The following is a 129,818-nucleotide window of genomic DNA, read 5'->3' as shown; positions in this document are numbered from 1 at the left end:
CCTAGAGATGCTTTGCAATTGTGCAAACCTTGTTTGTTTTTATTTATACAAGTATTTCTATAGCTTATCTGCAGGTGGTCTCATTTTGGATACATAGTCAACAACACTCATACTGTACTTGAACATTGAAAATAGAGGGAGCCATCTGGGCCTGCAACAAAAGGCAACAGAATGGAGTGCTCCTTCTAGCTGGCTAGCAGACACACTGCCCTTTTCCAGGATACTCTGTTACATCCCCGCTTAATTTTATCCCTGCCCCTTTTAACAGTCATTCCATGGCCACTGAGCATACTCAGACTCCACAGCCTGGGGCAGCCACAATTCCGTCAGAGGCAGAGTTTGGGCTGTGAGCCACCTACTGGTTCAACCCTGGTACTGCCAGTGCATTTAGCTTACTTGAAATGCTTTCCTTTTGCATGCTGATAAGAATTCCTTTTTCCAGGGGGCATCATGGACCCTTGCAACTGAGTGGGCTAAGTGAGTGCCTTGAAGGGCTTCTTAATGAGGATAAGCAGAACAGCTCACTAAAAGCTGTTGAGAGTCGAATGGAGAACCTATCTATCTATATGAGAGAGAGAATGAAGATCTTTTAAAAAATGGAAACAAATTTCTTTGGTAAAGCATATATCTTGTCTTTTGGGAAACCCTCTCAAGAAACCAACCTCTGCGTAGGGAAAAAATAAGCTGTTGCCTCTTTAATTTTGAATGCGATTAAAAATAACTCGAGTTCACTAGAAAATCATTTCACTTCCTGCAAGCAAAGCCTATAATTTATAACATTGTGGGGAGCTTTTGTTTCTGTTGTGTGGTTTCTCTCACCCTGCCTTTACCTTTCTGCCCAGTTCTCTAGCTCCTCAAATTGTAGGCTGCGCCTCTACATTTTTAATTCGTTGTGCATGGAGAACATTGGCGCTGAGTTGTCTTTGAGCCCTTGAAAGCTGGAGTTGTGCAATCTAGACTCTGGGCTTCGGGTGCTTATTTACAGCAAGCGGGCAAGCTTGCCATTGCTTTAAGTACTTGAGGCCAGGAGGAGCAATTATGGAAATAGGATTGTAGAACTAATAAGATATGTCTCTCTCCCTACCCCCCCCCCCAAAAAAAACACCCAATACCCATATGGACAACTTGGAACAACTTTGGAAAAGCACCAAGATCGTATTAATTTACATTCTGATCTGTGAACAGCAATTTGAAATGTAAGAGCATAAGAAGTGCCCTGCTGGATCAGGCCAGTGATCCATATAGCCCAGCATTCTGTTCTCACTGTGGCCAGCCAGATGCCGGTGGGAAGCTGGCAAGCTGGACATGAGCAGAGCAGCACATTCTGTATCCCAGCAACTGGTATTCATAGGCAAGATGTATCTGACGGAGGTAGAGCTTAGCCATTGTGGCTAGTAGCCACCAATAGCCCTCCCATTATTTGTTTCCAGTCTTTTAAAGCCATCTAGGTTGGTGGCCATCACTGTATCCTGCATCCATACTTTTAACTGCTGCATGAAGGAGGACTTTTCTCTGTCTTGGATCTTCCAACATTCAGCTTCATTGGATGCCTACTAGTTCTGCCGTTATGAGACAGGGAGAAAAACTTTCCTATCCATTTTTTGTCATGCCATGCATAATTTTATGAACTTCTGATCATGCGACCATGGGTGGCATAGGTGTGAAGCTTGTATCTTTCCAGGTGGTTGTTGGACTCCCAACATCCATTAGCCTCAGCCAGTGTGAGGTCAACATCTGATAAACAGAAAGATGCAGAAACATTAGGAATGGAGGAAAAAATTGACTCTGCATTTAAATCCAAATCTGTCAAATTTGCTTTTTGAAAATATGCAAGCTGAAACATAGCTACCGGTATCCTATCCTTTGAAATTCGCACTTACCTGAATTTTCTAACAAGGTTCTCCAACATTCACAAAAATGCATATAAGGTGAAAGCGCACATGGAAATGAAAATATTAGTGACTATAACATGCAAATATGCTGTATATTCGGGGAAATAGCTTGCAAAACTATTTGTCAATATAAAAAGTGTTTATTGGGGGAAAATTGCCATAAAGCACTGATGAATTTTTATGAGGATTTCTTTTTGAAGATAGAATTGGTACAAAATGTAGAAAACAGAATTTAAGAATGAGAAACGGATACAAAATTAACTGATCCTCTCATCTCTAATAAACACCCTGCAAGCCTTTTAGAAGGGATGCACATTGCTGCATTAACCACACTGCCAACAAAACAAAGATCAATGCTCTGCGAATTGGGATCAATGCTCATCTGGAGGTTGTATTTGGGACTTCCTTTGTCTAGCAGTTATTCATGCTTGGCACCTATTGAAAATCCAAATTGGGAAGAGGCTTTGCTTCTCTTTCCCCGTTTTCCACTTCTTGCTCAAAATAATCAGAGATGAAAGCAAAGCTGCATAGCTCAATGATGTGCACATGATTTGCATTCTTTCAGACAACATTCCAGATGCACGCAGGAAAGAAAAATATCACGATTAACAATAAATCGGAGCAAATGCTTGTCAAAGCCCAGGCATAATTAAAAAAAAACCTGTGTAAGCTTTATGCAAACAAGATCAGGACGGCTGCTCATTTAGTAGGCTGGCCTGGAGGGGGAGCCCCATGACATTCTCTTGCTTTAAAGCCTGACTTGGGGAAAAAAAGATATCTCATGACAACTTCTATGGCTAGGTGGCAGTATATTCCCAAGAGAGAGAGAAAAACACCCTGTATACTGCTGTGCTGTGGCTATTTGGCCATTAGTAGCAAAGGGCATGCCATGCTGCTGCCTGGTAGCCCTGACTGCCTCTCCTTATTTGCAAAGCACCCTCAGGAGGGAGCGATTTACACCAGAGAAATATGAAGAAGGCTGTTCCTAACCCTTTCCTTGCCCCATTCTTTCAGCTGAAACTGCTTCCTGGCCCACACCCAATATTTTTACTGCTGGGATGCTCCAGGCCCATGCTGGTGAGCTTTCTTTGTTTTTTAAACACCTCATCCATCACTCTGGAAGGTTGCCTGGATGGAAAAGTGACCATTAGGTTGAAAACCCTCCACTTTTTGACGCCTCCTTTCATTATGCATTTCCTCTTCTTTTCGGTGAAGCTTGATGGTGGTGGTGGTGGTGGTAGAAATATGCCCTGCGTGCCCCTCTGGCAGATAGGAGACCAGTGCGTCAAGAAGGCGGTTTTTGCACATGATGTAGAGATAAGTGAGGAGGGGGCAGGTGGGGCTCGTCAACCTGGGAAGGTAGCCCATCTAGGAGAAGGAAAACTCCGATACTAAACCTCTGCTGCCTTGTGGGACATCTTTGGGAGAAGAAAAGGCACTGTGAGGCCGCATGTTATGTTTTGCCTCAGCCAGCTCCTGGGCCAACACTGCAATCCACAGTATACATTTAAAGAAGTATCATGCTACTTTAAACAGTTCCATCCTGGGAACTTGTAAAGGGTGCTGAGATCTGTTGGGAGACCCCATATTCCCCTCCGGGGCTACAATTCCCAGTTTGGTTAAATAATCCGTCTTCCCAAGGGACTCTGGGATGCCATAGCTATCAAATGCAGTATGATACTGCTTTAAATGTAAGACACAGACCTGTTTGTAACCTTGCAAGTGGCAAAAATTTTAACTTCTGTCTTATAAGAGACGTAAAGGTCTCCTATACGAAAATTGAAACTCTTTTATTATATCTCATCCCTGATTTTGTATATTTCTCAAATATTTTATTTCAATCCATATTGTTTTTTGTTATTTGTAACTCAATTATGAGTGCCTTGGTTGCTTCTGTATTTTTATGAGCTTAAAGCTGAAATAAACTGATTTGATTTGATCTGCTTTAAATGTAAGGTTCAGGTGGGGTCTTAGCTCCTGTTTCTGCTCCATCATTAGTTGTAACTTAGGACTCGGCTACACAGGTCAATTATAACGTTAAAGATGTGTTATTAAAGTGTGACACCAGATGGTGCTGTACAGCAGCAATCCAATGGTGGTATTATTATTATTATTATTATTATTATTATTATTATTATTATATTTATACCCTGCCCATCTGGCTGGGCTTCCCCAGCCACTCTGGGCGGCTTCCAACAAAACATTAAAATACAGTAATCCATCAAACATTAAAAGCTTCCCTAAACAGGGCTGCCTTGAGATGACTTCTAAAAGTCTGGTAGTTGTTGTTCTCTTTGACATCTGTGGGGGAGGGCATTGCACAGGGTGGGTGCCACTACCAAGAAGGCCCTCTGCCTGGTTCCCTGTAACTTGGCTTCTCACAGGGAATCGCCAGAAGGCCTTTGGCGCTGGACCTCAGTGTCCGGGCAGAACGATGGCGTGTGGAGACACTCCTTTTAGTGGTTTGTTTCATAGTGTTTTTTATATCTCTGTAGATCCAGCCTTAGTGTCTGTTTGCACCACATCTTTTACACTCCCGTTCCCCTTGCAGAGCTACAACTTCCAGAGTTCCCTGGGAAGAAGGATTGACTGTTAAACCAAACTGAGAACTGTAGCTTTCTGAAGAGAATCGGGATCTCTTAACAAGTCTTAATCACCCTTTGCAATCTACAGCTCCAAGCATTTTTGGGGGGGGGGGGCATGACTGCTCAAAGGAATATGGAACGTTACTACTTCTACACTTTCATCTAATCAGATCTGGACCTGCAGAACACAACAGTTTGCGAGCAACCCATCTTTCTTTCTCATCTCTACTTCTTAATCATCCTTACCCCTTTCTAATGCACCTTCTCTTTTACTTTGTGAAAACAGCACATGGGGAAGCTTGTTTGGGTATCACACTGTGGCCACAGAGCGGCCGAAATGCCCTGATACTTTGCAAAATGGCTCCCAGGGATGGAAAGTGATTTCCCAGCCCAGCGGTTGTTCAGTGCAAGTAAGTAATTGCATCTTTGTGTTTTTGCTAGAGGAGGCAGACACGTGATCCAAAATACCAGCCAGCGGGCTCTTCTGAACTCTCTCCAAAGCTGTTTTCATTACCTGGACTCCGAGGGGTGTTTATTTCTTTAAATCCTAGATTGAGCTATAAATGGACTGAAGTCAAAATATTGTTGGCTTTGGGTAGTGGATTGTGTTGTGTGTGTTTCTTTTCAAAATGAAATTCACAGGTTTGAGCAAACTTTGCCTATCTGGTGTCCCCCCCCCCGCCCGCCCCATGTTTGGGAGCCTAGCAACACCTGAAGGGCCAGAGGCTCCTCTCTCCTGGATTGAGGAGTGGCCTCACCTGCAAGATCCATTTAAAACCATATCATACAACATTAAACAGTCATGGTATCCCCCCCAAGAATCCTGGGAACTGTAGTTTGTTAAGGGTGCCAAGAACTGTTAGGGGGTGCCTATTTCTCTCACAGAGCTACAATTCCCTCTTCAAAGGGAACTCCGGGAACTAGCTCTGTGAAGGGACTAGGGTGGTTTCCTAACAATGCTCACCACCCTTAACAAACTACCTGAAACAGGGTATGAGATTCCAAAATAACATATTCTTAAATTACTTAACAGGACTACATTGAAAAGGTGGACATTGAAATGGACACAATTCGGCTTATAGCAGTCAGAATGCCAATTACAATTTCTTTTTTTGGGGGGGAGGTATTATCTCCCATCTCCCTTGTCAATATTTGGGACTTAGCTGCTATGCATAAACTTTTTTTTTATTGTGTCAGAGCAAGAGAAAACAAATATGAAAACAAATTTATCAAAAATGGTTGACTTTTATCGTATTTTAGAATGAGAAGCTAGGAAATGATAGCAGGTCATATTCAATATTTGGCTTAAGGATAATATAAAGTGCGTTCATATATCTAGTTACACATGCACACGCAAAATAATGAAAATACCATTACTTGTATTATAGGAATTCTAAGGTCATGTATGTGTGTGTGTGTGTGTGTGCGTGCGTGCGTGCGTGCGTGCGTGCGCGCGCGCACACACACACACACACACATATAATCAGGGGTGGCCAACTCCCAAGAGACTGCGATCTACTCACAGAGCTAAAAACTGGCAGTGATCTACCCCCTTTTTAGAGGTTCAGGTCAAAGTTGTTGAACTTCTTAAGGGAGGGGGAAAGCCACAGTTTTTAGGGGTGCAGGGCAAAAATGATGAGCTTCTTTTAGGGGAGCCAAACTTGTTGAGCTTCTTTGGGGGGAGCCAGTGATCTACCACAGAAGTCCAGTGATCTACTGGTAGATCACGATCTACCTGTTGGATGTGCCTGGAATAAATGTTCATAAATGTACAAGGCAAACACACATGCGTAAGTATAGTGTCTGAAACAGTACAGGAGAGCAATCCTGAAGCCATTTTGACTCTCCCAAATTGACCTCAAATATTTCTCTGCAAGGAGGAAGGAAATGGGAAAAGCTTTCCAGTTGTCTTTCAGGGGCTTATACCTCCCTTTGCAAATACAGTCTGGCAAGTATCTGTTAAGCTGAGCAAACTATCAATATATGTAAGAGATTGTGGAACTAATCACAAAAGAATGGCCAGACTGCCCAGGTTGAGCAATGATTGACCTTTATCAGGTACCCTGATGGTGGTCTTGGGTGGTGGTCTTCTTGAGCTATAGGGGATGCAATTTCAAAAGTCTGTACAGTATAAGAGCTCGCACACCATTGTTTGGGGTTCCTCTCCTCCCTCCCTACGTGGGGTGAGCGGGGGACCCTGTTGCAACAATTTAAAAAAGATCAGACTTACTAGCTGCTTTGCTTCTCAATATTCTCTGGTTGGCTTCTGTTATTTTCTCCTGCCGACAGAGAGCCTACTGTTATAAAATCATATTGGGGGGGGGTGTTTGCAGGACACCATTACTAATGAACAGAGAGGGGTGACCGAATCTGACAGCTGCAGTTACCCAGAATCCCTCGCAACACCACCTTCTTCGCCTCTGCTCCACTCCAGAGACCCGCACCCCTCCCGCTCGGATGCAACCCTGCCCTAAGGATCAGCATATGCAAACATCTCCCAAGGATGCCATAAACCCACACATTTCCCCTCTCCACCTCCCCTCCGCCCAGAAGAAAACAATGTTTCCAGAAGAAGGAGGGGGGAAAGCCGCCCAAATCCAAAGTGACACTTTTCTACTCAAGTTAATAATACAGCCTATTATATGTTCTCTTACCATGAACCCTGCCTTTATTATATGTCCTCTTATTATGAAATCCTTATGCGTATCCCTTAATGTACCCTCTATACGTTTCCCTCATTATGTGCCTTTTAACGTTTCTAGGAAATCTATCCGCTGCCTCTGTATTAGAATTGCTGTCTTATTCATGACGTATGCTAGGATCTCTCTGTATTAGAATTGCTGTTTTATGTCTCAGAACCTTTATATATCAGGACTACTGCCTTTTGCATAGAATTCCCTGTATTATATATGTCTCCTGTAAAAAGAAATGCTGCATAACCTGTGCATGACCCCAGCCCACCTGAACCTTGCCCCATCGCCATCCTGATTCAAAAGACACACATGGACAAAGATGGATTAACTGGCACAGTTTATTCAAACCTCCAGAAGTGTCACCTTTTACATAATCCCAGGGATCATCCTTGCATGACCTGGGGGAAAACACCTGCCGGATGGACCCCAACCCCTCAGCAATCGCCAGGAACGCCCGACCTCAACTCCCATCTAGACTGATCAAACAAAGGGAAACCCATCAACAACGGGAGGAGAGCGATTGACATCTCACCATATGAAGAAATAGTCGTCTCTACACCCAGTTAATCCCATCACCACCCATCCTCCTTGTCCTTCCCCTCCCTCCCAGTAAAGGGATTTTCACGTGGGGACAGGAGGGTATAAGAGGGAGGTTCACCATTTCCCGGGGTTCCTTCCTACATTCTTTGAGGCAGGGACCCTACAGCTGTAGTTCTTTCTTTCTGTAATAAAAGGATCAGTTTGTTTTTCCTGACAGCATCGTGTGGTCTCTGTCATTTCCCGGCGGAGCTGAACTTAGTGCAAATTTTGGAGCTTCCGACCCGCGTCTGTCCTTCTTAAAAGGCAACGCATTTTGGGGTTCATTTTTTCATAACACTACTTAAGGACTCTACGGGCTCTTGGATACCCCATAAGGGAAAAGGAGCAGTATTTTCTTATAACACTTGGAAACAGCATCATTTTTATTAAAGCAACCAATGAAGGTGGAAGCCAACATGTTTTGCTTTAAGAAATGTTTTCTACTCACTGTATATACACACAGACAAACAAACACACTTTCTTTCTCTTTAAAAAGAGGCCATGGCCTAAACTCGTCTCCAGAGGGCAACCCACGCTGGCAAACTGCATTTTATAAAGACAAAACAAGCCCTGATTTTCTCCTCAGCCTCAGCCTCAAAAATGAGAAACAGCCGGGGAAAGTGTCCTGTCCCTGGCAATGTTGCCAGGATGATATATGTATGTGATCAGCCTTTTGGGGGGGAGGTTTAAAAATGGAACGCCTTTGGTCCTGGGGGGATTTTCTCCCTCTGTGTTAAGAGATGCAGGAGACAAATAGATACTAATTAGCTGTGGAGAGAGCCTTGTGGCTCCCTGACCTTTCGCTCTAATCCATTTGGAGCGGAGCACCCTATTGAAATATGCTTGTGCCCAGGCAGGGCAGTCAGTGTAGCTCGGGCTGCTGCAAGATGCCTCTTCTTCTGGAGACCTTTACAGATCCATAAGTGTTTGTTTCCCTTTCCCCTCTTCCCCCGATAACAGTTTGCAACAGTCCTTTTGCATCTTTCCTTTTGTTATTTAAGGCTTCTGCCCTCCCAGCCCACTTTCCAGGCTATCGGTGTCCTGCTGCATTCCTTCGTCTCCCCTGCTGCCGCTCCTCGGAAGTGCTATATATGCTGGTATCCAATTCGGCTTTGGTGCACGGATGGAAGACAAATGAAAGGGTAGGTACCAGTGGAAAGGGCACTGCTGGCTTTTCTTTGTATTTGTGGCGCTTTCAGGCATATTTCTTGCGAATCATGAATGTGACGTTGCAGCCTGGGCCCCCCTTCCAGGCTGGTGTTTTTCTGTGGCTGCATCCTGCAACATGCAATCGTAATGGTGGAATAGTGGTGGAATTATCCCGGGCTGTCCACACATCGTGCTGCTTCTTAGCATTCCTGTCGAGATGTGGGAGAGGTGTATGCTATCTGCACCTTCTGGAAACAATTGTTCTTTCCCAGGATCAAAGCAGTTTCCCAAAAAAGGATAAAATGATATTTTTTCAATAAAAACAATGAACAACAATAATTTAAAACAACTGAACAAATCTAAAGCAGCAATAAGCTAAGAACAGACTGAAGCAAACATGAGCATCCTGACTATCTTGGTAGGCTTGTCTAAAGAAAAATGCTTTCAGCAGGAGCTCAAAAGAGTACAGCGAAGGCACCTGCCTGGTATCAATAGGCAGGGAGTTCCAAAGTGTGGGTTCTTCTGTCTTGATTTAAATATATTTGTTTCTGTGTGTTGCAACTCTTTTTAACCGTCTAATGTGTAAATCGCCTTGTGGCTGTGGTTTAGAAGGTGATTAATAAATCAGTAACAACCGCAATATAATGTTTTGGAATACCTCCTTAATGTTGTTGCATTATTGCCACCTGGAGGGACACTCTTGTTCCACAAAGCAACAAAAGTGGAAGGAAAAACAATAACTCCAGAACCCTAGCAGTATGAAAAGTTACAGGATTTCATCAGGAAATTATAGGGCACACACTGTTTGCAAATGAAGCAGTCTGTCCACCCTGGAACTTCTCTAGGCACAAAGAGTAGGCAAAGTGGGATTGTATCTCTGCGTCCTGAATGTGAGCACAAATCATGTGATTCTTATTCCCATCTAGTTCCGCTCTTTAAATTCAACCGCCACACTGTCTCGTTGTAACAGGAGCAGTATATGTTCTCTTGCGGGAACGGGGCACATTTTCTTGTTATGTTTTCTTGATCTCTCGCATAACATTGAAAATTGTCAGCTACTTGGCTGACCGTGCTATTTGACTCAGTTCAGACAAAATGGCAAAATGTAGATCAGAGCTATGAAAGCAAGCCTTGAAAGAGGCACACCCCCCCTCTCCTTGCATCCTCAGACTTATTGGCTGTTTCCTGGGTTTTAGAAAACCATGGCTGGTTGTTACATCGAAACAGGAAACTATGGGTTGGGTCCAGAGATCCCTAAACTGAAATCTTTCATCTCCTGCAAGTGGAAGGGTGGTGTGTGTGTGTGTGTGTGTGTTACAGCCATTTTTATGGGAAATGGCAAGGGGGCTGCAGGCAGAAGTGAAATATTTATGCAATTCTCTGCTGGATTGCAGCCTCTTCTGCAAATGGAAGGACACTCTTGTTTGGATATCCGAGTCTATGGGTTTCAACCCATAACCAGACACCAGTTTGCAATTCTGATTTGCAGGACAGTTGTAAACTACAGCTTGGCAATTCAGATGTAATGACAAACTATGGTTTGCCGCAAACCAGGAAGTAATACAAAAGAAGAAGGAAGCTGTGTATGAGCTTTAGAATTCCAGGTACCTTTGCGAAGCACCAAACTATGGGCTAGCCTTTGTCAATTTGATGGCTCGACTTTGCTGGTGCATATTTTTGAAATGTTATTGAAGTCTAGTGTTTGGGAACCGTTCTGTTTAGCATAGGTGGCATAAAAATGTTTTTTTAAAAAATCAGTATGTGAAATTATCTGTGCTGCAAAACCTCTCTTGGAATCAGTTCTCTCACAGCCATGTTCCCACTTCCAATATTCTCTTGGGAGCAGTGAGGGTTAACAGATTTGTAACACCAAATGAAGAACATGCTGGCCATTGGATTTTTCCTCCCAAATCCCAAACACATTTGCTTTCTCCCTGCCTGCCTCTTTTTGAATCTGAGAAATATGAAAAGGAACAACATATTCTGGCTTGCAGAAGATCAAGCAGAGTGGCTCAGAGAAACTGATCAATCAGTGGAATTATCTCCACGAATTGCATGTAAGACATGAATTGATTGAAGACAATGCAGGGCTGGCGAGGTGTCCTTTTACACTAGCATTCTCTATTTAGAGTCGCTCATGGAGGGTGGCAGGGTGGTGAGTGTTGTTTGTTCCAGCCTGGCTGCCAAATTTCCTAACGGGGACCCACTCGATCACGCAAGCCCTGTCCTTTTTCTTCTTCTTTGGCACTCGCTAGTTCTACGTGCATTTGCCGCTATCTGAACGCCTCCCCTCTGCAAAGCACAGGATAATAGTGTTATTTGCAAACAAAAATATTGACTTGCCTCAAGTGCCCCTATCTAAACATGGGTGTTTATCACATTTGCATCAACTCCTTCAATAAGCTCTTATTCTCTGCGGGTGGAGCGTAATGGCTAAGATCTATGATCCAGGAAGTTCACTGAATTTTGCCTCTGTCGCTAGGGGATGAGACTGATGCACATAGCTTCAGCTAAGAGCAGCAGGAAGCTGGTTTGTAGCAAAACAGACCATTGTTCCAATTTGATCAGTACTATCTAAACCAGGAAAAGACCCTGATGTTGGGAAAGATTGAGGGCACTAGGAGAAGGGGACGACAGAGGATGAGATGGTTGGACAGTCTTCTCGAAGCTACGAACATGAGTTTGACCAAACTGCGGGAGGCAGTGGAAGACAGGAGTGCCTGGCGTGCTCTGGTCCATGGGGTCACAAAGAGTCGGACACGACTAAACGACTAAACAACAACAATCTAAACCAGGGTTCCCCAAACTTGGGTCTCCAGCTGCTTTTGGACTTCAATTCCCACCATCCCTGCCTGCTGGTCCTGCTAGCTCCGAGTTATGGGAGTTGTAGTCCAAAAACAGCAGGAGACACAAGTGTGAGAAACACCGATACACTCACAGGGAATGGCTCTCCACGGATTCAGACAGCTGCCTTTTCCAGCACTAGCTAGACATGCTTGTTCTTGAACCTGGGACCTTTTGCATGCAGCTGTGAGGAGCCTTCTGGGAACATTCATTTCAGATTTCTATTTATTTAATCTCAACCAATCAGACAGGGGTTCATCTTAGCTACGGTTAGTGGAAACAAGGTGTCCTCAAGCCATAGTTCAGGCATCCCCAACCTTCGGCCCTCCAGATGTTTTGGACTACAATTCCCATCTTCCCCAACCACTGGTCCTGTTAGCTAGGGATCATGGGAGTTGTAGGCCAAAACATCTGGAGGGCCGCAGTTTGGGGATGCCTGCCATAGTTCATGGGGGTGGGGAGGGCTATCGATGGCTACTAGCCATGATTTCTATGCTCTGCCTCCACATCTGGAAGCATCTGCTTGGCTACTGTGTGAACAGGACTGCTGTACTACATGGGCCCTTGGCCTGATCCAGCAGACTCTTCTTATGATAAATTAAATTCAGTTTTCATTTAATGGTGCACTTGCCGAGTTCATACTTTCCGAAACAATATACCTTTCCAAAATGACACAGCCTTCCTGCAAGAGTTGCGCATGAGATACCGAGAGAAACTGAGATTTGACATAGTTGCCCTAGGACAAGCAAGCTAGCCTGGCCCAGTGGATTAAAACTGCCTCGGAGACAAGCACTCCGGGTATTTTGAGGTAAGTCTCTCCACCTCCCTACTCGGGGCATCATGTAGGGTGGGGGAGAATCAGCCCTCCCTGTGTTTTGAGGGCTCGTGAACAATTCCTATTGAGCACTTGTATTGTCAATCAGCCTATTCAGTCCTATGCACTGTGTTTCATAGGCAAAAGTAAGCCTGTCCCCCACCCTCGAGGGCAAATAAGCAACGTGAAAAGGAGAGACGAGTATTGGGGAAGGCGGGATATGGGCTAGTGGAGTCACATCCTTATTCAAAAGCTGCTAGATCCTCATTGTTAGCAATGAGGATCAAGAGAATTTCTGGCCAACTCAATGGATTCTGTACAGTGATTGCATAGCAAACCATAGTTTGGTGTTACAAGAATGGGCTCACACTTCCCTTCCTCCGGTGTCGTCAAAAAGAGATCGAAAGCTTTCCCTTCTGTTTAGTGTGTTGCCTCAACCCTAATCTGTGCTTAACCATAACTATGGCTGATGAAAATAAGGCAGATTCATAAGCTTCACAAGTTTCTAGCAACTGGTATTCAGACACATTCCCGACTCTGACTGTGGAGTAGAGCACAGCCATCCTGGTAAGTAGCCATCAACATTAATATTTTATAATTATTTATTGAATTTATATACCGCCCTATACACAGAGGTCTCAGGGCGGTTCACAGAACAAAATCAAATATAAAACCACAAAATATATAATCAAAATAAAAACCCAATAACCCCCCTTCTCCTCCATGAATTTGTCTAATCTTCTTTTAAAGCCAACAGAGTTGTTTCTTGCTCAGCCTTATACCTTTCACACTTTTTTTTGCTCATCCAATAGCCAAATTACAAGGGGTAACAATGTGGAGGGGGGGAGGGTGCCCTCTTGGGGGGGGGACTTCAAATTAACAGCATCCTCTGTTTTTGCACCCACAGACTTTATCAGTGACCCAGGAAGTGAGCTGTAGGAATACAGATAAGAGCCAGGGCTTCGGAGATAAGGAAGTGGCTGAAATGCCTGGTGTAGTGGCAGATAAAGGGGAATGCCTGTTATGGCAATGTCCACAGAGGCTTTGATTCTTAATGCAGTCAATAGCTGCAGGGCGCCTTGGTGGCTTGGCCCAGCAACAAGGCCAAAGGGGGAGGGAATGGGGACTCTGTATCAAGGATCCCCATTGCATAAGACACTTCACTTGAGCATGGGAGGGTCTTGCGTTTCCGATTACGTAAAGAAATTTGCGGTAAGCAAATATATATCTTTATATATTTGTAAAATTTTTTTTAAAAAAGTAACTTTAAAAACTGCTTGAATGTAAGGTCTAATTGACTGTGTCACATTTTGTCTTAGATATCCAGACCCTTTCCAAGTTAGCTGAGGCTGTTGCAGCTGACCTAGAGATGTGTGCTGGTTTTGGTTTTAATTGTATGTTACTTTTTTTTGTAAATCTCATTGATGTGCACTGTTTTGATGCATGCTACGCTGCAGTCCTGTCTGATGAATAGTGGCATAAGAGAGGACCAGATTATGATAATAATGAATAAAAAGTCATAAATACAACAAGGGATCTCTGTGTGTGTGTTTGTCCAGAAGGGATCCTATTTAAATTATTTTCATTTTGTTCTGCTTTTCTTCCAAATCCTAGCACCATTCTGTTGTTGTTTTCCTCTGTCCTGTCCTATATGTGTTAATAATACATCATCATTGGAGGTTGGGGGTAAGGTCTGGAATGGTTTCACTGGAAAATTGTCACAAATCATGTAAAGAGAGGGGTGAACGTCAAGGAGTTTCCTGCTGAAAACTGTTCAGTTTCAAGAAAGCAACATAGCTAGATTGTTCATTTCCAGTTTTTCTCTGAGTATGCCACTTAATCATTTATCAGAGATGGCAGGGAGAGAGAGAGAGCTTTTCAGGGGTGGGGAATGAGTAATAACCTTGATGGTTTACTTAAAGGATAGAAACCTTTGCTTTTAAATGTGCATTCCTCTAATCCTGGGATTGGGGACCTTGTGACGCTCCAGATGTTGTCGAGCTCCATCACTCATCAGAACCAGCCAGTAAATCTAGAAGTGAGAGTTGTAGTGGAGGCCTAAAGTTGTCCACGATTCTTCTAATCCCTTAAATCCACAATTTATTTTCAGCGAAGAACAGTAATCCGGCTAAGGTTGGACCTTGGTGCTGAAGTTCTAGGCTTCACAGCCCCACCCTGCTCCATCCACAAATGACCACCCAGTTAAAGGCAGATGGATGTGGCAGTTGCAAACAGGCTCCGTATCAGCACCTGACTTGGCACTGATATCGTAGAATTCCCTTCTGTGGTCTCCATCACCATCATTTTATAATTGATGGGCAACCAGCCAACTATAGAGACATTATGGTTATCACAGGTGCTCCTCTTACTGTTTTCACCTTGAAAATATACCATACTTTTCTACATCAAAATGAGGGCTTATTTCGAAGCAAATGTGTTGATCGTTAGATGGCGACAAACTTGGGTGGCTTTAAAAGAGGGTTGGACAAAGTCATGGAGGGTAACGCTATCAATGGTTACTAGCCACAATGGCTCGGTTCTGCTTCCACTGTTGGAGGTAGCCATGCTTCTGACTACCAGTTGCGGGAAACCATAGGAGGGGAGAGGGCTCTTGTGCTAGGGGCCTGCTTGTGGGTAGGTAAGAAATAAAGTAGACAGGAATATTTGTGGTATAAAAAGTTGCAGAATTCCGGCAAGAAGTTGATTGGAAGGGAAACAGTACAGGTGAAACTCGGAAAATTAGAATATCGTCGAAAAGTGCATTTATTTCAGTAATGCAATTTATTTTTTATTTTTCTTTTAATTTTTACAAATGCTTTCTTTTGGAAATTCCACAGTAATAAATCAAAAAGTTACAATAATACAATAATAAACATCGCTATTACATTTCATTAATTACATTCCATTTATAATTGACCCACCTAACGACAAATAATTACAACTACAACAAATAAAGGCTAGACATATCTTGCTTTGCATGTCATGCATCTATCTCATATATTGGTTTCCCCTTTTAAGTTGCGTTACTGAAACAAATGCACTTTTCGACGATAGTCTAATTTTCCGAGTTTCATCTGTATGTCTACCATGAAATTTTTGCAGGTGCAAACTGAAAATTTCAGAGCATGGGAAGATATATAATTTGGCATTGGATATTTGGCTTTTTTGATTATATCATGATTTGGAATGTTTTAATGTGGTTTTTATAGGATTGTTAAAATGGAAAATTTAATATTATTTTAAAAAAGAAAAAAGGAAACACATAATGTATAACTGCCCCAACAGAAATAATCATGGATGTACAACAGAAAGGGCACCTGAAGGGACCATTAATGGCCTAACTCGCTTGTCATGGTAAGCCAAACCATGGTTTACCTGGGACCATATGAATGCAGCTTCCTAGAGAGTCACTTGCAGCCACATTGCTCTTCCCATAACTTTTTTACTCCTACATCATGCTGAGCTAAGCCGAAGTTTTGCTCCACAGGTACTCTGAACCCAGGCTCATGGGCCCTATCTGCACGTTACATTTTAAGTATCTTCATATGACTTTGGGATATGGGTGAGGCTGAGAACATTCCCTTTGATGATGGTTCTGAGGATGGGCTTGCTCCTGGGTGATAGAGAGAAGCAGGTGCAAAGATGTGAATCAACGTGACTTCTACACTAGAGGTAGATGTCAAGGAGCTGTATCTCTGGTGCATCTGGTGGTTTTTGCTCTTTTATATTTGTATTAACTTATTGTATTTATTTATTGTGCGTTTGCATTTGTATTTACTGTACTTCTATTATATCCTGGTTACAGGTAGGTAGCCGTGTTGGTCTGACGTAGTCGAAACAAAATAAAAAAATTCCTTCCAGCAGCAACTTAGAGACCAACTAAGTTTGTCATAGGTACGAGTTTTCATGTACATGCACACTTCTTCTTCTGTTTCAGTGTATCTGAAGAAGTCATGCACACGAAAGCTCGTACCAATGACAAACTTAGTTGGTCTCTAAGGTGCTGCTGGAAGGAATTTTTTTATTTTGTTTCTATTATATCCTGTATTTATTTTAATTGGTTTCCTGCTTGTGTGTTGGGGGGGGGCAGTTTGGGCCAAAAGCAGTATATAAATCAATCAATGAATGAATACTATGTGATCGGAAACTCTTGCTGCTCTACTAGAAATCACCCAGAGACCTACCAGTAGATTCAGTTCTACCTTCTGTGCACCCCTGTGGTAAATAAAATACCCGATTTTCCGGCGTATAAGACGACTGGGCGTATAAGATGACCCCCAACTTTTCCAGTTAAATATAGAGTTTGGGATATACTTGCCGTATAAGAAATACCACCTGGCGTATAAGACGACCCCTGACTTTTGAGAAGATTTTCCTGGGTTAAAAAATAGTCTTATACACAGGAATATACAGTAGTCTTCACTGCCTTTCTTACAGCAGACAGTGAAGGAGCCAGGCATATCGTTCCTGAGGGCTCATTAGCCAAATCCAAATGTTGCAAGGCACCAACTGCCAAAGTATTAAGCTCCAAGAACTTCTTCTCAAAATACCAGTATCTTTTAAAAATTAATTAAGCTGTGAATTAAAGAGTTCTTGGTCTGAATTTCATCTCTGCTGTGAATGTGCTGGATATTCTTCTTCCAAGGACTCAGACCCCCGCCCCTGCAGCAAGAAGATAATGGTCTTGGCCTACCTCAGAGGGTCGCTGTGAGGTTTGCGACAAGAGAACCAATGTGCTGTGCTTTGAATGCTTGACAGCTAAGTATTACTGTTGCCAGGCACGACTGCTCCTCTGCTCAAGCTGTTGCCACTTCCTTGGCTCTCTGTTGTTGTGGAACTGCCGAGCCTAAGCTTCAACCGATAAATTTTTCTTGTACGTGCGACTGACGTCAAATGAAAATGTCACAGAGATCTAAATTGGCAGGTGAGCATGTGCCAGAGAGCGCACACTGAGAGGAAGGTTGTGAGAAACCAGGGTATCAAAAGGGGCTGCTTGGGGAGGTATTCCCATTGTTGGTGTGGTGGCTGGGAGTTGTCCGTGCTCCTCCAGGAAATACTCCAGTTACTGCTAATGGAAAGAAGATACTGACACTCACTCTCTCTCTCTCTCTCTCTCTCTCTCTCTCTCTCTCTCTCTCTCTCTCACACACACACACACACACACACACACACACACACCCCTCTACACAGATGGAACTACCAAAACAAACGCATAATCAAAAGCTTGTAAGAATTAGTCTGGCCCAACGATTTCCAGTGTTAGAGCCTCAGTAATTTTTTTGGGGGAAATCATTTTTGAGGGCTAATTATTTTACCGTGAATTATGGAAACAATGTTGACATGCCATTCTGCGGAGATTTCCTCCCCCTTTTTTCCTTTTACACTGGGGGCTCTCTTGGCACCGAATGAAGAATTCAGTTTGAGTTGTTTCAGTTGACAAAGGCATGCTGGCAGTAGATATATACTCCATATCGCTGTCATGATGGTCTATTTTTAAATTTCAACTGCCGGCCAAGCTTGGGCATGGAAGGCATGTATGTGTTTTGATCACTGTGCGCACGTTTCTGTTTTCACAATGCCGGCTTCTTTTAGGCCATACCATGTACCCGGCTCAATTCCATCCTTTCCTTTTGGGACGAAGCAAAGCATTTTATGTGGTTTCAATGCACACCGCTGGCCGCCTCCAAGGAGTAGGGCAAAAATGGCACAACGTTCTTGCCCCCTCCTTTCTCTGGGTGGGGATGTCTGCTACATGACCATTGCCAATTCTCAACATGCTTGGTTATCAACAGCCTCTCAAGGAAAGAATTTTAAACGATTCTGTGACGTCGGGAGGCCAAGAGGGAGGGGGAGGGACCCCTCAAGCCCACCGCCAAGTTAAGATCATCATTATAAGCCTGCAGGAGGAATATCTTACATAGCAGCTAATTAGTGACGCCCTCACAGAGTGTTCTAGAGTTTTCCTTCCTTTCCAACTCGAGATGGAATTTCATAGAGCTGTCCTCTAACTTCAACAAGTAATGGGGCTAGCTGGCTAATCCTTTTGTGTGTTTTTTTGCCACGATGTCTGAAAGCAACCAGGAGACTGACGAAGAAGAGTTTGTAAATAAATCACGGATTACAAAAGGGAACAGTTTAAGCACAATGGACCAAAAACTGAACCTTCTCAACGAGAAGGTAGACAAACTGCTGAATTTTCAAGAAGACATGACGGGAAAGCTTCAGAAGGTTAACCAAGGGATCGATGATTTGGGGAAAGGCCTTCACAGGCTCACCGTCTCACGGATGCCTGCCGACCAGATCGGTGGAGTAAAAAGGGGCCTGAAATTTGAAGGTGGGGTTCACCAAATGGACACCCAAAGCACATGTACCGAAATCCTGAAGCTTATGAAAGTGACCCATCAAGATGCTTCAAAGTACAAGGAGAGGCTGGAGAAGATGGAAAAAATGGTGGACTCGGTGGACAAGGTTGTGAAATGTTTGGGAGAGACTTTCAAAAACTCAAAGGTGGTGGATTTTATCCTGAAGGGTGTTGTCCCTTGGCAGAAAGGGAGCCTGGTTGAAATCGTAGAAGAGGTGAGTCCCCCTCTCCCCACGTTGCTTGTTCAAGACCTCCCACATTAGTAGAAATCATATCACATTTATTTAGAGGGATGGGGAACCCATGACCTTCCAGGTGGTGTTGGGCTCTAACTTCTATCAGTCCCAGCTAGCATGGTCAATGGCCAGCGATGTTGGGAGCTGTGGTCCAACAATATAAGGGCTACAGGAGCCCAGCCTGCTTTAGATCCCCTCCCACTGTGTATGATTTTATATTCCAGACAACTGGTCTTCAACTGATGAGTTAGGACCTTGAAGTGGTCAGGGCCGTCTTAAGCGCCCCTGTCGCCATGGTGCGCCGGATCTGTCCGGCGCCCTATGGCCCCCCTGTCGCCATGGTGCGCCGGATCTCTCCGGTGCCCTTCCGCCCCGTTTCCCAGAGCGGTGGGCGGGTGGGCGCGGCGCTGCTGTGCGGCGGGCGGGCGGGCAGGCACAGCGCAATCTCTCCGGCGCCCTCCCGCCCTGTTTCCCAGCGCAGTGGGCAGGTGGGCGCCGTGCGCAGCTGCGCAGCGGACCGGCGGACCGGCGGGCCAGTGGGTGGGCGCAGCTCGCGGCGCCCTCCTGGTGGGCCGGCGCCATGGTGCCCTGCGCCACCGGGGGTCTATGTAGAGCCGGCCCTGGAAGTGGTTAAAAATATGAAAATATTAAAATAGAAAACCAAATATACATAACTAAGGAACATATTTTCAATATTTGCTGGATTAATATTTCCCATGGGCAGCTGGCTGACCACTGCACTGAGAGAAACTGGATGTAATCTTGATAATTTCTGAATAAAATTGTTTGTGCCCAGGAACTGTAGGATTCAATGCTAAGTTTAGCATTCTTTCTGTCATGGTATTCTGCCCATCCTTTCTTCTGATTATCCTTCCTGAAAGAGAAATAAATTCTTCGTTTTCAGGCAGACTTATTCTATAAGCCTTTACACTCTATTTTTTGGTCTCTGTTAATGAATTGCTAAAAGAGCTGTCTTGAACCATAGCACCACTGTTTCATTGAATTCGTTTATGTGTTCAGTTAATTTTATCTGTTTTGCCTTTGTTATGTGTTGTCTAAATTTCAGTAAGTCATCACCAAGTGGGCTGGACCAGATGGTTCTGCGCCCCACCCCCCGCCGATCCAGCCGATCTCTCAAGTTCTTTTGTCTAGATAGACCTGTTGAGATTCATTTGTAGCAGGAGACGGTGCCAGTATTATCAAGTGTACCCGCATTAGCAAGGGGGTGCAGGCCTGGTGTGTGTGCGCGCACACACACAAAAATCACCCCTCAAATATGTCTCCAGTTATCTATGTAAGGTTGTGAGTTTAGACAAGAGCTGGGAACTGAGCAGTAGGAGAAATGGCAAGGCGATATGAAGGTAGACTGCTGGAGACTATGGAGAAGATGACGTATATTTGTGTGGCAATGCGCTGCAGCTGTCACGATGAGCTCAAACGGCAAGAGAAGTTTCTAATCCTCATGGCACTGTGGCAAAAAGATGTGGATTTTTCCCCACCCTTCCTCCTCACCTCAATCTGGATGCTTTGAGTACTTGGGTCATGTAAAATGTAGTAGTTTCTAATGTGTCTATTGTAGTAAAGTGATGTATGTGTGTGTGTGTTTTTGCTGACACAGCTCCTTGACAAGGGTTTCCCTAGGTACGCCTCTGGCCTAACGTTAAACATGCAGGGAGTTTCAAAGCACTGGTGCTGCCACACCAAAAGACGCAACTCCGAACGCAGGCAGAACAAACAGCCTTGCAGAAATGTTCATTGCACACATTGAAGTGGTGGAGCAAGGAGGTTGAGAAACTGCCTCCTCTTACCTGCTGTGCCAACCAATATGGATTGGGTCCAGAGGAGGAGAGGAGCATTGATTTGCGTGGCAAGGGCACCGAAGGCATTTTGACCAAACGCTTCCTAGCCCGAATCTGAAAACGATACCGAGGGAAGTAAATGAGGGGAAAGAACTGTCGCAAGTTAACCATGGCAAGTGGGTGGCTGTTAGCCACAATGTCTATGTTCTCCCTCCATTATTGCATGAAGTATCCCTCTGAATATCCAGCGGCTGGGAATCACAAATGGGGAGAGTGCAGATGCCCCCAGGTGTTGTTTGTGGGCTTCTTGTAGGCAGAGTTCTTCTAATGTTCCCTGACCACAAGATTTTGGGATGGCCACCGACTTGCATGGCTTGCGGGAGGGAGGGATAAGACAAGTTCACGAAGGCTAAACCTTGTCAAGAGCTACTAGTTCTGCTCTTGCACCGATTGCCTGCTTGCAGGCTTCCCATGGAGGCATCTGGTTGGCTCTTTTGAATATGGGACTAGATGGGCCATTGGCCCTGATCCAGCAGGCTCTTCTTACATTGACCAGATTTTCCCTTTCCCCCCCCTTTTAGACTAAAGATAAACCAGAAGAAAAAGGTGCAAAAGGGAAGCATGCACCTAGCAGCAAAGGAATCGAGGCAGAAGGCAAGTACTCCTTGAAAGGTATCTATCTACAAATGCATCACACTGAGCAGATTTGCAGAGCGGGCAAAGAGTCCATCGCTGAGAAATTTCATGGCACTGTGGCCAATATCAGGACTTCACTCAAAGTCTTATTAAGATAAGAAATGCAACAAATGAGCTAAATGTTTATTTTATTTCTTGATTTCAAATATTCGTTATACACCTTTAGGTGCCAGGCAAAAACATTTCTCTTTAACCAGGCCTTTGGTTGATTGACATCCAATGCCCTTTTTAAAATGTGTGTGTGTGTGGGGGGGAGTTATTGGGCTGTTTTTGTTTTTATAGTGATTTTATCTCGTGATTTTATCTCGTGAACTGCCCTGAGATCTGTGGGTATAAGGTGGAATAATAATAAATAAATAAATAAATAAATAAATAAATAAATGTAGTGCACACACAGAATGGAAGGCAAGATGTGGTGGTGGCCCCCAAATTTGGCCTCACACAGGGCAACGCTGAAATTTGAAAGGCCAGAGTCTACCTCTGATACCACTTTACAATAGCTGCTCCCAAAGAATCCTGGGAACTGCATTTGTTTCTGTTTCTCTTTTTTATAGAAACAGTGTTCAGCGACTCTTACTTTCCTCCCAGAGATACAATTTTCAGGGTGTTTTAACAGTTGACCCCTCTTTCCAGGGAACTCTGGGAATTGTAGCTCTGAGGGGGAAATAGGGGGCCACCAAACAACTCTCAGCACCCTTAACAAACCACAGCTCCCATGCTGCAGGGTCGATTCTTGCATTGCAGGGTCCCTTCTAACTCTAAAATTCTATGATTCTAATACTTTTCCCCAAAGAATATACATCCTTATTAAAGGGATCCCCTAAGTTTTTACAATGAAGACACACCTATCAAGCCTTACCGGTAGTCTTATTTGGGACCAACATACACATTCCATGCAACTGACCCAGGGAACATCATTCTTAAGATTCTATGGGAGAAGTAATAGCTGTTTGAAACGGTGTGGGGTTGCTTTAAATGTACAGTGCAGATACAGTCTTAGGCAGTGCTCTCCCATCTTTTTTTCTTTTTCTTTTGGCAATGTGGGTCCCCCACCCCATATATACTGCCTTCCACACTAATGGTTCATCCATTGTTTTCTCTGTTGGTACCATCACTTCTCTCCTTAGGAAACAGAAGGGAGAAAAAGTTGGATGGCGGTGATGGAGCATGTGAAAAGGTGAACGTGGCTGGTCCAGTCCGTTCCAAAGTTGACGGCAGTCCACGTACCGAACAGCAAGCGGCCCAGTTGGAAACCAAAGAAGCTCAGGGACAGGCAGGTGACCCCAAAGGTTGCCCAAAGCAAAAGGACACTGCTGGAGTCAGTGCCGTGCTCCAGAACAATGGCCTCTCCTGCGTAAGCAGTGGCGATCCAGCTGGATACCAGAACACAAACAAAGCCTCTGGCCTGGAAGATCCTCTTAAGAAGCATGTCAATCCAAAAGCAAAGGAAAATGAAAACGAGGTTTCCCAGCTCGGTGATCCTTCTGTGAAAACTGTGTCATCTGCCTCTAAGCCTGGTGGTGAAGTTATACGGACAAGGTAATGGCAAAGCCTAGAGGTGGGCAAAGCTTTTTTGCCCAAAGGGCAGCATTCCCTTGCGAACAAGGCTTCCGGGAACTGCATGCTCGTGGTGGTGGTGGTCAGGGATAAAAGTGGGTGGAGCAACAGAGGTGACTCATAATTTTGTAGGGTAGGCTATGTTCCAACCATGCAAAAGCCAGAGTCTTTGAGAGACAGGATTGTCTCTCCTCCCAGGCAAGCAAGGGGCGTGATTGCAGTTCAAGGACACATTCTAAGCAAGTGAAAGTTCTCAAGGGAGGGATCAGAGTGGGGTAGCTGAGGGGTATTACCTGGGGAAGGGGCCTGGGGAAAGTCCTGAGGGCTGGATAGAAAAGCCCAAAGAGCCACATTCAGACATCGGGTTCCCCACCTTTCGCATAGCCTCTTATTTTCTTGTAAAATGCTTCTGAATACCAGTTGCTGGAAAACACAGGAGGAGAGAGTGCTCTCATGCTTAGGTCTTGCTTGTGGGTTTCCCATTCCGGGCATCTGGTTGGAGGTTGTGAGAATAGGATGCTGGGCTGGGTGGGTCATTGGCCTAATCCAGCAGGCTCTTCTTATGTTCTTATTTGGACTGGAGGGCACCATGTTGGCCACTCTTGAACTAGAGTAACAAAGCTGTATACAAAACGTGGCCAGTGAGGGTCATTGCTCATGCTACAAGATGCTCTTTAGATCCAGGGTTATATACTTAAAACAAACAAACAAACAAACAAACAAACAAACACAAAAAATTTCCCTCCACTGCAGGCTTTTGGAACAATGTTATTGACAAATAAATCTATTCAGCTACCAGGGACAGACAGCCTGCACATGAGGCAAGGGGAAGCAATTGCCTCAGAGTGGCAGGCTCTGGACTGTTGCAGGGGGGCAGGGAGAGACAAGGGACCACAAGTTTACATAGGATGTGTCCAGCAGATGGCAGTATTAGAAATACAGGCATTGAACCAAACTGGTTACCATGTTGAAACCTTGATCGGGCAATACCTTGAATTACGATCAGCTTGGTCATGCTGCAAAAGCCGAAGTTTTCACCTTGCAATTGTCTTAAGTGAAAGAAGTATTCTGCAGACTTAATTAGGGTAGGTCAGCCTTCCGCAACCTCTGGTGTTTGGAACTACAACTCCCATCAGCCTCAGCTGGCACAGTTGCTCTGAATCCTATTTCCAGTAGGAAGAGAAAAATCCACAAAGGTAATAGGGTACCTTCATTAGGGCCAGCTAAAACGGTGGCTCCCAAAGGGGGCAGTGGGATTACCTAGTGGGGCGCTAAGAGGCAAGGGGGCGGCAGGGAGGTGCTGGAGATGCAAATGACTGCCAGACTTTGAAAAGCTGGTATCAGTGGATCAAGTTCATCCATTTGGTTGATTTAATTAAACTAAATAGTTTTAATTGGATTTTGACTAAATGTGCAATCAATTGTTACTGCTTTGAATTTTATTGTCGTATTATCTTCTTTAGTGGGTTGTGCAGAATGCAATTGTGAACAATGCTTTTAATGGGGTAGGATAAAGAGCACTGAGGATGAGTTTGTGGAACCAAGGGGGAAGTGGCCCACAGAGCTAAAAGTTCACAAGGAAACATTTGAAACTGAAAAATGTTTGCTCTGCAGGCTTTCGATCAACATGGAAATGAGCGATGCTCAAGACCAAGCATTGAAGGGGAAAGAAGCTGGTGTTGGAAGCCAAGGAGGCAACAGCAATGGAGCACCAGCAATTTGCCCACCGCTATCAAAAGGTGAAGGAACAAAATGCTTGCCAGACTCTTGTAAAGCTAAGCAGCCCTCGAAGAACAGCAGGGCTGAGCCAGCCCAAGAACCAAGAGGGGCAAAGTCTTCGGATAAGCAGTCTGAGCAGGCGCCCAAACTGATGGGTCCTCCTCCTCCACCACCACTTAAGAAGACTGAAGGGAGAGCAGAGGTCAAATGCAAAATGGTTACATGCCCAAATTCAGTGGCAAGGGACTCTGGAAAAGATCCAGGAGGCAAAGTGAAAACTCCCAAGGAAACGGCAAGGATAACAAAAGACTCTGTGAAAGACGACAGATTGGAGACTGTGGAATCAGGTAGCTCACCTGCAGAAAGGGAAGAGAGAAGAAGACCCAGTCAGGTTGCCATGAAACCAACTGAAGATGCTGCGTCTGTAGGAGCCGGTAAAGTGGAGGAGGTCATCATTGGTAAGAAGTGGGACATGTGCCAGCCAGAGACGCCTGGGTCACATGGATACTACAAAACTAGAATATTTTGAAACTGATTCAATGGCATTGAGGAGGGGGTTGGACACCATGTCCATTGAGTGCAGTATTGTCCACACTGACTGGCAGCAGCTCTCCAGGATTTCAGAAAGGGGGTTCTTGTGGTCCTACCTGGAGATGCCAGGAGTTGAATCTGGGACCTTCTGCATGCCAAGCAGATGTTCCTCTAGTGAGCTTTGGCCCTTTCCCTTGAAGAGTTTCATTAGCCATTTCCTATCCACCCACTGACCAGACCAAGACCTGTTTAGGTGCAGCAAAGGAGGGCTTTCAGACTGGAGGTGGGGGGACAGTAGGGGCTTAATGTGCAAATAGGTCATTGAGATGAATTGGTCAATTCTGGCTCCCCTCAGTTTCTCATTTTTCCAGTCTTAAATTCCATTCCTTTCATTTCCACTTCACTTTGCATTTTTTAAAAAAAGTCCTGATGAAAATTCACCGGTATCTTAGTGTTAATTTTGTATGCCACTTTGCCTAACATGCACAATTTTTGCAAAGAGGTTCCTAATGTAATGCATTTTTGCATACTAATATATGCATTTTGTATGCACACTTTAATCCCAGTACTGTACATACATTTTTGTACACATTCCTTCGGCTGGTGAAAGGCATGGCAAAACTGTGAGGAAGACAATGATTTTCAAGCGGGTGGGACATCACACAATATAGGCGTAATTGCCTATAGCAGGGGTCCCCAAACTACGGCCCCCGGGCCGGATGCGGCCCAATCGGCCTTCCAATCCGGCCCGCGACGACCCCCGCCGCCCGCTGCCGCCGCCCGCTCTCACAGCGCGGGGCAGCGACGATCTAAAAAATCGGCAAAAAATCGCCGAAAATCCTTTGTGCGCATGCGTATGGGCCTCTCCCGACCCGGAAGAGGTCATTTCTGGTGCACTTCCGGGTCGGGGGAGGCCCATACGCATGCGCACAAGCGATTTTCAACGATTTTTTCCCCGCCCGTGTGCGTGTGCGCATGCGCACGGGCGCGCACTCCCCCGCCCTCCGGCCCGCTGCGCGCGCACTCCCCTGCCCTCCGGCCCGCCGCACGGTAAGTCTGGGGACCCCTGGCCTATAGCGAGCAGACACTCTTTTGAGATTTTCACCTTGTGTCTTAACACAACAGCCTCTCATGTCAAACTGGTTGGGCAGATTTCGGAAGCACTCGAAGACCTATAGGCTGCATGAATAATTAGTTGAGCGTACTCACCATAACCAGTTATGATCGGATCAAGTTAATAAATTCTGTTGATTTAATAGATTTTGTTGATTTATTTAAACCAAATAGTTTTAGTTGGATTTTGACTACATGTGCACGCAAGAATAACTAGTGCAATAAGCACGGTTTGTTTCTGCTTCAGACGACAGCCCTCCGCCTCCTGCTCCTTTTGAACATCGGATCGTGAGCATCAAGCAAACTGAGCTGACGGCATGTTACTCTGTGTGCCATCACGAAGTCTTGGGAGGGTGAGTCCCACTAGAATGCCCTCATTATTTTTATATATTTCAAAATCATACTAGGTAGGTTAACATCTAAACCCAGGGGTGAGAGACTGGATACGGTTGCCAAGCCAGAAGGGGAGGGGAAGATCAGTGTTGCCCAAGGTGGGCAGTAGTGGTTGCTGGGGGTTGGTGGGGTCACCTAAGCAAGCAGGGGTGCAAACTTTAATAAAATATTGGAAGGAGGCCCAGGTAAGCCATATCCCGCATTGGCGATCACATGATGTGGTGCATGCACACCATTTGAATGGCAATTGGCCCATCAACTTACGGGGAGCCTGACCCCCTCAAATATTTTATTGTGGGGCTGAAGATGCCTCGGAGTTGGCTCCTAAGCAATGGGATGGCAGTGGGGCACTGGAGATGTAAATGACTATCAGACTTTGAAAAGTAATAATAATAATAATAATAATAATAATAATAATAATAATTTATTATTTATACACCGCCCATCTGGCTGGGTTTCCCCAGCCACTCTGGGCGGCTAGTATCACCAGATCAAGTCCATCGGTTTTGTTGAATTAATTCAACTACATCATTTTAATTGGATTTCGAATACATGGGAAATAATTGTTACTGTTTCTATTTTTTTATCATGCTGTTATCTTTATAATTATCATTATCATTCATTTCATTTCTATACCAATTTATATATATTTTTTAAAAATAATCTAAAAGCAGTTTGCAATAAAGCATCAAATGAAACAATCCAGAATAAAACCTTACAGAAGAAAGTCAAGTATAAAATAGTGAACATTCAAAGGAACTTGATTAACGGGAACCTGAAAAGATTTCAAAACAAAACATTGCCAAGGAGGTGAAGTACAGAATGCATTTAACGCAGCAGTTAACAACAAACACAAACTCTAAACCAATTATCTTAACATTTCAAAAGAAAACATTACTAAAGGAAGTCAAATGTAAAATGCACATTTAAAACAACATAATTGGTGAAAGAATAACATATTATCTTAAGCATGGACCATTGATGTTGCTGTTGCTATCAGTCTTGCCAATGTTGGTTCATGTTAGGCAATGGCTGTGATAGTTTGCGCTTGATGACCTCGGTCCGCACTAAGAGGCAGCTAAGATGGTCTTCCTTAGTGTGTTGTGCAAACCGCAGTTCTGAATAATGCCCTTTTAATTCCCACAGTGGTTTAAGGACTAGTCTCTTTTCCTAGGAGACTTTGGAAACTGTAGCCATATGGGTCTCCTAACAACTCTCATAACCCTTAATAGACCAGAGTCCCCAGGATTCTTTGGTGTGTTTAAAGTGATACGATACTGCTTTAAACACATAGTGCAGATGGGGGCCTTACTCAGGTCCTTTCATGTTAATGGGTCTATCCTGGGTAGGACTTAGTTGGAGAAAACCCTACAATGTTAGTTTGACATTTCCCAACATCTGGACTGAGGTTCTAACGTAGAAATTTTGAACGCCCGCCCATAGCTATTGACTCTGGCATCATTTAGAAACAAACAGATTTAGCACAGAAATATCCGCTCGAAGGAAGCTTTGGTAATGTGTTGCTAAAGGACAGAGACCAGGCGTGTCCAGTTACGGAACCCAACACAGACCCCCGTCAGGTTGTCATTCCATGGTGAAAACGAGGAATACAAATGGGGTGTAATATTTTAACGTAAGCACTGGACAACTGGCTGGAAAGATCAAGCCTAATCCCTCCCTAAGCTGGGAGAAAGAGGAGCCCTTAGACCTCCCGACCTCCACGATTCCGTTCCCTTTGTACCAAGTTATTTTTAATTGACGATAAGAATAGTTGGTCTCCGGAGGCGTCTGCGGTGAGTGGGCCTCTAAGCCGCTTCCCCTCCGGGCTTCACTTCTTTGTCTTCTCCATCCATCAACAGGGGGCGTTTTGGTCAAGTTCACAAGTGCACCGAAAAGTCAACGGGACTCTGCCTGGCAGCCAAGATCATCAAAGTGAAAGTAGCAAAAGAAAGGGTAATTATATCCTCGTTAAAAAAAAAGAAGGCAAAGAGCGGGGACCTTTTCTTTCAAGCCACATCTAGCCATTGCCTCCAAGCAAGACATCCTACTCTCCCCCTTTCCAGCTGTCCCTCTAAGCCCCATGGCTGTGGAGCATCCTCAGTCCTGATTAGGCTGTTCTAGGGCTCTTCTGCTCTTCAGGATTTTTTTTAAAAAAAGTTTTTTAAAAGCTTTTTTTGTGCATTTTTGCAAACCTTGAAGTCTCCCCAAGCATGGTGATACCAACCTCCTTTCTCAGCTGAATCTATTTTGGTTACAAACTTGGCAGCACTCGCCAGTCGAGTTTGCTGTTAGAAGGACTGGATAGAAGTAGTGGATAGCTCTTCCCACAATCTAAAGCCCAGTGGGGTTAGATCCATAGCTGCCAAGTTATCCCTTTTTTTCAGGGATTTTCCATTATGCTGAATAGGCTTCCTCGCGAGAAAAGGGAAAACTTGGCAGCTATGGTTAGATCCTGGGACTAATTGGGTTTTGTGAGAAGAGATCAGGAACGGTACACAGGTACACAGTACACAGGTTCTCAGATTTGACCACAAATAGCAGATCCAGCCCTTCAAATGCACAACAGTGAATATTGATTCCTTTTAGGGTATGCATTTGGTTTGTGGTGGGCAGTGACAAGGGTTTGTGACCCAAGGACCTTTTAACTGGAAGCTAGACTCCATTGAAATCAGCAAATCCCACTTCCAGGCTACTTACATTTTGGGATGCAGCTTACTCCCAAACAGGCTATTGTTTATGGGAAAGTGTCAGGCCGGGGGATTGGCTTCTTCCCCTCCTTGGCCATAGATAAGCAGTACAAAGAGAAAACAGTCTCTTACCAGTAACAGAAATGTTTAATTATAGGTAGGTAGCCGTGTTGGTCTGACGTAGTCGAAACAAAATTTAAAAATTCCTTCCAGCAACACCTTAGAGACCAGCTAAGTTTGTCATCGGTATGAGCTTTCGTGTGCATGCACACGAAAACTCATACCAATGACAAACTTATTTGGTCTCTAAGGTGCTGCTGGAAGGAATTTAGAAATATTTAATGAATGCAGCAAAAGAACAAGTGACCATTCTCAGAGTGCAGGTGCTCCGAATTAAGGTTCCGCCCACTTCCCTTTAGTCACTTCCGTCCTCGTCTCCTAGCCATAGCTGCCAAGTTTTCCCTTTTCTTGCGAGGAAGCCTATTCAGCATAAGGGAAAATCCCTTTAAAAAAGGGATAACTTGGCAGCTATGCTCCTAGCTGCCTGATCTCTCAGCCATTGAGCCTTTGGCGCAGCCACCTTATCTAATCTCCTAGCCTTCGGACTGAGAGGCTGTACATCTTCCAGTGAGAGAGAGTCGGCTAGCTCACTCTCTTCCCATTCTTCCTCTTGCTGTTCACCTCCCAGTTCTGTCCGACTGTTGTCCTCCGAACTGTGCCCCTCAGCAAACCATTGTTCCAAATCAGATCAACACTACTCCACTGCTCCTGTGGAGTTTCAGGATCCTGACCATGAGCGGTGGGTGGGGTAGGGGCTCCCACCATTCCTCATCAGAGTTGTACTCTTCAGCCTGGTTTCTGACAGAACGCCACCTTAGCAGTGCAGGAGAGCCCAGAGCGCTAGCAATAGACAAACAAGTCAATTTTGGTTCATAGAAATCTCACTGGAACCCACCATTGTCACTGTGCCTTTGTGGGCGCCATCATGTTACCCGGCTAAGGGAGGCTTCCGCAGGGTGTGTGTGTGGCCTGCAACATGTGGGGTGGCAGCAACTTTCTGTTTTGCCTCAGGCTGCTCCTGCTGTGTGTCTTCTAAACCCCCACCCCCACTGAAATGCAAGGTCTGCTGACTGCTGCTAATGCTCACAATACTCAATCTCTAATATTTCAGGAGGAGGTGAAAAACGAGATCAACATCATGAACCAGCTAAACCACGTGAATTTGATCCAGCTCTATGATGCTTTTGAGTGCAAGAACAACCTCACCTTAATCATGGAATAGTGAGTCATAAAATATCTTTTGAGTGTCTTGTGTGAGCAACTGAAGGAGATACGCTACAGAACTTGTCCGTTATAACATTGCATAAACCTGCCCTCCCCGCCTTCCAGATGTTTTGGACTACAACTCCCATCATCCTCGATCACTGGCCAGACTGGCTGGGGCTGATGGCAGTTGTAGTTAAGGCAGGCACCCCCAAACTTTGGCCCTCCAGATGTTTTGGACTACATCATCCCTGACCACTGGTCCTGTCAGCTAGGGATCATGGGAGTTGTAGGCCAAAACATCTGGAGGGCCGCAGTTTGGGGGTGCCTGAATTAAGGGCACAAGGCTGGCGAAGGCTTGAGCAAACAAAATAATATATAATATATAAAACAGCTTGGGTTGCCCTTTATTCCCAACTTTACCAATTGAAATTGAACCTTGCTGATCTATTGATAAATCAGCTAAAGCTGTGATCCTGTGCACACTTACTACAGGATGAGTTCTACTGAGTTCCATTCCCGTTCCCTCTCATAGAGCTACAATTCCCAGGGTGGATTTATCACCAATCCCTCTTCCCAAGGGGCTCTGGGGACTGTAGCTTTATGAGGTCTGCTAGCACCTCTCAGTACCCTTAACAAACTATAGTTCCTGCTATTCTTTGGGGAGGGGAAGCCATCACTGTTTAAGTGGTATGGTATTGCTTTAAAAGCATATTGTAGAGGGGGCTATCAGTGGCTCTGCCTGTCATTGACTCAGGCTCCACTTCCTAGCTGCCCTGCCTTCTGCTCCAGTCGTTCCAGCAGGTACCGCCACTGTCTGATCCATCAGGTTCAAATTGCAAGACAAGGGATTTTGACTAAAAATCAGGAAGAACTTATTGGTGGCGCAGGCTTTCTGACAGTGGAATAGGGTGCATTGGAAAATGGTGGACTTAGGCTGGATGGCTCAGTTGGGATAGTTGGCTAGATAACTTTTGATGTCCTTCCAACACTTAACGTTCCTACGACTGATGTCTGCTGAAGTTGGGACCTAATGTATGTAAATCAATTGAGCTGAAAAGAGGGTACCCATCTCCCTTCCATGTTCTCTTCTGTCTCCCTATTAGCGTTGATGGTGGTGAACTGTTTGACCGGATCACAGACGAAAACTACAACCTCACTGAACTAGACGCTATCCTTTTCACCAAACAAATATGTGAGGGCATCTATTACCTGCACCAACAGTACATCCTTCATCTGGATCTGAAGGTGATGGAAATTTCTGCTGCCTGCCAATTTATAGCCAAAATAATTGCAGCTTATGCAATCGCAGCAAAGAAAATCTGAGCGAGAATTTTGAACCAAACCCCCGTAGTTTGCGGAAGCGACTTGTAAATTTGAGCAAGCAAAAGTTAAGAGCAACCCCAAGAAGTTTCAAGGTTGATTTTAAATTTGATTCAGTTTTAACCAGATTATAGGAGACTTCTGCTTTGTTTGTGCATTTTTATCTATTGCATTGACTTATGGCTATGAACAATCAATATTTATTGTATCGTTAAAATTCAGTAACACCTGCCATTCACAATCCAGTGAGAATGGTGGCACACACCCCCCCGGATTTTTTATACTTTACTTACTTAAAAACAACAGGTTTTTTGTTTGTTTTAAAAAAACACAGCTTTATCATAATTTATGGCTATATGTTGTCGATATCTGTGTTGCCAAGGTCAGCTGGTAAGCTTCATGGCTAAGTGAGGATTTCAACCCGGGTCTGTCTGGCCCTAGTACAACACGCTAACCACAACACTTCATTTGAAATCAGGCATCCAAGGCCCACCCAGTGGGCAAAATTCATCATGTTTTGGCGCCTGAGCAAATAACATTTGAACTTGGGGCTTTCCCCTCGCCATGCTGAAACATAATTTTACAGGGATGAGCTTTGCAAAAGAATTCATTATAATCACATACAAAGATTGCAGATGACGACTTCTCAGACTAATCTAAGCATGCCTTCTTCTTCCCCTGCAGCCTGAGAACATACTGTGTGTGAATCGCACAGGAAACCAGATTAAAATAATAGATTTTGGATTAGCAAGGAGGTAAGCCTCCCCACCCCCCACTTCTTTTGGCTGCTAATGTTTTCTTTCATCTAATACTTTTTATCCATGTTTGGGAGTTCACACAATAAGCCCCGCTAATGCAGCAGGTTTTCCCCTTTCTTCTTCCCCTGACCCCACACCCCTTGGCTCTTGAGAGGGTGTTGGAAAAACGCCTTGAACAGTGCACAGAGGGGGGGGCAGTTGTTCCATTCAGCAAGCTGAAATGCTTGAGCTGATATCATAATAGCATGGTGCTGAATTCCTATCCTTGCAATGGAAAGGCGAAGCCTGCGTGTTTTCAATGGCATGATAAGAGTGTTTAGCTGTATGTATAGTACAGCTGGGCACCTCCAGCTCCCATCAGCCCCAGTCAACGCAGCCAATGGTCAAGGATGATGGGAGTTGTAGTCCAATGACCACTGGCAGGTTTGTCATCCCTGCATGGTCCATGCGCCTGCCTACTGGAGCATCACTTTATCGCTGACAAATCTGCACCTCTCTCTTTCTTTTTCCTCATTGTTCATCAAGGTACAAGCCCCGTGAGAAGCTGAAAGTTAATTTTGGCACGCCAGAGTTTTTGGCTCCCGAAGTGGTGAACTATGACTTTGTGTCTTTCCCAACAGACATGTGGAGCGTGGGCGTCATAGCATACATGCTGTGAGTAAACCCTCTGGAGAACATTAGCTACGTAGAAAAGGCCACTGAGTGGCCTTTTGTAAGGTCAGGGTGCAGAAGACTTCTGTCGGGAGACTCTGTGGACCCACAAGAGAGCTGATCATTGTGTTATCCTTCAGCGTGGGGATGATGCATGTGGAAAAGGGAGAGGGGTGGGTGTCACATAGCAAAAGAGGGAAAACCCCTTGTGACGCAGCTATATTTACACACTCAGACCGTAGCACCAAAGCAGCACTAGTTGGAGCGCATTGGCACATTTTATTTATCTTATTATTATTTATTAAATTTATTGGCCCTCCAGGTGTTGTTGCAGTCCAACTTCATCAGCCTCAGCCAGAATGGCCAATATTCAGGGAAGCTGATGATGGGACTTGTAGTCCAGCAAGAACCTGGAGTGCTGCAGATTGCCCATCTCTAGGCTGGATTTCCGCCCCCTTGCAGAATGTTCCAGAGAGCTGGAGCAGCCGCCGAGAAGGCCCTGCACACTGTGCTGTTCTTCCACTGCATCAGACTAGACAGGTTGCACAGCCTCTTGGGAAACCTTTCTCCCAGGTAGAGAGGCACCTGACATGCAAAGAGGCAGGAGTGTCTCCATATGACACTGTGGTTTCCTGTTTCAGAGTGAGCGGCTTGTCGCCCTTCTTGGGAGAAACTGACACGGAGACCATGAATTACATTGTCAATTGCAGCTGGGATTTTGATGCGGAAGCGTTTGAACAAGTGTCGGAAGAAGCAAAAGACTTTGTTTCCAGGCTCCTGATAAAGGAGAAAAGGTACAGTGCCTCGTTCGAAAAAAAGCGATTTATTCCTAGGATCTTGTTGCCACCCCTTGACTTGGATACAATCACCCAGCCTGCCAGACTCCCTTGAAAATTCTCAACCCAGCTGAATCCACCTTTGTCCTTGTGCCCAATGAACCTGCTTCCCATCTTTTGCACACTGGAGCGATGGAGGGGAATGGGCTTCTATGGTCTGTATGTACGCTGGGATAGGGAACCTTTCTCAAACCAAAGGATGAATCAAGGACTGATGCACTCTCCGTGGGTTATTTCTGATGCATGGACAGGGCCTCCCACTTGATGTCATGACATCAGGTGATTCAGAATCCCTGCAGAAGCTTCTCTTTTACCTACAGCATTAAGATCTGAGATGAGTCTCTGCCTGCTATGACTTAAAGAAGCAGCAGAATCTTGTCTCCAGTGGTGCTAACACAGGTAATAAGAGATCCCTTATCTTCCAGTCTTAGCAGTCGGTGCTCAGATTGGAGATAACAGATCTTGTGGATGTTATTTGCTCCGAGTTGGCAAGATGACAAAGTCCCTACCAGAGAAGAATGGCAAACCAAGTTGATGGACTATGCCGAGATGGCAAAGCTGACTGGAAAACTCAGAAACCAAGAGGATAAAAACTTGATAAAAGAATGGGAAATTTTTATGAGTTATCTAGGTCACTGTAAGCAGATGGAAACAAGAGCAGGATTCTGACACACTTGTAGTGTAAAAAACATTATGGATAATATGGTTCAATATAGAAACTGGAGTACAGACTAATATGCAGTTGTAGATGTTTAAAATAAGACTCCATGGACGGGATGGGGGGGAAGTCGTGAGATTTGGAGAATCTCCACATACAGTATGACTTTATTGATGTGTGTTTATTTCTATTTTTTATTTCTAAACCTAGTAAAATTTTCTTGAAAATCGATAACAGATCTCAGTGACTGACAGGTGGGTGTGGTTTGCCCAAAACGACCTCACAGGCCAAATTCAGGGACCTGCAGGCTAGAACTTCCCCGCCGCTGATGTAGACCATCCATGCAACCTGTTTGCTTTCATTTGGTTCCAAAATAATCAAACAAGACATTCAAGCCTAATGCTGAATGACTCTTGTTTCATTTCCGGAGAAGGTCAGATTCTACCTCGTGTGTCCACTCACAAATTCTCTTCCACCCTCCCTCGTATCTTCACAGTGGCAGAACAAGTGCCTCAAATTGCCTTAAACACGAATGGCTGACAGACCTGCCTGGCAAAGCCAAGAAATCCAAGGTGCGCTTGAGGTCTCAGCTGCTACTACGGCGTTACATGGCTCAAAGGAAATGGAAAGTAAGCTCTACATTGACTTCTGACTCTTTTTCCAAGCACCATTCAAGGTCATTGTGGTTGTCATCCATGATGCCCACTGGCTGCCTCTCTCAGCTTACCAGGCCGTGTTCAAGTTCTTCTTACTCAGAAATGAAAACCCTAAACAATTTGTGACCAGGGGTGCCTCCAGTCAATTGTTCTGTTAGCAAGCATATTCTGTAATACATCATTGAGGCTCGCCTGGCACCATGATTATAATGGCAAAAAACTTACCTTTTTAACCAGGCCTTTGGCTTTTATCTATCTATGGCCTTTTTTGAGTGGGTGGGATGTTTTCATGTAGGTTTCATGTTTTGTTTTTTGCTTAAAGTATTGTAAGTTGCTTGGAGTTGCCATGGCAATAAAGGTGACAAATTTAATTACAGTGGTACCTCGGGTTACAAACACTTTGGGTTACAAACTCCGCTAACCCAGAAGTAGTACCTCGGGTTAATAACTTTACCTCAGGATGAGAACAGAAATTGCGTGCCGGCAGTGGGAGGCGCAATTAGCTAAAGTGGTACCTCAGGTTAAGAACGGTTTCAGGTAAAGAACGGACCTCCGGAACGAATTAAGTTCTTAACCAGAGTTACCACTGTAATTAATAATAATTGATGCAACAATGGTGCATTTATGCAGTCAGTGTGCTTCTGAGTATCAGCTGCAGGAGACGGCTGTTGCCTTCCAGTCCACCATTTATGGGCTTCCAAAATGCATCTGCTTGGCCACTGTGCTTAACAGGGTGCTAGACAACAACAGAGGATTGATCCAGCAGGAGTTTTCTTACATTCTTATGAGATTTCCTGGCAGAACATCTGCTTTGCATGTAGGAGGTTCTAGGTTCAATCCCCAGCATCTCCAGGTGGGCCTGGAATCTGCTGCCGGTCAGTGTAGACAACACTGAGCCAGATGCAGCAAAAACCTGACTCTGTGTAAGGCAGGCATAGGCAAACTCAACCCTCCAGGTGTTTTGGGACTACAACTCCCATCACCCCTAGCTAACAGGACCAGTGGTCAGGGATGATGGGAACTGTAGTCTCAAAAGATCTGGAGGGCCGAGTTTGCCTATGCCTGGTATAAGGGAACTCCCTCTGTTCCCAGTCCATTTGAATCTGACATCTCCTGTATGGCCATTGCTATTCCTCAGTATCTGAGCTATCGTGGTTGCAGTGCTGGAGGAGTAACCACAAGAAAGGCATTGACTGCAAAAAGGCGTTTGCTCCACGAAGATATTAAGAATTTCATGTCCCGCCTCCCCCCAGGAGGGTTCAGGTATCACTCTGCATTGTCTGCATGACAAGGACCAGAGGCAGCTGCTTCTTTGTTCTTTGAGCCTGTCAACACCTTGACATGCCCCAAATGGTTGCAATTACACCTCCAGGCGTTGGGTATGCTGGCAACTGGGCAGAAAAAGGATACCCAGCAGGCTAGATGAGTAGGAAGCTGTCCAAAAGGTCCCAAGAGGCAATACGCCTCTGATTGAGAGTTGCCGAGAATCACAGGTGGGGAGAAGGCTCTTGTGCTTGGATCCTGCTTGGGGCTTCCCATAGGTATCCGGCTGGCCACTGTGAGAACTGGATGCTGGGCTAGATGGGCCATTGGCCTGACCCAGTAGTGTCGATACAATGAAGCAAGATTCAAACCATTTCCAGCTCAGTCTTCTTCCTGTGCGACACGACACCCAATCCTGTCACTCTTTTAACATCCCGGTGTGGTTTGTTTTCTTTTGCAGAAGCATTTCTATGTAGTGGCCGCTGCCAACAGGCTGAGGAGGTTCCCGAGCATGACTGAGAATCCTGTATAACCTGTTGTAGAAGACCGAAAACGGAAGGACTCTGGTTTTTAGCCACTGGCCCACCCTCACCCGTTTGGGCAATTAGGATGCATTTCTTCCTCTCCCATTATCCCATAGCCACAAGCGTGCTGAAGTTTCTGCCTTTGAGCCCTAATAGGATAGGACGGGACTTGCTATACAAGGAGGAAATGGGTTCTGTTGTGGGGGGGGGGGGGACGGTGACCACGAGTCTTGCCTCACAATACCTTCATTTCTCCAATTCTATCTTAGTGCTTAGCAGTGACCCTATCTGAGTGGGGCTGGTTTCCTTTGAGAGTAGTTTGAGAACTGTGAGGAGCATGCTAGAACAAAGCAACACACCGCGTCCTTGCTTACAGCTGATTTCAGCCTGTTTGCTTTCAAGTTAGTACATTGGGTGGGTGCGACGAAACAATTTGTGTACCTTCCCAAACATTTGTTTCCCATCAGGCACTTTTGCTTCCTCTGCTGCTGCTTGACCCCATTTGCCGCCTTCCGCTTTGTCGCCACTGCTGGTTGCAATAAATAATTATATTAATCCAGGATGGAGGGTAGAGATGCTTCAGGCTTGCGGGATTTCCTTTCTATTTTACAATAATACTGGGGTCCCTCCACCTGAGCCAGGTGTAAAAACAGTGGCTATGAGGGCAGCACCACTTACCTTAAGCATCTCACGAGCCTCACAGTGAGACAACTTACATAGACAAGTGTGAACGTTCATCAAAGTTCCTGCAGATCAATAAGTTGATCTCCAAATTCTTAAAATCAGCCAGCAGACACTCAAAAGGCAACCAAGGAACACTTCTCTTTTGGTGAGGACGAGTTGTGCAATTGAAAAACCCAACCAGCTATCACAGCAAATTAATTCTTTTTCTTTACGTTTACTTAGTTGGAAATTCTTGCAGGTACGACCCTATTGCAAATCAGTAATTACAAATTACACACTGATGACACACCTGTTTATGCCCTAATTGCCTGTGGTGATCCACACAAAGGTTTGCTGTGATCCATAACATCAGTTATTACCGACTTATTACCAGACACCCGGGGAGGGAGGTGCAGTCTCACCTTGTGGGAAAGGCAGGATCTATTAGGGATCAACCTTTTGGGGCCTGTTTGCAAACTGGAGAAACTGTCATTCAACATGCTAAACCACTACACTACCAACTGGCTATTCTCAGTGGGGCGGGTTTTCTGTTTTTTACACCTCCTTCAGCAGCCTCAGACATGCATATTTTAAACTTCCATGTAGGGGATTCATCAATGACGAGTTCTGCATTCATGCATATAATTTGGAACGCGGTTGACTGGCAGCAAGAAAGGGAAACAACAGTAACTCCGATTTATATATTGCTCTGTGTCATTTGAAAAACAAGACTAAAAAGGAGAGGAAGAAAAATATATAGAAATAAAAGTATTTATTGATGTTGCTGCAAGGGAGGGATGTCTTACACAAAGCCACAATAAAAATAAACTTGAGAGACAGAGTAAGAATGTGGAGTTAAAAATTGTGTTGTCGAATAAGATTTTGAAGGGCTGGAAGTGGGAATGAATTGGCAGCAGGCATATTCAGATACCAAATCTTTGCACCCCGATTTGAAGTGTCTTCTGTGGAAGCAACTTCCACTGCAAATAATGGTTTACATCTGAGCAAGCATGGTTATGGCTGAGATGCCTGGATTGCCAAATCCAGAATTTGTCGTAACATGGAAGGCTCCCTCCACCTCCAAAAATCTGAGCTGCGGCACAGAAGTTCTTTCTCACTGCAAAAACAGTTCCAAACTTTCTTGAACAATATAACGTGGAGTTCACAGGCCCTCAACAGCAAAATAAAGAGCTCACACGTTTTGAGGGCCATTTCAGTAGTGTAGCCCTCCTGACCAAGGAGAACCCATCAGTAGGGCGGGCTTTCTGCATTCATCCCAGAAGCCTCCAGGGGAGGAAGCAGGAAGCAGAGGCCAATTCCCACAATCCATGTTTTGTGCTACGACACCCAGCTGGGAAGTGTGCGCACTCAAACCAGTGCCCAAGAAAAACCACCACGAAGGTTGCTGGCCTAAAAATACCATTGATTCTAAAAATCCCAGAAGAGCTGCCTGCTGTGGTCAAACACTGTCCCTTTGTGATTTGGCTGCGTTTTCCAAAATTCTCCTCTTCCATTCTTCATACTCTTCTTTTGCCTCCGTTTCAATTTTTGGACGCTTGCGAGGGGCCTCTGCTTCCGTTTCATCTGCTGTTGTGGGGTGGAAAAGAGAGACAAGACTTTGGAGAAGATGCTCGTACAACAAGTAGTGGGGGAGAACCCAAATCAAATATCCTTCTAGCTGGTTAAGGACTTGCTGCACCCTCTCAGTCATCAAGTTCTCCCCCTCCCAAATATATATTTACGTATGAAAGTATTTGTAGTCCCGCCTTCTTGCAAAGCATCAGGGCAGTGTGCAACCATATTAAAATAGTAATAAAAGAAGTACAAAACAATCATTAAAAGGTCTGGTTGCTCAAGCGACCTTTCAGACAGCTGCATAGGCCTGCTGGCATGAATAAAGGCCTTCAATAGCTGCTGGAAAGTCATAAGAGAGGATGCTTGACGAATCTCCGCTGGAAGAGGGTTCCACAGCATGGAGGCCAGTCAATCTTATTTAACCCTGAGGACAAGTATTAGCACCTCTTCTGCTATATGTCTGCAAACCTTGGGGATCCTTTGAGCTTGCAGACACCACCCTCTTGTGGATAGCAAATGCTTTAGCTACATAAGCAATGGCACAACATTGGAAATAAAGGGGAGCAATAGATGTGGCAGAGAGTTCTCTTGAGTCATCCCCAGTTGTAAGGTTTGGGGAGAATCAAGATGACTAGTGTGTCCTTGTCTTACCTTTTTATTTTACTCTTATTTATATCCTGTCTGCTGTTTCAGAATTCAAAAATAGAGCCCCATTCAGGCACTGCCCAGATGGTGACCAGTTTAGCTTTTGCCAGGTTCCCACATCTGGCTGGACCCAATCTTCCAGGCATGGGATGTGCTTTGCACAATTGCTTGAGAAACACAAGATGTCTGACTTGAATGCAGAACACTTCCATCACTGGAGGAACCTGTTTTCTGCTGCAGATGTTAACTCAAGAGGCAGGGGCTCAGCATGATCTGTGAGGGTGGGCAAAGGTCTTGCAGGAGATGGTTGGCTCAGAACAGCCGTGGGGATGGGGAAATTCCAGCCCGGAAACCTAATTAGATTCCCTATTTGGTTCATCGGGCTTTTTTTTGTTTTGGCCAAGCTACGTCCAACTGCCTTGTACCTGGCACCAGGTATGTGTGTGTAACAAAGTGTGTGTAACAGGTAACAAAGTAGCTCCTGTGTGGTTTGCAGGCACTGCTGATCAGATGCTTGCAAAGCACCATGCCAGCATGACAGTCAGGTGAATGACAGGTGGGTGGCTAATCACACCTATCAAAGCTGGTCCACATGTGTGTCTGCATGGAGCTAAGAATCCAGCCAGTTTTGCCTACAGCAAATGGATGCACACACACCAGCTCCAGTGGCCTTTACATAGACCAGAAGATGACAGGGTCTATCTATAGATATACGGTATATATAAAATATGGTACCGTGTTTCTCATATTATAAGACAGGTCTTCTATTTATTTTTTCCTCAAAAAAACACACTATGGCTTATTTTCAAGGGATGTCTTATTTTTTTCCTCCTCCTCCTGCCGCGGCCGGCATTGCTGCTGCGCCTATCACTATGTCTTATTTTCGGGGTATGGCCTATATTCCCTGAATGCTTAAAAATCCTGCTATGGCTTATTTTATGGGTATGTCTTAAAATATGAGAAACAGGGTATGTCATGGAATGTCGCCAAAACTGTGGTATTACAATTTATGCCAATTGCTACTTTGCCAAGTTCAAGGTGTTGGTGCTAACATAATAAGGCCCTTTACAACTTAGGACTAGTTTACCTTAATCCATAGTAGATCACTATGGTCTGTGGAAGAGTTTATCCTGCAAGTTCTAAAGATCTCAGAAGCCTGCTCTGCAGGAACTCAGAGTGGGGCTTTTAGTGTGGCTGCCCCGTTCTCTGCAATACACTTTCCTGGGGAGATACTCTCTCTACTTTCCAGAAACAACCAAAGACGTTTTAGTTGTGAAAAACCTTCCCAGCTGGACGAAAAGGTGACTGCCGCAAGGACTACTCTGTATGGTTTTTAGTTTGGTTTTAAATGTATTGGCTGTTTTCATGTTTTTAACTATCTTTACCACACATTGGTTGTTTAGAAAGCGACTAATAAAAACAACACATTGCTCTAAATATCACTATTAAAACAGCAAGACGACTTTTTGACTTTTACCAACCCTGGACGCCCCAAACTGGTTCATCCAATACAGCTGAGAACACTTTCCTATCACTGAAGCTGCTCTTAGGGCCTGGTTCCCAAGTTTCCAACAAAGGACCCTGTTTTGCAGAAGCAGTAGGCGAGCGAGTCAAGTTTCACCTACCAACGTCCTTGCCAAGGCTTTCCAGCAAGGTCTCCTGAGGTTTGGAGGCCTCCGTGGCCAATGGAACACTTTCACCTTTGGAAGAAGAGAGAACAAGCTCCTCAGTGTGGTTTATGTTAAATCTGGATTTCTAGACCAGGGCGGGAAGTCGTTACCATCACCCAGCCAATTTTCAGGCATCCAGCAGCATCACAAGCTCCTCACCTCTGTTTCAGATCATGGGTAAAATTTATCACATGCACATGCTGGAGACAGAGGACTGAGGCTACAAGGGATGGATAAGAAATACATACGGCCCATTTGCTGGCTTATCTTCTCTAGCTGGCCGTGGAGACGGTCAAATATGGTTTTCTTCACCCCAGACGCAGCTACCATTTTGTTCTTATCCACTTTAAGTTTCAAACACCTGCAAGAAGAAGCCGGCTGATTTTCAAAAGGATCATCCGACCGAATATTTCACCATACTCTTCGCTCCGATTGTAAACAGTCACTTGCCTGTAGCAAGTAAGGGTTTGCCTGCGGGAAGCTGGACGTCTAGAAAATGCAGGGGTGGCCAAAAATGGTGCCCTCCAGATCCTGCTGAACTACAACTCCCATCAGCCCCAGCAAGCATGACCCATGGCCAGGTACAATGGGTGCTGTAGTTCAGCTACATCTGCAGCTCAGGCCCCAACCATGAGCATGTGGCCCTTGACTGCGTACTCCCTGCAGCGTGTGGCCCTCTGGGGCAAAAAGGCTGCTAACCTCTGTTCTAAACAATCTCTGCATTTCTTCCTGGTGCAGAATCCTAGTTGCTATCCCCACCTGCCCATCACCTGAGCAGAATTAACACAAGGAGAACTTCTCAGTACCAACCCCACCCCAAATACAAAATGGAACCTGGGCAAACTTTACCTGCAAGCTGTAAATAATGCTGCGGTGGTGAATAAGGACTTGGACAAATCGAGATCCATCTTCTGAGCTTCTGGCAGGCTGGATTCATACCTGAAAGAGCAAAGCCACTTTCTGAAACAGCAGCCGTTTTGTCATGACACTAACAGAGGTTGCACAGAAGGGAGTGAAGCTCTCAAACAGAGAGTTGATGCAGCCAAATAGCGCCATGCACACGTGAGATGGGCATCAGTAGGCTGTAGGAAACTTTCCAAAAGCAGCCCAATGTGGACTGAGCATGCTCAGGGGCCTTGGAACAGAGTATCCTCACTGGTTAGAACTCTGAACAGGAATATAGGCAGCGATCATTTTAGGCACGTCCGTTATGTCTGTGACTGCGCGCACACACATTGTGCCAAACCCGGAAGTGACCCGGAAGTGTCATAAAAAGGGATTGAATAGGGTCTTTGCAGGCTTTTCAGTGGTGTTTCAAATATACGTGATTTCACTTAAACGTGTGGTGCCTTGGAACGTAACCCCTGTGTAAATTTGGACTTGCCTGTACAACAAACCAGAACATTTTGTTGTTGGCCCCGCTGACATTTCCTAAAAGCAAGGGTAAAAGCTTGAGCTGCAGGATCTCCTTTAAAATTCCCTACCTTTGAAGTATTTTTGAGGCCATATTCACTGCTTCCAGGCAGCAAAACTGAACAGCCAGATCTCGGATGCCAAGGCTGGAATGCACACCCAGGAGGCTCTCAAATGACCTCATGCAGCTCTGGTAAGCTGTCTTGTTCATGCCAGAAAGTTTCACTAAATAAGCCTTGAGAGGGAAGAAAAGCACAGAAAACCATGAGACAATTTCTCCTTGCAAGCAACAGCCTCTTACCTAGTCGCCTGGGGTAAATAAGGATCCCTTCTATTCAACCAGCTTAAAGGAAGGTGGTTTTGCATAGGTATGTGTGGGGTGGCATGCAAGAAACTTCTGTTAATAATTTTTTTGCTCTTGTTTCAAGGCTTTGCCATGTGCAGTCAAAAGAGATGGCTTAAGAAAAAAGCATTTGGGGTGGGGAGGTGGTCGTATAACCATTTATTACTTTGTCCACGGGGTTTTTTGTGAAGGCAGCAGCCAAGTCCAGGCAGATCACGGCTTTGCTTGTGGCAGTCATCTGAGCCAGCAAGGTTGCACATTTCACTTGAGACAGGCGCAGATACTCTTCAGCTTTCCTGTGGTGCAGCAAAGAGAAGAGACGGTTAATTCCATTTTCACAGCAGGGGCAGAACCAAACAGAACCTGCATATACAGTGGTGTTGTTGTTTAGTCGTTTAGTCGTGTCCGACTCTTCGTGACCCCATGGACCATAGCACGGCAGGCACTCCTGTCTTGCACTGCCTCCCGCAGTTTGGTCAAACTCATGTTCGTAGCTTCGAGAACACTGTCCAACCATCTTGTCCTCTGTCGTCCCCTTCTCCTAGTGCCCTCAATCTTTCCCAACATCAGGGTCTTTTCCAAGGATTCTTCTCTTCTCATGAGGTGGCCAAAGTATTGGAGCCTCAGCTTCACGATCCGTCCTTCCAGGGAGCACTCAGGGCTGATTTCCTTAAGAATGGATAGGTTTGATCTTCTTGCAGTCCATGGGACTCTCAAGAGTCTCCTCCAGCACCATAATTCAAAAGCATCAATTCTTCGGCGATCAGCCTTCTTTATGGTCCAACTCTGGACCATACAGTGGTACCTCAGGTTAAGTACTTAATTGGTTCCGGAAGTCCGTACTTAACCTGAAGCGATCTTTCCCATTGAAAGTAATGGAAAGTGGATTAATCCGTTCCAGACGGGTCTGTGGAGTACTTATCTTGAAAGAACTCAACCTGAAGCGTACTTAACCAGAAGAATGACTGTATGCTATACCTTTAAAGTACTTTCAAACCACGTGCTTTTCTGCAAAGGATCCAGGGCACTGTAGTTAACACCTATGAAGCTGCAATTCCCAGTAGCCTTTAAGGAACCCAGAATCCTTTGAGGGAAAGCAAGCACTTTGGATGTGCTTTAAAAGTACAGCGAGCACAAGGATAAAGGCTTCAGTCCGATCCAGCAACTGGGCCCTTGTAGCGTATAGGTTATCATGAAAATAATATTTTTGTGTCAAGCCAATTTGAATGCAGCTGGTTTATACAGGTCTGAACATTTGGGAGAGAACTCAGAGGACTTAACTAAAGGAAAGACCAAGAAATATATTCTATGAACCCCCAAGGTCATTAAAGGCAAGATAGTTTTTAACCCAAACTGCTTTTCGATGTTTTAATTGCAACTGTTTTCAGATGTTTTGATTGCTTTAGAATATTTTTGCTTTTCTCTTTGCTTTTAAATAATGGTGTGTCTGTTTGCCTCCCTTTGAAGGGTGGGATAGAAAGAAGCCATCACTGTTAACTTATTGGTCGCTCCCTACCACTTCCTCCCCGTAACTCAAAATGACAATACGTAAAGGAACACATACATTAGAACTGGCATAAAAGGGGTGGGGGTGGGGAACGAAGAAAAATCTAAAAGTTTTTTTTGAGGCAGGATTAAAACATCCCTCTAACTTCAAAGAGGCCCCAGATAATCAAATACCAAAGGCCTTCAAATAAACAAATACAAAAATTCAATGAATGAATGAATGCAATGAAATAAAATAAATCCCCTTTCCCCAGTTCACCTTATAACTCCGGGCGCAGTGACGCCCAGCTTGGAAGCCAAACACTGGATCACTTCGCGCTCCATTTCCGGCCCGCTAAACTCAGCCTACGCCTCCACCAACCCGGCTGCTACGATCCAATTCTTTCCCGCGCGCGCATGGGAGGACGCGACACCTTCAAAGCCTGCCGGGAACGTTGCGACACGCTTGCCGCGCCCCTTTCGAACGCTCGGCTGCCTCTCCGAACGTCCCCGCCCTGGCTCCACCCACTCCTTTGCTGTCACTCGCCGGAGGCTCTCCTCAACCCACTCCTTCCCTTCCTTCCTTCTCCGGAACGTGACGTAGCGCCGTTCCATCCTATTACAGCTCTCCAGGAGGAAGGGATAGCGAAGAGGCGCCTAATCAGTCAGGAAGACAAGCCCGAGGAGCGTGGAGGCCCTATTGGCGGAACGGAGCGTCCGTCGCCGCTCCTGAGAGCCAATCACTGCAGCGGAAGGGAGACTTCCCCCTTCGGCTTTTGGCCAATCGGGAGCGAGAGTAGAAGAAAAAGAGGCGGGGTCCAGAGCGGGTTTCCTTTGTCACATGACAGCGGTGGGAAGTGGGGGGGCGGCTGAGCAGGCGCCTAGCTAGGAGGGGATTTGTTGCAAGCGCTGCGGGGGTTGCAGTGAGCGACGCGCCACTATGGTGAGTAAGAAAAAGAAAAAGGGGGTGATAAAGAGGGGTGGTGGGTGGGGGTCGCCTTGGCAAAGAGGGGCTGCGCAGGCCTCCTCCTCCTCCTCTGCAGTCCTTTCTATGGGGCAAGGCTGTTGGCCTGGCTGCTGGTGGTTATCCCTTCCCCCCAATTAAATATATTAAGCCTTATCAGTTAATTGGTTCTATTTATATAGCCATCGATAAGTGTTCTTTGGGTGCATTGCAGTCAAAACGTGGAAACTGCAGAGCTGGACTACTGTAATGTGCTTTCCGTGGGGCTGCATCTTGAAGACGGCTTGGGGAACTTCTGTTGCTGCCAAAGGAAGCTGTCAGGGCGCTAAAAGTGAACGGGACGGGAGGTTTGAACACGCAACATGACTTTTGTGTTTAGTTGTGCTGACTGCTGGTGTGTTTCTCAGCGCAACTCAAAAGGGCTGCTATTAACCTTTAAGGCCCCCAAGCCCGCCTTTCCTCAACCTCTAGAACAGGTGTGGGTGACCTTTGACCCTCCAGATGTTGCTGAAGAACAACTTCTGTTGTCCCTGGCCATTGGGCATGCTTGCTAGGGCTTTGGGAGTTGTAGTGCACTGGTTCCCCACTGTTGCTCTAGAGATGTTTTGGGCGGTCATTCCCAGGTAGCGTGGCTGTGCTGACCTGGACTGATGGGAGGGCACATTGTTGGGGAGGGCTACCCTAAATTGGTTGGGAATGAATTACTTTAAGATTGCCTGCACTCCTATGATACTGCCTGTAATATGTGCTTGTGTACTGACTGGAGAATTTGGTTAGGCTCATGAGTATTCACCAGAAGGCCTTGTTGGTGGTGGCCTCGCAGTTGTGGAAGTTGCCCAGTTAATATTTCTTTGGACCCCTTCACTTCAGGCATTAAGAATGTCTGCCAAAATTCTTACTAATGCCTTTCCTTAAGAGAATTTTGGTGATCTTATTCAGAATCTCTTACACATCTGTCTTCAACCACTCAGTGCTTTGCACTGTAAAGTTCATTTTTCTCCATGGCTTTATAAGGGGTTGGCTCTGAAAAGGGACAAACATATAACTGTAACAAAGCGTATCAATATTAAAAATGCAACAATAAGAACCGAACATTTTAATGCCACTCTTTATTGTGTCAGGTTCAGGACAGTGTACAGCATAAAACATTTATGTTTTAAAACTCCCACAATACACACTTAAAAAAAAGAAGTTGAGCACAACCCTAAGTATGTTTACTACTGAGCTCAATGGGGGTTTATTATCTTCAAGAAGTGTGCTTAGAATTGCACTCTACAACTAAAGTAATTTAAACTGCTAAATTAAAAGACCACTTGAATTAAGGAAGTCTCAAGTTCATGTGGAACTGCAAAGGTTCTGCTTAGCTAGCAAATACTTTTTCCAGAAGGGGGAAAGCAGTAAATGGCTCCAGGTGTGGCTTCCTTCATGACTAATGCTGCAATCCTGTGGGAACTTACTCAGAAGTAAGCCCCACACTATCTAGTAGTGCCCTAGTAAGTACAGAGTCTTGTAGCACCTTAAAATACTGAGATGTTAGGGTAGGGCTGATGGGAAATGGGGGTCCAGCAACATCTGGTGGTCCAAAGGTTCCCTGCTTTGTGGGCTTTGTGTGCATGGAAACGTCTTCATATGCAGATACAGAAATAATATACAAAAGAGAGGAACAAATGTGAAATCTGGGTCAACAGTAAAGGTTATGAATTTGATGGGCTCGTGAGAGAGCCATTCACGTCTTGGAAGTGATCCAAGAGTCTTCTATATTTTATTGTTATCATGCGTGACTTAAGACCTTGTTAGGTGTTGCATCAGGGGTTGGGCACCTGAGTGGTCAAATGCTGTGCAAATATTTTTAAATTGTTAACAATGAGAAAGCTACCTCGATCAACAGCCAGGTTTGATATATATGCTAATTGCAACCCCCCCAAGTCCTACATATGTTTGTGAAAACAGACGAACTCCTAGCTTTCTTGTGTACCATTCTTTTGTTGGAAAAGCGCCTTCTTTGAGCCCAAGGAGACCTCTTCCTCTGATGTTGGGATAGCCAACATGGAGTCTTCTAGAGATTATTGGACAACAACCTTTTGGTAGCGCTGGCTGGAGCTTATGGGATTTGTAATCCAAAAACATCTGATGAGTATCACTTTGAGGAAGACTGCGTTATACTTAACAAGGCTGTGCAGCTGCATGGAAAAGCTGGCATTGAGGTCGATCAAACTTGGCCCTTCAGCTGTTTTGGGACTACAATTCCCATCATCCCTGACCACTGGTCCTGTTAGCTAGGGATGGTGGGAGTTGTAGTCCCAAAACAGCTGGAGGGCCAAGTTTGGCCATCATTGAGGTAGATGGTTGGAGGTCAGGAACACTATTGAATCTTGAGCTGATGAACTTAAAAGCTCCGAGTGTGTTTGAAAATGGTAGGGATGAATAATTCTTCAGATCAGAGCAGGGATAAATCATCTTCATCCAAGGAGTTCGTTGAAATGACTGGACCAAGAGTAATTTGTCAGCTTCTGCTATGTGGTTGTTTGCCTTGCTGGCTGTTATGACCATCATTGCTGGCTGTTATGACCATCTTCCTCTTGGTGCTTGCACCATCAGAAGTGACACGGGTGGCATCCTCGTTTGTGGAACCCTCCCCATTTCTATTCACCCTCCTCCAATTGTAATTTATATACAGTGGTACCTCTGGTTAAGAACTTAATTCATTCCAGAGGTCCGTTCTTAACCTGAAACTGTTCTTAACCTGAGACACCACTTTAGCTAATGGGGCCTCCCGCTGCCGCTACGCCACCAGAGCATGATTTCTGTTCTCATCCTGAAGCAAAGTTCTTAACCTGAGGTACTATTTCTGGGTTAGCGGAGTCTGTAACCTGAAGCGTTTGTAACCTGAAGCGTTTGTAACCCAAGGTACCACTGTAGTTAATTTATTTATAAGGATATACACTTGTTCCCACCACCAGAATCCCCAGGGTGGCTTCCAGAATATGAAAGTACAATAAAGCAAATCAGGTTAATGGTCTTTGGGTGTCGGCTAGAAACACTTTTGCTTATGGGGACATTCAGAGGCTTTGACATAGAGTAGCTGGACCGTGCCAGCAGGGGTTGATGGGAGTTGGAGTCCAAAACATCTGGAGGGCACCAGTTTGGACTCCCAACTCCCATCCGCTCCAGCCAGCATGATTGTGCAGAAGGGCACCAGTTTGGTGAAGGCTGGGTGAAGACAGTGTTCTTCAACCCTAAGTCCCCAGATGTTGCACGACTACAATTCCCATTATCTCTGGTGATCGGCTAAGATAACTGAGGATGATGGGAGCTGTAGTCTAACAACCTTTCAGGACCCAGAGTTGAGGAATACTAGAATATTTAGATAGCAGCCCTGTACTCACTCACCTGAGAGTGAGTGAACTAAATGGGCATTACTTTTTATGTAGACACTTACAAGCTTGCAGTTTTGGTCTCTGCTGTGTTTTATGTTTTATGATGCATTGTTTGAAAACTTAGATTGTCAGGTTGTCCTGAAAATGTGTCTTAAATGATACACTTTTTAAAATATAAACAAAGAGTGTTGGGCGTGTTTTCAAGAAATGAGGGGAACGCTACATGATTGTTAGCTGTCAGTATACATATGGCTATAGAATATATTTTTTAAGATTACTGAAAGATATGGGGGGGGAAAGAATATAACAGCATGGACTTTTAAAAGCAAATGTCAGGCTTCACAGAGTACAACTACTCTAAATAATATACTTGGAACATACTGTAATTGGCTTTCTACACTAAAATAAATGCAGTTCCTCTGGAATTTTGGTAAATCATTCGATGTGGTAACCAAGAAAAATAAAACCTTTATAAAAGTTGGCTGTATTGGCATTTCATTAAATGGAAACAAGGAAACTTTGCAAGACATGTGAAATCCTTTCTAGGCTGGACTTTCTTGTTGCCACCTTGGAAGAATATCCCATGTGTTGACATTCTGCAGGACCTTATTTACTTACTGTGATGTGTTTATATCTTGTCATTCAATCAAGGAATCCTCAAGGTGGCTTACAACAGATTGCGCCAATACAGAGCAAACAAAGACCCCATATCCAGCCTCACAGCCTTCAGTTCTTTGGCTGGTGGGTGGGGTGAGAGTATGCTTCTTTATGGCCAGAATGGACTTTCTACTTTTACATCTGTAGTCCCAGGTCCTTGCTGATTCTATTGTCTGCCTACTCTTGGGCAGCTAAGTGCAGCATTCTCCATCACTGATCACCAGTAGTGTTGGTCCCACAAGAAATCACCATTAGCTTATTCCCACAATGGATAATTAACTTAAGTAATTTGTTGCCGAGAGATGGGGTTCTTATTTTAAAAGAAAATTAGACGAATTTAGGGAGGAGAGGGTGATCAGCTGCTGCCTATTTACTTAAAAGATCCCCCCCCCTTTCCATAAGGTTCTAGGTGGGGTTACAACAGTATGATATACAGTTATGAGAACAGATTGATCTGCTGCAATTATGAAAGAAGGAGAGTTGTTCCAAGTGGAATGGAACTGTATAAACTGCATTTAGCCATGTGACCTACTTATTTAAGAAGTTCCTTACCTGCCCTTCACCACAAGGTTGCAGGGTGGATCCCCAACCATACAGTAATGAAGCCCAATAAAGCAAATGAAAGGATGCACCTCAGGCAGCAGAGGCATAGGGATCCTGCGTTGTTCGAAGATTGCACGCCAGTGGAAATGAATTGCTGGGGAGCAACAGCAGGGGAGAATGGTAGCTTCCTAGAAGCCTACAAGGAGGGTTTGAAGGTTTCTGATGGGTTTCTGGTTGGGGGAAGTGGGGTGATGGACTAGGTGGAATATCACTCTGACCCAGCAGCTCCTGCTCCTATGTTCTTGCCAGGAAGTAATCACCTGTTTCCCTCACCCCTTTTTCCTAGCCGACTACACAGCAGTCTCCTCAGGATGAGCAAGAGAAGCTCCTGGATGAAGCCATTCAAGCTGTCAAGGTCCAATCCTTCCAAATGAAGCGGTGTTTGGTAAGAACTGTGGGGCTTGATTCCCTTAAAAGTTTGGGCCTAGAGTCCTTCAACCTCAGGCCCCTCAGGTGTTGTTGGACTGCAGCTCCCATTATCCTCAGCCAGCAGTCGTCGATGATGGGTGTTGCAGCACAGCAACATCTGGCCCAGTGTCACTTAAGGAGTGCCATCTCCCCTATGTAAGGTCTAAGGCAGGGGTCCCCAGACTACGGCCCGGGGGCCGGATGCGGCCCAATTAGCCTGCCAATCCGGCCCGCGACAACCCCCGCCGCTGCCGCCCGCTCTTACGGTGCGCAGCGTGGCAGCGCTCTTCCGGGTTGGGAAAAAAGCGCCAAAAATCCTTTGTGCGCATGCGTATGGGCCTCTCCCGACCCGGAAGAAGTCATTTCTGGTGCACTTCCGGGTCGGGGGAGGCCCACGCGCATGCGCACAATGGATTTTCGGCGCTTTTCCCACCCTGGAAGCGCGCCGCCGCGCCAGTAAGCGCCCGTGCGCATGCGCACGGGCGCGCACTCCCCCGCCCACCGGCCCGCACAGGCGCACGCTCCCCCGCCCTCCGGCCCGCCGCGCGATCAGCGCGGTGGGAACCGGCCCAAACGCCGGTAAGTCTGGGGACCCCTGGTCTAAGGTCTGCCAAGGAGACCCATCCTGGATCCCTTCTCTGTAAGGGAATGCAGAACACCACAGGCTACAGCTCTGGAGTTCTCTTTCCCAAAGGATCTACAAGGCTGCCTCTCCAACCATTTTAAAGCATAAAATTACATTTCTTAATCTTCTCAGTTCATTTATTTCTGACAGGCATTGTCTTTTCAGCTTCTGCTGTTTTATTTGGGTTTTGTTTTTAAATTTAATTTATCTTTGGATATAATCTTATTGCTGTAAAACTGCCTTTGAGTGCCTGTTCAAAATAGTGGCCTAGATGTCATCTCAAAAAAATATATTTTGGGATGTTCTGGAAGGGTGAATTGGCAGGTCGCTCCTTGACCTCCAGAGCACTGGATATTCCTGAAAGTTACAAAAGGCCATCACTGGCATGTGCATATCTGTGTATGACTCTTGCGTGGCGGGGCGGGGGAACTAATTGGGAAATGAGATGTGCGACCAATAATCTTAATTTTAAATGCTTTGTTTTGTTAGGACAAGAACAAGCTAATGGATGCCCTGAAACATGCCTCTAACATGCTTGGTGAGCTGCGGACTTCGATGCTTTCCCCAAAGAGCTATTATGAGCTCTGTATCCTCTTGAGACTTACCTTGCGGCTAGCTGAGTCTTGTTTGGGGTGATGGTGATAGGGAGGGAGGGAACTTGGAACAACACCTGCAGATGGAAGAACCATGGGAGCAATTTCCTTGCTCATCGTATGATCCAGCTCCCTGCTCCCATGCAGGGAATCCAGAACTGTATTATTTATTACATTTCTCAAGGTTGGGTTAGCACGGTGGTTCCAAAACGTTTTCAGGCCACCACTCCCTTGGTTCCACAAACTCATCCCCAGTGCTCCCATCCCCATTAAAAGCATTACTCAGAACAGTGGTTTGCACGACTCACTAGGGATAATAATAACAATAATAAGAGTTTGGATTTGATATCCCGCTTTATCACTCCCCGAAGGAGTCTCAAAGCGGCTAGCAATCTCCTTTCCCCTCCTACCCTAGAACAGACACCCTGTGAGGTGGGTGGGGCTGAGAGACTTCAAAGAAGTATGACTAGCCCAAGGTCACCCAGCAGCTGCATGTGGAGGAGCGGAGACGCAAACCCGGTTCCCCAGATTACAAGTCTACCGCTCTTAACCACTACACCACCACATAATAAAATTCCAAAAAGTAACATTTATTTGAAATCCAGTTGAACCACTGAGTTGAATTAATTCAACATAATTGATGAACTTGATTTAGTGATGCCAGCTAATATTTATATCTCCAGTATTCCCTGCCATTCCCTTGCCTCCTAGGTAATCCCACCACCTGCAAGGGTTGGTACAGCTCACTTTGGGAACCATTAGATTTCAAAGACTTTCCCTCTTCCTCTTGCCTAGCTATCTCTGCTTGAAGACTCAAGCTTTTTGCCCTCTAAAATGTCAGCACCTTCCTTCCTGCTGCCCCCATCATCTGCATTAGATTCTGAGCTCTTCCAGGGCTACTGATTTTCCCTTGGTACTTCTGGGTAGTCACACACCCACACATCACACCACCTACCTGCTGCTCTAGTCTGAATCCTTAACCACAAGGAAAAGATATGGCAATCTCCGATGAGCTACACTACCTGGAGGTGTACCTGACGGATGAGTTTGCCAAGGGAAGGAAGGTGACGGATCTCTATGAACTGGTGCAGTATGCTGGAAACATCATCCCGCGGCTGTAAGTAAATAAGAATCGAGGGTGACGTCTTGTGTTCTGGGACCAGTAATTTGCTTTCTGCAACTGCAGTAGCTTTTCCATATCACCTTAAATTTTCCTGTGGTAGAAGGGAGCAGGGAGCATTGTTTGGTGGGCAGCAAGTAAGTGGCCTCACTCGGGCAGATGTTTTGGACTACAACTCCCATCACCCATAACAACCACATGATGGGAGTTGTAGTCGAAGGCATTCAGAGAGTACAACGCATGAGAAGGTTGCTTTTGCTTCTGTGATTGCACTTAAGTATGGGGACATGGTGGCGCTGTGGGTTAAACCACTGAGCCTAGGGCTTGCTGATCAGAAAGTCGCCGGTTCGAATCCCTGTGACGGGGTGAGCTCCCATTGCTTGGTCCCAGCTCCTGCTAACCTAGCAGTTCGAAAGCACGTCAAAATGTAAGTAGATAAATAGGAACCGCTACAGCGGGAAGGTAAACAGCGTTTCCATGTGCTGCTCTGGTTTGCCAGAAGCAGCTTTGTCATGCTGGCCACATGACCTGGAAGCTATACGCCGGTTCCCTCGGCCAATAATGCGAGATGAGCATGCAACCCCAGAGTCGGTCACGGCTGGACCTAATGGTCAGGGGTCCCTTTACCTTTATCCTTAACGGTTTCTCTTTCTCCTTCCTCCTCCCTTAGATATTTACTCATAACCGTTGGGGTTGTCTACGTGAAGTCCTTCCCCCAGTCCAGAAAGGATATCTTAAAAGACCTGGTGGAAATGTGCCGTGGTGTCCAGCATCCTCTGAGGGGCCTGTTTCTGCGTAACTATCTCCTTCAGTGCACACGGAACATCTTGCCTGATGATGGGGAACAGACAGAGTAAGGGGCGGAAGTGGAGCTTTCATAAGTGTGTTGCGTGTGTTTGGGAGGCAGACACTGGAGCAAAGCTGCCTGGTCCCCAGGCATGGGCTGAGGTCACCTGAGGGCAGCAACAGCAGGTGCAATTAGTGCCTGGAAGAGAGGTCACCTAAGACCCCTGTGTGCACTGCCTTGGTTCCAAGATGGAAGACGGTGGAGTGTAAATGGAGAGTCCAATCAGGAGCTGCCAATTTCACCTCTGGTAACAGTGATGGCTCCCAACTTGGGGCAGCTTTCTAAGCAGATTAGATAAATTCATGGGAGGATAAGGCTGTCAATGGCTGCTAGCTGCGATGGCTATATTAAGAATATAAGAGGAGCCTGCTGGATCAGGCCAGCATCCTGTTCTCACAGTGGGCCAACCTGATGCTCCTATAGAAAGCTGGCAAGTAGAGCACAGACGTAGTCTCCAGCAACTCTCGAGACTCAAAATCCTGAATTAGATGGGCCCTTGGTCTGATCCAACAGGGTTTCTGTGCGGTTTGCCAATCATTTGAGGTTCCTTTTCCAGTCTGCAGAGTTGCCCAGAAAGTCTTCTTCCAGGATCTTCTTTCTCAGTTCAGCTCATGTTGGCGAATTCCCACGTGGGAGTGAACACATCACCCATTCTAGTTTTGCTTCAAGTATTTAACTTGAAGGGTTAGCGTTAACAATTTGCACAACTGCTGGTCTTAGGGAAACGAAGTAAAACTGTACAGAGAACCATTTCTACCTCTCTGGACAGAGGTAACAGCCACCTCTGTCAGAACGCCTCTAATAGAGAAGTCCATTGTTGGGGAGAAACCTTGTTGCTAGGGGCAAAACTCTGCAAGGATCATTTCAAGCCTTATTTCTTAGACTACACTTACACAGAGTTCTTCTGATGTCCTTAAGTCATGGCTGGGCTCGCTGGGAGACATGTTGGCGAGGGAAGGGAGGAAACCCATCGGCTCTCTGCTTTGGGACACCTGCCAGCCATGCAAGTTGCTTCCCAGGAAGCTGAACAATGCAAGTTGGTTGCATTCTGCCGCTTTCGTTCCTTGTTTAAGAAACAAAATAGCTTGGCCCTCCAAAGTGTCATGATGAGCTGATCTTCTGTTGCAGCCCGTGCCCCTCTAGCCTTCTCTCTCTAGCCTTGGGACTCTAGCCTTGGGACTAGCCCTGCCTTTCGCCCTCCTGGAGTGTTTTCTGCAGGGTGGAATGTGTCCTTGAATTCTGAGAAAGGACTCTTGTTTCTCTGGATGGAAGATAGAGAGGGTGGGGTGTGTGTGTGTGTGTGTGTGTGTGTGTGTGTGTGTGTGTGTGTGTGTAGAAACTAGCATACTGTACAAAAGCTAAGTTTGTATTGATTTATTTGTCTACTTTTCCTGGAAAGGAAAGGACACCCCCCCCCTTCGCCCTGTTGCCTGATAACATTGTTGTGCACAAAACCTCCCTTGCTGAGCACTCCTACAGGGCAGGAGCACAGCTTCATGTCCATGAAAAGGATACTCACATCTTCTTTGGAAGAGATGCAAATTGTATGTTACGGTGTGTGGCTTTCTCCAGGCTTTTAAAATGGAATGGTTCCCAGCATGTGTTTAAATCCAGCCAGGGGTTCTTCAGGCTGCAGATATTTAGACCAAAGAGGGCTCTTTTTAACAAGCATCTCTCTCCATGGTTCAAACTGGATGCTGCTTTGTTTTCTTTTGAAAATGAATTTGACCCTCATCTTGAAAGCAAATCCTCTCTGGCCTCCTGTACATCTGTAAAAAGGAAATGCTTGCTCTCTTGACTTTACAGTGAAGAAACGACCGGGGACATCAGCGATTCCATGGACTTTGTGCTGCTGAACTTTGCTGAAATGAACAAGCTCTGGGTGCGAATGCAGCACCAGGGACACAGTCGTGACCGAGAGAAGAGGGAGCGCGAGAGGCAGGAGCTGAGAATCCTGGTGGGAACCAACCTGGTTCGGCTGAGTCAGCTGGAAGGGGTCAATGTGGAGAGATATAAGCAGGTGAGATGGTTTATTGGCTTGGCTTGGCTCCAGTTCCGAGTGGGCCTTTTTAGGGGTGGCTCCCTGCTTGTGGAATGCTCTTCTCTAGTGAGGCACACCTGGTGCCATCACTGTCTCTTTTTAGGCAAAAGGCAAAATCATAACCTTTTCAGACAAGCTTTGGGCCCTTAATTTGGAGGGGGTTAAGTAAATTTGTGGTCACTTTCTTGCTTATCTTTTGGCGCAGTGGGTTGTGTTAAACCTGCCTTTTTACATATATTACGGAGGTGTTTTTAGATTTTTCTTTCGGTTTTAATTTTTGTGTTATTTTGTAAATTGCTCTGGGTAATCTTTCATGAAAAAGTGTGATAATATGCTATTAATAATAATAATAAGAAGAACAGCAACAATAAAAATGAATTGGTTAGTTGTAGTTTCTTACAGCTGCAGAAAATGAAAGTTATATTATTTTGTCCCCAGTAGTCATACCTTTTGATTCAGCTTGTTATTCACCTAACAGAGGGTTTTCTCTAGGCCAGTGGTTTTCAACCAGTGTGCCGTGAATGATGGTCAGGGGTGCCGCAGGCAAGACTGGCCACTGTCCCTCTTTCCTTCCCTCCCTCCTCTGACGCCCTCTCTCACGTTTCTGCCTCCCCAAGGCTTGCTCAGCTATTTGTCGTAGCAGCCCTGGCTGCAGGTGCCCCAGGTGAATGGTGCCTCTGGGGCTGGCCAGGGGGTGCTTCCCAGGCCCCTGTGGGGCAGTGTGAGGAGTCCCTTCTCTTTGGCCTGGGGGGGGGGGGAGGGCAGCTAAGAGACCAGGGGCGGCAACTGCAACTGCTCTGAGGATTCCCAAGGGGAGGGGAGGGGAAAGGTGACTAAGGGAATACTCCACAAGGGAGGGTGTTTTTTTCAGTTTTCAGCTTAGTTTTATTGCAGCAAAATCCAGCAGTACAAAATACCATAATTCCAAAGAAAGAATCAGCAATAACATCACCAGAAGCAGAACAGTTACACAGAAGGAATTTGCAATGTATTATTCAATAGAAGAGATTTACGTTTCTTAATAGCTGAAGTGCAGAATTTGGCCACATCATATGATACTGGACTTGAGGAATCTTCCAGAAGGAATTTTCGTAAAATTTCGGGGGAGAATTCGAAATAAAATTGTAAGGGTATAAATTTTGATAAGAGGGGTAAAATAAGTCGAGCAGAATGTGTGAGTGACAGATTCTGCCTTATTGGACATGCAAGGGCAAAGGCACTCATGGATTGGTACCCGCATAAATTTGCTGTACAGCACAGCTGAGGGCATTGCCTCAAAGCGGGCTCTAGAAAAGGCCCATCTATAGGCTTCGTTAGTGATGTTAGATAAATAAGGGGCAGCTGCAAAGTTAGGCCACGATTTTAGACATCTGTAATTCTCTGGGAGTAAGGCATCTTCTTGTTGTAATTCAACATTGTGAAGTCTCTGAGTAATAATTAGTTTTGCCTTATTCAGAGTTCCATTAAAAAGATCTTCGGGGTTTCAGCCGATTTGTTTGATCTTATTAGTTATTTGCGTAAGCCAGGGTGGATGGGGAACTGCGGCCAGGAAGTGAGGCAACATTCCCTTTGGATTGTAATGAATTTTCAACCGGAGGGATATTGCTTGCTCCCAGACTTTTAATTCAACTCTGGGGAGTCCTGCCTCTTGCCTTAACATTGCATTAGATGTACTCTTTGGGGTACCAAATGGAGATCTTAAAAATTTTGATTGTACTGTTTCAAGGATCTTAAGATTGCCAGGATGTGAGGGCGATGTGGCTGCGACATCTGTCACCCCATTGATCGCCAGGGTTGATTCGGCTGGTCTGGCTGGCTGGGCGGAGGGTGTTTGAGAAAGGGCGAGGGGCTGCCAGCTCTGCAGGCAAGGGGTGACATAACTGGGCTCCTGAGCCCTACAGGGGTGCTGCAGAAAGAATGTAGTTGGTCCAGGGAGCCGTGGACTCAAAAAGGCTGATAACCTCTGCTCCAGGTGACTAAGAATACAACTTAAAAACCACACAAAGTCATACATCAACCACCAGCCATCAAATTTAACAAATCAGTAGCAAAACCACCACATGACACAGCTGGATCACATTCAGTCCAAGTGTCGGGGCGAAGATGAAAGTCCTAACCTGGTGTTGGAAAGCTTGGTGGTGACACCAGGCAGGCCTCATTCCAGAAAGCATTCTGTGTTGGTGGTAGGGGAGTGGACAAGTCAAAAAGCAGTCTTCCAAGTCTTGGAGGGAAACACTCAGATGAGGGTCTTGGAGGGTCTGGGTACATGCATCCTGGGAGAAGTGTTTAAGTGGGGAATAGATTTTAGAGATGGGAGCAAGCGGGCAAGCTTGCAGAAGGCCCAAGGGAGAGAATTGACACAGAGCTCTTTTTTTTCTCTTCTGACCAGATTGTCTTGCCCGGCATATTGGAGCAAGTTGTCAACTGCAGGGATGCCTTAGCTCAGGAATACCTCATGGAGTGCATCATACAGGTGAGCCTGCAGAGGGAGATTACAGACGGTTTTGGTTAAGTGGCATGGCCAATACATAACAGCATGCAGGGTGTTTCTTCCTTTGGTCTCTTCTGGGCCGAAGAAACAGGATACAACTAGGCATAGTGGTGAGTGTGGGAAGTATGGCAAGCGTAGAGAAACCATTGCCCTGCTCTGCTCAGCCAACTGACTCTTCCTGCTCTGTCTAGGTCTTCCCAGATGAATTTCACCTCCAGACCCTGAACCCTTTTCTACGAGCCTGTGCAGAGTTGCACCAAAATGTGAATGTGAAGAATATCATCATTGCTTTAATTGACAGGTGCGTAAGGAAGCATTTGAATGACACTGCAGGTGGGAAGGAAACCGATAGGCACTTGGGGAGAGCAGGTTATCTATCTTTTCCCGGTTATGAATTTCTCTGCATGGTTTCCAGGTCCTTTGCTCCATGCACTCTTGTTAAAGGTAAAGGTAAAGGGGCCCCTGACCATCAGGTCCAGTCGTGTCCGACTCTGGGTGCGGCGCTCATCTCGCTCTATAGGCTGAGGGAGCCAGCGTTTGTCCGCAGACAGCTTCCGGGTCATGTGGCCAGCATGAAAAAGCTGCTTCTGGCGAACCAGAGCAGCGCACGGAAACGCCATTTACCTTCCCGTCGGAGCGGTCCCTATTTATCTACTTGCACTTTGATGTGCTTTTGAACTGCTAGGTGGGCAGGAGCTGGGACCGAGCAACGGGAGCTCACCCCGTTGCAGGGATTCGAACCGCTGACCTTCTGATCAGCAAGCCCTAGACTCTGTGGTTTAACCCACAGCGCCACCTGGGTCCCTGTTACAGTCTTGTTATCTTAAGCAAAAAAAACCCCCGCTGGTGCGATTCCTTCTAGTGATTGGTGGAGCTCCTGTGATGTCATGGAATGCTCACAAGCTTTCTTTGGAGGCTGGCAAGAGTTAACCCAGGGAAGTTATAGACAGTGTAGCTTTCTGTTGGGATTAAAACACACAGTTGAGGGTTTAAAAAGGAAAGCTGGTCTTGTTGGTAAGAAGTAAAGTTGGACTGGGAGTTTGACTAGAAAGCAGAAGCAGGGGAAGAGTAAGCAGTAGACTGAGCAGAAGGAGCCAGTGAAGGCTGAGCAAAAAGGCTGCAGGAAAAGTTTCGTTAAAGGAGGAATGCATGTTGCTGCTAAGCTGTATGCCACTTAACTCCCAAAGGGAGTTCTGAGTGGCTTATAAGTATAAAACCAAAGCATGAAGATGCATATTTAAAATACACAATATAACGATTCCATCAAAACAAACACCCACAATTAAAATGTGCAATGAAGCAAGCCAGTTAAAATAGCATGGCAATTAAAACTGCTTAAATAGCCATTATAAAACAGGAGGTGAGGTCAGGTGGAATGCTTGTCTGGAGCAGGTATGCTTTTCAAGAGCCCACTCTGCAAAATCATAATTGAGGAAATGAGGTTTTATCTGATTTTTTTTTTGGGGGGGAGAAGAGATCTAGTATTGGCAAACCAGAATAGGGATTCTCAGGCTCACATGTGGCCCTCTGGATCTCTCTCTCTGGCCCTTCGGAAGCCTTCCCAGGCCACTGCCCTTACTTCACATCTTCCATGCGTGTTTTTGCCTGCCTGAAATGTGCCCTCGAAGTCTAGTAATGCCTCTCGCTTGCCTGAGTGGAGGGCGTGTGCAGAAACAAGCCTACTGCGCAAAGGTAAAAATTATATCCTTTGCTCTGCCCATGTTTGCATGTGGCCCCAAGACGGTTACTTAGGAGATAATGCGGCCCCCAGACTGGAAAAGGTTATCCACCCCTGATTTAAACAGTAGCAGTTGCGTGCTGTTGGCAGCGAGGAAGATAGGGAGGAGGGAAGGATGTCTGAAAGCCAGCAAAGGCTCTTGTCCATGCCGACAGCTTGCCAACAGGATTGGCGCATGTGCTGTTGTCAGAAAGGGGTATTGTTGGGTTTGGGTGCTTGGAGGGCAGAAGAAATAAGACACATAGAGGCAACAGGAAGGTTGAATTTCACATGTATTGTTAAGCTAGCCAGCCATGCCTGTTTTGCAGGTTTTGGCATGGTGGTTTGGGAGATGTCCAAGCAGAGTTCTGCCATTCCCTCTTGCCTTTCTCCGTTCCCTTTCGGCAGATGGATAGCTGTGTTTGGAGGGAACTGTGTTTCTGAATGCCAGTTCAGGAGGGGAGAGGGCTCTCATGTTCTGGCCCAGCTTGCTGGATTCCCGTTGCAGGCATCTGGTTGGCCACTGTGAGAACAGGACGCTGGACTAGATGAGCCATGGGCCTGATCCATCAGGCACCTCTTTTTAAGTTGTTGGTTGCATCCAGCTAAGCTTTACTCAGAGTAGACCTACTGAAATGAATGGACCCCAGTTAAGTCATGCTCATACAGTTCTACTCCAAGTAGGTCTGTCTAGCATTGGATACGAACTCGTTATCTTTTCGGGTGGCAGCGTTACCAGCATCTTTCCGAGAACTGTGTATGGTTGCATCGGTGTCTGTGTTTATAAAGCTGATTGCCTTTTAAATATTGGCAAAGGTTTGCTTTTGCATGGCTGGCAGGGATAAGCTGTGCATTTGTGTGTGTGTGTGGGGGGGGGCAAATGGGTGATTCAGCCACTCAGAGGGAGCTGAGCGCCTGTTTGTTTGCAGGTGGCTTTGTTTTGATGACCTCTCTGACTCACGCAGGTTTGCATTGCTTTGAGAAAAGCCTTTGTACAATGTGAAGCAGGCAACCTTTGGGTGACTTTTCGTACTCTCTCGCTTGAGAGTTTCCCCCGGTTATTTCTCTGGAACATCCAGTACTCTCTGCAGCTTGAAATGGAGTGAGATGCGGGTGCAAACCATCCATTTATTTCTCTAATTCCAGTGTTAAAAGCCCAGTACTTGACAGATTCCCCCCCTCCCCTGTTCTTCCTTTTGGCAGCAATAATAATAATTATAATGATAATACTGGTAATAATGATAATTTATTATTTATACCCCACCCACCTGGCTGGGTTTCCCCAGGCACTCTGGGCGGCTTCCAACAGAATATTAAAATACAATAATCTATTAAACATTAAAAGCTTCCCTAAACAAGGCTGCCTTCAGATGTCTTCTAAAAGTCTGGTAGCTGTTTTTCTCTTTGACATCTGGTGGGAGGGCGTTCCACAGGGCAGATGCCACTACTGAGAAGGCCCTCTGCCTGATTCCCTGTAACTTGGCTTCTCGCTGCGAGGGAACCGCCAGAAGGCCCTCGGTACTGGACCTCAGTGTCCGGGCAGAACGATGGGGGTGGAGACGCTCCTTCAGGTATACTGGACCGAGGCCGAGCTAGTGTGTCTAATGCAGGGAGAGACTGACTTGCTCAGCTTGCTGGCTTAAATCTCCTGTGGATAAGTTTGCACAGATCTGTTTTTTGAAGGCCTGTGACCTGGCCACCTTCGGAAGCCAGTGGCGGCACCAGGGGGAAACAAAAAAATCTGGGGTGGCACAGGAGAGGCAAAGTATATTTCCAGGTGGGCAAGAAATTAAAATAACAGTGTATGTTAATGATAGGTGTTCGGAAATGGGGAGCAAGTGATGGGATGAGCTCCTTCTTGGCAGGGGCAGTTGCCTTTCTCCCCCTCTCCCCCTGTATCACCTGTGACTGAAGTTAGCAGGTCTGTACCTGGTCAGTGCCTGGATGGGGAAACACCTGGGGACCCCTCCCATGCTGCCTTGAACGTCATTGCAGAAGCAAAGCAAATATTTATCGTTAATGGCCAGTGACCAGCACCCTAGAAACCACATAAAACGCATTATCGAAATGTGTATAACGAGTAAAAGTAAGGTAAAATAAAGTAAGAACTCCATTTTCCCACGTTGTAACTCCCTGCCTGTTGACCTCAGGAAGGCGCATTTTGGTGCCTGATAAAACAGGTGGTGGTGTGGTCTAAGCCACTGAGCCTCTCGGGCTTGCTGATTGTCGGTGGTTCGAATCCCCACAATGGGGTGAGCTCCCATTGCTCTGTCCCAGCTCTTGCCAACCTAGCAGTTTCAAAAGCACACTAGTGCAAGTACCGGTAGATAAATAGGTACCGCTGTGGCAGGAAGGTAAATGGCATTTCTGTGTGCTCTGGTTTCCATCACGGTGTTCTGTTGCGCTAGAAGCAGTTTAGTCATGTTGGCCACATGACCTGGAAAGCTGTCAGTGGACAAACGCCGGCTCCCTTGGCCTGAAGCAAGATGAGCACCACAACCCCAGAGTCACCTTTGACTGGACTTAACCGTCCGGGGTCCTTTACCTTTTACCTTAAAACAGGTTTGTTTAGACACAGATGATTGGAAAGTTGATGCAAGTTTTAATCTGCTTTTTGTCTATAGCTGTTTTACCTTTTCGAATGTCTTAAATTAATTGGTGTACATTTTTCTTACTGATTTTATTGTTTGATCATTTTTGTAAATCTCTTTGAGATTTTTTTTCTTTCAGTCAAGCTGTGTATAAATGTGAAATGACAGATAAGTAAATAAATAATAACCCAGAGTAAAAATTAGATGGGCATCGTCAACTTAAAAGATGTATCGGTAATCCTGCCTCAAAAGCCAAAGAGCAAAATGTTTACGAAGTGTCTGGGATCAGTTTCTGGCAGGTTTTGCTCACTGCAGGAGAATATTTGGCCGTACTCAGAGGGATAAATGCATGTTGATCCGAGCAGAAGGACATAAAATGATTGCCCTGGAAGATTTGGTAATATGGGTTCAATAAAGGTTTTATGCAAGCTGCGGTAGAAGGAGTAGCACAGGAAGATTTGCATCTCTGACTCAACCTCCCCAAAGCTTCAGAAGCACTTACATATTTGGACTCCAACTCCCATCAGCCTTGGCCATCCGGGACAATGGGTCAGGAATGATGGGAACTGTAGTCCAAGAATCTAAAGGTCCACACATACTGTCTCCCAGATGTAATGCCCACAGGGGCTAGGAGACGTAAGGCAGCTGCTCACCATACATTTAAAGTGCATTCAACGCACACGGGAAGCACTGATTTCCCGCTCCAAAGAATTCTGGGAAGTGTAGTTCCCCCTCATAGATTTACAATCCCCAGTACACTTAACAAACTACGGTTCCCAGGATTCTTTGGTGGAAGCAATGTGCTCTTAAATGGGCATTGGATATGTTTTAAATGTAGGCTGCCTATTTACCTGTATGCTCTAGGAACCTAGATTTTACTTTGAGAGGAAGTAGATGCTAATGCCCCAAGTCTCAAGCACCTTGACTTGGGAAAGAGCTTTGGTGGTTATTGCTTATGAGTAGGATTGGCCTGCAAATCACATTTCCCCAAACTTCCTTTCTATGGCTTTAGGCTTGCGCTCTTTGCTCACCGAGAGGATGGGCCAGGGATCCCTGCTGACATTAAGCTCTTCGACATTTTCTCCCAGCAGGTGGCTACCGTCATACAGGTAAGTGGAGAGTTTGGCCACTTCCCTCAGCGTTTTTTTAAAAAGTCAGACTTACTCTGGGTAGTCCACAAGTGTAGCTGCTGAGTCTGACAATAGGCTGGTCCAAGTCAAAAGAGATCCTTCGAAGCGGCAGCTACTGGCCCCACCTCTGGTGTCATGCATGACATCAGGCTGGTGGGTGTGGCTTACCTGAAACAACTTCACAGGCCAAATGGGGAGGTGTGGTGGGCCAAAGATGGCCTGCAGTCCAGAGGTTTCCTGTTCCTGGTGAAAAGTCTGTCGAGGGCATCTGAAGGCAGCCCTGTTTAGGGAAGCTTTTAATGACTGACGTTTTAATGTATTTTAAAACTTTCGTTGGAAGCCTCCCAGAGTGGCTGGGGAAACCCAGCCAGATGGGCGGGGTATAAGTAATAATTTATTGTTGTTGTTATCAGCTCCATCCCAGCTTCCTTGTGTTGCACGGGGGAAATCTGAAAGATTCTTCTAAGCCTGTGTTTCCCAAACTTGGGTCTCCAGCTGTTTTTTGAACTCCAGTTCCCATCGTCCCTGGCCACTGGTCCTGCTAGCTTGGAGTTATGGGAGTTGTAGTCCAAAAACAGCTGGAGACACAAGTTTGGGAAACACTGATACACTCACAGGGAATGGCTCTCCACGGTTTCAGACAGGGGCCTTTCCCAGCACTAACTAGACATGCTGGTTCTTGAACCTGGGACCTTTTGCATGCAGTTGTGAGGAGCCTTCTGGGAACATTCATTTCAGATTTCTATTGATTTATTTGCCATTTAATCTCAACCAATCAGACAGGGGTTCATCTTAGCTATGGTTAGTGGAAACAAGGTGTCCTCAAGCCATAGTTCATGGGGGGTGGGGAAGGCTATCGATGGCTACTAGCCATGATTTCTATGCTCTGCCTCCACATCTGGAAGCATCTGCTTGGCTACTGTGTGAACAGGACTGCTGTACTTACCCTACATGGGCCTTTGGCCTGATCCAGCAGACTCTTCTTATGAGAAGAAGAGTCTTATGTTTTTTGAACTCCAGTTCCCATCGTCCCTGGCCACTGGTCCTGCTAGCTAGGGATGGTCGGAGTTGTAGTCCAAAAACAGGCCCAAGTTGGGGAAACACTGTTCCAAGGGGAGGGTTGGGCTAGATGACCCTTTGGTGCACTTCCAACTCCACAGTTCTGTGATTCTATGAAAAGCCTCCCAGCAATTAGGGTCCCTGACTGCTTAATGCAGAAAGGTTGGGGCGGAGGAGCTGGTGTTGGGACTCACTTTATGCACCCCCAACCCATTTTGCACCCTTACACATCCGTCTGAGAGCCTCAGCAGTGCATGTGTGTGTTAAGAATGCATTTGGGAATCCAAAAGAGTCTCCGTATGAGTGCCTCTTCCGGCCCTGATGCGTGTAGGCCCTTGACGTAGACATCTTGCAGAAGTTGCACAAGTCTGGGCCTGAGCAGTGTCTGAAGGAGAGAGCACCTGTGTGTCCCCCTCCCTTCAATGCTGCCCTGTGTCTGCGTGTGAATTGTAAATGTAATAAATGCAAGTGCCCTTTCTTCAGCCGTCTGACATGCATATCTCCTCTTTATTTTCCCCGCGGTGTCCGAAACTCCAGTCTAGACAAGATATGCCTTCAGAGGACGTGGTGTCGCTTCAGGTCTCTCTCATTAACCTGGCGATGAAGTGCTACCCGGATCGTGTTGACTATGTCGACAAAGTGCTGGAGACAACGGTGGAAATCTTTAACAAGCTGAACCTGGAGCAGTGAGTGGAGGCCGTCTGGCTCGTGGCAGAGCAGGCTGCGCTCCCTGCTAATTGGGGGTGGTGGGCGGAAGGCGACCGAAACCAATTAAGTCTGCCTGGCTAAATTGGCCTCGCTCTTTTTCTTCCAAGTGCAGCAGATGGTTCTGTCCTAACAATGAATTGTTGCTGAATGGCTGAACCTTGACAACAGGCGGTCTAAATGTTTGCATTGGGCAAATATCACTTTGCTTCTAGATCTGTTTCTGCCTCCCCCCTTCTTTTGTCAGCTTCCAAAAAGCGGGGCCAGGGGGTAAAATCCATTTGTTGTTTTTCTCCGGAAGCCAGAGGGCCCTTGAGCGGCTCCTGCGGCAAAAGAAATGAAGTAGAAGTTAAAATAAATAAATAAATGAATATTGAGCCTAGGGGAACTGGTTTATGAAACCAAACTTGTCTGGAAACCAAGACCTCATGGGGTCACATTTAAAGGAGCTGGGGATATTCAGCCTGGAGAAAAGGAGTCTGAGAGGTGGTAGTGTAGCCATCTTTAAATATCCAAAGGGTTGTCTTAGGGAAGATGGAGCAAGCTTGTTTTCTGCTGCTCCAGAGAGTTGAACCTGAACCAATGACAAGAAAAGAGATTCCAACTAAATATTAAGAAGGACTTTCTGAGGGTAAGAGCTGTTTGACAGTGGAACAGACTAGCTTGGAAGGTTGTGGACTCTCCTTCCTTGGCAGGCGTTGGACAGCCATCTGTAAGGGAAACTTTATTTGCCATTCCTGCTTTGTAGGGGGTTGGACTAGATGACCCTTGGTGTCATTGCCAACTCTACAATTCTGTGAGAGTACCAGAGAGCTCACATCCCTTCCATACTCATGTTTTTCCTCCTGGTTTACTCCTAGGCGTCCTTTATTTCAGTAATGTAATTTGGGGGCGTGGAGTCACTTTGTTCCTGTTATGAAAACAACTGGGAGTCAAGAAATCCTTTGCTGCTCTGCTGAAAATCACCCAGAAATCTACCAACAGATCCTGATCCCTCCTCTGCTTCACCTGTGTCCTAAACTATAGGAAACTTGATACATGCCAATCCATTGTTGCCTGCTTAATTCTTAATTCCTTTCTTTCTTTTTTATAGCATCGCCACAAGCAGCGCCGTATCCAAGGAGCTGACAAGGCTCTTGAAGATCCCGGTCGACACCTACAACAATGTCCTGACTGTCTTGAAACTGAAACATTTCCACCCGCTCTTTGAGTACTTTGACTACGAGTCCAGGAAGAGCATGAGTTGTTACGTGCTCAGCAACGTGCTGGATTACAACACGGAAATCGTCTCCCAAGACCAGGTAGGGAAAGAGCGTAATGGAGTTGGCAGGACCTGCACTTCAGAACTGCCCCCTCCTTGCTGACATGAATACCTTAATTGTATTTCTTTCGGTGCCTGCCTAAAACCTTTTGGCTCGTGGCTGTTTGATCCAGGCCAGTATGCGTTGCATACTGAGCTGCAGGGAGCATGAGCTGGGCCTCACTGCCCTTATCCTTTGCCTCCTGCAGGTAGATGCCATCATGAACCTTGTGTCGACGCTGATCCAGGACCAGCCAGACCAGCCGGCTGAGGATCCAGACCCCGAGGATTTTGCAGACGAACAGGGCCTTGTGGGCAGGTTTATTCACCTCCTCCGCTCCGACGATCCTGATCAGCAGTACCTGGTATGGCTTCTTTAAAGCATTGGAATGGGGCTGCTTCAAAGAGAAGCTTTTTCCTCTAGTTCAGCGGTGGGGAACCTCAGGCCCAGGGGCTGAATGCAGCCCCTCCCCAAACACTCTTTCCGATCCTTGGGGCTCTCCCCTGGCCACACACTCTTCCTTGGCCACACCCCCTAGTGGCCCTTGCTTTGCACTCCTGAGCGCAAAAGCAACTGTATCCTAACTTGCGATTCCCAGTAGCTGGCATTCAGAAGCCTTGCTGCTTCTAACTGTGGAGGCAGAGCATGGTCATCAGCCCTCGATAGCCCCCCTCCTCCATGGATTTGTTAAATCTTTGTTTAAAGAGAGCCAGTGTGGTGTAGTGGTTAAGAGCAGTGGACTTGTAATCTGGTGAACCGGGTTCGCTTCCTCGCTCCTCCACATGCAGCTGCTGGGTGACCTTGAGCTAGTCACACTTCTCTGAAGTCTCTCAGCCCTACTCACCTCACAGAGTGTTTGCTGTGGGGGAGGAAGGGAAAGGAGAATGTTAACCGCTTTGAGACTCCTTCGGTTAGTGATAAAGCGGGATATCAAGTCCAAACTTCTTCCTCTTCTTCTTTTGCCATCCGAGTTGGTGGCCATCCCTACCTCCTGTGGGAGGGAGTCCCACAGTTTTAACTCTGCGCTGTGTGAAGGAAGTAAACCTGATACTTCTTTTAAACTGGAAGGGCTGAGGACTGAACCTGCATGCAAAGAATCTGCTTTGCTACTGAACTGTGGTTCCTCCGTAAGCATCGTTCTCTCATGCCTGCACATTGGCAAATAAAGGGTGCTCATCAATGGCTCCTCCTCATCCTGGAGAGTAGTGACTAGTGGGGTGCCACAGGGTTCTGTCTTGGGCCCAGTCTTGTTCAACATCTTTATCAATGACTTGGATGATGGGCTTGAGGGCATCCTGAGCAAGTTTGCAGATGACACCAAATTGGGAGGGGTGGCTAACACCCCAGAGGACAGGATCACACTTCAGAATGACCTTAACAGATTAGACAACTGGGCCAAAGCAAACAAGATGAATTTTAACAAGGAGAAATGTAAAGTACTACACTTGGGCAAAAAAAATGAAAGGCACAAATACAGGATGGGAGACACCTGGCTTGAGAGCAGTACATGTGAAAAGGATCTAGGAGTCTTGGTAGACCACAAACTTGACATGGGTCAGCAGTGTGATGCAGCAGCTAAAAAAGCCAATGCAATTCTGGGCTGCATCAATAGGAGTATAGCATCTAGATCAAGGGAAGTAATAGTACCACTGTATTCTGCTCTGGTCAGACCTCACCTGGAGTACTGTGTCCAGTTCTGGGCACCACAGTTCAAGAAGGATACTGATAAGCTGGAACGTGTCCAGAAGAGGGCAACCAAAATGGTCAAAGGCCTGGAAACGATGCCTTATGAGGAACGGCTTAGGGAGCTGGGTATGTTTAGCCTGGAGAAGAGAAGGTTAAGGGGTGATATGATAACCATGTTCAAATATATAAAAGGATGTCATATAGAGGAGGGAGAAAGGTTGTTTTCTGCTGCTCCAGAGAAGCGGACACGGAGCAACGGATTCAAACTACAAGAAAGAAAATTCCACCTAAACATTAGGAAGAACTTCCTGACAGTAAGAGCTGTTCGGCAGTGGAATTTGCTGCCAAGGAGTGTGGTGGAGTCTCCTTCTTTGGAGGTCTTTAAGCAGAGGCTTGACAGCCATCTGTCAGGAATGCTTTGATGGTGTTTCCTGCTTGGCAGGGGGTTGGACTGGATGGCCCTTGTGGTCTCTTCCAACTCTATGATTCTATGATTCTAAGATTGCCTGCTGACTTGTAGAATCGTGGAATTATAGAGGTGGGAGGTACTCCGCCTCCCGGGGTCCTCTAGTCCAGGCATCCCCAAACTTTGGCCCTCCAGATGTTTTGGACTACAATTCCCATCACCCCTGACCACTGGTCCTCTTCGCTAGGGATCATGGGAGTTGTAGGCCAAAACATCTGGAGGGCCACCGTTTGGGGACGCCTGCTCTAGTCCAACCTCCTGTGATGCAGGGATCTTCCAAACCCAGGTTGATGCATGCTGTTTAGTTCATAAAGCAGGGTGTTTGTTTCTTCGGATGGGATGGCGGCGGCACTTCCCATCTTGCCTCCCATCAGTTATGGGCATATCAACGGGTGATATATATATATTCTCTTGATTTAGATTTTAAACACTGCCCGGAAACACTTTGGCGCGGGAGGAAACCAGCGCATCCGTTTCACGTTGCCCCCCTTGGTCTTCGCTGCCTACCAGCTCGCTTTCCGCTATAAGGAGAATTCTAAAGTGGTGAGTGAACGAGCCAAGATGCAAATCCTGACGGGTTTTTCCTCTCTTAAGAACATAAGATGAGCCTTCTGGACCAGGCCAGTGGCCCATCTAGCCCAGCATCCTGTTCTCACGGTGGCCAACCAGAGAGAGGCCTCTTCTGGGAAGCCTGCAAGCAGGATTCAAGTCCCAGAGCGCTCTCTTCTCCTGTGGCTTCCAGCAACTAGTATCCAGAAGCATTGCTGCCCCTGAAAGGGGAGGCAGAGCTTAGCCATCATGGCTAGCAGCCATAAAGTGTCCTTTATCCTCCATGAGATGGGGGGTTTGGGTAGAAACAGTTGAGTAAAGAAGACAGTAAAATGGCAAGGTGCAAGAGATTAAGTGCTTAAAGAGAGAGGGAGAGAGAGACGTATTCAGTGATATTCGGACATATTCATTCAGACATATTCATATTTCAGTTAAATATATTAAAACTTTTCAGGAACTGCCCTCCATGTGGAATAGAGCGAGAACAAAAAGCTGCTTCCTTGAGCCTGTCTACATGGGAACCTTGTCATCTCAGGTTCCATCTTGGCAGAACAGTGGGATATAAATATTCACGGATTTGGGTTTTCCATAATTTGTTCAGGTTGCAGAATTCCAGTTCTTGTTGCAGATAATGTGGAAATGTTAAGTGGAGCCCTCTTCTTGGTCCTGTCTACCAAGTTTGCTTATTTTTTCCTGTCATGCTTTTTTGACACAGTATTTTCCTTTGATGTGGTCCCCCCCCCCCGCTTTTAGGATGACAAATGGGAAAAGAAATGCCAGAAGATCTTCTCGTTTGCGCACCAGACGATCAGCGCTTTGATCAAGGCCGAGCTGGCCGAGCTCCCTCTGCGGCTGTTCCTCCAGGGGGCTCTGGCGGCAGGAGAGATTGGGTTTGAGAACCATGAAACGGTGGCTTACGAATTCATGTCCCAGGTGGGCTCAGCAAAGGTTTTTCTTCCCACTCCTTCCAAAAACATAAGTTCAATGTGTAGACTGGTCTGATAACAGAATTGCACATGCTTAGTCCATGTGTTTGAACCCAGTGCCGGATCAAGAGCCTTAACTGAATAAGAACCTAATCAGTGTTCTACTGGATCAGACCAATGACCCATCTAGTCCACCATCCTGTTCTCATCAGTAGCTATCAATAGCCCTCCATGAATTTGTCTCATCTTTTAAAGCCATCCAAGTTGGTGGCCCTCACTGCCTCCTACGGGAAGGAGACTAAGTATGCACTGCATAAAGTACTTCCTTTTATGTGTCCTGAATCTTCTAGCACCCAGTTTCATTGGACATCCATGAGTTCTAGTAGTAATAAGAATAATAAGAATATAATAAGAATAATTTATTATTATTTACACCCCACCCATCTGGCTGGGCGGCTCCCAACAGAATATTAAAAACATGATAGAACATCAAACATTAAAAACACCCCTAAACAGGGCTGCCTTCAGATGTCTTCTAAAAGTCAGATAGTTGTTTATTTCCTTGACATCTGATTTTTTTGGGGGGAGGGGGGCGTTGCACAGGGCAGGTGCCACCACCGAGAAGACCCTCTGCCTGGTTCCCAGTAACCTCACTTCTAGCAGTGAGGGAACCGCCAGAAGGCCCTTGGAGCTGGACCTCAGTGTCTGGGGGGTGGAGATGCTCCTTCAGGTATACTGGGCCGAGGCCGTTTAGGGCCTTAAAGGTCAGCACCAACACTTTGAATTGTGCTCGGAAACGTACTGGGAGCCAATGCAGGTCTTTCAGGAGCAGTGTTATATGGTCTCGGCGGCCACTCCCAGTCACCAGTCTAGCTGGAAAAAGGAATAATATATTTTTTTAAATCCACTTTCTCCATGGCATGCATAATTTTATAAACTTCCTCACTTGTTTTCTCAAAGTCCTATATAGGATGTCTGCAATGGATGGACTATATTTGGTTTTCTTAGCTCGGTCCTTCCTTTCTATGAAATGGAAACGTGTGTGATAAACTTCAATACAGCGAATGTAGGAAGATGCCTTTGAATGAACCAGACTTAAGTGTTTCACTGGTAAATGCTTTTCTGGATCTTAAGCCAGGTGGCTTCCCCAGCTCTGCTGCCTGAGACCCTTTTAATATCCAGAGATTTCAGGGACTGAAGCAGAGACTTCGCACATGGGAATCAGGTGCTCAGCCATTCCCCACTCTCCCTGGAAAGCGCAAAAGGCCCTCTGTAGCCATCCCCTCCTGGCAAGGAGACCCAACTGAACTTGGTCCTACAAAGCAGAGCAAGATGTGCTACTAGACCAGGCATCCCCAAACTTTGGCCCTCCAGATGTTTTGGACTACAATTCCCATCTTCCCATCTTCCCTGACCACTGGTCCTGTTAGCTAGGGATCATGGGAGTTGTAGGCCAGAACATCTGGAGGGCCGCAGTTTGGGGATGCCTGCACTAGACAGTCTGCTAGGAGACTGGCCAAAGCATGGCATCAAGACATCAGAGAAGTGCTTTGTCCTCCAAAGTGCCGTGCAAACACTTTTATTTATTTCAGAAATTTTTTTGTTCATCACTGGATTGGAAAACAGCAACCCTCAAAAGTGGTTTACCAAAGAGAAAACAATGACATGATCGCTAAGAAAAGTTGACAATATTTTACAACTAGCAATACTTTACGACTAATCATTTAAAATAACAATAGAATAAAAACAGATTAGAACTCGCATCAACTTTATAAAACACCTGGGTTAGTCTTGTCCTAAACAAAAGTGGTGTATAAGTTTTACAAACTTGGGTCTCCAGCTGTTTTTGGATTGGTTAGGGATCATGGGAGTTGCAACAAACTGCAGGGCCACAGATTCCCCATTCCTGCTGTAGAAAGTAGTCTTGAACGCCCCCTTCTCTCATGTTCCAGGGAGCTGAGAGCTCCAGCTTTCTCCGCTCGTTTGCTTTTGTGAAAGTCACAAAGCCAGTAATCAAAACTTCCGGCTGTCCATCCTCCCTCCCTCATTTCTCTTCTGAAACAGGCGTTCTCTCTGTATGAAGACGAAATCAGTGACTCAAAAGCCCAGCTGGCTGCAATCACCTTGATAATTGGGACATTCGAGCGGATGAAATGTTTTGGCGAGGAGAACCACGAGCCCCTGAGGACCCAGTGTGCCCTGGCGGCTTCCAAGCTGCTGAAGAAGCCGGATCAGTGCCGAGCCGTCAGCACCTGTGCCCATCTCTTCTGGTCCGGACGTAACATGGACAAGAACGGAGAGGAGGTGAGGGAGTGACTTGGACCGCAGCTCTTCCATCAGCTCCAGGAAGCACAGCAGCTGCCTGGCCCTGCTCCTGGGGTGGGGTGGGAGTGGGTTACTGTCCCAGAATCTGCCCAACCTTTCCACTTCCTGATGCTGATTCTGACTTGGATTTGAGGGGTTGTCTGTGTGCCGAGGGCTGTGGTCCTCTGCGTGGTCCCAAGACATTTCTGTGTTGCAGGGGTTGGACTATAGATGACTACTTGCATCCCTTCCAACTCCGCCATTCTCTAAAAGGCAAACTTTCTGAAGTTAAGCAGGCATGAGTCTGACCTATGCCTGGGTGACAGATTCTAGGGCTGGGCGATACCTGGTTTTCAGCATCGCGGTATATCACCAGCTAAACATTGCGATACACTGATATATCGCAACGTCTGAAATAAGGATGGAGCTGTGTAGAGGCACTGGCTGGCTTCACAATTTTCCCCATGTCATGATTTTGCATAGCGCGCGCACACACACACGTGTCATGATTTGCGATATATTCCCTGGTCAAAAATTATGAAACCGATATCACAATATGGATTCATTCAAACCAGTTTTGGATGATACATCGATATCTCTCTCAGCCCTATGATAGACTGCCTGGTTAACCTCGCATTCTCTGCCTTGAGTTCCATGATGGGAGCAAGGTGGGAATCGAAATGTCCTTCAGTCAGGGGTAGGGAACCAAAAGTGCCCCCCGTGGCTTCTCTTTCTGGCCGTTGGGACTTTCCCCCAGACTATACCTTTCACCAGTCTTCCTCCACACTCTCTTCTTGAGTGTTTTCCACCTGGGAAGAATGTGTCCTTGAACTCCCAACTTTTGCTTTCCTGAACAGTGGGGGGGATTAGAGAAGGGCAGGGTGTGCTCGCCCTACTCTATCAAGCTATGCTTTGTTCCTCTGCCCACTTTTGCCTCTAGTCCCACCCAGTGCTGGCATGTGGCTCTCACCAGGTTCCCTGGAAAGGAATGTGGCCCCTCTGGCTTTGGATGGGCCAAGGTGGACACTGAAGCTGAGAAAGGATCCCCCCCACTCCTGTACTAAATGAAATAGCTTCTTGGGAAAGAGCCCCGTTGAATATGGCTGGGCTAAGCCCAGTAAATACTCATAGGTTGGAGGTGGAAAACCAAATTGGTGGTGACAGTGACCGTGTAGCTATTTGCATGCAGTGGGACTTGCTGGCTGAGTTGCAGTTGCAGTGGGGTGAGGGCAGGGACGGGGAAGAAAATAAGACAGGATATATGGGAGATGCTGACCAGCTCTTTTCTGTTTGGTGCTTAGCTCCACGGTGGGAAGAGAGTCATGGAGTGCTTGAAAAAGGCATTAAAAATAGCAAATCAGTGCATGGACCCCTCTCTCCAAGTCCAGCTCTTCATAGAAATTCTCAACAGATACATCTGCTTCTACGAAAAAGAGAACGATGCGGTAAGCGGAAGAGTGCCGAAACAGCACATGTGTTTGGAGGTCTTCTCAGTGGGGAAGGCTGGGCTTGGATGCCAGTGGCCTCCCAGATGTTGCTGAAATACAACTCCCATCATCACTGCCTGTTGGCCTTCCAAATCTGGCTAGGACAGATGGCCATTGGAGTCCAGCAACATCTGGAAGACTGCAGCCCCCTCCCCCAAAGTCTAAATAAATACTAGATATGTGATAGAAGCCGGACAGCTGTGTGTTTTCCTCTGAATAGCAGTGGAGTTTCCCCTCTGCTTCCTTTCCCCCGGATCCAAGTTGTTCGTTCCATCTTTTGGAGATCCTGGGTATTTCACAAGCAAAAAATCCTGGGTATTTTAAAGCAGCTGTGATCTGTCCTGGGGACTCCCCCAACCCTCCAGAGCCAGATTGGGGGACTGCAGGGTATGCATTGGGGGAGGGGAGGAGCATTTGGGGGGGGGGCTGTTGGAACTAATCCTTACGCTATCACAATTACGTAGTTGAATACCACCCCATATCATCTTAGTCCCAATAGCACTGCGAGGAAAAATAGCTGCAGGGTAGCTTATCTGCAGCTACCAATTTTTTCACTGGGAAGCACCCAAAATATTTTTATTTTATTTTATCTGTTTCTATAGAGCTGTTCTTCAAAGCAGATTGCAGGGCAGGAACTGCTGCGTGATTCAGTTTGGCAGCTAGTTCCCTGGACTAATAAACCCAGCTGCCTTCTGCATCCTGCCATTGTTATATACATTGCTCTCTCTTCCTTCTGATTGAAGGTTTTGGCTTCCTGTTTTTTTCACGCGCCGGGCTTCGTTGCTTCTTTTTCTTTCTCAGGTGACAATTCAGGTTTTGAATCAGCTCATACAGAAAATCCGGGAAGACCTCCCTAACCTTGAATCGACCGAGGAAACGGAACAGATCAACAAACACTTTCACAACACGCTGGAGCACTTGCGCTCGAGGAGAGAGTCCCCCGAGTCAGAGGGCCCCATCTACGAAGGGCTGGTTATATAGAGGGGGGGGGCGGCTCCTGTGCATTTGCACCACACCCAACCGGATCACCTTTCCATTTACAACACAGTACCTGGGTTTTGTTTTTATTACAGCGATGCTAGAGTTTCATAGATTTGTGCCTTTCGGAAGTGCCAAGTTAGGCTACCTGCTCTCTCTCTCTCTCCTTTTTTGTTGTTGCTTTCATTTCTGTACTTGGCATGTATGTGCGATGTGTTCAGCGCTTTGCTTCCAAGCACTTGCGTTCACCACTTCTACCAGGTTTCTCTCCCCCCCCCCCCAACTTCTTGGACCAGCAGCTCTGTAGACCATCAGAAAAATTAGCACGGCTGAAGTCATTCCTTCCTTTTTTAAAAAATAAATAAATAAAATCCATGTGGCAAATGCCTCCCCCTGCCTCTCTCTCCCCCCCCCCCGCCTCCTCTCTCCCCCTCTCTTGCATTCTAATTTGTCTTAGATCACTTCTCTTCTCTGCCCCCCCCCCCCCCCGGCCAGCTCAGAACCCGTTAATGTCTTAACCTGGCTTTCCAGCTGCAAGTGTTAATAGGTAGGGGTGTGTGTGTGTGTGTTGGTTAATTTTTACAGAGAGCTTTCACTTTCTTTATAGGTTGGATACCCTTTCCCCCCCCCCTCCCCGCCCCCTGAGGTTATGCCAGATTTTTCTTCCCTCCCCCCACCCCTCTTAAAAACTAGAATATATTAATGCATGTTTTTGGAGTTGTAAAGCACCATGCTTAAAAATTAAATTCAGAAGTTATATTTTGCATATGGAGGCTCTGTGACCCGCGGTGGAGGGCCAGTCATTGTGCACAGGGCGATATTTATCAAGGAAACTTTATTCCTGCATAGTATTAAGGAGGCGGAGGAGGAGAAAAGTAATAGATGAATTGTGGTCTCTATATAGTTCTATGTATAACCTTCGTTACTGTAAAGTTTAGAGGGGTGGGGGAACGCATTACACAGTTCTGCTCCGTATCATGAATTTGCACCAGTGAAACCAATAAAGTTGCTATTAACGAGTCTGGCTCTGAATGTTTCCCATTGCATCTAAAGCAGAGGGGTAGCCAACGTGGTGTCCTGCGGGTGCCATTGAACTACAGCTCCCATTGTCTCTGCCCCGTTGGCCATGCTGGTAGGAGCCGGTGGGAATTGGAGTCCAACAACGTCCAGGCAAGGACGCAGGTTCTCCACTCTGTTTTAAAGGTTGGATTTCTCCCCTGCCCAAGTTTGAACAAGGTTCCATCATGCGCCCCCCCCCAAAGAAAAATCAAGAAAGGACAGCCTTTTGGCTTAAGCTACGGATGGGGATTCTGTGACCCAATGGGTCAGGGCCATAATGGGAGTCATAGGCCACCAACAACACCTGTCTTGTGTCTGTCCCTACCCCGACCTCATTCAACACCAGGAGTCTACAGCAGGCATAGGCAAACTCCAGCCCTCCAGATGTTTGGGACTACAATTCCCATGATCCCTGACCACTGGTCCTGTTAGCTAGGGATGATGGGAATTGTAGTCCCAAACATCTGGAGGGCCAGACTTTGCCTATGCCTGGTCTGCAGTGTGAGCAAGCAGATGGCCACGAATGACCTCAGGTTTATACAGTATAGTTATTCTTGGTTGTCGTTGGCTCCTCCACCCGTAGATACCTGGAGCGACCTGCAGAAAAAAGGGGGCAGAAACATTAAAAGCAACCCCTGTTAAACCATCACTGAAAGTGGCAACTAAAACAGCAGCAGAATTGGATAGTAAAGCCCAGAGGAAAAGATACAAAAATCCAGCATTGTCAGAAGGGAGCGACCCATTGCAATGAGTAATGTTTGATAATAATAAATTTTTATTTATACCCCGCCCTCCCCAGTCAAAAACCGGGCTCAGGGCGGCTCACACCAACAAAACCACAATAAAACATAAAAACAATTAATTATAATACAGATTAAAATACAGTATTAAAATTTAAAATGCAGCCTCATTTCAAGTAGTCCATAAATCCAGGCCATGAGGGAGGAAAACACAGGGGTCAGGCTAAGTCCAACCCAAAGGCCAGGCGGAACAGCTCTGTCTTGTCTTGCAGGTCCTGCGGAAAGATGACAAATCCCGCAGGGCCCTGGTCTCCTGGGAAAGAGCGTTCCACCAAGTTGGGGCCAATACTGAAAAGGCCAATCTAGCCACCTTATGGCTCGGGATCTCCAAAGTAGTGTTGTTTGTGGACCTTAAGGTCCTCCGCGGGGCATACCAGGAGAGGCGGTCCCATAGGTACGAGGGTCCCAAGCCGCATAGGGCTTTAAAGGTCAAAACCAGCACCTTAAACCTGATCCTGTACTCCACCGGGAGCCAGTGCAGCTGGTAAAGCACTGGATGAATGTGATCCCAAGGCCGGGACCCCGTAAGGAGTCTCGCCGCGGCATTCTGCACCCACTGGAGTTTCTGGGTCAGTTTTAAGGGCAGCCCCGCGTAGAGCGAGTTACAAGAATCAAGCCTGGAGGTGACCGTTGCATGGATCCCTGTGGCCAGATCAGGGTGAGAGGGGTAAGGGACCAACTGCTTAATACGGTGGAGATGGAAAAATGCCACCTTTGCTGTGGATGCAACCTGCGCCTCCATGGAAAGGGAGGCGTCGAAGGTTACACCCAAACTCTTGACAGAAGGCGCTGGCACTAATTGAGCCCCTGCAAGAGATGGGAGTTGGCCCCCCAACCCCATGTCGTCCCGACCCAGCCAGAGGACCTCTGTCTTTGAAGGATTTAGCTTCAGTCGGCTCCCACGTAGCCATCCAGCCACAGCTTCCAAGCACCTGGTGAGTGTGTCCGGGGCCGAGGCAGGGCGGCCGTCCATCAACAGATAGATGTTTTATCGTGTTTTTAATATTTTGTTGGGAGCCGTGTTTTTAATATTTTGTTGGGAGCCGCCCAGAGTGTCTGGGGAAACCCAGCCAGATGGGCAGGGTATAAAGAAAATATTACTATTATAGTAACCATATGTAGCACAACTTAATTTTAAATGGATATAAAACGGCCCCTGGGGGCAGGGATATAATGTCAAAATCCAGCACTGATGAAACAGAAAGGCCACCGAAAAGCAGACGTCTCCTACGAGAACTCTGGCACTTCTCAGAAACTAGTCTCCTGTGTGCCACCTGGAGGTGACTCCTATGACTGGTCTACTGCTTCATGTTTTCAAGTGACTCCTGCCTGCTTTGATGTGGATGCTGTTAGGGTGGTGAAGGTATGGAGATGCTGGCCTGGATCCAAAGAGCTCTTGCATGAATGGAAAGGCACTTCCACTCTTGGAAGACTCCCGCTTATTGGTACAGCGCCTTTCCCCTCCCGCCTGGGGTGTCTCGTCACCTGGCGTTTTAGAAGGTCACTTGATCCTTGGGAATGCTGGATGCCATCTGATTGTGTTAGATCCTGCCAAGCTGTCAATCTACAGCAGGAAGTGCAGAACATAAGAGTCCGCTGAGTCAGGCCAATGGCCCGCCTAGGCCAACATCGGTTCAATCCCCAATGGCATCTCCTAGTGAGTCTGTGAGATGATCTTACCTAGACGCTGCTGCCAGTCAATGTAGGCAATACTGAACTAGATGGACCAAATGGCAGGCAGCTTCATGTGTTCCTGTGATATACACGGAGCTACTTTCTTAGAAGATGGTCCTATCTAGCCCAGGACTGGCCCTCTCCAGATGTTAAGAGTCAAATTCCCATTGGCCCCAGGAGGCATGACCAATGATTAGGGGAGAGGGGAGGAGTTTAGTCCATGAAACATCTTGCAGAGACGTTTGCACTGGCATGGCAGCAACTCTGAAAGAGTTCCAGGTCTTTTAGAAGGAAATGGAATTGGGCCCCTTTGGGCATGCAAATCTTGTCATCTGCTAAGCACAGAGCTGATGCCAATAAACCCACATCTTAGCAGCGTTCGGTGTTTATTTTCCAAGTTAGCAAGGGTGCCTTCCTTAAAGCATTTCCACAACATGTTAAAGGTGCTTAACAATCATGAATGCCGATAAGCTGACTTTGACTAGCACATCAAAGTGGATTCCCTAAGGTTGAGCAAATCACCTCCTTTTGATCCACTTCTCCAATATTAAAAACATTTATGAAATACATACAAATGCACCATTGACCTACCAAAGGCTAGACCAGTTCACTGTTCAGGATGCCAATTTATTATGATACAATGAAGCATGGGATTCTTGAGGTGGGAGATGCCAAGAGACACTGACTACAGGAAATATCTCTAAAATACATAGGAAGTGGAAGCCTGTTGAACTGAACTTCAGCAGGCTTGAATGGGTCATGTTGCTAATCTTTCCATCTGTATGAAAATTATGTACAGGCAGTAACAGCCCAGTACGATGAACTGCAGTGACTGCTGTGTTGGAGCAACTTGCAGTGCTAAGCTCTGTTATGCTGTCCCTTGTAGCTATACACATCAAGGGGTGGAGGGACCCGTGAACCTCCAGCTGTGGTTCTGCTCTCACAATGTCTCACCAGCATGGCCAATGGCCAACCCTAAACGACTTGGGCCTCAAGAACCGGAAAGACTGCCTCCTTCCCTACAGACCCTCTTGGGTGCTGAGATTGGCAGACGGGAGCCTCTAGGGCAGGGGTGTCCAAACTTTTTTCAAAGAGGGCCAGATTTGATGAAGTGAACATGCGTGGGGGCCGACCAAAGTTGTTGACTGTTTTTTTAGGATTGAAGTTGTTGAGCTTTCTTACGATGTTACCCCAAAGTTGTTGAGGTTTTTTTTTAGGATTGAAGTTGCTGATCTTGTTTTACGATTTTACCCCAGACAGGCTGGATTAGGCCCCCAGGCTGGGCTTTGGACATGCCTGCTCTAGGGTGTTCCTCTGCCATCAGAAGCACAGGGAGGTGGCCTTCTCTGTGGCAGCCCCTAAGTTGTGGAACTCCCTCCACACAGAGGTGCATCTGATACTTTTTTATTATACAGCTTCCAGAAAATGTATTCATTTATTTAATTTTAATTAAATTGATTGATGGCATTTGTATATCACCAATTCTTCCAAGGCGCTCAAGGTGCTGTACATGGTTTTCCCATCCTGATTTTATCCTCACAATAACCCTGTGAAGTAGGCTAGGCTGAGAAACTGGACCAAGGTCACCCAGTGAGCTTCATGGCAGAGTGAGGATTTGAAGCCTGGTCTTTCCCATGTCCTAGACTTGACACACTAACCATTTACACCACACTAGCTCTAAAATGCAGGTGATGTAAGTCTTTAACCTGGCTTTTGACACTTGAGATGTATATTTTTACATAGGCAGCCACAATAATCCAACTATTGAAGGCAACTCATCTGCTTTAGCACAAATCTTGGGAGTGGTCTTGAATTCAACTGCTCTAGAATCTGCACCTAACTAAAAACCTTTCAAGTTAAAGCTGCTGTGTTAAATCTTGCTGCCCTGTTACACCTTGTTGCCTCGAGTTAAGCCTTTCCTCCCCATTTGCACCTCTGCAATGCAAATGCTCCCTGCAGCCAATGCAGCAATCAGACTTGGAAACAGCCTTCCATTGGCTCTAATGGAAAAGGGAAGAAAGGAGGCAGAGGGGTAGATTGAAAGCCCCATGGGCCTCATATGGCCTCCCATCCCATAATTCCCCACCCCTGCTTGAATGAAAACCTTGATTATTATTTTTTGCAGTTAAGTGCACAAACATAAAGTGTCAAATAGGCAGTGCATTTCATAGCATTGCAGACAGAATTCCACTGACTGCTAACTCTTAAGAGCTTAGGCTCCAGTTTTAAGATGCCCAATGTATGAGTTGAGTTTCCCTACAACAATATCAATAATCGATCAGTCCTCATTAGCACTGCAGGGTATTAGTTGCAAAGTCTTGTATTTTCTCAAAACAGTACTGAATTTTCTAAATTTCTGCAGCACTGCAAAATAAAATATAAAAATCCAGCACATGTTTGAGGGTAGAATGTTGCAAGGCCATCTTTCTAATGCAGACAAGTCTTTAGGTCTTCAGACTAGCGTACAATCAATGTTTCTTTCCCAAATGAAAAAAACACACATCACTTTTAAAACCTGTTCTCTCGCCTTATATGTTCTCACAGGAACATATTGGGGTGGATCTTAGCTTTCCCCGGGCACAACAGTTTGAAAAAAGCTTTTCTGAAACTCATGTGGCACAAAGGGTATAATATGGGGTTAATGGCTGAATTCAACCACAGGAGCCAAAAGGAGGCTTCGTAGAGAGCATGCGGGATGCATTTTCCATGGCAAGCTGCTCTGATGATCATCAGCAGTGTGTAAGGAGCCCAACAGAGAGCAAAAATGCAGACGATGATGGCCAAAGATTTGGCCACTTTTTTATCCCGGGAAAGCCGGAACCGGCTAGCCATAGTGTTGGCAACCTCTGTTTTTCTCTTGGTGGTGGAAAGACTCTCCAGAGCTTTGTAGAAACCATCCCACGGGGATTTAGTCTGAAGATCCACTTGCAAAGGCAGAAGGTCTTGGTTGACGTTAAAATCGGCCGGCTGGCTCTGAAGGTGACCTATGTTGAGCTGCTGGACCGAGGGTTCGGCAAAGGAGGAGCTGCTTGTTGCCTTCTCCTTACTCCTTTTCTGGCTCACTTTCATAAAAAAGTTGGGGTGTTCTTGCTTCTCTCGGGGGCGACTTTTGCCGCCTCTGTGACGGAGCGGCACTGTCTCCCTCCTCAGGGGGGTCCTCTTCCTAATGTTGATGTAAATGCTTAAGTTGAAGTAGGAGACGCTGATGAAAGGAGTGAAGAACTCTATCGTGGAGGCAATCATGAGGAAGTACCAGTTGTAGAAGAACTCAGCATAACACTCTTTCTCAGGCAGGATGCTTCGATGTGCAATGTATTCCCAGCTGATGATCGCTGGGCCGTAAAGGAGAAATGCCGCTACCCAGACCATGACCATTTTTACCACTGTGTTCTTGGTCATCCCCTTCTGAGCTCTGTAACTCACCTAGGTGGAAAGGTAAGAGGAAGAGTCAAGTGATGACTATGCCATTAAAAACCCATTGCCATTAACAAACAACAACACCCATGTTGTTTCTGGGATTGTGGAAGCGCTCATGGAATAGCTCCACTAGCTGTTGCTCTCGGCCGGAGGCTGAAATTAATTTCCAGCCTTTCTTCAGCCAGGTGCGTGACGTTTGAAAACAGGTTTGTCCTGCTCCCTTAGGGCAAGGAATCCAAATGCAGTGGTACCTCTACTTACGAATTTAATGCATTCTGAACGCACATTTGTAAGTAGAAAAAATTTGTAAGTCAAATCCCATAGAAATGCATTGGGAGAAAAAAATCGTAAGTAGAAGCAACCCTATCTAAAAATTCGTAAGTAGAAAAAATCCTATCTAAACCGCATCCAAGATGGCGGACAGAGCTCTATTCGTAAGTAGAAACATTCGTAAGTAGAGGTACCACTGTAGGTCTGAGAAGAGGGCTGGGATCGGTGTGATGGCTGCTGGTGTCCCAAAGTTTTCTGCTTAGAGCAGGGGCAAGTGGCGGGGACTGTGATATTGGCTCGGCAGGGATGCTGAGATGCTTAGTGAGAGTTGGAATGATGTGATGAAGTTGGGCAGAGTTAGGAAGGGTGGCTTGAGAGCATCACAATAGTGGGTGCCAGAGATCCAGGGGTGGAGGGAGGTCACAAAGGAATTGGGACAGGAGGAAGAACAGCTTGGCAGAAAATGAATGGCAAATGGGGGCTTTGGGAGGGTTTTTTTTATTTCTTTTGCAGAGGGGCAGCTATGGGTCCCAGAAGCAATTTTGTTGGGGTGGGGAGAGGTAAATACCACACCTCTGAAATCCTTTTTAGCTACAGGTCCTTGAACAGACAAATGCAAGAAGTTTCCTAATATTCAAGCTATGACAGGAGTGTACATTGATAATTGACTTCTCATGGCTGTTCTTTTGTACCAAGGAGCTCATTTGTATGTGGATGAAATGGATACACTCAAGCCACTTTGCATTTTACTCTGGCTTGTGTTTACAATGCTAGTGGTGGTGGTGGAGAATGAGGGGAGGGGAGGGGAGCTTATTTTCCAAAGGAATGTGAAAGCCTCACAGCGTGCATCTGATTACCATAGGGCAGTGAGGGCTGAGATTAATACCTAGAGGAAATTATGGTAGCGCCACGAACAAAACGTTGGGAAGAGGAATGCAATAAAAGCACTTTCCTTTCACCGCAAGCCCTTTGATAAAGGGAAAGCGATCTCAATGATAGAACGAGGTCCAGAATAAAGTTGGTTTTGCTGCAGGTTTAGCTCTCATACCTCCCTGAAGGTCACTCAAATTATTCAGGGTGGGTGGCTGGTGCGGTCCTGAACAAAGATCTGGAGCAGGGTTGGGCAGCCTGCAGTCATAAGGCCACATGTGTCTGCCAAGGCTAATTTTATGTGGTCCTTGCACTAATTTCATGCGGGTAGCAAGGAAAGGTGAAAAGAGGGGAAAGGGAGTGGGGGGGGAGAGAGAGAAGGGGATGGCGGGGAGAGAGGAAGGTAGAAAGTGAGAAAGTGAATGAGAAAGGGGTGGAAGAAAGAGAGGAAGAGAAGGGTTGGCAGAAATAGAGAAAATGAGAAAGAGAGAGATGGCAAAAAGAAAAGGGAATTGGGGTGGCAGAGAGAATGGGATGGCACAGAGAGAGACAGACAAAGAGAGAAAAGGTGGCATAAAAAGGGGGAAGGGGAGAAGGGAGGGGAGCGAAAGATAAAAGGCACACAGAGAGAAAGAGATAAAAGATACAAACAGAGAGAGAAAGGGAAGAGGTGGAAGAAAGATAAGAGTCCCCACTCACTTTGACTCTGGCCTCATGCACCAATATTATGCAGCTCCTGAAAGATTACCCCTAGGGAATTTGGCCCTCAACAATTACAGAGAAAAATGGAGCTACACAGCAAATAACCAATTTTCATAATTGGGAGGTATTGATAATGGGAATTAACATACTGATGGAGTAACAGCAGAGCAAACAAAAGCAACTTCCTAGGTTGGCTCAATGCAGCAACCCTTTTGTATTAGTGCTGTGCTCAGGCACCTCCTCTCACCCCAGGGACACACAAGCAGCCCTGGGACTTTGGAAGGCCTTAAGAAGCTCAGGGTGCCTTAAGAAGCTCAGCGATGTCCCTTACCGCCTTTGTCACAGAGATGAATCTGTCAAAACTGATCAGAACAATGTTGAAGACGGAGGCACTGCAGACCAGGTAATCGGCCACCAGCCAGAGCTTGCACAAGCCCTTTCCAAACTTCCACTCGCCTGTCAGGATGTAAGGGATGTATAGAGGGATGCAAAATCCACCTGTGGATATTGACCAAGAAACAGCACTGGTGAGAGAGTCTTAGCCTAGCTTTCTTTCCAGAGAGACAGGTTTTGATGTGGAGGAACTTTCAAACAAATATACCTCCCACCCTCCCCACTACACAGAAATCAGTTGGAGACCTCTATTTTGTCAGAATACTTAAGGCAGGGGTGGGCTAGGTGATTATTGTTTGCACTCCAGTTGTCCAGCTGGGGCTCTAGTTTTGTGTCTGCAATGAGGTTAGCTGACACAAGAGTGGGAGTCTTCCTTTGGTAGCCTTGCACTTGTGGAATGCTGTTCCTATGCAATACATCAGACTCCATCACTACAGGGCTTTAAATAAATGGTGTGTGTGCGCGCACGTGCATTCATGCTTGTGAATGGGGGTGTATGCCATTTCCAGGACATATTTTATTTTCCATTCTGTGTAGAAAAAATACATTCTGGCAGTGTCTACCTGGTGTACGTAGTGAGATGAAACAAGCACATTCTGCATCCTTTCTTACACCACAGAAAATCATACAGCTTGTACAGCAGGAATCAGTTCTCAGTCTGCTTTCTCCAGACTTTCATTTGCTGCAAGCAGCCAGCCAGTGCTACCAAAGAGTACACTAAAGGTTCCTTAAAGATTTAGTTTAACACATGCTTGTAGGCTCAAATACACGAGGGATTTCATATATTGCATGGTATTACAAGATAATCACTATTGAGTGGAAAGCCCTCCCTTATTCCAGATGTTGCAATTGATTAGATGACACATAAAAATAAAACCCACCTTTAAGAGCCAGTGTGGTATAGTGGTTAGAGTATTGGACTGGGACCTGGAAGACCAGGGTTCAAATCTCTACTTGCCCATGAAGCTCACAGGGTGACTTTGGGTCAGTCCCTGCCTCACAGCCTAACCTACTGCATAGAGTTGTTGTGGGGATTAAGTGAGGAGGGGAAGAACCATACACACCACCTTGAGTTCCTTGGACAGCAAGCAATACTTATTGAGAGGTGGTGGAAGCAACCCAATGTGATGTCTACTGATACAGCTACAAGGTACAAATTTGCTCATATACAATTAACCCAATCATCTGTTGTTGATCATCTGTATAATCATCTGTATAATGCATATGCAAAAACATTTTCTAATCTTGTTTGTGCTTACAAATACACCTGCTGCTGCATAGTGACTTCCTCTCCCCTCTTACATACATGGTAAGCTGAGGCTGAGAAAGATAAAGCCATTTACACAGCGCCATTTACACAGCGTGTTCATTTTGCAAAGTACTTTCATCATGGGTTTGCCTTCACCAAAATCCCCATTGTGTATTATTGTTGTGTTACACACACACACACACACACACCACATTTAAACCCTGCCTTTGCTCCAAAGAGCTCAAGGGAGCCACACGCTTCTCTTGAATTTGATCCTCACAACAACCATGTTGGGTAGGTACTGCTGATAGACAGTGACTGGCCGAAGGCCCTCTCCCTGTGAGTTTCATAGATAAATGAGAATTTGAAACATGAGTCTCTGGGCTTAATCTGACATACAAACCACTACATTGCACTGATTTTGTTACACACACACACACACACACACACAACTTTTCAGTTAATGTTTCCAAAGTGGTGCCCAAGTAAATAACTGCATTGAAACAATTAAAAATATAAACATTAAATTAGCCTAGCACACAGGAAAGACAGTATTAAAAAACCCACCGATCAGCTGGAAATAGGCAACTTATTAAAAGAGGTTCTGTTCCAAAAGCCCAGCAAAACTAGTTTGCTCACACTTGGTTAGGGAGCCATATGAAAGAGGGTGCAAAATGTCAAAGGGTGTTCTGCTTCTGTGGGGCTGAAACCATGAAGTTTCTGCTGCTTGTGGAATCAGTCACACCTCCAAATAAGTTGGAAATTGAAACACAGTTTCATTGGCTGACTTTAAACTTTGGGGGCTTTCCATTTATAATTATTAGTGTGTCCCTCATGGGGAACTGGGGCCAAGAGAGGAAGCTTGGGGCCAGATTTCACTCCACCAGGTCCAACTTTCTTGATTCCCTTGGCCCAGTGTCCTTCAACCTTGTAGCCCAGAAACATCTGGGGACCCAGCTCCCATCACTCATGACAATTGGCTGAACCAGCCAAGGGTGAAGAAAACCCTCCTGGCCCCTGGCCCCTGGCCCCAACTCAAGTTGTTGTTTGTGGGGAGCTCCCTGGCTTCACTCACCTACTAAAAGATCAGCAATGGCCAAGTTGAGGAAGAAGAAATTCCCTTGGGTCCTGAGGCTCTTGTCCACCACGAAAGCCAAGATGACCAGCGCGTTGCCCAGCACCGTGATCAGAACCACAAGTCCCATCAGCGAGGCCAGTAGGACGGAGACGGGCGCGGAGAACTGTCCCTGGTGCTGAAAGTGCCGCTCCTCGCCCGCCGCGCACCCGTTTCCCAGCGAGGCGGAGACGCTGGAGAAATTGGTATCCAGCCGATTTTCCGCCATAGCTGCAGGGGGAGGGGAGGAGAGGAGAAGAGGCAGGGCGCCCGGAGACCCCCAAATTGTAAGGTAGCGATTTCCCAAAAAAGTATTCGTGTTACAAGAACGACGAGAAGGGTTTCATCCTTTGGCTGAGACGCTCTTCTTGGGAGGGCGAATGAAGCGTCTGGCTTGAGCGCGGGACTTGGTCGGCTTGAGTGAGTCAGCGGTCGATGGGCTCCCCCCGCCCTCCGGCTGGTGGGGGAGGACGAAAAATGAACGGAGGGACGCGGCCAGGTGATCCGAAAGAGAAGCGGCGGAGGTGGAGAGGCGAAACGCAGCCCGCTTTCCTACCTAGTGCATCTGCAAGAATCCGCATCCAATTCAATGCCATTCCCTTGTACGCTTGAAACTTGCAGAAGGGGTTTGCGTGTGCGTGTGTATGTCCCTCTCCCGCTTAGTGCTGACCTACCAAGTGAACAGACTAAGCTTTGGTCACCACGATGACAAGGACATAACGACAACAAAGAGCACCCAAGTGCAGTAGGGGTAAATCAGAACTTTGATAGATGTCCTTACTCCCAATGCCACACTCTTCCCACATTTTTCTGTTCTCTCTTTATTATTTATCCCCACCTAAACTAGGGGGTGTCCAACAAAAGCAGGTCAAAATAGCGTGAAGAAATCAGATCTGATCATGTGCTGCAATAAATCCATGTTTTGTTATTTTAAAATTTTGTTTTATGCTTGAATTACATTGGGGGGGGGAGGCGTGGGGGGAGATGTGTCCAAACGTCTTAAATCCAGCCCTGGCCCCACTATATGGACTTTGGTCCTTTTCCCTACAGATCTTGCAGTTCTCCCTCCCTGTAGATTCCAGAGCTTTGTTGGATATTATTTCAATTGAAAGCATTGCAAGGTACAAAATGGCTCCAGATGTCCAGTGGAAAATGCCTACAGCTGCAGAGGGCAGGGACCACACTTTTTCCTCTAGCCAATGGTGGGCGGGGGGAGATAGGAACAAGACTTATCCTACAAATTACAGGTAGGTAGCTGTGTTGGTCTGACATAGTCGGGGGGGGGGGAACCATTGCTTCCAGTAGCACCTTAGAGACCAACTAAGTTTGTCATAGGTATGACCCTTCATGTATCTGAAGAAGTGTGCATGCACACGAAATCTCATACCTATGACAAACTTATTGGAAGCAATTTTTTTATTTTATTTTTTGTTTATCCTACAAACTTTTGGAAGTCAGCACAAACTTTTAAGTCAGCACAAATGGACAAGTTTCTAGAACAGAGGAAGGTGGATGTGTGGCCCTCCAGATGATGTTGGACTACAGGTGGCCAGGTAACGGCAGCCGATACAATGTGAATCAGGCTTGGGGAACTTGGCAGCCTCCACCCCAGATGTTGGACTGCAACACATTTTCTTCTGCCTTAAGCTTTGTTCTGGGCAAGTAACTCTGAAACAGGATGATGCCACAAAGGCAGGTTTTTCCTCTTTTTCGCCAACCATACACCAACAAAGCTCACTGACAAACTGGTGCAGGTGCAGAGGAGTTCAAGCAGGTTGGTGAAACCAAGTCCCATAATGAATAGTTGAAAGAGCTGGACATGTCTAGGCTGGAGAAGGGATGATTAAGAGGAGACGTGCTAGAGGTCTTCAGGTGGTTTAACATTGAGAATGGCTTGAGGAAAATAAGTCTCTGTCTCTCTCCCAACCCCAGCTGTCTGAGAACAAATTCGCTGTGTGTGTGCATGTGTTGTTGTTGTTTTTTAAAAAATACTTCCCCATTTTTCTTCTTCTGCATATGTGGATGTTGAGTATATCCACATGCTCCCTGCATACTTGATTGTTTGGCAAAAATATTCCCTGAACATTTAGATCTCCCATAATATTTGGATTTAGCGCTTGACAAAATGGGACAAAGAATAGTGTTCAATATTTGGTTGTATTTGGTAGCTACTATGAAGTGATATTTCATTCGTGCCAGCATTTGATGGTTGCTGTACAATGGCATTTAAAGTGTGAGGTTGAATTTGCTCCATGACATGCAGTCACATTTAATATAAACATATTGCAGAAATAAAATAATGTGGTAAGACTACTGGTTGAAAGAATAAAGGATCTTTATAAAGGAACATCCTGGAAAACCCCTGATGCTTAAAGTCAGGGTACTGTGTGGTGGGTTTTGTTGCTGCTATTATTCCCCATTGGTTAAAATGTTTTCAATCATCTTTAACTGCTTTTTAAACTCATGTGTTTTAAAGTTGGGTTTTTGTTGTTATGGTTGAATTGACATGGGATGTGCCTTGGAAGAGAGAAACTGGGGAGAGCAGGGTTGTCCCCAATCACAGCGGTTCTGGGTAGGAGGAGCTAGGGTGTGGGAAGCTGGGCAGGCCTGGTAAGGGACACGTCTCTGAGTAGGACCTCTTTCATCCATGACTTGATTATGGATGAGGAGGCTGATCTGGTCTGTATCACTGAGAACTGGGTGGATGAGCAGGGTGGAGTTGGTCTCACCTGGGCACTCAGGGCAGCATCAGGGTAGACTTGAGAGTTGGGGAGGGAGAATTGCTGTAGTCTATAGAGATTCCATCTCTTCCTCCAGCCTTTCTGTCCAGTTGTGTGTGTGGGGATCTAGAGCAGTGGTTCTCAACCTGTGGGTCCCCAGATGTTGTTGGACTACAACTCCCATCACCCCTAGTGGGAAGGTCCAGCAGTCAGGGATTGTGGGAATTGTAGTCCAACAACATCTGGGGACCCACAGGTTGAGAACCACTGATCTAACTACCAGTCAGTTGTTTTTGTTTTGTTATACATTTTGTGTTCTTTGTTGTGTTTCTATGTTGTGAACCACCCTGTGACCTTTGGATGAAGGGCAGTATACAAATTAGATAGATGATAGATAGATAGAGCCATTCTGAATAAAACTTGGTGTCATGGTGCCACGACATTGACAAAAGTCAGGTCTAAGACTAGCTGACTGAAGAGTAGGAAGGAAGTGAAGCCTGGGAAAAACAGGTGGTTACATAACAGGGAATCTGTGAGGGAGGAATACCGTATGTTACCTCTCTGTCTATTGCCCCCACCCCCTGCTCTAGTCCAGGCAACTTATTGCAAGTGCTGTTGCTTTACTTCCAACCAGAAGAGAGTGACCCTCCTCCCAGCTTAAGAGTGAGTCTTCAGGTGTGTATATGAAGGAACAACAGAAGCATTTTGGGGATCAGAAGCACAGGCAGAGACAGCATATGACAGATTGCCAAAGAGTTAGCTGGAGGCTCAAAGCTGTTTTGGGGTACTGGGGTGCCTCTATGGATCAGATGGGGTTAGGAGATTTGCACCTTCAGCTGTTTGCCTACCTAATAACATAAGAAGTGCCTGCTGGATCAGGCTAATGGCCCATCTAGTCTAGCATCCTGTTCTCACAGTGGCCAACCAGATGCCTGAAGAGACAGAGCATAGCCATCATGGCTAGTACCATTCAGTAGTCCTCTCCTCCATTAATTCATCTAATCCACTTCTGAAGTCATCTAGGTTGGTGGCTATCACTGCTTTCTGTGGGAGCAAAGTCCTCAGTTTAACTATGCGCTGTATGAAGAAGGGCTTTCTTTTCTCTGACTTGAATCTTCCAACATTCAGTTTCACTGGATGGCCATGAGTTCTAGTGGTGATATGAGAGAGGGAGAAAAACGTTATCCACTTTCTTTGTGTCATGCATCATTTTTATAAACTTCTATCATGTCGCCGCTGACTTGTCTTTCCTCTAAGCCAGGCTTCCTCAACCTCGGCCCTCCAGATGTTTTGAGACTACAATTTCCGTCATCCCTGACCACTGGTCCTGCTAGCTAGGGATCATGGGAGTTGTAGGCCAAAAACATCTGGAGGGCCGAGGCTGAGGAAGCCTGCTCTAAGCTAAAATGTCCCAGATGCTACAGCCTTTCCTCATAGAGGAGTTGCTCCGTCCTCTTGATAATTTTAGTTGCCTTTTCCAACTCCACAATATCCTTTAGCAGCCTTTCCCAGAAAGCACTATATTCACAAAATATACTTGCAATTCTCTGAGGCCATGAAAAGGAACATTTCTGTATGTATCATGAGAACAAAACAACTCCAGAAAAGCAATGAAAAGACACAGAAATGCTAGGCTCACAGGAATGCCCAATAACCAAGCCATACTACAGGGTGTAATGTACAGTATATTGCCTATGCCTATTGCAATTGACCTTTAGCTCAGTGGTGGAATACCCGGTTTACAGGGCCTGGGTTCAGTCCTCAGCATATTCTGCTCACAGAATCTCAGAAAACAACTGCTGGGCTGGGAATGATCTGTATCGAATATCTTGGAGAGTTGCTGCCAGTCAGAGCGGGGAATTCTGGACTGGCGGACCCATTAGGGCGGCGGCGGGGGAACCTAAAGCTCCTATCAGACAGCATGTCCAATGGGCATGGAAACTGTATTCCAGCAACATCTGGGAGGCTGCAGGGTCCTCATTAGGGTTGTATTCAGCTAATTCAGAGAAGTGTTAGCAGAATCACTTCAATAACACATATGGAATCCAGAGAGAAAAGAAACTGATAATACTTTACTGTGGGAAATTGAACGAAAGCAGGGTATAACATGAGCAGAAATAAACAGAGAGCTTTTGTCCTTCTCAATAGTTCAAGCCCAGTTTGTAGCAGGAAGATTTTCAACATATAGGGGGAAATTCCCTACGACCTACACAGAAAGCCAGAGCATGAGTTACCTCAGCAAGGATCATGCTATTCTGACTGCTTGCTAGTCAACACTCCCCTTGTTTGGCAGACTAATTGTCAACAGAGTTAACCCTTACATGACTAACTGAATGATCCCTGCTGCTGTACTTCTAAGAAGTAGGCCATTTGAGGTTAATGGACCTATGTTAATCATGCCTAATAATTTCAATACTTCTAATCTGAGTATGACACAATTGGAGGCAACCCTTGGGGTCTGACGCAGTAGAAAGCACCTTGGCATGCAAATGTAGCTGGCTGGAGGTGTCTGAGGATGTTTTATGAAAAGAGTAAGGCTGCAGGAATTATTTGACCACTGGCTGCAAATCATTCACAGCCAGATTTGAGCTTTGACTCCCTGTGGTGCACTAAGAAGATTGATCTATAAATGTTAGAGATTGGTAGTTAAGAAAGTGCTTCAGCTCAACCCGGCTCTGAAAGGTTGCAGCCAACGATTTATCAGCCACAAAAATCAAAAAGCTTTCATTAGAAAAGCCTAAATTTAATTAAGTGGCTGGAGAAAATCTATCACACTCATTTCCTATCTGCTTACTTGGCTGCACTTGACAAATTAACATTTTTTCGTCCACATGGATTTATTTGTGGTTACAGCATCTCCGCTGCCCTTGGGTCATTTCCAGGCGAATAATAAAATCTTAGTTTGTTTACAGGAGTGACTCTTTCCTCTACATGCCTGCACTGTAGAGTGGTAATGACAGGAGGAGTTGGCTGCAAATTCCTGAAACGTTCACTTGTAGAGAGCATGCAGTTAGAGCCCCTAACTGCACATCATTTTAAGTGACCCATATTTTTAATGTCCTGGCCCATAGATGGCTGGGTCCATAGATGGCCCATAGATATTGCTTTGATAGATCTCTTGACTGAGGCATTGTATTTTGGTTAAGATGGCTTGGTTTCCAGACCCTTTATCATCTTTGTCACCCTCCCCTGCACACATTCCTTCTTAACCTGCGCTGCCCAGAACTGGACACCGGACTCTAGGTGGGATCTAACCAAGACAGAATACAGTGGCATGTTTACTTCATTTGATCTGGGCCTTATGAATCTCTTGATGCAGTCTAAAATTGCATTAGCTTTTTTTTTTGGTGCTGCATCACACTGTTGACTCGTCTTAAGCTAGATCCCTTTTACATGTACAGTATTTGTCAAACCAGGTGTCCTCCATCCTATACTTGTACTTGGTCCCTACTGAAATTCATTTTGTTGGTTTTTGCCCAGTTTTCCAATCTGTTCATTCCATCTTGAATTTTGATTCTACCTTCTGCAGTATTAGCTACTACAGTACTTCCAGTTTGGTGTCTTCTGCACGTTTGATGATCATTTCCAGCTGGAGCAATGTGATCTGGAGGTGAGGAGAGCAGGGATTGTCATGGAGAAAAAACTGAGTCAGATTCAGCTTGGGTTGAGTTAGCCCCGGAACATCCTGAGTCAGAATAGGCCACCCCAAAACACCAGATTGCACTCCAAACTGGATCCATGGGCCTGTGCACAGCCCTAGTTTCCATCACCATATCTTGTAAGGGGAAATAGGTACGTACTTTATTTTGCCTTGGCACACATCTGTGCTCCTTGGGGGAAACCGTCACCTGTAGCACTGGCAATTATTGTTCTGTAAAGTGCTCACTCTGAGCTGAAATGGAAAATGTTCCCTCTTCTTGACAGCATGTTCAGAATGCCAACTATGGCAGGAACACTGGCCCAAATGACAGGGAATTGACACCCGTCTGCTTGCTTTTCTGGCAGGCTTGCACCAATATGTTCCAGTGGAATGGTGCTAATTTGGAGCTGAAGCAAGGGTGCATTGGCAGAAATTTATTTCATTTCATTTATGTATTGCTTCCTGTTAAACACGATTGCTTCCTATGATCGTTGCTAAAGAAAACAATATAGTGATTGTTACATCCATGTGAAGTATCATTCAAACAGAATCTGGCTCTTGTGAAGACCCGATCTGTTGCTGTGATCACACATATCCTTTGCATAAAATATACTCCCCCCCATAAGAACATGCTCTATCTTCTTTGTACATTTCATGCTTGTTGATGTCTCATAGTACTAAAACTGGCAGCCTTGAGTGGGATATATCATTAAAAAAACCAGATCTGAACACAACTGATGAGCCTTCTAATTTTCCTGAGTGCTTGGGATTAATTAGCACTTGTTAGCTGAGCAGTATTGGATGAATGTGTATATACTCTTAATTTATCAGATGACAAAAGGAGTTTGAAACGGGGAGTTTTGAAAACTAACTTTTTTTAACTTTCATTTTTAAAAGATGGCAACCACCTTATTTTAATTGAGACAGGGATTTATCCATAGAAGTAAAATAACACCATTCTAAAGATAAAAAGTATTGAAACCAAAAATGATGGCAGCAAATGGCTAGACTGCATCTCTCTCTCTTACTAGCTTACTATATAATAAGATTGTAAGGCGGTTGTCGCATTGCAGCATCACTCCCCAGGTCACAGTAAGGGAAGTGACATCAGGTGATGTTGCATTGAGTAGATTCACATTCAGTAAGGCCACACTAAGTAGAGCCATTCTAGTTAATGGTTGGATAAAGGGAACTGTAGCATGGCTTGTTCACGTTCAGGAAAACTAGACGGAAACCCTGGAAAGCTCACAGTGTGCTATGACTGCTGGGAGCTCTTAGGAAGTCATTCATTCAGCAAAGGGTTGACCTCATCTGAATTGAATGAATGAATGAATGAATACATTTATAGCTCACCTTTCCTCTTCTCCCTGTCTTCATTCTTACCTGCACAACAACCCTGTGAGGTAGGTCAGGCTGAGAGGCAGTGACTGTCCCATGGTCACCTGGTGGGATAAAAATACAAAGATGGTAAAATAGTACCCTGATCAGGATGAACACTCACATCTTTTAAATTCTGTGCGCTGTACTCTCTGTATTTCATCTCCCTGAACTTTTAAAAGAGCTAATTAAAACTGGGGAAAGCTTGGTGGTTATTTAATAATAAATGAGTGGCAAAAGAGCAGGGGGAATGGGGTGGGAATTTGAATAGGGCAGGGAGATGCTCCTACTTCACCCTGGCGACAATGGAAATTAATAACCTATCATTGTTCACGCCAGTGGGATGGAAAACCGGGAGAGTTTTAGAGAGCTTTTTAGAACATCATGAGGAACTGGTAGGGGTTCTCAAACAGAAATTAGACAGAATGGCCAGCTAATTATTAACCGAAACAATGAGAATACAAAATACAACGTGAACGGACACTACATTTAATTATAAGAGCTAGCAAACCTTAACCTTTCCTTTAAAATGGAATATTGCTGATACAAATGGACACCTACGCTAATTTAGACTCTCCACCCATCACCCTTCCTCCAAATTCAGCAGAAGGATCAAATTTGTATGATCAAAACTAAACGCTTTGCAATATAGCTCTTTTGATCAGCTTGCGGAGGATCAGAGATGTGCCGCAAGATGTTTAGCTTTAATCCAGCAAGTCTGGTTCTTGAGCTGCTTAATTGGTCAATAACCATGACTCTGTGCAGATATTTGGTATAAGGGTGGAGGAGGGTAATGATCACACCAGGCCTGAGCCCCTCACTCTTCTTGATATCTATATTTTGCACATAAAAGAGTTGGTTCATGCTTAGAGTAACCTACGCCCTATTGAGCTCAATGATTCTGCACTAAGCATGACTCAGTTTGAATTCTGTACCAAGTCAAGCCCTACCATTAGGCAGAGTGAGGCAGCAGATGCTGCAGTGCAGAGAGGCTGTGCAAATCTCTGTCCTCTCTAGTAGGGGTGCATAAGTGGCCAGTTAGCAGGTCCTGTCTGTAGAGGTGGCACTGGGTGGGTGGGCGGGCTCCTGAGGAAGCAGCAGATCTGACCTCCACGGAGTGTGCTGCAGCTGTCTCTGCCCCTATGGCAGCAGCAGCAGCAGTGGGCGATGCATTCCTCGGAGGCCAGATCTGCTGCCCCTCTGGAGCCTGCCGCCTGAGGTGGTTGTCTCACCTTGCCTCAAAGGTTCTCTCTGCTTCCTTCTCCTGGCTGAGTTCCACAAGAACATTGGTGAGAGTGAGGAGGAGGAAGTTGACAGCCTTCTACTGGATGTAAGTAGGTAGGGAATCAAGGAGTAGGGCTGAATGAGGACAGCATCAAGTTGGAGGGGCAGCATGCCATTTGTCCAATGGACCAGGCTCCACTGTCTCAAACCTTGGTGCAATTCACCTAAATCAAGGGACGGGGAACATATGGCCTTCTAGATGTTGTTGGACTATGTTTCCCATCATAAGAACACAAGGACATGAGAAGAGCCTGCTGGACCAGGCCAATGGCCCATCTAGTCACAACATCCTTGTCTCACAGAGGCCTACTGGAGGCATATGGGAAACCCACAAGCTGGACCTGAGAACAAGAGCACTCTCCGTTCTTGGCCATGCTGCCTGGGGATTCTGGGAGCTGGAGTCTAATGACATCTGGAGAGCCATCAGTTCCTCACCTAAATGTTCCCTTTTTTGTCAGCTGATGTATGCATTTCTTCCTCCTTGTTATTCAAACTGCTGCAGCAATGCCATCTATGGAAGCATTCTGCCTTTTTTTCCTTCTGTGTCAATGGAGATTGAGTATCCGAGTCTCCATGGCAATGTGACCCCATATTTCCTGTTTCCTGGGCATGGTACAATTGACATAATTATGTCTGCTTGCTGAATGGGAGGCATCATTTGTGAAGTTTTAGTTTTTAATAGCATCGGGGTCCAAGCCGAGAGATGGTATTTTGTTCTAATTCATCTCGTACAGTTCGATAAGCTTTTTGGACCTGATCCAGGAAAAAAAAGAAAAAGAAATTTTAAACCCAGTTGAAATTAATAGGATTTCAGTTAGCTGCAACTAAATTGTCTCATTGATTTCAACGGGACATAAAGAAGGAACCAGCCTTCGTAAGCCTTCTTTTGTTGTTGTTTAGTTGTGTCTGACTATTCGTGACCCCATGGACCAGAGCATGCCAGGCACTCCTGTCTTCCACTGCCTCCCGTAGTTTGGTCAAACTCATGTTCGTAGCTTCGAGAACACTGTCCAACCATCTCCTCCTCTGTCGTCCCCTTCTCCTTGTGCCCTCAATCTTTCCCAACATCAGGGTCTTTTCCAGGGAGTCTTCTCTTTTCACGAGGTGGCCAAAGTATTGGAGCCTCAGCTTCACGATCTGTCCTTCCAGTGAGCCCTCAGGGCTGATTTCATTCAGAATGGATAGGTTTGATCTTCTTGCAGTCCATGGGACTCTCAAGAGTCTCCTCCAGCACCATAATTCAAAAGCATCAGTTCTTCAGCGATCAGCCTTCTTTATGGTCCAGCTCTCACTTCCATACATCACTACTGGGGAAACCATAGCTTTAACTACTGGGACGTTTGTCGGCAAGGTGATGTCTCTGCTTTTTAAGAAAAGCAAAAGTCTTCTTTAACCAACCTTAAAAGATCAAAGGGAAGTGCCAGCTGCTTCAGTTCTAGTTGTTTTACTGTATTGGCATCTGGGTTGTGGTTCGTGGCAAATCTAGACATGGAAGGTCCCTTTATAATAATCATAGACATGCCCTCAACTAAGATTATACAATAAACTTATAATTGTGCAACAACCATAATAAATAGGGATGCATTGCAACAATGCATGTGTTACCTTATAGCAAGATCTACCAAGGTCTGTGTATGTACATGGGCAAGTAATTCATGAGCAAGGGCTCCAATATCTTCCTTCAGAGTGACTTAGGTTGTGTTTTCTGTGAAATTCCATTATATGTGACAGAATTTGCATACCCTCCTCTTGAAACTGAAGCAACTTGTGTTGGCAGGTTTACTTTGGAGCATACAGAACAACTCCTCCTTGGTGTTCTTCCCACACACCTTTTCCAGAGCCAATCCTCCCTAGTCTTCTTTCACTGTGATTGGCTCCAATCAGCACAAAGGTGACTAAAAACCTTCCATTTCAAGCTGATTGCATGGCTCTAGGAGGCTTCAGTCCGGAACTCTGCTGCAGAAAGAGTAATTGGTCTTGGAGCTGCAACCTCGGACCACAATAGCACTGAGCTCGCTTAAAGAAGGGGAGAGGAAACTGTGCCCTTCCAAATGCTGCTGTAACAACAGTTTTAACCACTCCTGCCCATTGACCTTGCTGCCTGGGATTGATGGGACTTGCAATCCAATGAGAGAAAGTCGCTATGTGCACTCAGGTAGGCACAGTGGTACCTCGGTTTACGAACTTAATCCGTTCCGGAAGTCTGTTCTTAAACTGTTAATGAGGCCACCCACCGCTGGTGGCCTTCCACCATTCGGATTCCATTTTTAGACCGAGGTAAAGTTCTCAAACCAATACACTAATTCCAATTTTGAGGAGTTTGTAAACCAACCAAATCGTTCTTAAACCGGACTGTTCTTAAACCGAGGTACCACTGTGCCGTGTGCCCTCAAGAGCTGGGGAACTCTAGCAGCTTAACCATGGACTCAGTCTGTAGCCTTGGGCGAGCCACTTCTTAACCTCACAAAGATGCCCCTTCAGCACCTGCAGTACGGAACTGTTGTTGACATCTTTACAAAGGTGAAAAGCGAGGGGAAGCGGGAGGCAGACAGTGCCTGCCAACTGGACTAGGGAGGCCACTTAAGCACCCCTACGAGAGAGGACAGAAATTTGGACAAAATTTGCACGTGCTGATTTATAAGCATCAATGCCAATTTAGAGACAACTGTCATTTCAATAGAAAGGCAATTGTTATCGCTGCAATGTGGGGGAAAGACTGTGCTCATGTGATCTGTGTGCTTCCTCAGCCTGCTGTCTAGGTACCAGAGGTGGATTTAGGGCAGCACAGCCAGTTCCCCTGCACTGGGCACTGAGCCAAAGGGGTGCCACAGGGCACACAGACTTTGACATAGTGCACACTCAGAACGAAAGGCGAGTGGCATGGGGTGGGGGGCTCATACAGGGCGCTGCTGAAAGACCAAAGTCTGCCACTGCAGGTACTGTCAATAGACAGCTCTGTCTTTAAACTGGGCTTGGATCAGACTACCTCCGACAGCCCTTCAAATAAAAGAGTAGGACTCGTGGCCACTCTATATTGGATGCCTTAGCAGAGGGCAAATTTTCAAAATCAAGAGTAAAGCCATCACTGCATGTATTGTTCCTTGTAGACATTTTCACTCCATGGTCCTTGACAGACATGAAAGAGCTCAGATGTTCAAGTCTGGCCTCAATTAACTTTTGATTTCAATGACTGTTCAGCCGGCCTTCCACAGTACAAATTGCAATGCAACCTTGCCTTGTACTGCTGGAAATGTTGATATGTTTGCTCTCTAGGCCTGGCTCTTGTGTTAATCTGTATTCATGGAATAAACATGGGGATTTAGACACCTTGTTGCTAGGACTGAGGGCATGGGTTTCTCCCTCCTCCTCCCCTGTTTTCATTGGGACAGTGTGTTGGATAGGCAGTTGCCTCACTTGCTGATCAGCGATGAATCTTTCAGCTGGTTTTTGGGCACAGCTCATATATTCATCTGGAAACAGCAAGAGAAGAGAGTGGTCTTGTGCTTGGGTCCAGATTGTGCACTTCCAGAGACACCTGGAAGGCCACTGTGAGAACAGGATGCTGGAGTAGATGGGCCATTGGCCTGATCCAACAGGCTCTTCCGATGTCCTTGCAAATACCAGTTGCTAGAGAACAACAGCATTATTTATTTATTGAATTTATATACCGTCCTATACCCTCAGGTCTCAGGGCAGTTCACAGAATAAATGGAAGATTATGCCTAGCAAGATTATTGCCACCATTTCCTCCCATTTGTCCTCTTTCCATAGGCATCTGGTGAACCATTGTGGGAAGCGGGAGGCAGGAACACTAGAACTCATAGACATGCAATGAATCTGAAACTTGGAAGATTCTGGAGAGATAAGAACAGTTGGAGGCAGTAATGGCCAGCAACCTAGATGGCTTCAAAAGAAGATTAGACAGATACATGGAGGAGAAGGCTATTGGTGGTTATTAGGCATGATGGCTAAGCTCTGCCTCCATGTTTGGATGCAGCAATGTTTCCGAATACTAGTTTCTGGGAACCACAGGGGGAATAGTGCTCCCGTGTTTGCAGGCTTCTAACAGACATCTGGTTGGCCACTGTGAGAACAGGTTGCTGGACTAGATGGGCTATTGGCCTGATCCAGAAGAGCTCTTCTTTTGTTCATAGTAATTCTCAGTTGATTTACTAGGATTGCCAGCTAGGATTTTCTTGGTTACAGGATGCTGATTGTACCTGGGTTCCCCCTCCTGGGGATGCCTGGTTTGGCATGGAGACAGCTCCTTCTAGCCCTCTCCTGAGGTCCAGGTGTGCCCCCTTGATGTGACCCTGTGTTTCAGGGATGCTGAAGGTCATAAAGGGCTCCAATCATAGGAACTGCAATCCAATTGCGAAACAGCAATAAATGGGCATTCCATTGATAGCAGCTAATTGCAAGAGTTTGGCAGTCTGATGATGCTACACAGAGCTGCCAGGTGCAAATTTACTCTCCCAACCTCCACTGCGTGGGATGTGTAACCTTTACATAATCAACACATTCCCTTTGGGAAGACCTGCTTCATCGCAGCAGGACAATGGCAAAAAGAAGGAGTGTGAGGTTCTGAATCACAGCAGATTGCCTTGCCAAGCGAATCTCTGGGTGGGCTGTAAACAGTAGGGGAGCAGCGGCAGGATGCGTTTGGTGCCTTTGAGAGCTGCAATTCTTTGTTTCCCCTATTGTGAATACTATCACATTTTGCAATTATTCAAGATGCAGCCTCACTTCCATTTTATTTTGCCGTGCTCGGAGGTGCCCCCAAGGAATATCCACAGCCTGCTCTACCTTGGTAAACCTAAAGAGTTTAATAGCTCCTTTAAACACTCCTTGTTATAGCATTTAGGTTGTCATCACTATTTTGAAATAAAGCGGGTCCAGGAAAATGGAGGGGGACATATTGATATGGCCTTGGATGCAGGTCAGATGCTCTGATGGGGAGATAGATCCACTCCCCAGTTCTTGACACAACTGTTCCCCACTCATCTCCATGTCGCTCCCCAGAACTACCACCTCTTCCTCTGAATCACAAGGGACGCAGGTGCCACTGTGGTCTAAACCACTGAGCCTCTTGGGCTTGCCGATCAGAAGGTTGGCGGTTTAAATTCCTGCAACGGGGTCAGCTCCTGTTGCTCTGTCCCAGCGCCTGCCAACCTAGCAGATTGAAAGCATGCCAGTGCAAGTAGATAAATAGGTACTGCTGCAGTGGGAAGGTAAATAGTGTTTCCATGCACACTGGCTTCTGTTACGGTGTCCCATTGTACCAGAAGTGGTTTAGTCATGCTGGCCACATGACCAGGAAAGCTGCCTGTGGACAAACACCAGCTCCCTTGGCCTGAAAGCGAGATGAGCACAGCAACTCCATAGTCGCCTTTGACTGGACTTAACTATCCAGGGGTCCTTAACCTACCTTTTACCTGAATCCTGAGGAATCACCCCTGGCACACAAGCCGCCCCCTTTCCAGCAAGAACAATTCAGTGCACTCCTACTTCCCAATATTTATATTCTCAACTAGCATAAAGTAGCTGACAGTTTCAGTGACAAGCTCCCCTTTAGGAGAGGAAAGGCTGAAGCTCAGCTTAAACTACTGCAGGCAAGCCATTACTGGTTAACATGACACATCAGAAATGAATGAGTTATGTTATAAAACCAAGGCTGAAATGTCAATTCTCATGTATTGTGCTATGTATTGGACTGAGAAGCTAATGGGAACATGATGCTCTCCATACTGTGTTGAAAGGCATGGTTGTAGCTGAAAAGGAGTGGGTCTGATATACTATTTGTCTAGGATTAGGAACATCCTTCTGTCCTGGAGTGTGTTGTTATCTTATAGAAGAACACTGAAAGGTGACTAATAGAGTGTGATCTGAACTGCAGAAAGCAGAGGGGCTGTGCATCAAAAGTATTATTTTATTCTTGTATTTATTTGTAAGAGTATTGACATACCAGCTTCTAATAAAATATCAGGGCAGTTATTTAGAGGGAGCTGAACTGGAACTGTATATTGTAAAAATAAAAGTTGCTCCTACAGTAGTCATGTTTTGTGTATGTGTTGCATGAACATGTTGTTCGGCTGCTATCATGATTGTCTCTCCCTATACATATAAAAATGTAAGGTTGTCATCGCACAGCCCCCATTGGGAGGGTCTGTAGTGCTGCATTCCAATCTTGGATTTCCATGAAGGCAGGGGAGCAAAAGGGTGAAATGGTGGTTTAAAATAATGGCAGGAGTTTGAGTTAAGCAAGGATGGAGTAAATTGAGAGGAAAATGCGTTAAAAAAAATCTATACAATAGATTTTCAGGTATTACAACAATAAAAGAACAAAAGGGAAAAAACCCCCAATAAAAACATAGGAAGATGACTTACATCAAGTCCAAAAAGAAGCTTCTCTCAGGGTTATCTCCAGCAAACATACTATTGTTTTACAGAAGAGTTTAAGATATAAATAGAAAATTGCATGTTTTCTTTTAACAATGGCAGATATTTGAGTAAAAACCTTCATATAATGGACTATCTGAGGGCTCTGAAGCCTTTAGTTCGCTCACCCGAAGCAGCTGAGGGAGAAGTTTGAGCACAGTGAGAAGGGATGAACACTGAAAAGAAATAAGTGGCTATTTTCAAAGGTTTCCCTCAAAAAAAAAATCTTATTGATTTTGCAATGATATACATTAAATGAACATAATAAACAATGAGAAAATATAAACATCTCCTCTCCACTTCTCACACCAGAAGCCAAGGAAGTGTTCTTGTTTTCCATTGTATGATTGTCACTCGTGCTTGTTTACTGTCTATTTTTACCATGCCTTCAGCAGGCATATTGTATATCTTATTTGTTTATTTATTGCATTTATATCTCACCTGTTTCTCCAAGGAGCTCGAGGTGATGTGCATGGTTCTCCTCCTCCTCATTTAATTCCCACAACAACCCTGTGAGGTACCGTAGGTGAGGCTGAGACGGAGTGACTGGCTCAAGAGCCCTCCCAGAGAGCTTCATGGCTGAGTGGCGATTCGAACTGTGAGCTCCCGGGTCCTAGTCCGACCGTCTAACTGCTATTCCACATTGGCTCCCATATCATCACCATCTCCGTCAACCAAGGGAACCAGAACGCACACAAGCATAGTTCTAACAAAGGGAAAGCAAACAGAAAATCCAGAACTGCCCTAATGTAGCTGACATGGTGTTCTCCAATTCCGGATGCATTAATATGTCTAATGAATGGCCACCAACTGGCATGGAAAGCTTCTGGTTTCTTTCCCCCCTTTAATACTGCTACAATATTTTGCTGCAGGTTCCACTTGCTCCCTCTGCAAGTGCTGTTGCCTATGTAGCCCAAATTGCTGCCAGAAACAACAATTTCCTGCCCTTTCATGATACCCTGAATCAACTGCCTGAGACCGATGCCTCCGCCTGTCTAATTGTTGTTTACGCATCACTTTGGTTGCATGATTTATTTTATGCTGTACTCTGTTGGGCATCCCTGGTCAGGGCACCTGTTTCTACAGTCCTCCTCTTGCTTTGCAGAAAGATACACAGGGAAGTCTCAACTCATGGCTTTTATTAGGCATTAAGTCTTACACAAGGGATGCGGGTGGCACTGTGGGTTAAACCACAGAGCCTAGGGCTTGCCTATCAGAAGGTCGGTGGTTCGAATCCCCACGACGGGGTGAGCTCCTGTTGCTCGGTCCCAGCTCCTGTTAACCAGGCAGTTCGAAAGCACGTCAAAGTGCAAGTAGATAAATAGGTACCGCTCCAAGCGGGAAGGTAAACGGTGTTTCCGTGTGCTGCTCTGGTTTGCCAGAAGCAGCTTTGTTAAGCTGGCCACATGACCTGGAAGCTGTATGCCGGCTCCCTCGGTCAATAACACGAGATGAGCGCCACAACCCCAGAGTTGGTCACGACTGGACCTAATGGTCAGGGGTCCCTTTACATTTACCTTTTAAGTCTTACACAGCACCCTCTAATTGCCCCACCCTGCATGTTAAATCAGTCTTCTTGTGTTAGGGGTTTACACCAGGGGTGGGAACTGTATCGACCCACCGCTGCCTTAATTCCCTTACCCCCTCACTCTCTAAATTTACATGTAGGGACAGGCCCCCACTTGTCAGTTGGGTGATAGGGTGCTTTGAAGTCCCTTCCTCCTCAAATCTCTGAACTTCAAAGCACCATGCCGGGCTTGAAAAGAGCCTTGCTGGATCCACTGAAGCGCTGATATCCCCTATTCCCCATCCAGATCTATGGTTCTCAGAGTTTCCTGTGAGGAGGGTCTACTACAGTAATTGTTACACCACTGGGAGGGGAATAGAGGCCTCCTAACCACTCTCAGTGCCCTTAACAAATGACAGCTCCCAGAATTCTTTGGCAGAAGCCCATGCCTGTTCAAAGTGGTATCATGCTGGTTTAAATGTATGGTGTAAATGAAGCCACCATCTAGCTCCTTTTATGAAAATGCCACTATTGCTATTTTTGAATATTTATGTTTTCCTAATGTACTTCGGCTTCTATTCAGTGAAAGCCACAGAAATAGCAACAAACTCTGGACCAGGTACACAGTGTTCTACCGATAAATGAAGGAACTGTGACCCCATCAAGGCTTGCTAACACCGAAGTATGACACACTTTTGAGGTGGAAATCAAGCATCTTTTGTATATGCAATAAAGGAAGAAAGGAAAGGAAGGGCCTTGGAACCTTATTAGGCCACTTAAGTAAAGCAAAACAAAATCAGACAGGATATTTATGGAAGCTCTGGAAAGCATGTTTTCCAGACATTTTTCTCTGTCTGCTTTCCAGCTAGTTTAATAATAAAAAAGCAGCGTCTGGACTCCGTATAGTTATTGAACAGCACTGCCATTTTCATAGACCAAGGGTTGACTTGTTTATTCTACATTCCACCCCTTCGAGATAAATGTTATGTACCCAAGGGGCATCTCACAAAGCACTTGAGTATAAGGAAATAGGAAATAGGAAATGAAGGTATACAACTCCCCTCCCCCATCAAAAGCAGCAGCATCCATTTCAAATAGACAGAAATAGCAATAACAATATACGGTAAGCAATTTATATATATATCTAGAAATCATTGAGCAAAATATTTCTAGCTCACCTTTCTGTCTCACAAAGTAGAACCCTCCATCCTAAGATGGCCAGCAATGAAGGGTTGATTCTAGTGCTAATCCTACTCAGAGGAAACCTATTGAAGCTAATGGGCAATACTAATGTAGGCCCATTAGTTTCAATGGGTCTGGTCTGAGTAATATTGAGTTTGACAGGACCCTAACTTGTATTTTAGTTTAAAAAGAGCAAAGAGCAATCAGCAGCAAAAGCACCAAAACAAACCCAAGACAAGAAAACCCATTAATTAAAATATGCAAATAGAAAAAAGGGGAGACCTTAATTGTCTTCCCAAAGGAAGTCAAAATGAAACAGCTTAACTCAATGTTAAAATGTATATAGATGGAACCAAAATGAGCCTCCTAGAGTAAGGAATCTCAAAGTTTTGGTGCCACAAGCAAGAGGCCCTTGGTCACAACATGCATTTAAAGCAAATGTATAGCACTTTAACAGTCAGGTAGGATGGGGAAAAGCTCCCACCTGGAACCCTGGAGTGTTGCTGCCACTCAGCATGAGCAATGCTGAGCTCGGTGGCTCAATGGTCTGACTCTGTATAAGGCAGCTTCCTAGGTACCTGACTAAAAATGCCAGATTGATCTTGGGAAGTTTGGCATGCAGAGCGTCGGTTTCCCCGTTCAGACTTTATATATTATCTTCACAATAGCAAGCATTGGGATAACTAGTGACTGTTTCCTCTTGGCTTGAGAAAAAGCTATGGAAAGTGGAGGCTGGTCCCCATTAGAACTGGTAGGGCAAAAAGCAGGCGGGGCAGCAGGAGAAGGAGCCAGTGTCAATGATGGTTGGAGCCACCGGATTCTAGTTTTGACCCCATCAACCTCCTCCCTTATAAGTTGTACAAGGGCAACATTGAGTCCAAGGAGGAAGAAGCTGAGTGGTGGCAGGCAGTAATGTCTTTGGAGAAGATGGTGGAGAAGATAGCTGGTTTTGCTATCCTTTCCTACCTGGGGTCTTTTATTAGAAATTAATGTGCACTCCTCTTAAACATTTTTTTTAAAAAAATGGCTACCACAGGTCCTGAGCCAGGGATCCTACAGTGGTTAATCTTGGATGCTTGACCCATATCTCCGTCACACAAATAGCGAAAATATTTCAAGTTCTTCTGTTCCCAACATGACGGCTAAGCAGGCAGGGCAAGAAAAACCTAAAGAAGATTATTGCACCTTTGTAGGGCTTCTTCTACAATTGAGAAACAACATATTTCAAGAATGGAGGACGACAGGAACTCCTCTGAAATAAGAAATGGCTTGCCTCTCAGAAGCTCTATCGGACTTAACAAAAACAGCAGATGGAGGCTCTGAACAGAACATCATGAATAGAACAGCTGTAAAGCAAATCAAACGCAGGCAGGTCAATGTAAAACTTCAGCTTGAGGACCTCTGTGATTGCCGGAGACAATTAAATATTAAGGCCTGGGGAAAAGGATCCAGCCACTGCATTCACAGACTGGACACGACTTTGCCTACTGCGAAAGTGCAATTGCGAGTTCAAGAACATATTCACCACTCACTGAGACCGAAACCTAAACCAGGTGAGAGACAAGGGACATCATAATACAATTTGCACGTTTCTTGGTTAGAAGTTCTTTAATGCAGCTCTTTTGTGCAGCGGGGGTCTGTTAAATGCAAGGTCCAAGAGGTATAACAGGAGGAGGAAGCTGGCAGGCAGGGCCACTTTCTAGGGGTAAGTAAGGAGGCAGTTGGGTGGGGGCTGGTTTAGGGCAGTGTGAAGCTGGGGGGGGGGAAAGTTACCTATTTTCCCCAATGTCTTAGCTTCCACTGCCCATAAGCACCCAAGCAAACAGCGCCTGCACTTTCTAGAATAAACCTGTCACTTAGACTTCCTAATCGGGTGTATAGTACATCATGTTATGAGCCAGCCATTATTACTAGAAAATTAAGGTTGACACACCATATGATTCAGTGGATGTCCTCAGATGCTTCCACATACTTAGACACCGATGAACACCCACATATGAAGACAACTGAGGACACCACAGAAGTGAGCATAAGATAAGCACATGAGATCAGACCAAAGGCCTGTCTAGTCTGATTCTCACCCTAGCCAACCAGAGGCCTCTGAGCAGAGATGCCCATGAGCAGAACATGAGAACAGTCGCCTTCTCCCTCTTCCGTTTCCCAGTACAGTGGTACCTCAGGTTACAGATGCTTCAGGTTACAGACTCTGCTAAGCCAGAAATAGTACCTCAGGTTAAGAACTTTGCTTCAGGATGAGAACAGAAATCGTGTGGCGGCTGCGAGGCGGCAGCAGTGGGAGGCCCCATTAGCTAAAGTGGTACCTCAGGTTAAGAACAGTTTCAGGTTAAGAACGGACCTCCAGAACGAATCAAGTTCTTAACCCGAGGTACCACTGTAACTAGTTTTCAGGGACATACTGCCTCTGATCTTGGAGGTACTACATGGCCATCATGATGATAACTGGATAGCCTTAGCCTACACAACTTGGTGTAATCCCCCTTCAGTGCCAATTAGGTTGGTGTCTAGCACTAGATCCTGAGGTAGTGTCAATCCTATATAATAAAGTCCAAGTGTCTCTGCGTCCAGTCCCTGTGTCTGTGGGATTGTGCTACTGCACATGTGCCCCGCGGACAGCCGTTGGGACTTGGAGCGCAGAGACTTCGGACGGGATAAACCAGGACCGTGAGAGAGATTACATGCTTGCATATACACAACCATACAAACAAACAAAAAGTGTGCGGCTTCCCCTTGACTCTGCTGCGCTACGGAAGGATCTCTCTATTTCCTCCTGGTTTCTTCTCCGTTAGAGGGGGAGGAGGCAGGCGTGTGCCGGCGAAAGGGAAAGGGAGGGTAGGTAGGTGGGTGTGGATAGAGAGCGCGCGAGAGCCGCAAGTGAGGCTGAAGGATCGTTTAGCCGTTACTGAGGGGCGAAAGCAGGAGTGCGGGCGGACCCGCGGGGGAATTAGTCCCTGGAAGTGTGTGTGGATTTTTTTGGGGGGGGGGTTGGAAGGGCTGCTGCATCTGGGACCAGCGAGGGGAGAGAGAGAGAGAGAGAGAGAGAAAGAAGAGGGTGGGAAATGGGGAGGGAGAGAGAGGAAGCTGAGGAGGCAGCTGGCTGGGGCAGGGGCCGGGGAAGGGACTGAGTGAGGGGCTGAGGTGTTGGCGGTGGGTGAGTCGGGGGAGGGGAAGCCCATAGAAGGGAGAGGCAACCTTTTTTGGGGGGTAGGAGGGTAGGCGGGAGATGTGAAAGGCGAGCGTTATGGGGCCAGGGAACGGGGTGGGGTGGGGTACCCCCCTACATATCCATCTTCAAAGCAGCGAGGGGGGGCGCCTCTTTTGGATAGAAAGGTGTCGCCCTCTGAGGAAAGCTGTGCAGGCAGCTCCCAAACAAATATTAAAAACACAATGAAGCGGTGTGCGTGGGCATCTCTAGTCCCCGAGGTTGATAGAGCAACAGGTCTGTTCTAGCACCTGTTAATTTAACGGGCTTCATGATACTACTACTACTACTACTACTACTACTACTACTAATAATAACAACAATTTTTTATACCCCGCCTAGCTGGCTGGGCTTCCCCAGACACTCTGGGTGGCTTCCAAAAGAAAAAATACACTAATCTATTAAACATTAAAAACCTCCCTAAACAGGACTGCCTTCAGATGTCTTCGAAAAGTCTGGTAGTTGTTGTTCTCTTTGACATTAGACGGGAGGGCGTTCCACAGGGCGGGCGCCACTACCGAGAAGGCCCTCTGTTTAGTTCCCTGCAACTTGGCTTCTCGCAACGAGGGAACCGCCAGAAGGCCCTCGGTGCTGGACCTCAGTGTCCGGGCAGAATGATGGAGGTGGAGACGCTCCTTCAGGTATACTGGACCAAGGCCATTTAGGGCTTTAAAGGTCAGCACCAACACTTTGAATTGTGCTCGGAAACGAACTGGGAGCGAATGGAGATCTTTCAAGACCGGTGTTATGTGGTCTCGGCGGCCGCTCCCAGTCATCAGTCTAGCTGCTGCATTCTGGGTTAGTTGTAGTTTCCGGGTCACCTTCATGCACTGTGTAAATAAGTACTTCCTTTTGTCTGTGTGGCATACTGTTATGAAAAAATGTACCCCAAAATGCGTTGCCTTTTAAGAAGGACAGACGCAGGTCGGAAGCTCCAAAATTTGCACTAAGTTCAGCTCCGCCGGGAAAATGACAGAGACCATACGATGCTGTCAGGAAAAACAAACTGATCCTTTTATTACAGAAAGAAAGAACTACAGCTGTAGGGTCCCTGCCTCAAAGAATGTAGGACGGAACCCCGGGAAATGGTGAACCTCCCTCTTGTACCCTCCTGTCCCCACATGAAAATCCCTTTACTGGGAGGGAGGGGAAGGACAAGGAGGATGGGTGGTGATGGGATTAACTGGGTGCAGAGACGACTACTTCTTCATATGGTGAGATGTCAATCGCTCTCCTCCCGTTGTTGATGGGTTTCCCTTTGTTTGATCAGTCTAGATGGGAGTTGAGGTGGGGCTGTTCCTGGCGATTGCTGAGGGGTTGGGGTCCATCCGGCAGGTGTTTTCCCCCAGGTCATGCAAGGATGATCCCTGGGATTATGTAAAAGGTGACACTTCTGGAGGTTTGAATAAACTGTCCCAGTTAATCCATCTTTGTCCATGTGTGTCTTTTGAATCAGGATGGCGATGGGGCAAGGTTCAGGTGGGCTGGGGTCATGCACAGGTTATGCAGCATTTCCTTTTACAGGAGACATATCTAATACAGGGAATTCTATGCAAAAGGAAGTAGTCCTGATATATAAAGGTTCTGAGACATAAAACAGCAATTCTAATACAGAGAGATCCTAGCATACGTCATGAATAAGACAGCAATTCTAATACAGAGACAGCGGATAGATTTCCTAGAAACGTTAAAAGGCACATAATGATGGAAACATATAGAGGGTACATTAAGGGATACGCATAAGGATTTCATAATAAGAGGACATATAATAAAGGCAGGGTTCATGGTAAGAGAACATATAATAGGCTGTATTATTAACTTGAGTAGAAAAGTGTCGCTTTGGATCTGGGCGGCTTTCCCCCCTCCTTCTTCTGGAAACATTGTTTTGTTCTGGGCGGAGGGGAGGTGGAGAGGGGAAATGTGTGAGTTTATGGCATCCTTGGGAGATGTTTGCATATGCTGATCCTTAGGGCAGGGTTGCGGGTCTCTGGAGTGGAGCAGAGGCGAAGAAGATGGTGTTGCGAGGGATTCTGGGTAACTGCAGCTGTCAGATTCGGTCACCCCTCTCTGTTCGTTAGTAATGGTGTCCTGCAACACCCCCCCATATGATTTTATAACAGTACGCAACTCTATTACCTATAGAGGAAGGTGGCCGGGAGCGGGGGGAACCTGAGCATGATAGGTTTCTGCTTCCCAGCGACTGCCTAATGATAGGGCTGGCCCTGATTCCAGATAGTAGCTGTGGAACCCCCTCCCCAAAATATTCCTTTTTAAAAGATTGCTTTGCTATCAGAATAGAAAGGGGGTCAGCAACAGAATCCAAGAAGCAGAGAGAGAGAAGCCAGCCTCAAAACAGAGCATTCTCTCTCACACACATACATGGGACACATCCAAGCACACAATGCCCCCTGCCCTTGCAGCTAATCTGTGATTTATTGCCCAGTGTTGTGTTAATGCTATAATTAAAAAAGGGGTTTTTGTTGTTGTTGTTTCCGCTGCCTGGACAGTGGAGAAAAAATTACCCAGAACTGGGTAAAAAATTATCCCTGAACTGGGGGTTGGGCACTCTCCGTACAGACCATTTAATTATGAAAATCAGCATATTTGTACAAGGCAAAACCATCTATTCATTCAAAGAACCAACCAACGCAGTGTTCCTATCCCAGAAACAATGTGATTTTGTGTTGATCACATTTATTCTACAGGAGAGGTGAAGGACTAAGGGGGAAGTGATGGCTTATGTTGCCAAATAAATCCTTTCTTTTATCAATTTCCCCCGCAAGAGCTCTGGGGGAAACGTTGGAGAAGATTTTCAGTTAGGAAGAAAGAGAGAGATTGTCAAGAAACAGCAGGTCACCCATGCCTATCTTGCACCTGGTTGCTTCATCTCCCTAAACTAGCTGCTCTTGGCCTGCTAGAATGTGTGACAATCTGCCTCCCATCAGTAGCTAAGCTTTCAGGCGGCCTAGGGAGATCGAGACCCTTGATGCTGCTAAACCCAAATCACATTAATAAAATATGTTAGTGGGCTCTAACCTGGTCAGCTTTGAACTAGCAGGCATCCAAAAAAACCACACACTGGCCACGTTTCCATCCCTATGTATACAACACATTGCAACAGGCATCATATTGAAACATAATCCAAGAAGGTACCGTAGGAAAACATGCTGTTTCATTAAAAAAACACTGCAAGACGTTAAAAAAAGAGAGCTTGCAAAGTTGCATCTCTTGCCTGGTCTGCTCCCTCGCCACCCCACAAAGGCCACCAACTGCCTTGTGGGAAGGATCCTGATAATCTATGCTGCTGTATTGTGTTTTCAATTATGCATTTTCATTGGTGTTGCTGGTAAGCTGCCTTTGGAGGATTTGTATCCTGAAAGGTTGGAAATAGAAGATTTGAAATAAAGAAAGAATAGGGGGCTTACTCAATGGGGCTTACTCAACCTAGCAAGCATGTTTATGATGGCAGTTTAACAGTGCCATCCTATTTGTTGTTGTTGTTTAGTCGTTTAGTCGTGTCCGACTCTTCGTGACCCCATGGACCATAGCACGCCAGGCACTCCTGTCTTGCACTGCCTCCCGCAGTTTGGTCAAACTCATGTTCGTAGCTTCGAGAACACTGTCCAACCATCTTGTCCTCTGTCGTCCCCTTCTCCTAGTGCCCTCCATCTTTCCCAACATCAGGGTCTTTTCCAAGGATTCTTCTCTTCTCATGAGGTGGCCAAAGTATTGGAGCCTCAGCTTCACGATCTGTCCTTCCAGGGAGCACTCAGGGCTGATTTCCTTCAGAATGGATAGGTTTGATCTTCTTGCAGTCCTCCAGCACCAACCATCCTATACATTTCCAGTTAAGAGGAAATTCCCATTCAGTTCAACTGGATTTTCTCCCAGATCATGGAGTAAAAAGGATTGCAGCCTAAATCATGTTTGCTACATCTCTTTGTGGAAATTACTTACAAAGGAAAGCTCTTGTAACAGAAAGCGCAGCATCAACAGAGCAAGGCTCAGACTAACGAAAACCAATAAAAATCTCTATTACTTCCAACTCAGGAAGGATTTATCCTTTAATCATTTGAATGCCGTGCCTTCTTGCATCTACTTAATGAGACAGCTCATTCTGTTCTGAGAATTACAGAGAGCATTGCGGTTTATGGGCAATCAAAACTAATAAGGTTGTTTATCGAAAAATGGATTACCAGGCAAGAATCTGACCATGGAAGCAGAGTGCCTGTTCATTAATGGACACTTAAAAAAAACAATAAACAAAACAAAAAAAACCCATATGTTTACTGCAGGCTGTCACTCACCTAGCAAAAACAAAAACCCAAAAATGACATCTATTCCACACCATAGATATACACACACTTCCAAAGTTCCATCTCTTAGTTACACAAGTCCTTTCTGAAGGTGTAGTGGTCCCATCAGACATCTTCTCTGTGGCCTGCCTATCTCTGGATCAACAAGTCTGGGACTTGCAAACAGGAATGCAACTGGTCACCTGGGGTGAAGATAAATCTTTTCCAGGTGACCAAATGGGCAAAGTTTTAATCATTCTTATTATTTATCAAATTTATATAATGCCATTCATCAGAGGATGACAGTGTGGTTTAACAATATGAAAACACAAAAAATTATTTATTTATACATTGCATTTATATCCCACTTTCCCCCCTCCATGCTCAAGGTGGCACAGATGGTTCTTCCTCTCCTTATTTGATCCCCATAACAACAGGGTGAGGTGAATTGACAGAAGACTGTGATTGGTCCAGGGCCACCCAGTGAGCTTTGTGGCTGAGTGGGGATTTGAACCCTGGATCCCCTGAGACAGGAGGATGTTGGTCTTTGTCAAGCTGATGGTGAGGCCAAACTCCCCACAGGCTTGGGCAAAACGGTTGATGAGCCTCTGTAGAGCTTCCTCAGAGTGTGCTGGCAAGGCTGTGCCATCTGCAAACACATCTTTCAGATAAAGACCTGCAACACTTTTGTTTTGGGGCAGAGATGTGCCAGGTTGAGTCCCGTCGTTCCTGGAATGAAAGCACACACCCCACACCGCTGTAAATAAAATCACACGTCCTAGTTTCCCATTGTTTGTGTTTCGCCTCTTATAAGCTCCCTGAAACAGAAGCATTGGCTGCTGTGCAATTTGATGCTCCTCCTTGTCAGGCTGAAAAACAAAGGATGGCTGTTTTTACTTGTACACTGAACAGACAAGAGAATAGGTGGGATATAGACATTGCCCTGGAATCCGAGTTTTCTAACAGGATTTGAAATGTTACATTGCCCCCTTGTGGCAGTTCTAATCAATTCCAAATCCTTCTCAACTAGTCTATTTCATACAGCCTGGAAGGTTACAGGCTATACAGACTATAGCCCTTGATTTATTTTAACGATCCCTGCAAAACCACTTACTGAGGCTGCACCCTACTATCATGAGCTTGAGAGTAGACACAAGGCAAGGCATTTAACAAAACCCTACTTCTGCTGTGCACTTTAGATTATTTCTATATAGGAGGGATGAGGAATCCGGTGGCCTTCTAGTGGGTTGTTGGACTATTATTTATTTATATATTTCCCCCTAGCAAAGACTCAAGGCAGCTTACAGCTAAAATAGGGACAACTAAACAAACACACATATATAAAGCAATCATTAAAAAAACTTTAGTAGAATATATACTGTATATATATATATAATTTTATTTTGATATATTGTAATGCTTTGTTTGATATATTAATTTACATTGTCAACGTATTTGAATTTTTAAAAATATATAAAGCAGTATTGAAATGATTTAAATAAAACTTGCTTAGAAGTAAGTCCTGTTGTATAACAGAGTATCACAGAATTGTACAGTTGGAAGGGACCTCGATAGTCATCTAGTCCAACCCCCTGCAATACAGGAATCTTTTGCCCAACATGGGGCTCAAACCTTGAGATTAAGAGTTTCACACTCTGTTCAAAGAGACTTTCTCTCTCTTTTGCACACACATATACACACACACACACTCTCTCTCTGTATGTTTTCCTAGATATATAACGAAATAAAATTACACAAACAAAACAATAACAGAAACACTATACATAAACAATATACTCCCAACATTGTATTGCATTCTATTTATTGCATTGTCAAACGTTTCACTTCGCCTGTGTGTGTATTCATATTTTTGTACCCAATCCCACTACCTGTTTGGCTGGACATAGGAGAGCTCTGCTGTTGCGCCAATCTAAACCACTGTCCTGTCTCCCCAGTGACCAACCAGTTGCCCATTTGGGAATCCCACAAGCGGAATCTGAGCGCAACAGCAACTCTCCCCACTTGTGATTCTCAGCAACTGGGATTCGGAGGCACATACTGCTGCTCAAAGCAGAGGTAGTAGCCACTGAAAAACTTATGTCTTAAGAGCAGTGCCGGATTTATGTATAAGCTAAACAAGCTATAGCTTAGGGCCCCAAAAAATTTAAAGGAAAAAAACAACTTAATGTACATTTCCAAAATATAAGATAAAAAACAAATAAAATAAAACCTACATCATTTTAAGTTACAGCTTAATAATTATTTCACTATTAATATACTTCTTCTTTTATTTCAGTTCAACAATTACTTTCATAAAATAGATATAGGTAGGTAGCCGTGTTGGTCTGCCGTAGTCGAAACAAAATAAAAAAATTCCTTCCAGTAGCACCTTAGAGACCAACTAAGTTTGTTATTGGTATAAGCTTTCGTGTGCATGCACACTTCTGCAGATACTTCTTCTTTTGATAAAATACATATTTTGTTATGTGCGAATGGATTTAGATACCTATTAGGTCCAAAAATTACTATATAGCATATATTCAAAACAAAAAACAGCGACAATTTGTTGTTGACAGAGGACAGCTGGACATATAAAGCGTCCCATTACCTTCAGTAGCTTAGGGCCTCATCAAACTTAAATCCGGCTCTGTTTAAGAGAGATTTCAGAGCTGTCTCTCTGCACTTTCCTTCTCAACCTTCCATTACTTCCCTTTCCCCGCCCACTTCGAACGCTGGGACACCGCCCTGAAGTCTCAACGTTCCACAACTCCCCCGCTGCCGGCGCGCCGATTGGCTCCCGCGACGTTCCGAGTCCCCCCTTTCGGCCAATCCGAGCTCTCCCGCGCGTTACGCAAAGGAAGACGGTGAGCTCACTGCCCGGGAAGGTTTGAAATTTACAAGGAAAGGCTTGTTTGGCCGCTTGGCTGTCGTTGAGGGTTGAAGTTGCGGCGACCCGGGCCGGGTGAAGGAGGAGTTGATGGCTGATCCGGCGCCCGAATCGTTGACGCCGCCGCCGCTGGAAGGGGCAGCGATGGAGACCGAGGCCTCGGATGCCCCAGCGAGAGGGGAGGAAGCGAATGAGAACCGACCAGGCGAGACGGTGAAGGGCGCTGTGATACTGGAGAAGGAAGCAGGGGAAACGGAAGAAGGGCGTGATGGACGGGGAGAGGAGCCCCTGGAGCCCGCTCCAGAAAACCCTAAACTAGGTAAACAAGTGGTTTGTTTGTTTGTTTGTTTGTTTATCTTCTGCCTCCTTCAACAAATCTCATTATTGTGTACTTGTTTTAAATCCTTTAATTTGATTACTCACATTGGGATTTTTATTTTCCAAACTAAGCTGTATTACAAAAGTACAATATTGATCACAGTGTAGCTATAAATTTATGCCACTCCCTCCATGAACAGTTTTCCAGGATTTAGATGAAATTTCTTTGAAACACAATCCATTCTATGAGTAGGATTAAGTATCTTCTGTTAATATATTTGTTCTACTACAATATCTAGTTCTATTTTTTTCCTTTACTGTGTTCATTGTTTCCCATAACATATAACCCCCAAAAATGATGCCTTTAGTTAACTCCACATTTCATTTTTCTTAATTAATCCAACCCTTCTTCAGTTGATCCTGTTTTCCCTTTAAAAAGACCAAACCATTTTATCTGTAGTAGGAGTTGACTTTGGTTACCTTTTTTTACATTTTCCATGCCACTGTTCCTTCCAAAGAACTTGGCTTGGTGCAAATCCTGTTGTTGTTGTTGTTTTGTAACAACCACCTTGTTAGGTAGGTTAACCTGAGAGGCTGTTGCAGTGACCCCTCTGAACAAAGCCTCTTTTCCTAAACATAATGCTGTCAGCAAAACATATTGTGTGAATGCATTTGGAATACTGCATACAGTTCTGATTGGCTCACCTCAGAATAGTATAGATGTAGAGCTGGAAAAAAAATGATCAAAGAGATGAAGTGACACCTCTATGACTAAAGGTTACAGCGTTGGGGATTTTTTTAGTTTAGAGAAAAGGTGAGCAAGAGTTGACACGATAGAAGTTCATAAAATTATGCATGGCATGAAAAAGTGTATGTGTGTGTGTATATATATGTATATATATATATACACACACTTTTCTGTCTCATGAAACTCTAGAACTTGTAGACACCCAATGAAGCCGAATGTTGGAAGATTCGGCACAGATAAAATAATTTCTTTATGCAGCACATGGTTAAAATGTAGTGCTTGCTCCACAGGAGGTAGCGATGGCCAACTTGGATAGTTTTAAAGGGGGATTGGACATATTTATGAAGGAGAAGGCTATTACGAGCTATAATAGTTATCTCTCTCCCCCCCCCCCCCCCGGTCATGCCCCTGAATACTAGTGGCTGGGAGTTGCAGGAGGGCAGAGTGCCCCTGTGGCCCCTTGCAGGCTTCCCATTGTGGCCACTGTGAGAACAGGATGCTGGACAAGATGGGCCACTGCTCTTCTTATGTCCTTACACTGGGACCCCTGAACCTGAAGGTACCTATACTTCTCCCCATATGAACCCACCGAGGCCTTAAAATCAGCAACCCAGCAACATCTGGAGCACAACTGGGAATTAGGCCTTGCACTTTAGTAAAAAGGCATTATGGGTGTGCTAAAAGTGACCAGTGTTTTAATGCATCACAAGTTTCCTATATGTTCTGTGTGGAACTTCAAAATATTTAAGTAGCACGTAGCTATTTGGAGCCATGTTTTGTTTTTTAAAGGCTTCATCTGATGTGTTCGAGAATAAATCCTTTGGATGTATGATTTCTCTCTCTCTCTCTCTCTCAGACGAGGGCGGAGAAAGCGATAGTGATTGCAGCAGCTGCAGCGATTATGGGAGTCATGGCAAGCCAGGGACCTCCTTGCAAAGGCTCGTGCCAGAGAGGAATGTCCTCTTCCCAGACACTTTCCAGACAAACAACCTCCTGTTCTATGAGCGGTTTAAGACCTATCAGGACTACATGTTGGGTGAGTAGCCTCTTGGCTTCTGAGGCCGTGCTCTTGATATCGGCGTTCCAGATTTACAGTTTTTCATATTTGTCAATTTATTTACACCTTGCCCGTTTAAGGCGCAAACCGTCACAAGGTGGCTTACAGAATGACCAACAAATTAATAAGCATGAAAACTGGTGTGTTCAAATGGCAGCAGCTACAACATTACACCAGCAGAGTCAATAAAACCAGGCACGAGAGCAGCAGCAGCAGCAAGTCTGCTTTCAAATGAGGGTTGTGCGGGGGTTGAATTCTGTTTATTGCCATTTCAGCACAGATTAATATCACAGTTAAGCTGCAAGTTCAAACCTGCGTCTGAGTTAACTACAGGCCAGGGATTCTACCAGTTGAGCGTTTCCCCCCTTTAAAATCCTGCTGGGATTCAGGCACCATTTCTGAGCTGCAAATCACCCAGTGATTCACCAGTAGATTCCAACCTCTTATCTTCTCTCTGCCCAAATGGAAACTATAGCCCATTGTTGCAAGCCTTTCTCTCCTAGGAGGTATTTGTGTGGGTTTGCAGAAGATGGTGAACCCCTCCGAGTTTCCACATGGTCTATCTTGCTCAAATTCTTGCAGCTAGCGAAAGGGGGTTGGGGACTTGTAGCTTCTCCAGATTTCATGGTCTCCAACCCTGCTCATGACCACCAGTGGTCAGGGAAGATGGGAGCTGGAGTCCTGCAGCACTTGAAATGCCTTGGGTTTCCTAACCCTGGCCTGTTGGCTTCCTTAATGTTTCCCAGTAACAGCTGAGCAGTTCTCATTGTATCTCTTTGTGCTTTGAAAGTGCTCACCTAAAGTGACTTCTTTTCATTTGTTTTCCGTCTGCTGTGCTCACAAAGGCATTCAGGGCATTGCCTGTGTATTTTCTGATGTGTGGATGTGTGTAATCTCTCCCCCCCCCCCCAAATTTGATTTCCAGCTGACTGCAAAGCCTCGGAGGTCCAAGAATACACAGCATCGTATTTGGAGAAGGTCCTTGAGCCATCTGGGTGGCAGGCAATTTGGCACACCAGCGTGTTTGAGGTCCTGGTTGAAGTAAGTGCTGCTAGGCAGCCCAGAGGCTTGGTTCCACGTGAACCATTGACAGAGCTGGGTGTTTAGATGCTTGCCTTGTGCTAGGGGGATCGCTTGCGTTGCATGACCCACTATAACAAAATAAAAATTCAAAACACTACCCATTTGCACGTTTACTCAAAATCCAATGAAAAACATTTAATTAATTCAGCACCATTGATGATTTTGATCCAGTGGTACCAGCTTTTCACAGTCTCCTTTTAAATAATATATTTTTTTCAATATAGAAAATTACATTTGTTACTCAACAATTATATAACGACAGTTATATATACCTCCAGCATCGCCCTGCAACCCGCTTGCCTCTTAGCACCCCACTAGGTATTCCCTCCATCCCCCCAGGTGGCAGTACCACCCCTTTTGGGAGCTACTGTTTTTAACAGGGTGTTTTAATTGATGTAATCCGCCCTGGGATGTTACAGTGAAGGACTAGGGCCCTGTAGGACTTGATCTCCTTCCGCAGGGCCTGTAAGACAGAGTTATTCCACCTGGCCTTCAATTTAGCCTGATCCCCTTTTCCTTTTTCCCTTCCCTTTTTATGAAGAAACCCTTCTGGGTCCCTACATTAAAACTCTTCCCTGGTCTCCTGCTGCTGGCCTTAGCAGGACTAACTTGGCCAGTTACATTGATGCTACATTGATGTTGTATTTTATGCTGTTTTTAAGTTGGCTTAAAGTCGTTTTTAATCAATGTTTTATATTTGTTGTTAGCCGCCCTGAGCCCGGTTTCTGAGCTGGGAAGGGTGGAGTATAAATAAAAATTTATTGTTATTATTATTACTCTCTTCTGGAGCAGCAGAAAACAAGCTTGTTGTTATTAATAATATTATTAATACTATTATTAATACATTGAGTTTTTTTGGCGGGTCTTTAAAGCCATCCTCCTGCCCCCAGATGGCGCTGCGCAGACCATGAACGTGCCTCTTCTTGCCTCTCTTTTTAACACAACAGGTTGTTGACGTGGATTACTCTGCTCTGAAGGCGGTGGTGCGCCTCTGTGAGCCTTTCCTGTGCGAGACTCGCGGGGGTGATGCCTTCACTCAGGAGTGTATGCAGGAGCTTTTAGAACTGAAGGCGCAGCGGCTGCCGTTGTGGGAGTTGTGGGTTGTCTTTGACGAGTCGGGGGAATTGGACCACACCGCACTGGCTGTTGAGCACGTCAGGTAAGATGACATCGCCTGCCTATACTGGGGACCCGCTTGCCCATGGCTTGGCCTGGACCCAACATGATGGACATTTATGAAAGAGAGAGAAGTTTTCTCTTTCATAGCGCTAGAACTCATGGACATCCAATGAAGCTGAATGTTGGAAGGTTCAGGCAAAATAAAGCACTTCTTCATGCAATGCATAGTTAAACTGTGGAACTCAATGCCACAGGAGGTGGTGATAGCCATCTACTTGGATGGCTTTAAAAGAGGGTTGGGCAAATTTATGGAAGAAAGTTCTTCCAAAGGCTGCTAGCCAAGATGGCTATGCCCTGCCTCCATGGTTGGAGGCTGCAATGCTTCTGAATGCCAGTTGCTGGAAACCACAGAAGTATTTTTGTCCTGCTTTCCCATAGGGATCTGGTCGGCCACTGCAAAAACAGGATACAGGGCTAGATGGGCCACTGTCTTGATCCAGCAGGCTCTTCCTTGACATCCTTAACATTTCCCCCTCTTTGTTTTTGAAGGTTTTTCTACAAGCACATCTGGCGGAGCTGGGATGAAGAGGACGACGACGACTTCGATTATTTTGTCAGATGTGTTGAACCTCGGCTCAGGCTGTAGGTCCCTCTTTAAAACATTTCTGAGCTTGGGGGTCGACTGTAGCTAAGCAGCTTCTGCTCCCAACTCCAAATGTTGTATTGTAAATGTGCTTGTGACAGTGAATCTTCCCACGTAGTTTTGGCGCAGTGTTGGGTGTCCTGGCTGGGAATGTTCAGTTGCTTGGGCAACAAACCCACTTGCAGTCCAGCTCCTGTGAGGGAAGGGGAAGTTGTCAGCTTGGCTGAGTTTGAAACCTTATTGGCGAGGATGGGGAACTGGGAAGGTCCCAAGAAGTATGTGGAGCTAAGAGGCAAAAAAACGGCGCAGAGGAGGAACACATAGGAAGTGTATGTGGAGAATGAAGCGAGGCTTGAAGAGATGGGGAACTGAGTTGAGAGGTTAACTGGAGAGCGAGCTCTGAAGAAACACCAGCACAATACTGGGGCCTGGGGCCACCCAATGAAGGTGTATAGGAGAAGCTTACAGGACAAGTAAGAAGAAATACTTTGGTCGGTGCTTAGTTGGACTATGTAATTCACTGCCGCAACACTTAGAGATGACTTCAAATTGGCACCAGACAGATCGGTGGAGGAAAATGCTGTCGATGACTCTATACTAGTCATGATGGCTATACAGTATACTAGGGCTGTGCATTGGTTTTTTGTGTCCCCCGAACAACAAGGCAAATCGGGGTGATTTGGGTCAGGCTCTCACGTTCCCGAGTCGGATAGCGCGGTTAGCAAGCTGTCTCAAATTGCATCCTGGACTGTCTAAGCTTCTGAGCCGTTCTGTGGCTTTGGCTGCCTCAGAACGTAAACACGCAACTCCCTGACCCCTCCACTTTAGTTCCAAAAACATTGCCGTGGAATGAAAAGTAACCTTGGGGACAGTTCTAGGGGCGTTTTCTAAATTATATCACATGCATAGGGTCACTTTACCTCTAGGTGGTGCTGTAACACCAACAGTAGGATTTTATAGGCAAGAGCCACTTGGAGGAGTTATGCCCAAATTAAAATAAAATTGGGTGTTCTGAGTTTCCCTGCAGTGGGCCAGGGCTGCATGATAGACTTAAAACAGGGTTTTATCCTCTTTCTCCTCCCCCCTTTTTTTGGCTAAGTCCATCTTAAAAATTACCCACTTCCCCACCTGCTTCTTGCTTCACAATTCTCTTTTGCTCTGAAATATTTTACCGTTCCATTTCTGGTGCACCTTTCCCTCTGGTCACCAACCCTCAGAGCCTAACATACCTCACAACAACCCTGTGAGGTATGTTAGGCTGTGAGGGTTGGTGCCTGGCCCAGTGATCACCCAGTGATCTTTTTAGCAGAGGAGGAGATTTGAACCCTGGTCCCCCCGGTCCTAGCCCAGCAACTCTCCCCACTACACCACACTGGCTCCAAAGTATCGCAGGCCATATTCCGAACCAAGCCTTAAGAAGAAGAACGGCTGAGGGAGCTGGGTATATTTAGCCTGGAGAAGAGTTCCTGGTGATATGTTAGCCCTCTTCAGATATCTGAAGGGCTGTCATGCGGAAGGTGGAGGAAGATTGTTTTCCTCTGCTCTGGAGGGCAGAATCCGAACCAGTGAATTCAAATGACCAGAAAGGAGAGCCTGACTAAGCATGAGGAGGAACTTTTTGACCGTAAGGCCATGGAGCAGACTCCCTTGGCAGGCGGTGAGCAATCCTTCACTGGAGGTGTTTAAACAGGGGTTGGGGGGCCACCTGTCAGAGATTCATTAGCTGTGATTTCTGCATTGCAGAGGGTTGGACTAGATGAGCCCTGGGTGTACCTTCCAACCCTAGATTTTTATGATTCCAAGGTGCTACTAGACTCTGGGTTGTGGGGGTCCCCCCTCCCCTTCAGCAGACTACCCTAGCTGTTCCTCCTGGGATTTTTTTTTAATTCTGGCTTCCTTCGTGCAACATTTGATTCTTGCGCCTCTTCCCCCCCCAATCGATGATGTCCTAATTTTGAATTCCAGGTACTATGACATTGCAGAAGACCGTGTCCCTTCCGCACTGGTGGCAGACTACCACGGCCTTCTCTCCCAGTGTGAAGAGCTCTACCGCCGGTTTCTAGACCTCAGGAACAGCCTCGCAAGTAGTGATTCCGACACCGAAGCAGAGAACGTCTCCGTGGTGGAAGGGATGAAACTCTACAACAGGGTAGAGCACCTGAAACAAAGGTTGAAGCTGATTGAAAACCCTCTTTTGAGGTAATGCAAAAATGCATTTTCATTTTAATTGGATTTTTTTTTACTGCCTTTTGAATAATAAAAACAACAACAACAAAGCAGTAGGGTTTAGTGACCAGGGTTGCATTTGGGATCTTGGAAGGTCTTTTCTTTCTGGATTCAGTCCAACCATGGATTAATCTGGGTGGCTTTGCCCAGTCTTGGGGCCAAGACAGACAATATTTTAAACATGTGATTGCATGTTTAATCTGTCCCCCCCCCTTTAAAAATAGCTTGTGTGAGAGGGTGGGTGGGGTAAGCTATCAGGACCATGGGGAGGGGGCTTAACCCTTTCTTTCCCACACTGTCTTCCATTCTGCTGGGATACTGGTAAAATGGCCACATTCCTCCAAGAACAAGTAACTGCTTGGGAGTGGGAGTCCCACCTCCTTCCCCCCATGTCTAAAAATGATTAGACAAATTCACAGACAATAAGGCTTGCAGTGGCTACTTGCCGTGATCGCTATGCTCTGTCTCCACAATAAGAGGCCATCATGTTTCTGAATCCCAGTTGCTGGAAGCCACAGTGGGGACAATGCCCTTGTGCTCAAATCCTGCTTGCTGGTTTCCTCACAGGCATCTGGTTGGCAACTATGAGAACAGGATGCTGGCCTGATCCAGCAGGTGGTTCTTACGTTCTCATGGTGCCATTGTTGACTGATGGGAATTGTTGTTGTTGTGTAGTCGTTTAGTCGTGTCCGACTCTTCGTGACCCAATGGACCATAGCATGGGTTAATCCTGAACTCTACCTTCCCCACATACGATTGTCCTGATCCTGATTTGTGTGGGGTGTGTGTCCTCTATTTTTACAAGAGGAAATATGTTCTGTACAATTCTTCGTTTGGATGTAACGTCCATCTAGGAACTGAACGTGCTTAAGGAAGGGTCTCTCTTTTTTGCAGGTATGTGTTTGGCTACCAGAAGCACGCTCGCCTCCAGGCGAGGGGAGTGCGCCCCTCGGGCACCACCGTCACCCATATTGTGTCTGCCACCATGATGTCAAGCTTGCTGCAGTGTCTCCTTAGGGATAAATTTTCTCCAGAGTATTGTAATGAAGAAATGGAAATACAGGTATAGTAGTCCAGGGTTGTTTGGTATGTTGTTGTTGTTGTTGTTTTGCCTGGATCACAGAATCATAGAATTGTAGAGTTGGAAGGGACCCTGAAGATCATCCAATGCAGGAATATGCAAACCCATACAGGGATTGAACCTCCAACCTTGGCGTTATCTGCACCATGCTCTAACCAACTGAGCTATCCAGGCTGAAAACTTTGCTGTAGGGAAGCAGCGCTTTCTTGACAAATGGGGAAGTTGCAGTTGGAAGTGGTGACTGCATGCTGTAGGTCAGGCATCCCCAAACCTCGGCCCTCCAGATGTTTTGGACTACAATTCCCATCTTCCCCGACCACTGGTCCTGTTAGCTAGGGGTCATGGGAGTTGTAGGCAAAAACATCTGGAGGGCCACAGTTTGGGGGTGCCTGCTGTAGGCTGTGCATCCATGAATTAACATTATTTATTGCAGAATTAAAATTTCTGAAAAGAGACAGAGTTTTTAGGTAGCGTCCAATGTTCCTAGACTACAACTCCCATCATTCCCAGCCAGAATGGCTGATGGGAGCTGTAATCCGTCAACAACATCTCAAGGCCACCAGGTTGGTGAAGGCTGGAGCATGGCATTGACTTGGTTAGCCATCTTCCCATTTTCATGTGATTTTTCCTGGTAACGGATTGATGGAGAGAACCTTCCAGCTATTGCTGGACTACCCCTCCCATCGTCCTTGGCCCTTCCACATCATCTCAGTGGCCAAAACTTTCCCACCCCTGCCGCAATGTCCTGGGCACATGTCCTCTAAAACTGTGAAGACCTGGAATGGAGAGAAGGTCTGAGTCCTCTCCCAGCATCTGAACGTTGCTTTTGATGGTATCTCTTTCCTCTTCCTCAGTTCCACAGCGACCCGCTGTCTGCTATGAACGCCTGCTATGCAGGGGACAGGATCGTGGTTTGCCCTGGTCACTACATTGTGGAGGGCACCTTGTGTGTCGCCGACAGCATTGAACTAGAAGGTTAGAGCTTGTGTTTGTTAAAAGTCTTGCTGGGTTTTCCTCCTCCTCTCTGAAACCAGGAGTGGGGGAACCTGGACTCCAACTCCCAATCAGCCTCAGCCAGTATGGGTTCAGCCAATATGGGACTTCAATCCCAGGAGAAATTGGGTAGGGAGAAGTATTTCTCATTTTAAAACTCGCGGACATCCACGAAGCTGAATGTTGGAAGGTTCAGGACAAATAAAGGACAGGAAGAACTTCTTTATGCAGTACATAGTTTAACCGTGGAACTCAGTCCCATAGGAGGCAGGTACGGCCACAGACTTAGATGGCTTTAAAAGAGGATTAATCAAATTTATGGAGGAGGAGAGGGCGATTGATGGCTTCTAGCTATGATGGTTAGGCTCAGCCTCCACAGATGGAGGCAACAATGCTTCTGAATACCAGTTGCTGGAAACCACAGGAGGGGAGGGGGATCTTGTGCTGGAATCCGCCTTCTGGATTTCCCACAGGTGCCTGGTTGGCCACCGTGAGATCAGGATGCTGAACTAGATGGCCCATTGGCCTGATCCAGCAGGCTCTTCTTATGTGAGCCAGATATTTGCCCTCAAAGGGGTGGGAGAGGAGACTGTACAATGGGGCTTATGCATGTGTAGGTCTTTAGGTGGAGTAGCTGTCTAACATGTTCCGCACATCGTGGAGGAAGGGTCATGTCTGAGGGAGAAGCACCCCTTTCCGGTTAAGTCAGTGGGCCTGTCTCCTTGTTCTGTATAGAAATTTAATGGATAAAATATAGGAAGAGACCCCTGTTCTATAGCAATAAGAGCTATGGTGATCAGTCAATCCTCTTAGCTCTGTTGCTATTCCTTCATGTTCTGATATTTCACCGGCACCGGCAGGACTTTCTGAAGCTTATCTCCATAGCTAGCCACCCTCATCCAGGAACATGGGTCCAAAATGAAATGCTTATTTATTTGTAAAAAACATTTATATACCGCTGTGTCATTAAAATAACCAAAGCAGTTTACGGCGTTAAAAACATAAAACTAAAAACAAACATCAATTAACCATGGTAGAGGGATGTATCCTTAATTGCTTGCATAGGCCTGGGGGAATAGAAAAAAGTTTTCAGTAGGCGTATAAAAGTTGGCACAGAAGCCGCCTGCTGAATCTCTAGTGGCAGAGAGTTCCACAGGACTGGACCGATGGCACTAAAGGCTTGGTTCCTTGTTTTCAAACGAGCCGCGCCAACTCAGGAACGACCATCGACGCTCCTGACCGAGCTTGGATATATAAGGGTTCTTTCAGGCGTTCCTGGAAATACTTCTGTCTTGTTTTGGAGAAACAGGCTCAACCCCCTTTTTGTTTCCACCATGTAACTCTCCCCCTGGACTTTCTTCACTGCGGACAACTCCACCTCCCTTAAGTTTGCCAAAAGAACTTGGGGTCTGCTGTGCGGTTGTTAGCATAATAGGCTGTACGTTGCTGTGGGGCTTATGTTGCAGTCGCTATCTTTCTCTTGTCAAAAGTCTTTAGTAGAGAAAGAGCCGAAGGTTTAATTTCCTGCTGTTCAGACTCTTTCCACCCCCCGCTCTTGCCGGCCTCCTTTTTAAAAAAACAAACCAAAACCATAACCCAACAACTTTTGCTTCTTTATTTTTATGACAATGATTTTCTTTTTCTCCCAGTCTTTCTCGAATGTTTGATTTATATAGATATGCACGCCAGTGTGTGGTACCCCTGCAGGACAGAGGCTTTCAATAAATTTCTTTATCAGTAGGAGTGAGAATAAGATGGCTCGGGAACTCGGGGTGGTATTTATGACAAATCGCATCCTATCAAGAGAGGTCAGGCGAATGTGAGCAAGCAAATTAAAGCGTACTAGACCAGACATCGCCACGAGCTTTTAAGGAACAAAAGCCGACATCTAGTTTATTCATCGAGTCGACGCTTCTGATTGAACAAGTGCCAGGAAGTCTTATTGCTTGTCGTTTGATAGATCTGCTTTTTCCTTCTTTGGAAGCTGTGAAAAATAAAAGCGCTGGGTGGCATTTTAGCAACGTGGTCTGTTAATGATGTTGGATGGGTGTTAATGATAAGGGAGGAGTATCTCTCTCTCTCTTTGTGTGTGTGTGTGTTTGTATGGACCAATTTGAGCCATTGAGTGTTGCTGTTGGTGCATGGCATACAGCGGTGTAGTGGCAAATCCAGGCGGGCAGGGTCCTTTCCTGATAGTCATGGCTACACCCCTTCCAAGATTATACTTCCTACAATTATATAATCTTACAAGATAATAACAAGATACAATACAAATACAAATACAAATACAAGATAATAACAGGGGATGCATTGCAACCGTCGGTGCAGATCTCCATGTGTTGCCGTGCACCCAGACCTGCAATTTCCTGTGCAGTTACGTGGGCAAATCACCTGGAGTGCTCTAATACCGTATCTTCTTTTGAAGTCCCATCATACAGTACAGAACCTGCACATGCCCTTCCCTTGTAATGAAAGCAACTTGTGTTTCCAATTTTCCTATGTGCTTCGCTTTGGAGCATTTGGGAACAACTCCTTTGTGTTCTCCCCTTGTGACTTCTCCAGAGCTGACCCTAGGAGCCGATCCTCGGTGGCTGACTCCGCCTCCTTCGCTGTGATTGGCTCCAGTTAGCCCAAAGGGTGAGATAATGTATTTTCAGTGGCTAAAAAGCTCCCTTTCCAAGCTGATTGGTTGGCTCTAGGACAGGCATCCCCAAACTTTGGCCCTCCAGATGTTTTGGACTACAATTCCCATCTTCCCTGACCACTGGTCTTGTTAGCTAGGGATCATGGGAGTTGTAGGCCAAAACATTTGGAGGGCCGCAGTTTGGGGATGCCTGCTCTAGGACAATGTAGGGCAGGGGGCCCTGCTACAGAAATAGTAATGGGACTTTAACACACACTCCCAATGACCCCACGGCTTTACACTAATGGTAGCACGGACTCCTTTTTGGAAAGGGAGCGGTAGCTTTACTGATAAATTGATCCAAGACTTTAAAAGTGAGCCCACCAATGCGTGCTCCTGTCAACCGCACCAAAAATTGTTGTCAAACGAACGTATTTGTATCTGTATGTTGATGTATGGGACCGGTTCACACTTAATGGGAAACCGTGGATTCCTGCCACATGAATGAGCCTTGGGCAGCCCCTTGGGAAGAAACTGGGAACTGAAGCCACTTAAAATTGTAGAGTTGGAAGGGACCATGAGGGTCATCCAGTCCAGCCCCCTGCCAATGCAGGAATCTTGTCCCCAAAGTGAGTCTCAAACCCATGGCGCTGAGTTTAAGAGTCTCATGCTCTACCGACTGAGCTATCTCCGCAGCTAACGTCGCTGCTTTGCACGGACTAGAGTTTGAAGCAAACCACAGTTTCCCAAGTTTGGACTTCAAAGGAAACAGTGATTTAGTTAAAAGTGGGTGTTCCCAATCTCCTCCTTGCTGTGAAAGGAGAGGTGAGGCCAAGACTTGTTGGAAGGTTCGTTCACATAGTGATGTCATGGATTCCCCACTACATTTGAACTAGTGGAAGTTTAGCACTTATTTCCGTGTAGATTGCTATAAGAGAGAGAGAGAAAAAATCCAGTTGCAATTCCATTAATCCAGGAAAGAGCAAGGAGCAGAGTGACAAAATATGGGGTGGTATATCAGCAAATGGTTCTTCCTGGCCATTTCCGGGGGTGAATCGTAGGGGAACAGAAGTGTGCATGTGTGGAAAGGGTGGGGCAGTAGTGGCATGGCCAGTGTTTAGGGTGACCTGCCAGTATATCAGTAAAACACAACAGCAACCCCACAGTTTCATAATGCAACAGTTCCTGCAGTGTGAAAGGAATGTTACAAATGAGGACAGAAGTGCTAGCATCCTAACTGGGAAACTGCCACAATAAATCCTGTGTCTGAATTCAGCCTTCCTATGGTTCCTAGCGCTTTTCTCATAGAGTTGGAGAACTGTAGAGTTGGAAGGGATTCAAAGGGTCATCTAGTACAACCCAGAACCACAGCTAAAGAGCTACTTTTTAGAAGATTCCTCCTTGCTGGATGTGCCTTGTGAACAAGAGTTCCTGCTCTTTCTTTTTAATTCCAGAAAGGTCTTGTGGCTCTCTAACAGCATTGTTATTATCGCTTGCCTTGTTGTTTGTTCTTGCTAGTGACGAGCCATATTTTTTTTTACATGCTCGTAAATTTCTCTTAAGTGCTTCAGAGCGAGCGACTGGAGAGCTTAGTTAACTCAGCATTGCAGCCTTAAAAAAAGGAGGGGAGGGATATTTGTTGTGTGTGTCATTTAATTAAATGCCGTAGAACTGAGCAGAATGTCCCACCTAAAATGCAGAAGTGTGTAAAAAGGAAGCTGGTTTATTGTTACAGGTATATCACACCTTTTCTCCAAGGAGCTCAAGGTGGTAGATGTGATTCTTCTCCTTTGCTGTCTTATCCCCAAAACAACCCAGTGAGGTAGGTTA

At 45.8% G+C, this 129,818-nt stretch overlaps 5 protein-coding genes across 8 annotated transcripts in view; 3 read left to right on the top strand and 2 right to left on the bottom strand.

The window, feature by feature from the left end:
- The first annotated feature begins 8,466 nt into the window (after positions 1-8,466).
- Positions 8,467-38,140, top strand: MYLK3 (myosin light chain kinase 3). 4 transcript variants are annotated; one of them, XM_088671853.1, is made up of 13 exons: positions 8,467-8,891; positions 21,534-21,606; positions 22,776-23,187; positions 24,820-25,382; positions 26,816-26,921; positions 28,821-28,914; positions 30,820-30,929; positions 32,018-32,159; positions 32,919-32,989; positions 33,518-33,646; positions 34,285-34,437; positions 35,634-35,766; positions 37,517-38,140. In XM_088671853.1, the coding sequence occupies exons 1-13, from the start codon at positions 8,841-8,843 to the stop codon at positions 37,586-37,588; spliced, it is 2,109 nt and encodes a 702-aa protein (XP_088527979.1). In that variant the 5' UTR covers positions 8,467-8,840; the 3' UTR covers positions 37,589-38,140. The 4 variants fall into 4 exon arrangements, with proteins under 4 accessions (XP_088527979.1, XP_034974580.3, XP_088527978.1 ...); XM_035118689.3 differs by having other exon boundaries at positions 8,679-8,891; positions 21,534-21,624; XM_088671852.1 differs by lacking the exon at positions 8,467-8,891 and adding an exon at positions 18,431-19,132.
- An 856-nt stretch (positions 38,141-38,996) lies between these two features.
- ORC6 (origin recognition complex subunit 6) lies at positions 38,997-45,940 on the bottom strand. Its single transcript, XM_035118691.3, has 7 exons — positions 45,655-45,940; positions 44,056-44,185; positions 43,618-43,781; positions 42,983-43,072; positions 42,382-42,494; positions 42,089-42,163; positions 38,997-39,830 (listed from the first exon to the last, which is right to left on the bottom strand). The coding sequence occupies exons 1-7, from the start codon at positions 45,717-45,719 to the stop codon at positions 39,703-39,705; spliced, it is 765 nt and encodes a 254-aa protein (XP_034974582.2). The 5' UTR covers positions 45,720-45,940; the 3' UTR covers positions 38,997-39,702.
- Positions 45,941-46,037: 97 nt separating this feature from the next.
- Positions 46,038-77,018, top strand: VPS35 (VPS35 retromer complex component). The gene is made up of 17 exons (XM_035118692.3): positions 46,038-46,317; positions 51,262-51,360; positions 52,498-52,594; positions 53,595-53,718; positions 54,392-54,574; positions 56,375-56,588; positions 58,999-59,082; positions 59,292-59,401; positions 64,421-64,517; positions 66,135-66,283; positions 67,396-67,603; positions 67,812-67,967; positions 70,176-70,298; positions 71,058-71,237; positions 73,295-73,534; positions 74,836-74,979; positions 75,823-77,018. Exons 1-17 carry the CDS (start codon positions 46,315-46,317, stop codon positions 76,000-76,002), a joined length of 2,391 nt encoding a protein of 796 aa, XP_034974583.3. The 5' UTR covers positions 46,038-46,314; the 3' UTR covers positions 76,003-77,018.
- Positions 77,019-79,899: 2,881 nt separating this feature from the next.
- LOC118086798 (histamine H3 receptor-like) lies at positions 79,900-87,776 on the bottom strand. Its single transcript, XM_035118791.3, has 3 exons — positions 87,509-87,776; positions 85,123-85,289; positions 79,900-82,955 (listed from the first exon to the last, which is right to left on the bottom strand). The coding sequence occupies exons 1-3, from the start codon at positions 87,774-87,776 to the stop codon at positions 82,071-82,073; spliced, it is 1,320 nt and encodes a 439-aa protein (XP_034974682.1). The 3' UTR covers positions 79,900-82,070.
- Positions 87,777-116,063: 28,287 nt separating this feature from the next.
- The window catches only part of SHCBP1 (SHC binding and spindle associated 1), a 22,968-nt gene continuing 9,213 nt past the window's right edge, over positions 116,064-129,818 (top strand). The window contains exons 1-8 of the mRNA XM_035118792.3: positions 116,064-116,416; positions 118,020-118,199; positions 119,146-119,261; positions 120,251-120,462; positions 120,972-121,064; positions 123,031-123,264; positions 124,186-124,354; positions 125,227-125,347. Coding sequence (XP_034974683.1) covers positions 116,188-116,416; positions 118,020-118,199; positions 119,146-119,261; positions 120,251-120,462; positions 120,972-121,064; positions 123,031-123,264; positions 124,186-124,354; positions 125,227-125,347 — 1,354 coding nt within the window. The 5' untranslated portion in view covers positions 116,064-116,187. The remainder of the gene's footprint in view (positions 116,417-118,019; positions 118,200-119,145; positions 119,262-120,250; positions 120,463-120,971; positions 121,065-123,030; positions 123,265-124,185; positions 124,355-125,226; positions 125,348-129,818) is intronic.

This window comes from Zootoca vivipara, chromosome 6 (genome assembly GCF_965207765.1).
Source record: "Zootoca vivipara chromosome 6, rZooViv2.hap1.1, whole genome shotgun sequence".
In the NCBI taxonomy this organism is placed as follows: Eukaryota; Metazoa; Chordata; class Lepidosauria; order Squamata; family Lacertidae; genus Zootoca; species Zootoca vivipara.
Note: the sequence above shows the minus strand (reverse complement) of the source record. Positions and strands in the feature narration are given on the sequence as shown.

Bases quoted from the DNA above. Each gene is read 5' to 3' on its own strand.
- MYLK3 (XM_035118687.3), top strand. From the start codon at position 18,620: ATGTCTGAAAGCAACCAGGAGACTGACGAAGAAGAGTTTGTAAATAAA. The intron at 28,915-30,819 runs GTAATTATATCC...CTAATATTTCAG, and splicing joins TGAAAGTAGCAAAAGAAAGG to GAGGAGGTGAAAAACGAGAT. The intron at 35,767-37,516 runs GTAAGCTCTACA...TTTCTTTTGCAG, and splicing joins TGGCTCAAAGGAAATGGAAA to AAGCATTTCTATGTAGTGGC.
- ORC6 (XM_035118691.3), bottom strand. From the start codon at position 45,719: ATGGAGCGCGAAGTGATCCAGTGTTTGGCTTCCAAGCTGGGCGTCACT. The intron at 43,073-43,617 runs GTAGGGAATTTT...TTGCTCTTTCAG, and splicing joins GCCTCAAAAATACTTCAAAG to GTATGAATCCAGCCTGCCAG. The intron at 39,831-42,088 runs GTAGGTGAAACT...ACCCCACAACAG, and splicing joins AAGCCTTGGCAAGGACGTTG to CAGATGAAACGGAAGCAGAG.
- VPS35 (XM_035118692.3), top strand. The intron at 53,719-54,391 runs GTAAGTAAATAA...CTCCTCCCTTAG, and splicing joins GGAAACATCATCCCGCGGCT to ATATTTACTCATAACCGTTG. The intron at 66,284-67,395 runs GTGAGTGGAGGC...TCTTTTTTATAG, and splicing joins AACAAGCTGAACCTGGAGCA to CATCGCCACAAGCAGCGCCG.
- LOC118086798 (XM_035118791.3), bottom strand. From the start codon at position 87,776: ATGGCGGAAAATCGGCTGGATACCAATTTCTCCAGCGTCTCCGCCTCG. The intron at 85,290-87,508 runs GTGAGTGAAGCC...CAATATCCACAG, and splicing joins CATTGCTGATCTTTTAGTAG to GTGGATTTTGCATCCCTCTA. The intron at 82,956-85,122 runs GTAAGGGACATC...CTTTCCACCTAG, and splicing joins TCATCTCTGTGACAAAGGCG to GTGAGTTACAGAGCTCAGAA.